The sequence below is a fragment of the Amblyraja radiata genome, chromosome 22, assembly GCF_010909765.2.
Source record: "Amblyraja radiata isolate CabotCenter1 chromosome 22, sAmbRad1.1.pri, whole genome shotgun sequence".
NCBI lineage: Eukaryota > Metazoa > Chordata > Chondrichthyes > Rajiformes > Rajidae > Amblyraja > Amblyraja radiata.
In genome coordinates, this window is record NC_045977.1 from 9196495 (window position 1) to 9316318 (window position 119824).

At 40.8% G+C, this 119824-nt stretch overlaps 2 protein-coding genes across 4 annotated transcripts; both read left to right on the plus strand.

Annotated features, from left to right (window-relative positions):
* Positions 1-638: 638 nt before the first annotated feature.
* brd8 (bromodomain containing 8) lies at positions 639-101055 on the plus strand. Of its 3 annotated transcripts, XM_033040337.1 has the most exons (30): positions 639-679; positions 6617-6713; positions 8615-8684; positions 9552-9601; positions 9685-9807; positions 16332-16412; positions 16569-16633; positions 20141-20274; positions 22634-22858; positions 23523-23667; positions 31398-31574; positions 38383-38654; positions 39170-39508; positions 42045-42237; positions 42998-43044; positions 44213-44430; positions 45545-45637; positions 48093-48161; positions 50420-50597; positions 53284-53388; positions 55191-55235; positions 67157-67468; positions 75559-75649; positions 79173-79219; positions 79312-79463; positions 81833-81922; positions 91656-91724; positions 96018-96195; positions 97961-98039; positions 100627-101055. In XM_033040337.1, the coding sequence occupies exons 1-29, from the start codon at positions 658-660 to the stop codon at positions 98036-98038; spliced, it is 3765 nt and encodes a 1254-aa protein (XP_032896228.1). In that variant the 5' UTR covers positions 639-657; the 3' UTR covers position 98039; positions 100627-101055. The 3 variants fall into 3 exon arrangements, with proteins under 3 accessions (XP_032896228.1, XP_032896229.1, XP_032896230.1); XM_033040338.1 differs by lacking the exon at positions 22634-22858; XM_033040339.1 differs by lacking the exons at positions 67157-67468; positions 75559-75649; positions 79173-79219; ... (4 more) ...; positions 97961-98039; positions 100627-101055 and adding an exon at positions 59195-59434.
* A 2931-nt stretch (positions 101056-103986) lies between these two features.
* On the plus strand, positions 103987-110015 carry nhp2 (NHP2 ribonucleoprotein). Its single transcript, XM_033040340.1, has 4 exons — positions 103987-104202; positions 105411-105480; positions 108823-108928; positions 109412-110015. Exons 1-4 carry the CDS (start codon positions 104040-104042, stop codon positions 109535-109537), a joined length of 465 nt encoding a protein of 154 aa, XP_032896231.1. The 5' UTR covers positions 103987-104039; the 3' UTR covers positions 109538-110015.
* Positions 110016-119824: the final 9809 nt, after the last annotated feature.

Here is a 119824-nt window from a genome sequence, read left to right on the forward strand (position 1 = left end):
CATCTGCAGTTCCCTCCTACATATTTAAACCCCGAATTATTTTGCGGAGAACTCGTGATTACCAAACAAGTTCTCCAACTATGAAAGAGTAATAACAATACGATGCTGTCTGACTCGCTGAGTTACTCCAGCTTTTTGTGTCGGTTTAAACCAAAGATGATAGAGCTCTTCTTCCGACACGAGTGGAATGGTTTATTTTGCTCTTATTTGCAGAGAATAGAGGATTTTATTACAGTTGCTGAAGCTTAATTTTTTTAAATCTTTAACTTTCTCTTTCAAATGGTGCCAGATTTGCGGTATATATATATATATATATATATATGGATTTTTTTATATAACTAAGGAATTTATATAGTTTACTAACGATTTTTGCTATATATAAATCATTTGTAATTTTTTATATATATATATATATATATATACACGAATTTATTTAATTTACGAAGGATTTTTGCCTTCGTAAATAAATTCCTTCCTACATAATTTGCAAGGGATTTTTTGCTATATATATATATATATATATATATATATATATATCCCTTGCAAATTAAATTCTTCATTTTGGGGCTCCAGTTCAAAGAGATAACAAATTACACAATTTAGCAAACACGTCACATGACTGTCTTGGGGGGGGTGAGAGGTCAGAGCGTTGCTGGGATGATGGCGGCCGGGACTGGAAGTGAGTATTAAACTGGTAAAGAAATGTGGCGGAGGGATAGGAATTACGTGACCAAAAATACAGTGCGACTGAATGTGTGTCTCTCCACCGAAACGCGATGAAACTGAGCAAGGAAACCAAATAATATCTTCGGCGCGTTGTGTTGATCACGGATTGTCCCCGCATAATTCATCCGTGCATTTAAAACAATATATATTGCTTTTCAACGTGCAGTTTGATCGGTTATCGCTTAGACATCGAGTACCTATTTGAAATAATTGTCAAACGTGGCGTGCATGTTGGAGTCAAGTCTACATTTTCTGAGAATGCCCAGAAGCACGGCTAGGCCGTTGGCCGAACTAATGGAACCAATGTCTTGGATTTCTAGAAGGCATTTGATAATATAGCATATGAAAGGTCACTGCACAAGATAAGACCAAGGAAGGGTGGGAGTTGCATATTGGTGGGGATGAGGACATGGATCATTTTTGATTTGACAACAAGAAACTTGTGCTCCAGGCATCAGCCATGAAACTTTTACAATCTGTAATGGATGAATAAACAAAGAGTTCTGTAGTCAAGTTTGCTAATAGCACAGATTGGTGGGCTAGTAATTTATGATGACGTTATCCCTTGTCAAGTCTCTTTTAGATAAGGTGAGTGAGTAAGAAGTTGCCTGATGGAGTATAATGTGTGAAATATACAGTTATCAAGTTTGGAAGAAAAAATGAAAAAGCAAATTCTTAAAATTATGCTATAGGGGGGTTGCACAGAAGGTCACTGGGTCATAGGGCTCGACGCACGGAGCCGCTAAATCCAACTGGAAGACATCCGTCACTTCCGGTATATGTTATTAATGCTATAAATGTGTACTTTCCTACCTGTTAAAAACCGCCAAAATGTTGAATTTTTGCGCTGAAACAAATTGTGGGAGTCGGGGTAAGTGTGAGAGACATGTACCCAACTTCAGAATTCCAAAAGTGAAGCGAAATGAAGGTATAGTGAAGCGAGAGCTGAAGGGACTACAGCAGCTAAAGTGCTTGGTGAACATTGAAAATATTGGGAATTATCGTGTTTGCTCACTGCATTTCATCAAGTAAGGCATTATTTGTGTTTTTTCTTGAATCCTTTGTTATCTAAAAATTCTCAAGTGATAAATCTGGCTGTAAATATTTCTTCAGATGCGTTTTCATTTTGTATGTAAAAACCCACGAGAACCATGGGCGATTTAAAAAAATTACAGCCAGATTTATCACTTCTGAAACTTTTTAGATGCCAAAGGAATCAAGAAAAAACACAAATAATGCCTTACTTGATGAAATGCAGTGAGCAAACGGCCAATGTTCTCTAAGCACTCTGGCTGTTGTCCCTTCAGCTCTTGTTTCTATCTACCGTAATTTCTCCTCACTTTTGGAATTCTGAAGTATGCTAAATGTCTCTCACGCTTATCCCAATTTCCATAATTATTTACAGCGTAAAAATTGACAATTTCAGCGGGTTTTAACGGGCCCGCTACACTGGAAACAATGGTAAGTGCCTACCTGCAGTACATCGCGTGTAATCCATTTGGGGTAGCGTAGCAACAGTACGGGTCATGGGTCGTGACCCGACTGCCGTGAAACCTCCCTATTTGGAAAACATAAATCAAACCCTCAAGTACTATTGAAAATAAATAACATAAGTATAGAAAGAGTATATGAAAATAAATTTCTTGGTGTGATCTTAGACCACAAAATCTGTTGGAAACCATATATAAACCACGTAAAAGCAAAACTGGCAAAGTCTATAGCAATATTGGGAAAATCAAGACACTTTCTGATCCACAAATCATTACACACTCTGTATAATACACTCATATTGCCATATCTGAGTTACTGTGTGGAGATATGGGGTAACACCTACAAAACCAACCCACAGCCGTTATGCACATTACAAAAAAGAGCAATAAGGATTATCAATAATGTCGGATATCTTGAACATACCAATTTATTATTCTTAAAGTCGCATACACTGAAGTTCAACGATCTGGTTAAATTTAAGACTGCACAAATCATGTACAAAGCAAGAAATAATTTACTTCCAGGAAATATACAAAAACTGTTTATGGAAAGACAGGGTGGGTATAATTTGAGAGGGGAACTTAATTAAAAAAAACTCAATGTCAGAACAACTCTTAAAAGTATGCGCATAGCAATCTGGGATGAATTTGTGGAATGGTCTGGAACAGGAGATAAAACTTAGCACAAACATAATTCAGTTTAAAAAGATGTACAAAAACACTTTTTTAAAAGGATATTGGGATGAGGATAGGTGATTTTGAGTGGGATGTTTGTTATACTGATTGTATTGGGAAGGGTGATTATAGGGTGATGGGTTGTATATATGACTAAGAGATACTGTATAGTATATGAGGGTTTTTTCTTTTTTTCTCTCTTTTTTCGTATGGCTTTGTAAATATTTAATTAGTGTATAAATGTAAATAATTTGGTGTACATATGGAAATAGGTGTTTATAGCTGCTAAATTTGTATAAGATAATTATAAGCAGTTGAATAAGGGGTGGGAATTAATAAGCTTTGACTTCTTCCTGCTCCTTTTCGGACACATGCGATTCATTTATTTATAAATATTGTTTATGACACTTTATAAATATTCTTGTTTTGTTTTTTGTATGCTTTCACATTTGCTTTTTATTCTTTTATTCTGTTCGAAATAAAGAATAAAATAAAAATAAAATAAATTATAAGTGGAATGAAACTACAAAATGTTGTGATACAAAGGTACCCGAGTGTCTTAGTGTATAAACACAAAGAGTTAACAGTTACAGCAAGTAATGAAGAAGGATAACGAAATGTTGGTCTTTATGGCAAAGGAAAGGCCCACAAAAGTAAGGAGGTTTTGATGTACATTTTCAGACTACTACAAAGACTGCACTGAAGAACAAAGGAAGTGTGGACCATCTTTGCTGACTAGTCGTCTGTTTCACTTTCCCGGTTGTTACTTTGTCCTGTAGGTCAGGGTTGCTAGCTTCTGATGTGAACAGTATGCCTCGGATGACAAGATTTATCAACCAGCTCTTCACTTTTGAATTGTTAATTGTCATAACAAAGAACACAACATTTTAAGGTTCTGATGTGGTATTTTGCACAAGTGGTACTTTTGCCCTGTTTAACCATTTTGTGGATTGAGAAGAAAATTCTACTAGGCAGAAAAAACATGCTGAACAAAAATGGAAATAGGAGGGGCATAAGAATTGAGTATTAGATTACATAAAAGTGGGCACAGATGTGTTTTTACAGGATACATAAAGGTACATTGGCAGCAAAAGGGATATCTTGTGTCTGAAGTATAGAATGAATATTTTCGATCGGTTGACCCAACAGCAGAACACAACCAATGTAGCAGAAGGTGGCAAGGTGGAAGACGCATAAAATAAACAGAGGATATATTTAAGAGACAGTCCTTGCTCATGTACTAGGGGAAAAAAATACCTGGTTCAGTAACCCCTTTCCACTGGCTCAAAATGTAGACCTTTTCCATTGTGGATAAATCAGTGCTTCACTTAATATTTAACCACATAGGGTTTTATCTGAGTAGGCGATGAGTTTCAAGGAATAGAGTCAGAGTCTTTCTGTGTGGAAATAGGATCTTTGGCCCAACCTGCCCACACCAACCAACATGTCCCATCTACACTAGTCCCATCTGACTGCGTTTGACCCATATCCCTCCAAACCTGTCCTATGCATGTATCTGTCTGAATGTTTATCAAACGTTGCTACAGTACCTGCCTCAACTACCTCCTCCGGCAGCTCGTTCCATACACCCACCACCGTTTGTGTGAAAAAGTTACCCTTCAGGTTCCTCAAATCTTTCTCCCTCACCTTAAGCCTATGTCATCTGATTCTCGATTCAGCCTACTCGGGGCAAGAGACGCTGTGTGTCTACCCGATCTATTCCTCCTATGATTTTGTACACCTCTATAAGATCACCCTTCATCCTCCTGTTCTCCAAGGAATAGAGTCCTAGCCTGCTCAACCTCTCCCTATAGCTCAGGCCCTCAAGTTCTGGCAATATCCTCGCAAATCTTCTCTGCACCCTTTCCAGCTTGACAATATCTTTCTTATAATGGTGCCCAAAGCTGAACACAATACTCTAAATGCGGCCTCACCAACTGCAAAATGACCTCCCATACTCAATATTCTGATTGATGAAGGCCAATGTATCAAAAACCTTTTTGACCACCCTATCTTCCTGCGACTCCACCTTCAAGGAACCATGCACCTGCACTCCGAGATCCCTCTGCTCTACAACACTCCCCAGAGCCCTACCGTTTCCTGTGTAGGTCCTGCCCATGTTAGTACGGTCAAAGTACAACACCTCACATTTCTCTGTATTAAACTCCCATCAACCATTCCTCAGCCTACCTGCCCAACCATTCAAAATCCTGCTGCAATTTTTGGCAAACATCTTCACTATCTATTATACCACCCACTTTAGTGTCATTTGCAAACTTGCTAATCATGCCATGTGCGTTCTCATCCAAATCAATAATATAGATGACAAACAGCAATGAGCCCAGCACCGAACCCTGCCGCATACCACTTGTAACAAGCCTCCGGTCAGAAAAGCAATCTTCCACCATCACCCTCTGCTTCCTTCCATGAAGCCAATTTTCTATCCATTCAGCTATCTCTCCTTGAATCCCATGGGGTCGAACCTTCCAGAATACTTAGAATATTTTATAGTATAAACTAGTTGTGGAAAACATTATTTTTATTTCTTTGGACCAGAGGCAACTTTGGAGTCAATTTATTTCTATTAACTTGTTACATTTTCAAAATTGATGTTATTTCCCCATTATTTCGAATTTCATTCTGAAGTAGGACTTCTACATTCACGCTGAATAAGTTTATAAAGCACATTTTGTGAAGCATGAAGGAAGAAGGGTGGTATGTGAACCACACATAGAGATCATAATATAGATTTTGCATAAATTTGATGTCTCCTACCATAGAACTTTCAGAAAGTTTCTTCAAAGATCTAGCGATCTTTATGAAATGGGCTTCCCTTTGTCTGACATGTTAGCGAGGAACTTCTTGAGTGGAGCGTACCGCAAAGATGCTAATTTCTCTCTTGCTTATTTTATCAGTATCATTAAGTATAAACTGGCTGAGAGGATCCACATCCTGAGTGCAAAGCCATCTGCATCACCTTGTGAAACCTCATCTGGTTATGGGGTGGACTGGAACAGGTTTGCCATTAAACAATCGAGAAAACCTTTGACAGATAGCAAGGCCATGGCCTGATTTTATCATCTCTAAAAGTTGTACATTTTCCAAGACTTCTCAAAGTCCCTGAGCTCTGAAATGTTGAAAAAATATGTTAAAATAAAAGCAAAACTTGCATACAGTGACAAACCAGCAAGTTTTGGGCCTTTGGGATGTTTGGGAGTATAACCTGTTGGCACATATGCTGAGAAATGATCATAATTCTACATGGAACTGATGACATTTTCCAGCATATCCAAGCCTTTTCAGACAGGTATTTGTTAAAGGGGACTCCCGATTATAGCAAAAGTGATGTCATCAAGAGGACTATGTTCCCAATCTTTGGAATTTTCAGATAACAAATAAAGAAAAAAAGCACAATTTTGAGCTGGTATTTAAAATATTTTATGAAGCATAAGTTAAACCTGGAATATAGATGTATTAAAATAGGTACTTAACGATCATCAGTTACCTGAAATTTAATTTTAAAATACGTTGTGTTTTTTGTTGTGTTCACATCAACTTGTGTTTGTATTAGTATTTTTAAAATATCAATTCCAGCCATAATGTAAAATGTATAAATCCTTGCCATCTCAGAATGTGATTTACAATAATTGTTAATGTGGAAAAAATGACATGTATTTTATTTATTCTAAAAGCTGTTAATTTGGGACATTGTTTCTTTCCAAAAGAGCACAAATTGCTGAGCACTGGCCCCACTGAACCATGGTCAATTCGAGAAAAGCTGTGCCTGGCATCATCAGTGATGCGGAGTGGGGATCAGAACTGGTGAGTGATACGAAATGTAACCATGATAACTTTTAACGTGTGTCACATTTTAATCTGATGCAAAATGTATCTGTGAAATACATGGAAATTAGTCTTGTTGTCATCAACAATCTGTCTATTTGGAGAAATAAACATGGGACCTAATGCAACTTCTTCTATCCAGGATGGACACAAAATGCTGGAGTAGTTCAGCAGGTCCGGCAGCATCTCTGGAGAAAAGGAATGGGTGATGTTTCGGGTGGAGACCCTTCTTCAGACTGACAGTCAGGGGAAAGGAAAATGAGAGACAGAGGGATATAGAATAAACTAATGAAAGATATGCAAAAAATGATGATCAAGGAAAAGGTCAATTGTTGGCTGTGGGCTAGGTGTTATTCCTTTTCTCCAGAGATGCTGCCTGACCCACTGAGTTACTCCAGCATCTGCAGTTCCATTTTGGGTTTAAACCAGCATCTGCAGTTCCATCCTACGCACCCTTCTAACCAGGCCCCAGCATCGGTATCATTATAATCTTTTTTCCAATGAGAAACCACATTATGACAGGTATTGATTATAATTAGGCTGTTTGTTGCCCAATCTGTTCTGTTATCTCCATTGGCCTGGATACAAAGTCGTTGCTGCATCAGAAAAATTGACACAAGAAAGAATTATGAGGCTCAAGGATCCAACAAAGGATGTTCTTGTTAGAGTAGAAGGGTCTGAAGAAGGGTCACGACCCGAAACATCACCCATTCCTTCTCTCCAGAGATGCTGCCTGTCCCGCTGAGTTACTCCAGCATTTTGTGTCTATAGAAACATCAAATTAGGTGCAGGAGTAGGCCATTCGGCCTCAACTGCCTTCTGTGGCAGAGAATTCCACAGATTCACAACTCTGGGTTAAAAGGAGAGGATATTCCAAATATTTACAGGTGATGTCAATTTTAAATTATAATCATAGTTTTGGTGTAGGAACAATTGTAGGCAATTTCTAATGTCCAGGTGGATTGATTTTAGTAACATTGATTGAAGGATAAATATTTACTAGGACTTAAGAAGGGGGTAACTCTCCTATCTTCATCTTAATAATTAATGCAACTGTGCTTTTACAACACACTGAAACTAAACAGTGCCACGGTCTAATTTTTCAAACAATTTAATTGCATTTTCAAACATGTCGTACTCCTTCAGTGCTGTACTGCAATCTAGTTTTTCATATTTAGTGTACGTGCCATTATTATATAGGTCGATAAAATCGTGAAGGGGAAAGATAGGTGGATGCCACAGTCATTTTCCTTGGGCAGATGAATGTAAAGCTGGAGGGCAGAGGTTTAAGTTGAGTAGGGAAAAATGTAAAGGTCACCCGAGGGACTAGTTTACCACATATTGGTGGTGGATATGAGGAAGTGGTGCAGGCAGGAAACATTACAATGTTTAAAAGACATTTGCACAAGTATGTGGATAGAAAAGACAAAGAAGGAAAGGGCCAAACACAGGACAATGGGACTAGTTCAGGTAGGCACCTTGGCTGGCAAAGATATATTGGGCCAAAGGGCCTGTTTCTGTGCTATAGTCAATGACTGCATGACTCTTTGAGAACCTCATGAAATATAAGTTTGAGTGCTTTTAACTGGGTAACAGCTCATATGCTTAATGGAGATATATTGGGACACGTACAACTAAGATACAAATAAAATGGGAACAACAGTGAAGTACTTCACTCTTTGTTTAATCTGTACCATAATCAAGAATAACAGGGTCCTGCTGTTCACTGTTCACTATTGCTATTTTGAGCACCATAATTTAAGAAAAAGTAATTGCATAGTTCAAAGGCAATGACTTTAAGTAACAACAATTCTGATTATGTTTTAATGCACTACAGATTATTGATGCAAAGTTTATAATAATTTGTCTGTTTTTTTCAGGGTATCAGTTAGCAGAGCAATTAAACCTTTTGCAGAACCAGGACGGCCACTAGACTGGTTTTCACAAAAGGTAATGGTTAACAAAAACAGAGGATTTCATTGATAATCGTAATATTAAGTATTATGTTTTATATTATGCAAATATAGTTTTAAAAATACATATATTCTTACATCCTTCTGTATCGTGTGATTTATGGGCAAGGTTTGATGTCAGCTGTACTTTTTTAGCTTTTGATTGATTTATACATTTTTACATGGTAATACATTTTCTCATCAGTCAGATTGGAAAATAAATAACAAATTACTTCAGTTTATAAAATAACCTCCAATTATGTGGTTTGAAACAGGCATGACATTCTTGGAATCCAGTTCAGTTTCCATGCAGAGTCTGATCCTAATGGGCTTGTCCACTAAGGCGGTTTTTTGGGTGACTACAGGCGACTGCCGCAAAATTTTCAACATGTTGAAATTTTTTCAGTGACAGTGGCGACATTTTTTACTGTCGTAGGTTGATGTAGGTGTTGTCGTAGGTGCTGTCAAAGGTGGCCGCCAGGTGTCGTAGGTGAATTCCATTAAAACTAGTCCCTGGCAGTCACCTAAGTGGGACAGGCCCTTACACCTTTCATAACAGCAACTACTTCCATATTGCATCAATCTTTTGACATTGAATCACTTATCCATGGCAATGTTACTTGAATGGTTTCACTCAGTATTATTTATGCCAATGTTTACTTGATTACTTTACAGACTTTCCAAACTTAAAATGTTGACAATAACACCGTCTTAAATGTTTTATTTCCTGTTTATTACTACAGATTCTGTGCATTGAATCTGCCTCAATATTTGCTTCATTCTTGCTTTTTTGTGTGTCTACATTGCCTGTTTATTTCTGACCTTGTACTTGATTATGTTTTAATATTTTTTCTCTTTATTGTAGCATTGTGCATCACAGTATTCAGAACTTTTGGAAACAACAGAAACACCCAAGTAAGTCTGCAAACCAAGTTTGTGTAAGTGTCTGAGGACAATTTTGCCAAAGAGAATGGTTCCTAATTATAATTTCTCCATAGACGGAAGCGTGGTGAGAAGGGAGAAGTTGTGGAAACTGTGGAGGATGTAATTGTTCGCAAGCTCACTGCTGAACGAATTGATGAGCTGAAGAAACTTATTAAAGAGACTCAGGAGAAATACAGGTCAGATCTTCACTCAGGTCTTTACTTACTTAATTATTTGTTTGTTCAATCAACGTATATAAACGTTTACTTTCTATTGTGTTAGATGTGCTTTCTAATGCCTAGGAGCATTATATCCACATATAAAGTGGATGCAATCAGAATATTTACACATAGCAGTAAAATAAATGATGAATGAGCAATTTTAACCAGGAGATTGGAAGGGTTCATCTCTCAATGGAACCATAATATCCAACAGAACCACAGGAAAGGGCTAAATAACCCTACAGTTCCTTATTGAAGAATGGCCTTCATATGCAACATCCCCACAGTGCAGTTCTAAGGCACTAATATATTTTATGATTCAATGCGAGAAGGTACTTGAATCTGTCGCCTCTCGCCAGAATCAGTGCTGAATCTACATTATTAACAGGAATAATTTGAAACTGGGTCTTGATGACTAAGAGTAGCAATGTTACAAAATTTTGAGATTTTAAAAATCAAGTCTGTAATTTATCCCATCAGATAAAGCATAAAAATAAGTTTAATTTGACACCTAATTCACTTTCATATCTCAAGTATTTAAAAAGTTATGGCCATTTTCATACTGGGAAATGAGCATCTTGTTCCCTATTGATTTTCTATGGACATAACAAAAAAGCTGTGATCGTGAACAGTCAAAAGCCCATAACTTTCTTAAAAATTAAGAGAACTGAATGAAATTTTCAGTTATCATAGATTGAAGCATTCTGAAACAAATATAAAATAATCTTACTTGGATGACCTGAAATTAAAGCATATAATTAGTTAGTTACCTAATTGTAGCTAATTTCAGACTTCAATTAGTAGATCTAAACATCTATCCATTTCTTAATAAATGATTAACATTTTTAAATAGCCTAAATGTCCAAATAATATTCACAAATAATTCACAATAAAACATGATTTTAAAATCTCATTTACATTAATTTATAGGCCAAATGAAAGGAATTTAGTGTTTAATTGCTGTAAATAAATGCCCATTTAAATCAGCTTTCCAGTGGGTCCCTGTGGAACGCGCTGGTTTAGAACGTTCACATTGCGGTAGATTTGTGCCCCCAAATGCCGAGAAAAATACTGCGGGATATAATGGGCCCAAATTGAGCTACTCGCAATATTAAACTTTGTATAAAGGGATCTTTAGAAGCCCTTTTTAATGTAAAAATATACAACTTACCTTCTGTGGTTTGCTTTATGAGACCCTGCGGTTGCTGGCGGTCGCGGGTTTAGAGATTGATTTTTAAACTACTATAACTATTATTCAAGGCCTTTAAACCTAATAATAGCTTTTGCGACGGGGTCTTTCAGCGATTTTTCGTTAATAATTAACTAGACTGAACATTTTCGATTGGAACAGCTTAGAGAAAATCGCGTTTTAAACCCGCCCCCTCTAAACGGCGCCAAAATCGCGCACACCCGCAGCGACAGATTTTCAACGACGCTTCAGGTAGGCTTTGCAACATACCTACTAAGAGTGATCAGTTAACTACTCTGGTTTAAACCAAAGATAGTTATAAAAAGCTGGAGGCATTTATTGTTGCGGGTGATTTCAACCACTCCGACCTTAAAACTGTACTCCCCAGGTTCCATCAGCATGTTTCCTGCCCAACCAGAGGAAACAATATTCTGGACTTAGTTTACACTAATATTACTGAAGCCTACAAAGCCCTCCCCCTCCCACACCTTGGTCAGTCTGACCACCTCTCTCTGTTCCTGCTCCCCGAATACACACCTCTGATCAGACGTGTGAAACCTACCACGAGGACAGTGAAGGTCTGGCCTGAGGGGGCTGTCTCTGTTTTACAGCAGCAGTTTCAGCAGACAGACTGGAGTCTGTTTGCTACCCAGTCCACCTTCAATGCTCCCCGAATACACACCTCTGATCAGACGTGTGAAACCTACCACGAGGACAGTGAAGGTCTGGCCTGAGGGGGCTGTCTCTGTTTTACAGCAGCAGTTTCAGCAGACAGACTGGAGTCTGTTTGCTACCCAGTCCACCTTCAATTCACAAGTGGACATCAACTCATACACCTCAACAGTTATGGACTATATAAAATTCTGCACCGATAATGTCACTACCCACAAAGAAATAAAGACCTTCCCTAACCAGAAGCCGTGGATGAGCAGGGAGGTCAGACTCCTACTGAAGGCTTGCGATGCCGCTTTCAGATCTGGCGACGCTGAGGGATACAGCTCATCCAGGGCCAATCTGAAAATGGGAATTAGGAATGCCAAACTCAATCACAAACGGCGGATTGAGGAGCACTTCCATAACAACTCTGACCCCAGGCGCATGTGGCAAGGAATCAAATCCCTTGCCGATTACCAGAAAGTTAACACCCCTCCCCCAGACAACGCCACCCTTCCTGACGAGCTAAACCATTTCTATGCTCGCTTTGACCGAGATAACAAAACCCCAGCCATCAAAGTTGCTCCACCCCCAAATGAACAACCCCTCAGTCTCTCCACCTCTGCTGTACAAGATGCACTGAGCAAGGTGAATGAGCGCAAAGCTGCCGGCCCCGATGGCATCCCTGGCCGGGTGCTTAGGGCATGTGCTGGACAACTATCCCAAGTCTTTACCGACATTTTCAATCACTCACTGGCCCAGGGTGTTGTCCCCACTTGCCTCAAGACATCAACCATCGTGCCAGTGCCCAAACAGTCAGCCACAGGGAGCCTCAACGATTTCCGCCCAGTGGCACTCACCCCTGTCATTGCTAAGTGCTTTGAGCGGCTGATCTTGGCTCACCTCAAAGCCAGCCTCCCCCCCACACTGGACCCCCATCAGTTTGCCTACCAGGCCAACAGGTCTACAGAGGACGCCATATCGGCGGCCCTACACTCTGCCCTGACCCACCTGGACAACAAGAACTCCTACATCAGGTTGCTGTTCATTGATTTCAGCTCCGCTTTCAACACTGTCATCCCCGCCAGCTTGATCACCAAACTCAGCGGGCTTGGCATCTCCACCTCCCTCTGCAACTGGACACTGGATTTCCTCACCAACAGACCACAGTCTGTTAGGGTCAACAACCTCACCTCCACCACTATAACACTGAACACCGGCGTGCCACAGGGCTGTGTGCTCAGCCCTCTCCTCTACTCCCTCTTCACCCACGACTGCATCCCTAAGTACGGATCCAACGCCATCATTAAGTTTGCTGACGACACCATGGTGGTAGGACTGATCAGTGACAACGATGAGTCAGCCTACCGAGAGGAGGTCCAGCACCTGACAACCTGGTGTGCCAATAATAACCTCGTCCTCAACTCCAAGAAGACGAAGAAACTTATTGTCGACTTCAGGAAGGTCAGAGGGGGCAGACATACCCCCATCCACATAAACGGGACTGAGGTGGAGCGCGTCTCCAGCTACAAATTCCTCGGGGTACACATCTCGGAGGATTTGTCCTGGTCCCTCAACACCTCCAAGCTGATCAAAAAGGCACAGCAGCGCCTTTACTTCCTGAGGAGGCTCAAGAAAGCCCACCTGTCCCCCCAGATCCTGACCAACTTCTACAGGTGTACCATCGAGAGCATCCTGACCGCCTGCTTCACGGTATGGTACAGCAGCTGCACTGTTGCGGACAGGAAGGCACTACAACGGGTGGTGAAAACCGCGCAGCACATCATCGGTGCCCCGCTCCCTGCCATGGATGCCCTCCACCGAAAACGGTGTCTGAAACGAGCTGGGAAGATCATTAAAGACCCCTCCCACCCCAACCATGGACTGTTTGCCCTCCTCCCATCAGGGAGGCGGTACAGGAGCCTCAGGTCTCGTACCAGTAGGATGAGGAACAGCTTCTACAATCATACCGTCGCATTGCTGAACTCGGAGTCCTGCCGATAGATTCCTCCGGTCCCTCCGTCCCCATTGTTTAATTATTCTGTATTTTTTATTATTCTGTATCCTCTTTTTTTTTTAATTTCTATATTGCACTACTACGGACTGACGCAAAACTGCATTTCGTTGTACCCATACTCAGTATTTGTGCAATGACATTAAAGTTGAATTGAATTGAGTAACTCAGCAGGACAGGCGGCATCTCTGGAGCGAAGGAATGGGTGATGTTTCGGGTCGAGACCCTTCTTCAGACTGGTTAGGGAGAAGGGAAATATGAGATATAAACGGTGATGTGGAGAGATAAAGAACAATGAATGAAAGATGCAAAAAAAATAACGAGGAAATAGGAAACAGGCCATTGTAAGCTGTTTGTAGGGTGAAAATGAGAATCTAGTGTGATTTGGGTGGGGGAGGGATAGAGAGAGAGGGGGAATGCCGGGATTACCTGAAGTGAGAGAAATCAATATTCATGCTACTGGGCTGTAAACTGCCCAAGTGAAATATGAGATGCTGTTCCTCCAATTTGTTTTTAGCCTCACTCTGCTAATGGAGGAGACTGACGACAGAAAAGTTTGTGTAGGAATGGGAAGGAGAATTAAAGTGTCCAGCAACCGGGAAACTATTCTGGTTTTAAAGAAGGAACTATTCTGGTTTAATTAGCTATTTAGATTGCATTCAATCATTCAGCTGATTGTTAACCATAGAGAGAAAAATATTGCTAATTAGCTGCACCGGAAATAATTCAAGATTCAAGAGAGTTTATTGTCATGTGTTCCAGATAGGACAATGAAATTCTTGCTTTGCTTCAGCACAACAGAATATTGTAGGCATAAATAAATAGATCAGTGTGACCATATACCAATGAATATATATATACACACATAAATAAGTGCAATGGGCTATTAATGTTCAGAGAAGGTGGATGAAATGTGATTATAATTATGTTATAGATCCCACAACTTTCCTCATTATCAGCAAATAATTGTTTGGATAGAAGTATGGAAAATGTTCTGTGAGGAATATCATTTATCTGTAAATTGAGATGCTAATTGATTATCCAGTAGAGTAGAGCTAATAGGACTTGATATTTCAATCCCTGTAGTAAGTCGGCACTCTTGCTATTTGCAGTGGGATTGGAGTGGTGAAAGGTAGGATGGGTACGTCATCGGGGTCATCAGGTGGGCACCCTCCTTTGACGTTTCATTGATAAACCCCCAACGTCTCCAGAGGGCTCCATGGTGATACCTGGCGTCCCCAGGTACACTCCCCTCAATTCCATACCCTCCTATCTTCATCTTGCAGCCCAATTGTTATATTTCCTTTTGATCCAAAGCCAATTGCTGCTTTTTTCTGCAGAATTTGATAATGACTTGATTGCTTGATGGAGGGAGCGACCCCTCGCCCCCATTTTCATTGGTCGTAGATGTAGCAACAAATCCCCTGCATCCCACTTCTACAGGGAAAATCTTGGTCTTCCAGCCATTCTGGGCAGCTTCAGTTGCGAGTTCAGAGTACTTGGTCTTTTTCCTCTCATAAGCTTCTTCAACATCATCTTACCATGGAACTGTCAATTCCACAACGTATGCCAACTTGGCATGTTGAAGAGCCACAGGACCATGTCTGGCCGGAGTGTTGTAGCCACAATGTCTGGGGAAAACACAAGCTTTTTTTCCAAGTCCACTTCCATTTTTCAATCCCGAGCAGGCTGCAGAATGTTTGCATCCTTTGATGTTATCTGGTGCTCTGGAGGTTGGCCTGCTGGTACAAATGTTGTGAAGTGGACATTTCCTGCCGATGTTTGTGGGGAAGCATTTGTGATCGTTCGCCTCTGTTCCAGGATTGATGCCAGCTGTCTGAGAACTTGGTTATGCCGCCAAGTGTAACGCCCTTGGCCGAGGCTCATAGTGCATCCTGTTAAAATGTGCCTTAGTGATGCAGGTGCTTGGCAAAGGGAGCAAGCGGGGTCTTCTCCGAACCACTGCTTCAGGTTCTGAGGTGATGGTAGAACATCATAAGTGGCTCTGATGACAAAACTTAGCCGAGATCCCTCCATTTGCCAGATGTCACGCCAGCTGAGTTTCCTCTTTTCCAGGCTCTCCCAATTAGTCCATTGGTCCTGCTTGGCCATTGAGACGGCCTTGGCGTGTCGCGCTGCCTCCTCCCGTCTTCGCACCTCCTCCACCACGAGCCGTCTCTTCTGCACTGATGTTGCCTTGTGCCATTGAAGAGCTTTTGGGACGAGCCCGAACCCGGCCCTCCCGTGTTGGCCAACCACATCCCGGAAATGAAGAGCATACTTAGCACTCTGAACGGCTTTAGATGGGGCCCACTTCCTCCCCGTTGCCACACGTTGCTGTTCGAATAACAGTATCTTCAGATTCAGTGAGGGTCATGACCAACCTTGCTTTAGTGCATTTGAACTCTTGGTGATCTATTATTTTTAAGTTTTAAGGGCATGTGAATGTATAGGAAGAGAACATATCAAGTGTGTCTGGTACCTCTGACCCGATCCATTTAGTTGTGGCAAGGATTCTGTTTTGTTTTGGTTATTTACGGTCCTGTATACAACTATGAATTATGAGAGTTATGAAACATTATGACTATGAATGTTTGAACTAACAACAGAATAGTGATTCATGTTTAAATATGCATTTCATAGGAAAGTGAAGAGAGAAGCAGAGCTGATCCAGGCTGGCCATGCAGATAGTAAACTTCAGGAAACTTGGACTGATATTGCTGCGTAAGTATGAAGAAACGAATCAGCAAGATGGTATTAGTAATATGATCTAGTGGTAATGCTCGTCAGAACTTACACATTTCTTGAATGAGAATTCCACATGAATGAAATTTATTTACAACATTTGGATCTTAACTTTTTTTGCCTGGTATTTGTTAGAAAGAAGAAACTTGAGGAGGAGGAGGCTGAAATGAAAAGGCGTACAACAGAGAGTGCTTATCAGGGTAGGAGCCATTGATAAATTTTAATTTCTGTGACATTTATTGTGAATTATGTGTGAATGATGATAGAAAAACATGAACTATCACTGCACTTTTGTCATGGTTTTGTCACATGTTTGTACAGAATTTTTCCATCTTAAATTCCTATAGCCAATCATAAACAGTTGTAATTAATTTATTAGCCAAGTATGTAAACATACAAGGAATTTGAATCTTCAATCTGAAGATAGATGTGTCCATCTTCGGTTTAAACCAGCATCTGCAGGTCTTTCCTACATAATGTGTTCAATCTAATCAGAGTACACAAAATTTCAAACTTTTTCTCACCCTGATTTTCTTTTCTTTTTCCCCCAAAGTATTTGTGTAGCCAAAGTAGCAAGAGGTATAATAAGTGGCATTTTGCCATTGCACATATTATTCAAAGTAGAATTGTTTTCTAATTGGACGGCCAGCAGCACAGCTGGATAGGCCTCTTAAAGATAGCAGAGTCAGGGAAATGGGGAGAAAGCAGGAATGGGGTACTGATTGGGGATGATCAGCCATGATCACATTGAATGGCGGTGCTGGCTCGAAGGGCCGAATGGCTTACTCCTGCACCTATTGTCTATTATAACACGGGTAGTTAAGATACTTAGAAACATAGAAAATAGGTGCAGGAGTAGGCCATTCGGCCCTTCGAGCCATCTGACCATCCAAAATCAGTATCCTGTTCCGGCTTTTTCCCCATATTCCCTTAGCCCTAAGAGCTAAATCTAACTCTCTCTTGAAAACATCCAGTGAATTGGCCTCCACTGCCTTCTGTGGCAGAGAATTCCACAGATTCACAACTCTCTGGGTTAAAATGTTTTTCCTCATCTCAGTTCTAAATGGCCTACCCCTTATCCTTAAACTGTGACACCTGATTCTGGACTCCCCCAACATCGGGAACATTTTTCCTGCATCTACCCTGTCTAATCATCAAAGAATTTTATATGTTTCTATAAGATCCCTTCTCATCCTAAATTCCAGCAAATACAAGCCCAGTCGACCCATTCTTTCATCATATGTAAGTCCCGCAGTGGGAATTAAACTGGTGAACCTATGCTGCACCCCCTTAGTAGCAAGTATGTCTTCCTCAAATTAGGAAACTAAAATTGTACACAATACTCCAGGTGAGGTCTCACCAGGGCCCTGTACAACTGCAGTAGGACCTCCTTGCTCCTTAACTCAAATCCTCTCGCAATGAAGGCAAACATTCCATTAGCTTTCTTCACTGCCTGCTGTACCTGCATGCTTACTTTCAGTGACTGATGTACAAGCACACCCAGGTCTTGTTGCACCCCCCCTTCTCCTAATCTGACACCATTCAGATAATATTCTGCCTTCCTTGTTCTTGCCACCATAGTGGATAACCTCACATTTATCCCATAATACTGCATCTGCTATGCTTCTGCCTACTCACCCAACCTATCTATCCAAGTCATCCTGCAGCCTCATAGCATCCTCCTCGCAGCTCACACTGCCACCCAGCTTTGTGTCATTCGCAAACTTAGAGATGTTACATTTTAATTCCCTCGTCTAAATCGTTAGTATATATTGTAAACAACAGGGGTCCCAGCACTAAGCCTTGCGGCACCCCACTAGTCACTGCCTGCTACTAAAGGGGTATTTGACTTTCTTGGCCATGACATCGACTATAACATGTTATGGTGAAACTGCATAAAAATGTTAGTTAGTTCACAGGTGGACTACTGTGTACAATAGTGTGCATTACACTAGGGAAAGGACATGATTACATTGGAGATTGACCTGGATGTTGCCTGGCATGTTTCAGTTAAGAGGACAAACTGAATAAGCTTGGCTTGCTTTCTTGGGGTGGTGGAGGGTGATGAGGAACCTTACAGAGAAATACAAAATTTGATGGGCATAAATAGGAGCTAGAGGGCCTAGGTTGAGAGTAAGATGTTTAGAGGGGACCTGAGCAAGAACCTTGTCACCTGGCGGGTGGTTAGAATCCGGAGTGTACTGCCCGAGTGGGTGGTGGAGTTAGTGCTGTCATAATAAGAATCTGATTTCCCAGTGCATAGAACGTTGCAGACCAGATGCTGGTAAATCGCATTGATATAGATCTTGACTTGATAATGGCTGAAGGACATGATTTCTACGCTGTATGCATTATGACCCTCAGACTATCTTTGATCGGACTTTATTGGCTTTACCTTGCACTAAATGTTATTCCCTTATCACGTGTAGGAAGGTACTTCAGATGCTGGTTTAAACTGAAGATAGACACAAAATGCTGGAGTAACTCAGATGGACAGGCAGCATCTCTGGAGAGAAGGAATGGCCTGTCCCGCTGCATTACTCCAGCATTTTGTGTCGACTCATTCCTTCTCTTCAGAGATGCTGCCTGTCCCACTGAGTTACACCAGCATTTTGTGTCTATATTCCCTTATCAAGTATCTGTACACTGTGAATGGCTCGATTGTAATCATGTATTGTCTTTACGCTTTGCACGCAACAAAAGCTTTTCATTGTACTCGTGACAATGAACTGAAGTGAAACAGACTAGCTTCCAGATTAAATACAGTGATTTAGAAAAATCAATTTGGTTAGATATAAAACAAATACAGTATTATCTGGAAGTTATTTTTCCTTATTGCTTCTGTCAAATGGGAAGATTGAATCATTAGCAGAATATCAGAATGCAGAATTAATTGGATACTTTTGTTAAAGCAGGTCCCTAAACTGAGGTGGGGAATTGGGTACATGTGACAGTTATCAGGGTTAAGGTAATGTTGGATAGACACACATATTCCTGAAACTCATGCTCTAGAAGTTGTAATACAATTTTTAAAATTCGATTCATTTCAGGATAAGGATCAGAGCTGACCCGACTAAAAATCAAACATATTCAGCTCAAATCTTGGAAATACAAAAATTATTAGCATTTGTGTGCCTTTTTTAAAAGATTTGTTTTGACATCTTTGTGATATCTTTCCCCAGTTTCATTCTAATTGGCAACTAAACTTAATAAACTTTTCAATGTTGAGGGTCACTGTGCCAGGTGCATAGATTGTAGGATAGATATTCAATGTGCAACCACAAATTTGGACATGTTATGGCTATTGGGATAAATTTGTGCTAAAAGAGGTGCCAGAGAACATGGATAAAACCAAAGATCATCATCTTTGGACAGCTCAGCTTGTTGGTGCAATTAACAATTGACACTTTGTGGCTTATAAAAGCTTGAAGTTCAATAATCATTACATATCCTTATTTGAATTGATACTGAAAGTTGAAGGTTTTTTTCTGGTGGTAATGTCATTCATATCCATGCTCATTCTGAGACTGAAGAGTTTAAATGTGAAGATGAGAGACATCATATGGGTAGACTTGTATTTTCAACATGTGCAAACACGTGGCAACTGAAACATAGTCAAATGATAATGTAGCTGATTTTATTTTCTTGAAAAAATAATTTTCTTGTGAATATGCTTTTTAAAAATAATAACATGTTGTATGTTACAGCCCGTCAAGCAGCAAAAAATACCCCAAAGAGACCGACTAATCTGACCACCCGGTCTCCAATGGAATCGAGTTCTCCTGGAGTAGACTATTCTGTGCCAGATGCACATCAGCCCAGTGAGGACAGCCATACTGGTGTATGTATGAGACTGTCTCCCCTTTGTGATGCTCTCTTCAGTTTACTGCATCGCAAAATGTATTTTATGGTCAATTAAGAAAAATTGAGTGGTCTACATACGAGGGTTGGAGTAGGTTGCAGGCTGTTAATCCTGGTAGTTTCTTGACAGCGACATTTTGTTAAAATTAAAGTGATTGCTGCTTTGATTATTCATGCAATTGCATATTCAATATGTATTGAGTAAATACTTGAAAGATACATTTATAAGACTTGTTGACAACTCTCAATGTTGGCAAAGGAATTATGGGCTAAATGCCTGCTCTGCTTCATAATTATGTGATTGTAAAAATATTTTTTTTCCTTGGTTTTGTCCATATATACCATTCTCAATGTTCGTAAATAGAAAAGTAAGGTCCTGTCAAGAAAACTAAGTACATTTTGGGAGATATGTGCAACCAGTAAAGTGTTTGAGGATCTTGAAGAGGAAAAGCTAGAGTTGAATAGGTAAAGGCTAGTTAAACTGGAGATGGATATGTTGAGTGGTGCTATATTGGCAGTTTTAAATGTGAACCTGATGGTGGGTATAGAATAAATACATTGACCAAGAGCAGCAGGCAATGCAGTGGTCCCTATGGTCTTTTAGTAGGTGGGGATGGAATGGCCAGGAGAATGGTGGACAAACAGACTGACTACATAATTTCATATAACAGCTGAAAATTCAATTATAGTTTCAGGAGGGAACTTATCTAACCTGAAAAACAGATACAAGATGAATCCGCCATCAGAATTGACGGTAGAAATAAAAATTAAGACAATTATGGAGACCTCGATCTTGCTGATGGTTGCTGAATAGTTTAGACCAAGACAGCAATAAGTCTCAGAGTTATCTGCAGGCCCTACCAAATCTGGGGAGGACTTACTGATAGATTCCGGATGCTGCATTCCACATTTTGGATCTGGCAAATGACTTGTGGCTCCATTGTTTTCAGTGAGGGTTGCAAAGCAAAGGAATTAGAAGTAAAGGAAAAAATGTATTAGCTTTTACTAGTTTAAATTTTTGTTGAATGTTGTTAATTTTGTATGTTTAAGTAACCTTTTAAATTATTACTTTTACATTTTTTAATTCCGTCTTTTTGTATGTCGGAATGATTGGGACATATAAAATATTTCACAATCACTTACAGCTTTCATAGTCAGCAAACAAGTGGCCCCTACTCCCCTGACTGCTGCTTCCTCACCTACTTAGCCTTACCACTGTCAAAGCTGGTTGGGGAATTTTACAATGGCACCTCTGCCCAGGGATGACATTGGCCATTTGCATCTGGCCAGTATAGGTATTGTGGAGAATGCAGGCCATAGTTATGCACATGAAGGACTAGTCAGCAGGATCTAATTCAAGATATAAAAATGTTGTAAATACTCTAGTAAAGAGGCAGCATCTATGAAAAAAGAAAAACAAAATTAATATTTCAGATTGATGACCCTTTATCAGACAATATGAAACATAATTTTATTTTCTCAACAGATAGTGTCAAGAGTATTTCCACAATTTTTTGTTTTTATTTCAGATTTATAGTTTTTACACTCTTCTAGCTGCTTGTGGAAACTTGAGCTGTTCAAATGTACGAGTTCTTTATTCTAACTAAGCTGTCCTCTGATCATCCATCATCTTATTAAATGGCTGAGCAGACTTGAGTGGTTACCCGCTGCTTCTTGTTTATATGTAACTCGGATCCAGCCGTGTTCATCTCTTGTCCCCCTTCACTTGCTGATGTACACTGCTTTTAGGTGCATCCAGTCCTGCGATTTTGTAAGATTCTCACTTTTTTAAGTCTCTCTTTAGCCTTAAACCTCAATATATTTAACATCCTATATTCTCTCCAGAATTTCTATTTTCTAAACAACTTTTTGCCTATCTCCAATTTTAAGTGTTTTGCTATTAGAAAGTGTACTATCTTTTATTTAGGCCCTAAAGAATACTTTATCATTCATGGTAAAAACATAAAATGCTGAAAACATGCGGGAGGTCCGAGAGCATCTGTGGAAAGAGAAAAGGTGTTAATGTTTCAGGTCAGGCAAAGGGTCTTTGACTTGAAATGGTAACTTGGTTTCTACAGATGCTATCTGGCTTACTGAGATTGCCAGCATTTTCTGTTTTTATTTCAGGTTTCAGCAGCCACAATTCTTTGTTTTTCGACATCATTCCGTGATTCGATGCTAATGAGGAAACCTCTGCATCGTATGAGCTTCCAAACTAGGTGCCCTTTTAATTTAATGATTATTAAAACTGTCGTGTGCTGGTCCTGTCTTAAAGGTTTATGTGTAGGCTTGTGCTTACTTAGAAGGGTATATAAGAGTTTGTCTTTTCCCTTGTACAGTTGGTGTCGATGAACATTGGAAGTGCCCCGACTATTCCAGTGATCTCAGCCCCTGAGACTCCTGGGCCTGCTGTAACCTCCACTAATCTTGAAACTCCTCTGACTCCTGTTTTGGAGGATTCGCCCCAGAAAAGGTTATTGGGGCAGAAGGCCACGCCTCCACCCTCTCCACTGCTATCTGAGCTCCTGAAAAAAGGGAGTCTCCTGCCTACCAGTCCTAGGCTTGTAAGTAACCATCAGGTCTTTAATTAAAGAAACCTAAATCAAAGGCAAAGACCCAAAACGTAGGAAAACACACTGAAAAAGCAATTGAATAAAACATATAGTAATGGGTTTAAAACCATGTTGATCGAAAGGTAAGGAGGTACACTATTTCAAAGTAATTGTGTGGCAAGTATAGTCACTCCCTGTTAAAACCTACTTGATGAGTGTCCTGTGGATCATGCATTTTTAGGATCTTTTTATTACCAGAGACAACTATTATTTTGTACATTGATTGTTGCTTACATTGAAATATAGAAATCATAATTATTTTTGCAGTTTGCCAGTGTAAAAAAGTGATTATTTATCATTGATATTTATATATTGCTTAAGGGCCTGTCCCACTTTCACGACCTAATTCACAACCTTTTTTACACGTGGACATTTTTCATCAGGCTAGAAAAACGCCCCGACCTACTTGATGCCACGAGTACCTACGACTAGCATCACGGCCTGCTACGACCTACCTACGACCTCATAACGACCATGCTGCGAGTATGAGTCAAGGACAAACTCGGCAAAGGTCGTGAATTAGGTCGTGAAAGTGGGACAGGCCCTTTAGGCTACCAGTAACTGATATGCCATTCATTTCATAATAACAGGTCTTTTGCACCTATTTCTGTTTTAGGTCAGTGATGTTGATCCCCAGGTGAATTCAACACATGTTACTAGCCCCAATGTGCATGTTGAAATGGGAACAAGTGTGTCCACCCTGCATGTTCCAGAGCTGCAAACAGCTTGTACCAGTGTAACATTATCTCCCGCACCAACAGGTAACATTTACCTTTATTCCTACTGTGTTCAATGATATTCAATAAGGCAACCTGGCAGATTAATTAATTCAACAATGGAATAACTTGTTTCATCTGTTTCTGTTTACACAACAGAACTTAAATATATGGTTTGTACTTAAAAATATAATTTTAACCTAGGAATGATGCCCACTGGAAGTAGCTTTGTCAAAAGATAAAATTTGAATTAATTTATATTGACAGGCAGTCCTTTTTATGTAAAGTAATATTAAAGATTTTGTTTTCCAATGCTTGCAACTTGGCTTCAGATAACTTGAGTAAATTGAGAGAAAGAAGTATTGTTGGAAATAGCAGACGATGGAATGATAACAATTCATCAGAATGCAAAGCAATTTTTTAAAATGATTTTCTTTCTCTTCTACTCTGCCTTTTCTCTCCTTTCCCCACTTCCCTTCAACTCCCATCTTTCTTTATGGTTAGGTATTATGCTGAAATAACTTGCTTGCATAAACAAAAGTTTATTAATCAAGGTATTTACCTTTTTGTCTGTCTGTGTGACATTTGCACGTGTGCTCATATATTCAGCTTCATCATGATGTAGTTCATACAATATTATGTGTCATTATATTGATTCTGGTTAAGTAACTTATTGATTCAGATACTAAACATTAGCGGACATTCTGCATTCAAATTATATCATGGCAGTTGCAAAAAAAAAGTGTAAAAACTCAACTGGTCTTTAATGGTCTTTAGTGTGGATGTGGTGAGGGTTATATCCCTATTGGGCTGGTTGCTATATATTTACTCCTGCCATAGAGTTCTAGACTTAACCGTAACAACAAGATTAACAATATACACTATATATTTAGCCATATTCTTGTTGATGTTACTGTTGGCAATTCTTCACAGTTATCACAGCAAGCATCACATCAAATTGGAAGGTGACAGATTCTTTTCTTTTCCAAGTTGACATAAACAATGTGATATGGGTAATGCTGTAAGAGCTATAAATTTGTTTTCAAAGCATTCCTTTATCGATCTTTGCACCACTTGGGATATTCAACCCCAGGTGTTTTGATGGGATTTGCAATAATTCTAGAAATGGAATTCTGGTTTCAAACTAGAATTTTGTGCCATGCCCAATGTTCAGATTTTAGCACAATTTTCAACGTATGATCTGAAAATCAGCGACCAGACATTGGCTTCAGTGATTACTCTGCACATAAGTCAAAGTGTGCAACTTCAATAACATTTCTGCAATGAAAACAGACTTCCTGTAAATTATTTTCTGAACCTACCACTCTTGCTGAATGATATCATTGGAACATAAGGTTCCAGAGACATTACAGGTAACCGTAGGAAGTGTATAAGAGAAAGAATAGAAGCACTCATCACCCAAGACCATTTCCACTCAGTGTTTACAGTTCCTATACTTCCGTCTACACTTCTCGGAGGAGCTAGTTCTGTGCTGGCCACATATCAATAATACAAGGCTCCAATGAGATATGTGACCTCAAGTATAGACTTGCACTTATACCAAAGCTCCGCTCCCATTTGAAGTTGGAGCATCCATCACTCTTGGTTTACTTGCCTGAGGATTATTGCAGGCTGCTGCCATTGATCTATGATGCATTGAACAGTTTTCTGCACATTGTTGCATTCGGGAGGTCGATGAAGGAGATAAGACTTCACCAACATTTCCTTCAGGCCGGGCATGGAGATTTGCCAGCTTTGCAGCCTCCTCCAAGGTGCAGGCACTCATAGATTGCACTCATACATTTCTTGCACGTCTTTCCCTGGCAGCCTTCAACCAGGGCACCTGCCTGTAACATTGGATGGTCTCTGGCCTTTCTGAAAGTAATGGTCTCCTGTCAAAGTTCCTCTGAAAACTTGAGATCATGTTTGTTTTCCTCTACTCCACCATCATTCCAGCGTCAGTTCTCGAGGAGCAGCGCTTTTAGATAGTTGGAATATTTTTGCTTGTCCTGTATAAAGCCCTTTAAAGCTGTCTGCTGATACTGCAGCTGCATAGCTAAGTGCCAGCAATTGCATGATATTGAAGCAATGACTTAGCATATGTTCAAGTGGAAATGGTACATTGTTGCACCAGTAAACTCAATAACACTGTTTATCAGGCAGACCGTATTCCCAATGATGCTGTTTAAAACATTGTTCACTCAGCCCACAGCATTTTTGCAATTAGAAATGCTATTTCTAACATATCTTAAAGTTGCAGTAAATAGGAAGTCCTGATTTTATACAGCCCCTTTCACAACCTTGTGCTGAACCTTGGCACTTTAGAACCAATTAAAACAATTGTTGAGGTATAATTGATGTCACATGATCATGACCACGGATTTGCACACAAGCTCTCACAATTAACTAATCTTGTGAGTAATTTTTGGACATGCAGATTGAAGGTAGATATAGGCTAGAGTATAACCTGGACTGTGTATAACTTCCCTCTGCTTCCAGAGGTTTTGTGCTGGTCCAAAGTACTACAGTATCAGGAACAATAATCAAAAAGTAGATGCTGGAAATCTGAAATAAAAATAAAATGTTGGGAATATTCAGCAGATCAGCAAGAAACTGTGGTGATAGCGGCAGTTTACATTTAAGGTCACCAATGCTTCCACATGTCAAGGAATAATAAGAAGTCAAATGTGCTTTAGTATAGAGAGAAGGTCACAGGTGGAAAGAAAAAAGAATGTAGTGGAGACTAAGAAAGGTTGAATGTTAGACATGATGGTTTGTAAATTACATGACCACAGATATTCTCATTGCTTCTCCACTTCTATTTCTCTGCAACTTAAACATGTTTATTTTCTAACTTTTCCTCGCTGTAATGTAAAGTCATCAAACTGAAATGTTGGTTCTGCTTCTGTCCTCGGATGAAGTCTACTCTGCTGAGTTTTTCCAGTATTTTTTGTTTTTATTTCTGGAAGGACCAGGTCTTGGTGGCCTTGGATGACATCTCTCTGTTTAGATCACAGCCACAGAGATTCCACTGGTTTATCATTCTATTCACCAGCAGCAGCTAGCCTTGTTGTACAGTGCCCTCCATAATGTTTGGAACAAAGACCAATCATTTATTTATTTGCACAATTTGAGATTTGTAATAGAAAAAAATCGCATGTGGTTAAAGTGCACATAGTAAGATTTTATTAAAGGGTATTTTCTATACATTTTCGTTTCACCATGTAAAAATTACAGCGGTGTATATACGTAGTCCCCCCCCCCATTTCAGGGCACCATAATGTTTGGGACACATGGCTTCACAGGTGTTTGTAAATGCTCAGGTGTGTTTAAATGCCTCCTTAATGCAGGTATAAGAGAGCTCTCAGCGCCTAGTCTTTCCTCCAGTCTTTCCATCACCTTTGGAAACTTTTTTTGCTGTTCATCAACATGAGGACCAAAGTTGTGCCAATGAAAGTCAAAGAAACCATTATGGGACTAAGAAACAAGAATACAACTGTTAGAGACATCATTCAAACCTTGGGCTTACCAAAATCAATTGTTTGGAACATCATTAAGAAGAAAGAGAGCACTGGTGAGCTTACTAATCGCAAAGGGACTGGCAGGCCAAGGAAGACCTCCACAGCTGATGACAGAAGAATTCTCTCTATAATAAAGAAAAATCCCCAAACACCTGTCCAACAGATCACAAGTCAGGTGTGGATTTGTCAATGACCACTGTCCGCAGAAGACTTCATGAACAGAAATACAGAAGCTACACTGCAAGATGCAAACCACTGGTCAGCCGCAAAAATAGGATGGCCAGGTTACAGTTTGCCAAGAAGTACTTAAAAGAGCAACCACAGTTCTGGAAAAAGGCCTTGTGGACAGATGAGACGAAGATTAACATATCAGAGTGATGGTAAGAGCAAAGTATGGAGGAGAGAAATAACTGCCCAAGATCCAAAGCATATCACCTCATCTGTGAAACACGGTGGTGGGGGTGTTATGGCCTGGGCATGTATGGCTGCTGAAGGTACTGGCTCACTTATCTTCATTGATGATACAACTGCTGATGGTAGTAGCATAATGGATTCTGAAGTGTATAGACACATCCTGTCTGCTCAAGTTCAAACAAATGTCTCAAAACTCATTGGTCAGCAGTTCATTCTACAGCAAGACAATGATCCCAAACATACTGCTAAAGCAACAAAGGAGTTTTTCAAAGCTAAAATATGATTAATTCCTGAGTGGCCAAGTCAATCACCCGATCTGAACCCAATTGAGCATGCTTTTTATACGCAGAAGAGAAAACTGAAGGGGACTAGCCACCAAAACAAGCATAAGCTAAAAATGGCTGCAATACAGGCCTGGCAGAGCATCACCAGAGAAAACACCCAGCAACTGGTGATGTCCATGAATCGCAGACTTCAAGCAGTCATTGCATGCAAAGGATAAGCAACAAAATACTAAACATGACTGGGTGGGGGGTGGGACACCATTTATAAACACTGCTGTACCTACATGGTGAAACCAAAATGTATAAAAATGGCCTTTATTAAAATCTGACAATGTGCACTTTAACCACATGTGACTTTTTTCTATTACAAATCTTAAATTGTGGAGTACAGAGGCAAATAAATAAATGATGGGTCTTTGTCCCAAACATTACGAGGGGCACTGTAAATGAAAATATGATATGGGGCAGTTAGTCCAGAACATTGGTGACTGATTATATTAATACATATCATCAGAAAACTGATCCTGAAAGTCCTCTCCCGAGATATTGTGGAATATACATCAATGCTTGCCACCATTTTATGTGTTCTGGATGATGTCAATTTAGGCTTTGGCTTCCATGGTTTTATATGATTCAGTAAAGAGAGATATAGGAGGTCTGGAGAAGATCAGCCTATTCAACCTGGAGAGGAGAGTTTTTTGGGAGATTTAACTGAGATCATCATCATGAACAAAAGTTGGTCTTTGTGGGTTACTTTTACTTCCCCAACTGGGACTTGCTCAGTGCCAAAGGCAGAATTTGTTAGGTTTATCCACAAGGTTTCTTGAAAGAATGTGTGGGCAGCCCAACCCGAGAAGGAAACGTACTGGACCTTGTGTTGGGAATTGAGTCTGGCCAGATGATTGGTGTTTCAGCGGAAGAGCATTTTTAGGATAATTATTACAGTTCTGTGTGTTTTAAGATTGTTTTGAATAGGGATAAGGCAGGACCTTGTTGGAAGATACTAAATTGGAGTAAGGAAAATGGTGACGTTGTTAGGCAGGAGCTCTGAGGATACACTGGGAGCAATTGTTATTGGATAAGTCCACATCTGACACATGGGAGTTATTTTAAGGTCTGTTGATCAAAGTTCAGGATTGCCATGTTTCAGTAAGAAGGAGGGATAAGGATAGCAAGGTAAGGAAACCTTAGATCAGTGATTCCCAACCTGGGGCCATATGGCAAATTTCAGGGGGGCCACAGAAACATTTGGGGATTTAGGGGTCCACAGGTTCAATGAAGGGGGCCACTTTTTTCCGCTAATAATGTCAGGGGGGGGGGGGGGGGCACAGAAAAATTAAAGAGCCCAAGGGGGCCATGAACTAAAAAAGGTTGGGAGCCACTGCCTTAGATGACCATAAAGGTTGTGAATTTTGTCAAAAAGAGAAATAAAGCACATGTAAGGTTTAAGAGGATAAAATCAGATAGGGCCTATGAGATATATAAAGAAATGAGGAACTTGAACTTGAAGAAAAGTGGGCGACTTGAATTTCCAAAAGGTGTCTCAAAATGGCTTGGGCAAGTCGAATTAAAGAAAATCCCAAAGCTTTTTAAACCTTTTTTTCAAAAACAAGAGGGAAACCAGGGAGAATAGATGGCTACTCAAGGATGGAGAAAGGAATTTGTGCTTGGAGTTAGGGGATGTAGGCGAGGTACTAATCCAGTACTTTGCATCTGTTTTCACCCAGGAGAGAGACATGGTGGACAGTGAGATCAGTGTGGAGAATATTAATATGCAAGGGCAGTTTGAGATTAAGAAAGAGGAGGTTTTGGGGCTCTTGAGGAGCAATTGGTGGATAAATCCCAGTGCAATTACGATCCTGATGATTCAAACAATGGCAACTTGCTTTCGGTCAACATCATCGTATTCATTAAGCAACCAATAGAAAATGTAATGAATAATCCAGTAAGACTACTCCCAAATGCACAGAGGATTCTCTCACAGGTTCTGTCAGAACTATTGCCTTGTATCCATGTCACCATTATTTAGCAGATGTGCAGCTGTTATTGGTAACAAAGCTCTCAGCACAACAATTATTATTGAAACCCAGATGTGGCTGGAATTGTCCCTGATGCACAATCTTATGATTACAACTATCAGTCATGACAGTCTAGGACAATACTTTGGATAGAATTCTCACTGAGAGAACATTCTTGACCTAAAATTAGGATATAAAGAAGTTTAAAATGTAATGGAAAAACGTGCCACTGATCTGCTGTTACAACTGCAAATAGCTGAAGGGCAAAGCAGTCTGGTTGGCGCATCAACAGCGTCTGAATTTGTTTTTCATCCCATTTATCACCAGCACTGCAACAATGCATGCTTACTTCAGTTGTACTTTCTGACTATTAGCTGTACCAGCAAGATGCACAAGATCAATAAAATCATGATAACAGCACAAACTGGAATTTCCCCTCTTGGCCTTGCATGATTCTGACTCCGATATGTAACAATAATTTTGCACTGAAGGTTGCAGTTCCATACTTAATATTTTGGTGTCTTACATGATCAGCCATTATTGATTTTCAATACATGCTTTAATGCTATCCAATTTAAATAATATTTTGGTAATAGTTTTGAGTTATGATATTCTCCCCCCCCTCGGCTCCTGTTTAAAGTTCAGATAGATGCTCAGAGCCTCCTGATCGGTTAGGCAGTTGTAGATCAGTTACTGCACAAGCCTGCCAAATTTAACATTTTCATGGTTTCTGTTTGCCCTAATCCTGAAATCATTGTAGTTTGCTCCATTTTTCAAAGTTGCTAATAATTACATATTATGTATTTTGTTGTGAATGGAATTATGTTTATTCACCTTCATTTTGTGTAATTCCAGAAATAGGTATTTTTTGTACTGCCATTAACAATGTCATCTGGTTCCTCTGGTGGGTAATATAATTGATAAATAGCTAATCTTTATCATTTGTGAGTGAATAGGGCTAGATGAAGTTGTTGATATTCAAATGGTATCCGGGAATTCAAGACTATATATTTAATGTGCTGGTTTTATAAATTTGCATGCAATACCATAGATAGAGAGAACTCTAATTGTGCTCATGTATGGGGTATAGTTTGAGAAAGATGTGGTTTGGTCATTATTTGGGCTGTACTACCTGTGTATCAAATACTTTTATGTTGTAAAGTGAGATTTTACATTCATATATGAGTTCAACTTTGGGATGCTGCAAATTAAATACCTTCTCATAGATAACCTCTATTATAGAGTAGTACATGCAGCAGACAAATCTGTTTGTTTAAGAGAGCTGACCAAAGCCCAATTTAATATCTGAATTGAAAAATACTCCCAACATACTCTTGAGGTGGAGTTTTAACCAAAACTTTTGCATTTTAGTGTCTGGAGTGGGAATTTTTCTCAAGCTATACCCCATACATTGAGAGCAATTTGGAGAGCACAGTTCACAGTGGGTTCATTCAATCAAATAAAGAATGTGTGTTGAACGTAGTTCCTCTTGCCTACCTGCATGAGCCTTGTATCTTTCTTTGTGCACTTTATGTTAGGAGCCCCTACTCTGTCAAGGCTTTTGGAGGTCGGCCTCTCGCAGTTCACGTCACCTTTCGTTCCCTTCTCTACCATCAGCCGTGAGGCGCCACCTCCAGTTAAACCCATGCAAATTCTAGCTGACCAGGTGTATTCAGCCACCACCGCAACCATGACGCAGAAGAGCAGCAGGACAGGTCTGTCACTAGGCAGTCTAACCAACAATGCCAGATGTTTAAAGAAAAATACAAATCCTGTTCCTTTTAAAGATTGTCTCAAACATCTGCATTTGGATATTGAAGAGAAATATCGTAAAAGCCGTGGAATTTAAAATATGAGGGTCAAATTTCCTTTGCTTCAGTGATACAACGTGAACTCAGATTGGACAAAAAGCAATGATATTAGAAGTTATCTTCTTAAATCTGATTCTCAAACAAAGCAGCGTAAATCTGCCTTTACAATATTTTTCCTTGTATTTCTATCTTATAGATTTTGTGTAAAATGCCTTTGGTACCATCCTCACTAAATTTTTGCGCACATACTATTGAAAATTGTGCGTGCATGACGAATTTTCTGAATTGGGGAGACCATGAGGAATAAGAAATAAGAAATGCAAGATGGTGCTGATGTGTTAATATAGACACATATCATGTGGCTTGGTACAATAATATAACAATGACTCTTGTTTTGGGCGAGATGTGGATTCAGAAAGAAGTTAGTGTTTCGGTTCCAAAAAGGAATTGGAAGTGGGAACCATGCCTGGGCCTTTGTCCGTGGAGTGTTATGGCAAATTAAATAGCTTCATTGAATGTGGGGAAAGTTTGTCTTGCATAAATCAAAGCAAGACTTTGAATAGTGGGATGGATTATATCGTAGAAAGTGCAATATAAAGGGTGGTGCTCCACTGACGTACTTTACAGCCCATCAAATATTGTATATTGAGGGATGCAGTTTAGTCTAGTTTAGAAATACAGCGTGGAAACTGGCTCTTCGGTCCACCGAGTCAATACCAGCAAACGATCACCCCACCCGTGCACTACAACTATCCTCCACACTAGGGACAGTTGACAGAGGCCAATTAACCTACAAACCCGCACACCTTTGAGATGTGGGAGGAAACCAGAGCACCCTGAGAAAACCCATGCGGTCACAGGGAGAACATGCAAACTCCATACAGACAGCACACATAGTCAAGATCGAACCCAGATCTCGCATTGTAAGTAGGAATGTTACAAAATTTTGAGATTTTAAAATTTAAGCCTATAATTTATCCCATCAGATAAAGCATTAAAAGAACTTTAATTTGATACCCAATTCACTTTCATATCTTCAGTATTAAAAAGGTTACGATCATTTTCATACTCGGAAATTAGCATCTTGTTCCCTATTGCTTTTCCATTAACTTAACACAAAAGCTGTGATCGAGGCCAGTCAATTGACATAAAAGCCCATAACTTTCTTAAAAATCAAGAGAACTGAATGACATTTTCAGGTATTATAGCTTGAAGCATTCTGAAACAAATATGATACATCTTACTTGGATGGTCTGAAATTAAAGTATATAGTTAGTTAATTACCTAATTAAGTAGCTAATTACAAAATTAACCGTTGTGACGGAAATAGTAATAAACATCCAGACTGCCTTAAATTCAAAAATGTGATATTCTCAAGATCAGAACTTTAATATTATTGTAACGTTAAAACAAATAGTAAATACCCAACAAAAAAATCATATTCATCAGTGTCATCAAATAAATTAAATTCATCTAAATTCAATTATTAGGTCTAAACATCTATCCCATTCTTAAGAAAAGGCTAAAAATTATTTTGTAATTAGCCAAAGTGTCCAAATAACAAACTGATCCCATTCACACAAGAATTCACAATATAACATGATGTTTAAATCTCACTTTGTCATGAATATCTATGTCAAATGGAAGGAATTGAATGTTTAATTCCCATAAATTTTACTCTGTTGGTTTATAACACTGCAGCAGGCAAGGGCCGTTTTGCACAGACATGTGTTCAAAATCCACGAACATCCACTCTCAAGATAATCAAAATCATTATTTTTTGCACAATCATGTCATAACATCTAAATTTTCTATATTTTGTGTTATTGTCTATCCATGATCAATATTTTCATACTAAACATCTAACTGAAAACTATGTACTGTGGAAGTTTTTAGTCAGATAAATAGTATGAAAATATTCCACATATAGACAATAACACAAAATATAGATGACTTAGATGTTCTTATGACAAAAAATAATGAATTTGATTATCATGAGAGTGGATGTTTGTGGATTTTGAATCGAATTGTGGCCGCCGGCGTGATTTTACTCTCAGTCACAGTCTCACAGCCACAAAGACACGGCCGATAATGGGGGCTAAATAACATATTTCACATCAGGAGATTGAAATGAAATTACACTAAAAACTAGATAAGATGTGAAATAAACGATCTACCTTTTGTTTTGTCATACTCTTGCGATCCTTGATTTTGAAGGCGTTAGAACTTGGGTCTGACTTTAATCCAGTGATTCAATAGACCCAAAACTTAAAAAAAAAAAAAATGGCAACGGGATCACACAACAAAATTTCTTCATGAGTTTTTCGTACGAGCAAAGCTCTCTACGACAACCAATAAAAACCTGCATTTTAATCACCCGCCCCCTACAGCTTCAGGCAGTGCGCAGATCTGGAGCGCCACTGATGGTAGGAATTTGTAACAACGCTACTGTAAGGCAACAACTCTACCCCTGCGCCACTGTGCTGCCCTAATTTACCAATTAATGCAGAGCAAATATCATTCTGTTAATAACTAGGTAATCTATGAAAGTGATGTTGATTAAGGGATAAAACATCCATAAAATTGGCTCAATGCAAAAAATGGGGAGTACAATTGGGATAATTCTCATACTCTTAGTGCTATAGGATTTTTAAATCTTTGTTTTGATTTTTTTTAAATAAGCTTTAGTTTAAGGAATAAAGAGACAAACTTTTTTAATTGGGCAGAGGATTCGGAAATCGGATGTGCAAAGTGACTTGGGACTGCTGGTGCAGGATTGTGAGCAGTTTTAGGCCCCATCTCTGAGGATCTGCTGACAGCGGACAGGGTCCTGAGGGGGTTTCTGAGAATGATCCCGGGGATGATTGGGTTAACATGAGGAGCGTTTGATGAATCTGGGCCTTTACTTGCTGGTGTTTAAAGGATGGTGGTGGATCCCATTGAAACCTACCAAAAAATGAAATGCCTACAGAGAAATGTGAGGTGTTGCATTTTGGGAAGTCTAACATGGGCAGGAAATACACATGTATGGTAGGGCTATGCGGAGTGTTGTAGAGCAGAGAGGATCTAGGAGTGCAGCTGCATGGTTCCTTAAAGACCGTGTCGCAGGTAAGGTGGTCAAAAAGGCTTTTGGTACATTCATCTTCATCAGTCAGAGTATTGAGTATAGAAGTTGGGAGGCCATGTTGCAGTTGTAAAATATGTTGGTGAGACCGCATTTAAAGTATTGTGTTGTCAGTTCTGGGCACCATGTTATAGGAAAGATGATGCTAAGCTGGAAAGGGTACAGAGAAGATATTCAAGGATGTTGCACGACTGGAGGGTCTGAGCTAGAAACATAGAAACATAGAAATTAGGTGCAGGAGTAGGCCATTCGGCCCTTCGAGCCTGCACCGCCATTCAATATGATCATGGCTATAAAGAGAAGTTGAGTTGCTCTGTTTTGAGAGGTCTAGTTCTGCACTGTATCACTCTATGACTCTACATACAGTGTACATGGGGGGATGTTTCCAGTATTGGGGAAAGTCTAGGACCAGAGGGCACAGCCTCATAATAAAAAGACACAACTTTAGAATACAGATGAGGTGGATGGTGAATCTGTGGAATTCATTGCCACAGACGGTGGTGGAGGCTTAGTTGGGTTAGTTTAGAGATTTAGTTTAGAAAAATATAGTGTGGAAACAGGTACTTTGGACAATGAGTCCTTGCTGACCAATGACCTTGCTGACCAGTACACTAGTTCTTTCCTACGCACTAGGGACAATTTACCGAAGCCAATTAACCTACAAACCTGCACGCCTTTGGAATGTGGGCGGTGAAGGGAGCATCGGTCACACAGTCACAAGGAGAACGTACAAACCCCGTACAGTCACCACCCGTTGTCCCATTGTGCACTTTTAAGGCGGAGATTGACAGTTTCTTGATTAGTAAGGGCATCAAAGGTAACAGGGAAATGGCACGGAGAGGGAAAAATAGATGGCGGAGCAGTCGATGGGCCGAATGGGCTAATTCTGCGCCTATGTCTTATGGTCTAGTATCTTAACTGAAAGTTTGCTCTTTGGACAGTGTAGCAGTTCCTCAAAATTGCAGTGAGCCAATATTGTCCCTGGATTGGGACTTGAATCTGCAGCCAATGGCACCCATTTGACTTTGTTCTTTGAGCAGGGAGGTTTTGAGCTGGGCAATATTATGGCAAAAACTGTTGACCTTTCTCTTTCTGAGCCCCTTAAATTTGCCCGTCTTTGAATAGGAACACTTAACTTCCATGTGGAATCATGTGGCTGATATATGATTTTCAATAAAGGATCCTTCACATTGGTCTGTGAATTATATTTGAAATTTGTTTCTGATTATATAACCTATTTTGCAGGATAATTTGTCAGTAAAAGAGCTGTGTTATCATGTACAGTTCTTGTTGTATGGAACTTTGTTCCTTTTGCTGGAAATATAGTACTAGAAATATTTTTGTTGCTTGTTGCTAAGAATTAATGGAGGCCTGGGAAAATATAAAATTTGAATTATATAGACTTTGATGGTTGGAACTCACTGAGAAAAGATAATGAACGTAATATACATCGATACATTGAATAAAAAGCAAACTGATGTTAAATTTATATATAGTCAAGCGAGTGCATTGGAATTATATTAGTTTGAAAAGGGAACAATCAAGGAAGAAATGAGGAATAATAGTTCTGAAGAACTAAAAATAAATTGAGTGCATTTCACTCGCACCGAAGAGGTTGAGATTTAATGGCAATTTTCTAAGTTATTGTGAATTTTATTTTAATACATAATTTTGAGTGATTGGCTACAAATCGGTAACGAGTATAGTCTCAATAAAATGAAAAAAAGTAGAAGAAACATTAATTTCTTGCAGCATTTAAACTGGGAACAAAAACAAATGCTTTTGCTTCAGTGAAGTCCTGTAAGAAGACAACAAATAATTCGAGTCTTAACTGAATTTAACTTCTAGGGCTCCCATGGTAGGATTAGAATTCGGGGCTCTGATTGTTGGTCCAGATCCCCAGATTACTGGTTCGGTAAGCAGTTAAACTACACCTTTACCATGACATAACAGGGAAACTAATAGAATAGCTGAAGTGCTGGAACAGGGATAGATATGATGATTGAAATGATCTTGTCCTGTGCTGTAGTTCCTTCGAATAAGCAAATGTTGTCTCACTAATTAACAGAAAGACAAGAAATGCTATCCATGGCTGTATTTATCAATAACCTGATGCATAATCATTCTAACTGATCATTAGCTCTGAATTGAAAATTTTTAACAAAAGGGACAGGACTTCAGGAAATTATAATGTTGAATAAATAACTTTGTGAGCAGTGGATGGTGTAAGATTGAGCGGTCTAAATCTTCTGGTGGCGATGGTGTGCAGATCGGGAAAATTAAAGAGCTGGAAAAAACACATTGTAAAGGAAGGTAGACAAAAATGCTGGAGAAACACAGCGGGTGAGGCAGCATCTATGGAGCGAAGGAAATGGGGAAAGGTTCGGGTCGAAACCCTTCTTCAGATTGTAAAGGAAATGTCTATAATAGCTTCTTTATAGGTAAAATTCAACAGCAACCATTCTAGGTTTCTTAGTAAAACCCATGCTTTTCATTGAAGTGCATCATACACACTGGATTTAAAATTCCTACACTGACACTGTTCTGAATTTGAAAGAACACTTGACTTCCTACACATCAAAAGAAAAGTAAAATCAAACCATCGCTCTCACAACTTTTGGAAAATCTAAAATCTTATGATTACGGTTCACATGTTGTTTATGTGAAATAGTGTTTACAGGTGCATCTAAGATTATTTCCAAGATTTCTGCTTCATTTCAGCCTGATACAACCTTTTGGTATTCATTAATTTGTTGTTGCTTTTTGGGACAATCTTTAACTGCTTTAGGGAGAAGGGATGTGTGACGTTTCGGGTCAAGGCTGGGCTGAATTGAACCTGAAGAATGGTCTTGACCCGAAAAGTCACCCATTCCTTCTCTCCAGAGATGCTGCCTGTCCCGCTGTTACTCCAGTATTTTGTGTCTGCTAATCTCAGTTGTTCAACAGAAAGACAAATGATTAAATACCATTCATTTCCACCCAGGAAAGCAGATGGAGAGAGAATTTCCATTGACTGTTCATGAGACAATGATGGGCAACTTTTGGGAGGTCTTTAGAATTATTTTGTCAGCCCAAAATGTAGCTCAACACTGCAATCGAAGAATGTACCAGGCAACAAATAATCTGCAGACTTTCTTGATAATACCCTATTGAAGTTAATTAAATAGGCGAGTAGTTGAGCATAAAACTCTTATCTTATTAATAACTGAGATGCCCCGAGAATTAAATCTATGCACTTTCTGGTAAACTGCAAGCCTGTTTTGCTTTCAGGTAACCAATTGGTTCACAGATAAATAGCTAAACCAGGTGAGAAGAAATCATTGCAATATTCTATTACATAGTGTTTGGTGAGTGCAGTAATTACCCTGAGAATTTATTTTCCATTTGTTCAAAGTTCCATTTTGATTTTGCTCAAGATTCCAAATATCAGGTTGTGATGCTAATTATGTTGTTAAATCGTGTAAGATGTCCGTTTTGCAGGATGTCTGATTAGAATTACAGGAAATATCCTGTTATAAGAAAAAATAGTTGTTGAAATTGTTCTAATGTTTGGAGAATAATTGTATTTTCCGATGTTTACTTCTGCAGTTGAGGAAACCACCATATGTGTTCAGGTAGAGAGCTGTGTGGAGCAGCCAGCTCTCTCGGTATCCGGGGAACTGTCTGGCTTCTCGGTGTTAATTGACTCTGGTGAAAGTAGGTGTCTACCATCCGGCACTCTGCAGATCGCAAGACAAAGAGAGAGCATTGCGGATCAGCACCGGTCAAAGCAAGTTGAAGGCAATACAACAGTATCTAATTATACAGATGTACTTAATTTGGGAAATCCTGCAGACATTCTAGCAATTATTGAAGAAAAGGTAAATAGTTTTTCAAACAACATCATAATATTATTAATCCCTTGAAGCTCTTCCCCACTTGTAGAAATCTCTTTGGTATGGTAGCTGGTTGTTCAGCTTCCAAACCTCTGCTTTGATGCATTTGAATGGCTTAGACAATAGACAATAGGTGCAGGAGTAGGCCATTTGGCCCTTCGAGCCAGCACCGCCATTCAATGTGATCATGGCTGATCATCCACAATCAGTACTCCGTTCCTGCTGTCTCCCCATATCCCCTGACTCCACTGTCTTTAAGAGCTGTGTAATCTGGGAGAAATTGTGACTGAGAGGTCAGTTTATGCCATCTAATGGTGCAACAAAGTTCCGTGACTCAATTTAGGAATCAAAATCTCTTTGCAAGAATATGTTTCTATTGGCTTCCTTTAGGAATTACTACATTATGTAGGCTTCTTGGAAGAACAATAAGAAAATGGACGTTTATACATGAAATCAATAGGAATTAGGAGCAGCTGATAGATCATCTGTTATTTTTTTAGGTGGAGGAACCACAGTTGATTGATGTTCCTACTGATGTTGGAGAGCAGCTAACAGCGACAGAGGAAAATTCTGCCTCCCTGTTTCAGACGGAGCCGATGATAAAGGAGGAAACTGAAGAAATCGAGCAACAGGCTCACAAATCAGACTGTCGACCCAGTGATGAGAGACAGATATTGGCTGGATTGGACTCTACAGACAATTTAGTTATCAAGATTAAACAGGAATTGCCAGATGAAGGAGAGGAAGAGCAAGAACAGGAAGAAGAGTCAATTTTAGGACATGTGCAACAGATGGCAAGTGCAGGAAAAATGGCAAATTTTCTAGGCCTGAAATCCGAGGTGAGATGGTGGAGAAAGTTTATGACAAATTATATGTCTTTGTATTTTAATAAATATATATATAAAGGATATTGGAATGATACCAAAAGTAAATTAATATATTGTTTACAATCTTCATTTCTGCTTTGCGAGCCCCCACTCCCTCATCTTTACTATGGACGTTCAGTCACTCTACATCTCCATCCCCCACCAGGAAGGCCTTAAAGCCCTCCGTTTCTTCCTCGACCGCAGAACCATCCAATTTCCCTCAACTGACACTCTACTCCGCCTCGTGGAGCTGGTCCTCGCCCTCAACAACTTCTCCTATGACTCCTCCCACTTCCTCCTAGTCCAAGGCGTAGCTATGGACACCCACATGGGCCCCAGCTATGCCTGCCTCTTTGTTGGGTATGTTGAATAATCCCTCGCCCTATCTCTATACTTCCCTGACACACTGGCCCTATCCCCGAACTCTTTCTCCGTTACATTGATGACTACATCGGTGCTACGCCCTGCACCCATGCAGAACTCATGGACTTCATCAACTTTAACACCAATCTGCATTCAAATTTACTTAAACCATCTCTGACACCCCCCTCCCCTTTCTTGATCTCACAGTCTCCATCACAGGAAATAGACCAATGACCGAAGTCTATTACAAACCCACTGACTCTCACAACTATCTCAACTACACTTCTTCCCACTCTGCTTCCAGCAAAGACTCTATCCCCTACTCCCAATTCCACCGTCTACGCCGCATCTGTGCCCAAGATGAGGTGTTTCATAATAGGACATCCGAGATGTCCTTATTCTTTAGGGAACGGGGATTCCCCTTTCCCATCATAGATAACGCCCTCACTCCTCGGTACCTCGCAGCTCCGCCCTTGCTCCCCCTCCCCTTAGACGCAACAGAGACTGTTTCCCCCCTAGTCCTTACTTTCCACCCCATAATCCTCCGCAATTTCCGCCACCTCCAACGGGATCCCACCACTAGCCCTATTTTCCCATCTCCACCCCTTTCCGCCTTCCGCAGAGGCCATTCCCTCCGCAACTCCCTGGTTAACTCATCACTTCCCACCCAAACCACCCCCTCCCCAGGTACTTTCCCCAGCAACAGCAGAAAATGCAACACATGTCGCTATACATCCTCCCTCAACTCTGTCCTGGGATCCCGACAGTCCTTTCAGGTTAGGCAGAGGTTCACTTGCACCTCCTCCAACCTTATCTACTGTATCCATTGTTCAAGATGTGGACTCTTATACATCGGCGAGACCAAACGCAGAGTGGGGGATCGTTTCGCGGAACACCTTCGCTCAGCCCACCTGAACCAAACTGAACTCCCGGTTGCTGGACACTTTAATTCTCCTTTCCATTCCTACACAGACCTTTCTGTCCTCGGTCTCCTCGATTGTCAGAGTGAGGCTAAATGTAAATTGGAGGAACAGCATCTCATATTTCACTTGGGCAGCTTACAGCCCAGTGTTATGAATATTGATCTCTCACACTTCCGTTTGCCCCGGAATTCCCTCTCTCTCTCTATTCCTCCCCCACCCAAGACGCACCAGCTTTTCATTTTCACCCTACAAACAGCTAACAATGGCCTGTTTCCTTTATCATCATTACTTTTTTTACATATCTTTCATTTCATTGTTCTTTATCTCTCCACATCACTGTCTATATCTCTCGTTTTCCTTATCCCTAACCAGTCTGAAGAAGGGTCTCGACCCAAATCGTCACCCTTTCCTTCGCTCCAGAGATGCTGCCTGTCCCGCTGAGTTACTCCTGCTTTTTGTGTCTATCTTCGACTTAAACCAGCATCTGCAGTTCCAACAAATTGATTACAAAATGTTGTGTTCAATATTAAAAATATTGGAAAATGGTTAGCAATATTTAGGAATAAGTAAAAAATAGTGTCTGCCTCTCTTGAAACACACTGTATCAGAGTAAATGATAAATTTACCTTCAGCTTTTGAGAAACACTGGCAAATGTATTATGTGGTGGTAGGCAGTCTTTTTGATGATGTTAATTATCCTGTGCCAGTGGTTTAATCCAATAACATTAAATAAAAATGAAAATGCTGAAAATGCTCAGAACACCAAGCAAAACCAGTGTGGAGAGAGAGTGTGTTCATATTTTAGGTCAGTAAACATTTAGTAGAACTTTTTCCAGAAATGTGATTGTTTATTTGAGATATTGCTATATTTTTCTTCTCAAACAATGAAAGAACAGTGGTCGATGCCAATTAAGTAATGTGCAGCTCGGAGGTGACATGATTGCGTCACTTTGATCTCCATGCAGGAGTTGATGAGCCTTGGAGGAGTGTTCAAAATATTACAGCCAATGGTGAAGTTGACAATACTGAGTTGAGAGTGGGCATGAATTAAACAAAAACCTGGATTGTATTGAGCTGCACTAATCTTTTTATCATTTCAAAATTTCCCTTCAATTTTGGAAAACAATTTAAAAAATTTCTACAGATGTCATAGCTCTTCACTGAAAATTAGGTACCCTAATCTCGTTGGCCCATTTTGTAAAGGTTGATTTCTGTCACAATAGGCACTGGGACTGGAACACGTTTTGCCGAGGGGCACCATGCGAAGTAAAAGTACATCTGAGGAAACTACACATCCCCTGCCACGGGGCACTGCACGAAGCAAAAGTACCTCTGAGGAAACTGGTCAGATGTCTCCGAGGAGCTTCACACAGTGCAAAAGTACTTCTATTGAAGTGGGACCATCTGAAATTGTAGGTCAGTGGAATAGGAAGTGAGTGGGACTCGTTTGTAATAAAAGATCGTAAATAAAACTCCAACCTAATCTGACAGACTTAATCATTTTCTCCATATATAATAATATTTAACAAAATATTTAATAATTTGCTAAAATTATTTACTGTTTCGTTTTCTCCTTCCCCTCTCCCCGACCTACATTCACATTGTCCGGTTATCTCTATTGGAAATGTATCAGTGGTCATCAATGGTAACCTTTGTGGACTACCATACCCCTCCCTACTTCCCACCATCATCTCCCGATATAGTGATGAATCTGAATAGATTCATTCCAGGCATTTGCTTGCGTACTATCATGTGTCACTTGTGTTTCATTAAAGAGAAATATCAAGGATTGTTCATCTGTTTTTTTTCATACTATCACAAAGCATTCCCCCCCCCCCCCCATGGAAAGGCAACTAATCTTTGCTCAACCGCACTGCCCAACAGCAGTAATTAAATAAGGATTGGTGCAAATAACCTACAAATGCAATATAACGCCCTGTATTTCTAAGCCACGCCACAATCAACCTGTGCCCCGCCATAGTAAACTATACATTTTGTATTAATGTTATTGATTCTTATCAGTAAAGTTTTGCAATCTTGAGCAAGAGAATTTTCAAGTGGTACACAGATTGATGGTGATAATCTTTTCAGCAGATCACAGTTTTATGTATGATGCTATTATTATTTGTTCAATATTAACATTAATGCAAGATTCCACTTTGCTTTCAATCTTTAGATGCCACAAAGGAAGAGACCCGATTAGTTTTAAAGGGTCAGATCAAGGTACTGCTCATCTGTTTTTATTTCAGTTGATGTGATTGCGGATGTGATTGAATCTGTAAATTTGTATTGTAAGTTTACTTGGATTTATATACACTGTGATACAGAGAATGGCTTCATGAACTGATCTTATAAAATTGCTAAACGTTAATATTTCCTTTATTACTGAAATCTGTTGTTGTTTTGTTGCATAATATACAAATTTCAGATGAATATTTTAGAACATACAACGGTACTGCACTGGAACAGGTGCGACCAGGATGCCAATCTCACTGCACAGAGTTGGTCTCTCTTCATTTCCTACATGTTCATATGCCTGCCTAAATACCTTTAAAACATTGCCATTGTTCCTGATTCCAGCACCTCTCCTGGCTATATCTTCTGGGCACCTACCTCTCTAAAAACCTTACCTCGCACATCTCCTTTAAACTATCTTCATCTCATCGTAAACCTATACTTACAGTTATTCGACATTTACACCCTGGGGAAAAAAGATTAATTAGCAACCCCACTATCTAGAACTTTAAATACTTCTATCATGTCACTTCTCAGTCTCGCGCAGAGAGATTGTTCCTCCAGGCTGAAGAATTTGGACCAGGGATCACAATCTCAGAAAAGGGGCTAAGATGAGAAGAAATTTATCTTACTTAAAGGGTAGCAAATTCTTGGAATTGCTTATCTCAGAGGGCCTTGGTGGCTCTGTGATTGTTATCATTCAAAAAAGAGGTTAATAGATTTTTGGATATTATTAAGGGAATTGGAATGTGGGAATAGTGCAGGAAAATGGTACTGAGGTTGAAACTCAGCCATGATCTTGCAAAGTGGAAATCATACTTGGAAAGGTTGGGTGGGTCTATTCCACCTCTTAAATCTTGCATTAATAGTTGAAGAGCAATGCAAGCAGAGAGCAGGAATAAGTTGTTTTGTTCAGCAATGCTCAAAAATAATCCGTCTGGCTGACTAAAATTTATTTTAATCTATTTTCATCTCGGATTATTGTTAGGTTATTTTTCATTGTAATAATCTACCTATGTAAAAACTATCCAAATATGAGAAGTTATGCAAAAGGGCAGAAAGGCGATGGAGAAGCGTTTATGTTGTTTGCGATATATGTTGAGATAAGGTCAAGCACCGTGCTGTTCTCATTGACGAGAATGTTATTTGTTTGCAGCTGCAGGAGATGCTTATTCCCAAAGAGGAAGATGGAGCTAGTGAAGCTGCCAGTGTGGATGAGACCAGGGAGGAGGAACCAAATGAGATTTATATGTCAGAAACTGATAACGAACCACCTGTCAGTGAAAGTGACGATGGATTCAGTATTCACAATTCTCATTTACAATCATCTGTCCTTGCTGATTCAATCCCCAGCAGCCCTGCTTCCTCTCAGTTGTAAGTTTACAAACTTTTTTTTACCAACTCTTGAAAGGAAGTGCAAAATATACTGGTATATGCAGCTCAACATGACTACATTAATATTTAGTTTAACCCTGCACAATAGATCTTTGGTCATCATTATAAGTGTGTTCTATACTTGCAATGGCAAAAATGTATCTTTCATATGTAGGAGAGTAAGTTGAATTCACCTGTTGCTTCTAATCCTTTTTATCGATTTAAGCAGTTAAACAGTCACATATTAAGTAGATGCATTTAACTCCACTGGTGGGTACCTGAAGAAATCATGTTCCCGTGCACCTTAGAAAAATAATCACATTCATCTTTTTAATTCTTTTTTCTCATTGCATTGCCACATTTAGATTATCGTACAACAAAATGGTATATAGATTTTCAGAATCTATAGAATTTTAGAAGATGCCAAACAATGTTTCCAGAGCTGCCTCCTTCAAAACTGTAGGATGCAGATGATAAGATCCTGTAGATGAATTGCCTTTTGGATCCATTAATTTCCTCAATGCTTATTTTTTTAACAAATGTGTTTCTTGAACTCCTCATTCATGCTAGTTCTCCACTATTTCTGGAGATTATCTGGGCCTTTGGCTGCTATAAAAAAAAGTATATTATTTGCAGTACTAGTTTACAAGTTATAGTAGAATTAGGCCATTCGGCCCATCGAGTCTACTGCCATTCCATCATGCCTGATCTCTGCCTCCTAATCCCATTTTCCTGCCTTCTCCCCATTACCCTTTACACCCGTTCTAATCAAGAATTTGTCTATCTCTGTCTAAAATATCCACTGACTTGTCCTGCACAGCCCTCTGTGGCAAAGTTCCAAGATCAAGATTCACTTTAATTGTCACGTGTACCAATTAAGGTACAGTGAAATTTGAGTTCCACAGATTAACTACCCTCTGATTAAAGAAGTTCCTCCTCACCTCCTTTCTAAAAGAATGCCCTTTAATTCTGAGGCTATGACCTCTCGTCCTAGACTCTCCCACCAGTGGAAACATCCGTCCCACATCCACTTTGCCTTTCATTATTCTGTAAGTTTTATTACTGCCATCTATTTTAGAAGTCTAACTCTGTTTACCTTGCTCACCATCTTTAGTTCAGTTTGTAGTGAAGACCAGGAAGCCATACAAGCTCAAAAAATTTGGAAAAAGGCTATTATGCTCGTGTGGAGAGCAGCTGCTAATCACAGGTTAGTGCAATTCTGCAATGTTATCTCTACTTGAAGGGAACATTTACAAGCAATAACCCTAAAAGAGTCATTATAATCTGTTGACAATGAAGGTTAACAATAGCATGACGAGAGCCTTTAATGAAAGAAATGGCATCAGTTTGGTAAATTTATTCTCATGGTTAATTAGTAGGAATGATGGAATCAGAACAGGATTTCGCTAATGGGTGATATTTTGAACACATTGGAGAAAAAGTACCACACTGCTGTATGAATCCCAAAGATTCTGGGCGGGAGAATGCCTGTAAATAGATTTGTCCTGCTTTTTGTAATCATGACAAAATGTTGAGTAATTTCCTTGTGTACCAGAATAGCATGGCTAGTTCTTAGTTTTATTCTGGAACACCTCTTCAGCATTGCAGCTCGGATGTTAGGCCTTTCCTGTATCTACGCCACTCTGTGACACTGGAAATTCACTTACACTAACATGTAAAGTGAATTTAATTAACTGAAGATAGTGTATCTTCATGATGAGGCAAATCAGCCTGCAACTTCTTGATGAAGATGGTTGCAAATCTTTCAACACTAATACATTGTGTTCTGTCATCAGAGAAGTTACAATGCTAAAGTTGCATGCTTCTTGTAGTAATTAGAGTAATTGAGTTAAACAGATGGAAACAAGCCCTTTGATGTAAATCTTCCATACTGACCAAGTTGCCTACCTGAGCCAGTGCCATTTGCATGTCATTGACCCTTTTCTATCCTGTCCAAATGTCCTTTAAATGTTGTGATTGTACCGCCTCTACCATTCCTTGCAGCTCATTCTACATATCCACCATGTCCTTCGTGACACAATTGAACCTCCCAAGTTCCCTTCAAATCTGTCCCCTTTCAGCTTAAATTTATGCCTTCTTGTTTTTAGACTCTCCTACCTTACTCTAGGAAAAAGACCATTCATTGTCACAGTCTGAAGAAGGGTTTCGGCCCGAAACGTCGCCTATTTCCTTCGCTCCATAGATGCTGCTGCACCCGCTGAGTTTCCCCAGCAATTTTGTGTACTTTCCATTCATTGTTTCTATGCCAGTTATAATTTTATATCGCCCTGTAAGGTCACTCCTCGACCTCCTATGCTCCAGGGATAAAAGCTCCAGCCAATCCAGTCTCCCCTTTTAACTCAAGCCCTACGGCCCTGGTAACATCCTTGTGAATCTTTCCTGCACTCTTTCCAGCTAATGACGTCTGATTTATAGCAAGATGACACAATAGTCCAAGTGCTGTTCCACCATACCCCCGGGTTTCTCAGTCCTATAACACTCACTGGGGCTCTGCCATTTACTGTATAAGGCCTGCAATGGTTCACTTGTTCGTGAATTCCAGCTTCCATTTCTTGACCCACTTTCCCAGTTCACTAGATCCTGTAGGAATCATAAATAAACTTCTTCACCGTCTGTTACACAATCAATGTTGGTGTTATCTGGAAACTTACTAACCACGTCAACTGCATTCTCATCCAAATAGTTAATATAGATGACAAACAACAGTGAGTGAACCCAGCACTAATCCTTGCAGCACAAGACCTACAGTTTGTAAAACAACCCTCAATTATCATCCTCTGACTTTTATTAGGTTCAATTGTTCAATTGGTTGTCAGATTGTTTAATTCTGTTTTTGGCATGCTTCTTTAACTGCTTAACATGCAAGCAGTTCTATGCAGTAGCTTCATTGGGTTGGCAACTTGGTGTGTCTGACACTTTAGGCTTGCTTTACTCATTGAACCAGAGATGTTGGAGAGGAGATTTACTGGGTCACGAGTTACAAATTGTAGTGGAATACAATATGCTACTATGACTGATGCTCAGTTTTTGAGTTTCTGGAACTGATCTGAACATAGAAACATAGAAAATAGGTGCAGGAGTAGGCCATTCGGCCCTTCAAGCCTGCACCGCCATTCAATATGATCATGGCTGATCATCCAACTCAGTATCCTGTACCTGCCTTCTCTCCATACCCCCTGATCCCTTTAGCCACAAGGGTCACATCTAACTCCCTCTTAAATATAGCCAATGAACTGGCCTCAACTACCTTCTGTGGCAGAGAATTCCAGAGATTCACCACTCTCTGTGTGAAAAATGTTTTTCTCATCTCGGTCCTAAAGGATTTCCCCCTTATCCTTAAACTGTGACCCCTTGTTCTGGACTTCCCCAACATCGGGAACAATCTTCCTGCACCTAGCCTGTCCAACCCCTTAAGAATTTTGTACGTTTCTATAAGATCCCCCTTATTACATTGAGTAGAGTCGGTGGTGTCGTTTGGCATCGTGAGGACGCTACTGGTCACTCCTTCCCACAAGTTGTGTGCTTGTTGGGTTGGGAATGCATGGCAGTATATTTAATAGACGAGTGCTGATCACAGAACAATGTTGATGTTTTACAACATTTTCTCTTACTGTTTCAAATATATATTCTTTGTTTTTCAGATACGCTAATGTATTCCTTCAACCAGTAACAGATGATATCGCCCCAGGATATCATAGTATTGTACACAGGTCAGCTTTATGAACAAGCATAACAAATTCATCATAGTTCTGCAGGTTTTATAAAGTGATTCTTGCGATTAGTCCTCTCTCTCGAATACAACAAATTATTTGGTGGACTTGCCCAGTTTAATGTATTTTCTATTTTTGTATGAAATTGGTGATAATAATACTGCAGAATTAACTGAGACTCTGAAAGCTTTGTGGCATAAAGTTATATGTAATGCCAAAATAATTGAATCCTGCAGAATTAATTTTAAATCTACTGATGATAAATTGTTTTATGTTGATATTCTGTAAATCATCACCCTTTTCAAGGATCTTTTCAAAAGTTTACTTATAACTATTATTATAATCTATGATAATATGTTATAATCTATGAAAGAAATCTGCAAAGCACGGAACTATAAAATGTAAATCTCTAAAATTGCTCTAACATTGGAATTTGCAGAAAATTATTTCCATCTTATAAGCAGTTTTTACACTGTTTAATAATTGTCATCATTTTTACAAGGTGTAATGGTTTCGTTATTTCTATAGATTAATTTACAAAACTCTATGATCTCAAGCGTAGGGTCATTTGGTTATATTACAAAGACATTAAAAAATGGACACCCATATGTACCTTTGTAAAAATTCATATTGTACAGTTTTAAATATGCCAGTATTAGGAATCATAACTTTTAAGGTAATACAGTATCTCAGAGTAATATAGCAGTTTTGAGATGTGTGTTTATGTGCAGAACCCTTCCTTGAGTTTATATCCTTGGCTCCTCTACACATTGCAAAATGAAAGTGCAGAGCTTCAAATGTTGAGAAAATAATATGGTCTGGAACCCGACAAAATCTATTCTGGTTTAAAAAATGAGATAAATTAGTGTCATTCCGTGAAGATACAGCTTGTTACATCAATGACTATGGCTGGAATTGTAATTTCCCCACAAAGAATAATAAGTGCCGTATAGAGAGAGGACTCTCACTGACTTTTTTTCCCCCCCGTTTGAGCCCAGGAGTCTGAAAATCACAAACGGGATCAGCATTCATTGAGAGGAAAGCATTTATTCCAGCTTTATATGTAAAGATTTTATCGGTTATGTGCTGGTTGGATGATCGCTAATACTGGATATTCCTGTGCTATCCTTTTAAGATTAGCTTGCTTGAACCAAGAAAGTCCTAACCTTGATCTGGCAGGTCCCATGTAAAATTAACTTTTTTAGCCTCTGCCCAATTATACATATAATCCAATTTGCATTTATAAACTCTGATAATTCAATGGAAAGATTTTCATTACATCAATTGAATAATGCTTCATGTGTCTCCTAAAACCATTATGTCTGCATTGGAATTCAAAGCAAAGTCTGATTCTCCTATATCCTATTGTGGACATTGGACTTTTTCTATGGAATTGATGCGTTACAATGCTGAGAACTATGCTCTGCACTCTGAATTTTCCCCTTTGCTCTACTTATTGTGCTTGAGTTTGGTTTGATTGTATTGTGTATGGCATACCTAATCTGCTTGGATAGCATGCAAAACAATGCTTTTCACTGTACCTCGGTACGCCTGGCAATAATAAACCTAAAACCCCAAGCAAGCATTTACTTCCCTCTTCTTAAACTTAGAGATAAATTAATAAAATAATTGAGTGGATAAATAAGTGGGTATGCATTTTAACCTTATGTTAACTGATGTCAGTAACAAAAATATTGTGCACTGAATTAACATGATGTTGTCTTAAGACGCATTTATGCACAAGAATATTTTACGAATGAGACTGTCGTGAGAGATGATAGATTTCAGCCAGCTGTCATTTTCATTGCCAGAGCATCTCAAATATTTATAAATAAGTACTTTTTGACGTGTATATGTGTTGCCAAGACATTCATTGCAGTGATTATCTGTCCAGGAAGTGAAGATATATAAAAGGTCAATGTTCACGAGATTTTAAAATATTCTTGAGTTTCCATTTTAGCTTTGAATCAGTGTGACCATAAACTGTAAAGAGAAAACCAAGGTGGGATTCCAGTAGATGAAGAGATTGATTTTACCATTGACATTGGTGCATCAGAATGAGCTGAATATAGTTTATTAATAATCCCAAACCATGTAATATTAAGATACAGCTAGTTGAATGTCTGTTGGAGCCACAGAAAGTGATTTCCATGCTAAGCAGCCAGAAAGCTCATTAAATGCTATATTTCAGGAAATCATTACTTGGCTAAGTGGTTCTAAGAAATTATTTGTAGTGACCACTGTTTCCATTTTTTTAGACCAATGGATTTGTCTACAATAAAGAAAAATATAGAGACTGGTTTAATTCGCACAACAGCAGAGTTTCAGCGGGACATAATGCTGATGTTCCAAAATGCAGTGATGTATAATAGTTCTGATCATGATGTGTATCACATGGCATTAGAAATGCAACGAGATGTCTTGGAACAAATTCAGGTAGAACTCTCTCAACTTTTAATATTTCATATAAATGTAAATAATCAAATTATGAAAGTTAGTCTGGACCAATCTAAAATCAAATGCTTTTGCTGCAGTAGATGTAAGATTATAAATAATGTTATAATTTGTCGTAACTCCTAAACCATACTTTTTAAGGTGGAACTCTTGTAGTTTGTTATCTAGATTACGAAATGGATGTGAACAGAGGAGGTATAATCTTAGCTGCACAAAATAGGCGGTGTTGTCAATAGTCAGGAGGGTTGACCAGCTACAGAAAAATGAGTTGGGAAGATGGGCAGAGAATGTGAAATTGGGTATTTTGGAAGGACTAATAAAGCAAGCATTTATGAAATGAATGTTAGTACCATTAGTGAGGAAGAGAAGGACATTGGTGCGCATGTCCAAGGATCTCTGAAGTCAACAGTGCAAGAAGATAAGCTGGTTTGGAATACTTCCCATTAGTTTGTACATAATATAAAAACAGGGAGGTTGTGGTACAACCTTGCAGCACTGTGGCGCGGTAGTAGAGTGGTGGAGCGCTGGAGACCCGGGTTCGATCCTGACTACCGGTGCTGTCTGTATAGAGTCTGTACGTTCTCCATGTGACTGTGTGGGTTTTCTCTGGGTGCTCCGGTTTCCACCCAGGTCTCAATGACGTACAGGTTTATAGGTTAATTGGCTTCTGTAAATTGTCCCTATGTGTAGGATGGAGATAGTGTATGGGGGATCACTGGTCGGCACGGATTCGGTAGGCCAAAGGTCCTGTTTCCACGCTAAATCTAATCTAAACTAAACTAACCTAAGCAATATAAAATGCTAATTAGGCCTCAGCTAGAATATTGTACGCAGTACAGCAAATATATGATTGTACTGGAAAGAGTGTAAAGGAGATTCACTGCATTGTTGACTGTGATGGAGCTCTGAGGAGAGGGTGAATAGGTTGGGATTATTTTCTTTAGGGTAGAGAAGACTGAGGGGAAACTTGATTAAGGTATAAAATATTTTGGGGGTGCATAGAAGATGTAAAAAACAAGAAACTGTCTCCCTTTGTGGAGGTGTCTGACCTGAGGTGCTAGGGTACAATAAGGAACAAGAAATTTACAAGGTATTTGAAAGGGTAAAAAACACCTTGAGGTGAATAAAAAAGAGCTTGAGGAATGATGAGGCAGATACTCTCACAAGATTTAAGATGTTGACGTGCTTGAAAACTTAAAATGCCGTGGTATTGTTATCTCAGCAGTAGACCTTGCACGACTTTTGTAGCCTTGTGACTTGGCTATACCAGGTTTGGCCAGCACAATAGCCACAAAGGAGAAGTTGAGAATAATTTCCTTTACTGATTTGTAAGCAAAAAAAAGTAATGGGCCTGTCCCACTTAGGCAACATTTTAGGCCACTGCAGGAGACTGTGCAGTCGCCACATGTTCGCGGGTGGTTGCCGGGGAGTCGCCTTCATGGTACTGAGGAGTTCCCGCATTCTGGGAACTAGTCGCGGCCTCATTATGATTGCCGCGAATTTTTCAAAGTGTTTAAAAATTAGCAGCGACTAGAATGAAGCCGCCATGGAGAGTAGCGAGAATTATCATGCGTAGGTAGGTCGCCAGGTGGTCCTAGTTGGTTGCCAGGAGGTCGAAGGTTCTCTTTGGTTCTCATAGGTCGTAGCTGGTGCTGACCAGTGAATTTCATTGGCTCATTGTGAAAAAAAACGTGAGCAGTAGCTTTCAGAACCAAGGATAACCGACCGGTAATGTTAATGTCTGCCGAGCCTCACAGCCGTGTATCTCTGGCTTCTTAAAAGTTGTCTCTACTCCTTCTCCCCCCTCCCCCCCCTCTCTCCCCTTTCTCCCCCCCCCCCCCCTCTTTTAAAGGACTTACAGTACACTGTGCTTTTTAGCTTCTTAATAACAGCGCCAACCTTCCTATTCATCGCGGTCTGTGTCTGTATCACATTGGCTTTGCACCATGTGAATTTCACTCAGACAGTGCTCCCCCCGCTTACTCTGTCCCCTGCGTACATAACGGGCTCGTGAAGGAAGCGAAGTGTTTGTGTGTGTGTTCCACTCTGGCAGTCGCCGATCCAGTTGCCGGTATTTCAGGTGACTGCCGGCAACTTGACAGTCACCGGCAGTCACCTGAAAAATCACCTAAGTGGGACAGGCCCATAAGATATACCAATATGATTGTAATTAGATCAATATATGCCTAGGTTTTTTTGACATTTTTGTTTGTTTATTGATCATATTAGTGTAACGTAAAATCAACTTGAATGTTTTACTTCCCTGGTTACTGAATGGTTCCTTTGTTAAGTAAATAAGCATGTCTTAAGTACTTTTTTCCTGAATTGTTAGTGTAAGTTTTGATATTTTCTCTGAAAGTTAATGCAGATCATGAAATCAGTATTGCAACCACGTCAATGTCTGGTCAGTAATTTATGTCGGACAATACTTGGGCACACAAATCAGTGTTCCATTTGTTGTTTTACTCTAGTACAGTGAATTTAATGTGTCAGAAGTCACTCCAAGATCCCTTTCATTATCCCTATGAAAGTTCCTTTAATCTCCCACAATTTGGAAAAATGGTCGAAAATGATAATAGAAATACAATATAAACTTAATAAATGAGTGGTAATATTGGTCTTCTTTAACTTTGTCAAGCTTCACCTTCCTTTGATATTTTTGTTCCAGCAATTCTTAGCCACTCAATTGATAATGCAAACCTCAGAGTCTGGAATCAGTGCTAAGAGTCTACGGGGGCGTGAATCAACAAGAAAGCAGGATGCTGCAGAGAAGGTCAGTCAGAAGTATTTGTGGAGAGCCGGAACCATCACTGCCATTTGTGTTGAACCACAAAATCTGTGCTGTTATTTAAAAAAAAAAAACTTTGCAATGAATTAATTATTTAGATTTGACTTGATTTGGAGATCCCTGGACATCATTGTCAGTTGTATATTGTACGGGTAAACAGTGGTTTGGGGTGGAATTTTGGCTCTATTCCTTCCTTCATATATGTTGGATGGAAAGATAAATCACATGTAATTTATTGCTTCAGTGAACTACTTTACAGTTAACTCAATACTAATTTGCATCTAGCGTTCCCAGTCAAATGTGTACCCTAATATTGTAAGTTTACTTGTTCTCATATGCTGCTTTCCTGTGTAGTTCACAAAACACTCACTTAGAGGAATAGTAGAAATATTAAATCAAAGGAATCTTGGATATGGCACTTTGTCAAAGCGTAATTTTCACTGCTGTTGAATAATAGCTGAGGAGCTCTGAGATCACACATGAATAAATGAAATATTTCTTTATTAAATGGACAATGTGCCAAGCTGTTGCGTGGACAGTGGGTAAATAAAGCAGGTATAACTTGTAATTCCATTTACTCAGTGGAAGTTTGTATTTTAACCCATAATTTGGCAATACTTCATGAGAGATTTCTGTCTCCCATCTCATGAGTTACAACTAATATTACCATCTAAAGTCCTTGGGCATTAAGAACAACTTTACACACATAACAAGGTGAAACTAAATTAAATATTTAAAATAATTTTAACAAGTTTATTTATGCTTCGCCTCTAGTCACTTTCCCTCCTATTTTCTCCCTATTTTTGCGCTCATTTTTTAAAATCTCAGCGTATGTTTATTTTACCCTAAAGATGTGGTTTACCGTGCCAACTTTCTACTTTAGGAATAAATTTACACTGTTGTCATCAGCTGAATATTGTTATTTAAGGGCAAGTTCCAGACATTGGAAGTCCCAAAAATATTAAATGGAACTTGTTACTTCTTTGTAAGCCAATTGATGGGGTATTTTTGGGAATTATAATAAAGAAAAGTATTACAGGAGTGTGTTTGGTGACAGTTCAGTAATTATCAGCAATCTTCTAGTGACTAAATCTATCTGGCATCACTTGCAGTACCCCATTGGTTTTTATTAAGCAGTGAGATGACACTCACTGGGATTGAGATCAGTATTGTCCCCTATTATTGCCTCGTATTACATCTCCTGTTAATAACATTCAATGTGACGTAAAATAATAAAAAATAAAAATGTTATTTAATAATGTGCTGCATAATGTTCCAATCAAATACTATACAATTCCATATTCATGGTAGTTGAAGCATAATATAATTGAAAGCAATGTGAAAGTATCACAGGAATTGCATTAAAAATCTTGAATTGTAATTAAGGATATGTTTCACTTCCTTAGTTTCTGCATACCATAGTCCTAAGCCAATTATGCCAACAGAAAAATTATGGAATCCTAGCCAGAAGTATAATCATAGATTAAAAAATATTGTTGTAATATTAACAACTAATAAACTAATTGTCATGCATAAATTAGCAGCTTAACTTTCACTTGCCACCATTTATTGACATGCATCTTTTATAGTAATGGCCCTCAATTTTCTAAATCGTGCTGTAACCCAGAAATAAACCATTCAAATAGATGGATTACCGACCATATTAAAATTGCGCCAAATAGAAAAGCAGATTGAGAGCTTGGGAGAGAGTGTAGCTGGTTTGCTTTCATGTTTACTCGTGTTGAATCTGATTTGGTGTTTTTTTTTTCTTGTTTGGCCTTTAACAGGACAGTGTCCCAATGGGCTCTCCTGCCTTTCTTCTCTCTCTCTTTGTAAGTATTCAATGCAGTGTACAGATAACTCAGTTTTAGGAGGTGTCAGAATATGAGTGAATGCTTTGCCCTGTGTATTAAGCCAAATTATTTTGATCAATCAAGCTGTATTTCATAGCTGGTATATGGTTGACTGTTTATTTGTGCAAGTTTGTTTTCATGAGATTGTCCCAATTTATCTCATTAGGTTCAATAATATCTGATATTTCATCCTTCCGTAAATACCATATTGATCAGCAACTCCAACTGCTTTTTGACCGCTGTGAAGTTAGTGCCATTTCATAGTTGCTTGTGGCAGAGCTGATGGTCAGTTAGGTGATGATTGAAGGAAGACTTTTCAATTTCAATATGGAAACAAACAGCATAAAGAGAAACTTCAGCCAATACAACATGTTTTTTTAACTATAAGAAAGTTGGGGACTAAATATTCATAATCCTCTCTGCCAAGATTTTCAAGAAGCCAAAGAGATGCAAGCTAATCGAAGAAAGCTTCTAGATCTAGTAAAGAAAAGTTTAGAAAAAATTGCACATTTAGTGGCTAGAGTTGCACTTGATCTAACTACTCGTGATCCAGCGATTAGGAGCAGCCGCATGCAGCCTGCCTTCACTGTGATAGGGCTCTACATCGGGACAGGTAGGTGATGTTTCATAGTTGTGGAATGCTGTTCAGTTAACTGAACAGCCTTTCAGTGAGTCCCAGTTTCCACTTGAGTGAACTGACAGCACGCAATAACATTTATTGTTAATTCAGTCCGTTTTATACCACATCCTGCAGTCTTATGGAAAAGCCTAGCTTTCTATGGTGCTTCCAATTAAATATTTATGGAGGTTTCTAGATGGGATATCACTCCAGCACCTTTCCTTTTGTATCATGTTCTGGTGACTAGTACAACATTTAAAACAATATTTTGGAAAGCTGCCTTTTGAACACAGTGTAGATTCAAAATTATCCATCTTACACAGAATTTCCATAGGAGGAAGCCATGTCACCAATGGTTTTTTTCTTCACAATGCTGTAATTATTGAACAGATCCTGTTTCTTTACAATAGTTAATGTTCCTTTTCATTTCTTCATTAAAAAATGCTACTTTGAGAGTGTTCACTGGTGTAGTCAGCTATTTAAGTGCATTAGTCAGCGGATGAGTTCATGAAAAGGGATTTTGATTAAGTAAGAGAGTCAACAGAACATATGAACAAGGGACATTGGTGCGGCACTAGAAATCACAAAAATTCAGAGATGTTTAAAAAAGAACTGCAGATGCTGGAAAAATCGAAGGTAGACAAATGCTAGAGAAACTCAGCAGGTTAGGCAGCATCTATGGAGCAAAGGAAATAGGCAACGTTCATTCGGAGAAGGAATAGGCAACGAAATTCAGAGATGAATATTTCTGCTGGTCTATCTGATAATAGCAGTTGATTCTACTTCATCCTGCACATTGCCATTAGTTTAAGAGCCAGTTCGATTTTATGTTGAAGTGTGAACCAGCAAAATAATGGTAGTGATAACTGACTCTGTCTCTTTTCCTGCAGGTCTTTAACATTTGGTTATAGGTATAGGCATAGATCTAATTTTGAATTGCATTTATATAGGATGTAATGAATTAATTGCTTTAGAATAAACTTTAAATAAGTGATTCCATAGTTACATTAGTACTTCTGATTGTGAGTAGTTTTTGAATGCATCACTTTAGCTCATTATTTTAAGCAAGTGAAAAACAACTTGGTTATATATTTCCAAACAAATAAAATTTTGGAGAAGTACAGTGACAACTGCCGTTGTACTACACCCAACTCCAATTCCTTACAATATGTCACTTTCCAGTTTACAATTTTGAAATATATATGTTTACTATTGAACAGAAATAAAACAAAATGAATTGAAATCTGCCATTTAACCTAATTTGTTCACAGGATTCAAAACTAAAATTATAGAAAGTGAAATCATGAAATGTTATTCCAAAGCTTGTATTAATTTCCATATCATGGTAGTTTGACGACAGGCTCATGGAAATTCATGTGGACTCAATTTGGGCTATAAACTTACAAAGTATTCCATTTAGTCCATAATGGTCACTCTTTTTTTTCTCAGTGGCTCCCCCCCCCACCGGGTTCCTCCTTGCTCTCCCGGCGCCCCCCCACCAATGGTCCAGAAAGGCTATTGATGCTAATCTCCTATATTAATAACAGACTTTGAGAAGATTCCAGCAAGCATTTTGTTTTCATTTGGAGTTCATTCTGTACAGAGTAGATTGTGTTGAGCACTTTTAACGGAGCAGCTACTTGTATTCAGAGTGTTAGGAGACAAGACTAATTGAAATGAATACATATTGCATCAATGTGCCTCTTTTTAGGAAACAAGGATTTGAATTAAATGTATTGTGTGGCCATGTACTGTAAGTTAAGTATTGTCATACTGCACATGAAGTTAATTTTAAAACTTGTGAATTGAACCACCGTGAATGTTTAAGAATTGCTTAATATGTTGGGAATATGTTTGGAAGTAGCATTTAAATGGTATTGTAACACTTTTGAAGAGCTGACATTTTTCCCAGTAATATCTTTAAATTATTTTGGCTGTGGGCCAAATAGAGGTGACTGATTCGGCATTCAGCAAATGCTTTTCTAATAACATATAAATTGCAAATATCATTAAATATAGTAGTTTTATTGCTTTGTTAGGCACATACAGCTATCTTAAAATTTAAGTACGAATCACCATGTCCTGCATTCTTATATTCGTAAATATGGTCAACTAGTTATAACAGCATTGTATTCCTAACATTTTCCCGTCATTCGCCATAGTTATCCATTTGTATTTCAATACTATACATCCAACGTAGCTTTGCAGATATACACAAGAATCTTTAATTATAGTGTAAAAGCTTTAATGGAATGGGTTGCCAAATTAATCATTCAAATTATGATAATTGCTGATTCATGCATTACACACTTCCCACTTTCTAAATTTTTAAATGTAAAACATTAATTTTTCTTATTAAAATTCCATCCCAGCATATTTAAATGAACAGACATTCCTCCAGCATTTTGTTCCCAGCACTAATTCAGTTTTATCATTTTGTCTGCACAGAGCATTCAAAAAGAGTGTTTTCCTTACCTGATTGCAGCAATTAACTATTTTGTAGAGATCGTTAGCAACTTTTTGTTATCAGATGATGATGATGTCGCTACACTGGCTGAAATACATGGAAATCTGGGAGCTTTGTGTGTTCTGAATTTACTTTTATTTCAGCGACTGCATGTTAACTTAACACACAGAAGCTTCTGTTTAAATCAATCATTAGTTTAAAAAATATTTTATTTCAATTTAACTGAAACTCATTTTTAAAAGCTGTCCGGTGTTGACGTTACGAGTTTCCCCATGTATTTCAGCCAGCAACAGCAAGTGCTGTGAGGTCATCTGATGACAAAGTACTGTTAACGATCTCAGCAAAGCAGTTAATTGCTGCTGCCAGGTGAGTGGAACGCACTGTTTGAAATTTTCTTCTACAAATGAAGAAGTTGCTAGGCTTAAGAAATTGCAGGAATATTTTATAAGTTAAGGTTCATGTTTTATGTAGTATCAAATTTTCAAACTCGCTTATTTAATTTTGCCTTGGAAGTTGTTAATAATCAGGTTTCTCTGTCTTCTATTAATTTATATGTATAATGTTCTCTGAAGCCGTTATTATGGATGGAGTTTTATCCCTGTTAATATTTTTTGGTTTAATTTATAAATCAAGTCTTTTTCATTTTCTTAATGGAAAGGATTGCAAAAGAATACAATGCAAGCTATTTGTCAGTTTGTTTGTGCTTTTCACCTTTTTTTCCTTCTAGCGCATGTGCAGTCTCCCTCATAAACTGAGATATTCTGAAATATAACAAAGAAACCCCCACATACCTGTAAATATTTAATGACTCCCCAATAGGCAGTGAAAAAGAGTAATTGTTTCTTCCATCAGGATGGTGGTACAAGAGGACGTCGCTGTGCGATTGAAGCAGATATGAAAATGAAGAAGTGACTATCTCCAGTAGGACCTGATGATGTGAAATGTACAGCACTCTATAAAGATCGATGAAATTGTACTGTCTTCATCTGTATTAATGGGAATTAATTGTATTGTACAGCCTTGTTTCTAATGTACAGTTTTTGTTCTGAGAACAATATATGTGCTGAATAAAATTATATGGACAAACTAAAAGGTTTGATGGCTTTAGAAAACTTCTATAGCAAATGAGGTTATGTTAATATCTATATCAATATAGAAATTGGGGCATTGCCTTTGTGCATTGCTGAATCTTTTAAATGAATTACATTCTCGTGAATATTTGTCGCAAATTTTATTTGTTGAGTTACCTCTGGGACAGCCTTATTTCTGGGTAAGTATCATCTACATGAGAGTAAAAATGAGATGCAACTCTATTTTATAAAGTTTCAGATTTCTCTTCTTAGCTTGGTATAAGAGGAACAATTACAAGGTTAAATAATAAACTATTAGTTAGGTTGCCCAGCAGACCTTTAGACAGCTGAAATTCGAATTTACATAATAAAGAGTTGTGTAGTGTTAGATTAGGCTGTGCCCTCTCTAGTTCAACCTAAACTTCAGTGTTGTAGTACCGTTGTTAGATTGCATTTAACATTATTAACACTGTTGGAGGGTTTGTTGTTGCATCACAATCTTCAGCAAAGCACATTGCCCAAATGTTGTTCAGAATTGGGAGAAACTTCAAGGAAGCTAAATTCTGCTGTTGGCCCACCTTATGGGGTAAAGGTATTGATGTTTGCACTGTGTACCAAACATTTGGTAAATGGTTCATTATTCAGCTTCTGTGTCACTCATCCCAATGAACACAATATCCAAAAGAAAAACTTCTAGCAAAGTTCCCCAGGTATGTTGTTTTCATTTGATATGTAATATTTATGTGCTTGATAACGTCATATATGGTAGTTAATTTTATTTCTTACACTTTAATCAGTTACAATGTATTAAATAATTCATTACATTGAATTATTTTTTTAAAGTCTCCAACTTTCAAACCAGTTTCATATAATCTGCAATGATTCAGGCAATATTGAACTGGTCTGAACTTTCTTCCCCATATTCTCGGATAAAATTTTAAATTAAGTTAATTAATTTAAAGAAAATAACACAAATAACTGATATAAAATTTAACGGCTCCATAAAGGTAGTCCATTATTTTCCCACAAATATGTTTCATTATGTTGATGTAACATCCCAATGGAAGAAATCCAAATAAAGCAAAGGAAGGAAATACTTAGTACAGGTGCACAACCTTTTATCCGAAAGCCTTGGGACCAGACACTTTTCGTAATTCGGAATTTTTCGGCCTTCGGAATGGAAGATTTTTAGCGTAGATTTTAACGGCTGGCTCAGTGGTAGAGTGCTCGGCTCATATCCGCAAGGTCGCGAGTTTGCGCCTCGATCCCGGCAGTTACTCGGTCGCGAGTTTGAGTCATCAATGTAGTTTTTTCTTGCAGAATAAATGTTTGTATGAAATGCAGTGTAGGAGAGGTGTACTGACTGTGTGGGCAGAAATTTGGAGGTGATTGCCCACCAGTCTCAAAAGCCGCTGTGTCTCCCTGTCCCTGGGATAGCAGGGAGCTATCAAACAGCACAATACCCCCCTCCCCCTCCAACTCCAGAGGAATCCGCTCCCCGATGGGCCGCTACGGCGACAAGTGGCAGTTCGCCCACAGCCCAAGCTGCGCCACCCCAAGAACAAGACGTACCTTGCACACCATCAGCTTCTGCCCCTTCGGGGAGCGTGTTCCTCTGGAGTTGGAGCGGGGCTGGGCTGAAGTTGCTGATCTGGGATCTCCGTGCTTGCAGTGGGCCTGGGGGTCGGTGTCCCGATGAGGGGGCGCAGCTCGGGCTGTGGGCGAACTGCCACTTGTCGCCGTAGCGGCCCATCGGGGAGCGGCTTCTGGTGGTCCTGACGTCTCTCAGCTCCTGTCCAGGGGGGTGGCCGGAGACGTCAGGACCAACAGGAACTCGCTCCTCGATGGGCCACTACAGGGACAAGTGGCAGTTCGCCCACAGCCCGAGCTGCGCCCCCTCATCCGCAACCCGGGTTCCTCTGGAGTTGGAACGGGGCTGGGCTAGAGTTGCTGCTGGCTGTGGGTCTCTGGGATCTCCGTGCTTGCAGTGGGCCTGGGGGTCGGTGTCCCGTTGGTCCTGACGTCTCCGGTGACTGGCACTGACCTGCTGGCATCGCCGACGTGAAGACAGTGCAAAGCCCCCGCGCCGGTGCAATGGGCGGGGAGCTGGAGAGGGGAGGGAAGGGGTCACACACATGGCCGGGAAGCAGAGGGGTGTAGGTGGGGTGAAACTGAAGGGAGCGACAATCTGCTGCTGCCTGCCCGCTGAGTTAAAAAGTTCCCACGCAAGACTCACGATACACTGTGTATCATGAGTCTACCGTGGGAACATTTTAACTCAGCGGGCAGGCAGCAGCAGATTGTCAATTATTAACCCTCCCGCGCAATATACCCTCACCTTCTCTTTTATGAATGGGGATTTAGTTCCCCTTTCTTCGAGGACCGACCGGAGGTTTCGCTGTCACCTCTGCGGGCCGCCCTCGGTGAACGTCTTCAAGGACCGAAAAAATGTCCGCTATTCGGAGCTTTTCGTTGTTTGGATCTTCGGATAAAAGGTTGTGCACCTGTAATTGTAAACATTTTAATTTATCTTTGGCATTTTATTTAAATGGTGAATATGCTCATTCACTATATCCATATCCTGTAGGTTTATCTGAAGCCGTGAATTAATTTAATATTGTAATAAAATATAGAGGCTAAAAGAAGTATAATTGTTATCTAATTTGTTGTGATATGATAGTTGATAACAAAACTTTTTACTTGATTACAGACGTTCTATTTCCTCTGCCATCTCCTATCCCCACATTGAATTTTAGGAATAGCATTGCGCTATCCCCACGTTGAATTTTAGGAATAGCATTGCGCAATTTGTACCCTGAGGTTTGACTTGCTTAGAACAACAGTTAGGTACACAAAAATGCTGGAGAAACTCAGCGGGTGCAGCAGCATCTATGGAGCGAAGGAGATAGGCAACGTTTCGGGCCGAGTCTGAAGAAGGGTTTCGGCCCGAAACGTTGCCTATCTCCTTCGCTCCATAGATGCTGCTGCACCCGCTGAGTTTCTCCAGCATTTTTGTGTACCTTCGATTTTCCAGCATCTGCAGTTCCTTCTTTAGAACAACAGTTAATCTCTTTTACTTTCAAGTTAGAAAGACGTCCAATCATTTGTGTGATCATGGTTCACCTCGAAGTAGCACAGTTACTTCCAAGTTAGAAGGATGATGGTTTAAGACTCCCTCTAAAAACCTGACTACATAAGTTATGTTGGCACTCAATCTGGAACTGAAGGAGTGCTGCAGTGTTCCAAGTTGTGACATCTTTTGAATTAACCAACTTTTGTAAAATGCCAGTGCTGGGGAACTAAGAAAGTATCAGAGAAAGTAAATAATGGCAATTGAGTTGATATAATTTTTCCAGATTTTAAAATGTTAAATGATAAATTTTCTTATAACAGACTACTAAAAAATATCTGAGGAGAATGAGTGGGGACAAGTTCTAGAATCGGTTGCTAGCTGGCCTCTGGGCTAATGATAGAAACAAAGAACTGCGAATGCTGGTTAATACCTAAAAGGACACAAAGTGCTGGAGTAACTCAGCCAGTCAGGCAGCATCACTGAAGAACATGAACAGGTGACTTTTCAGGTCAAGACATCTCATATCCATGTTCTACAGAGATGTTGCCTGACATGCTGAGTTGCTCCAACCAGCACTCTGTCCTTCTGGGCTAATGATGTTCCACTAGGATCCAGTTGGGGTCACTACTGTTCACAATTTTTACTGATGATATCTACTGGAAATAACTATCGTGTCTTATTTTATTGGTGAAACTAAATTTTGGGGCGGATGGGAATATTTGGTACAGAGAAGTTCTACACAAAATTCTAGGACTTCAATAAACTTGCAGATGTGAGATGGTACATTTTGGTAAGTAGAGCAAACCCACTGATCATGTGGGAGTTTAGATGGAATAAAGAAACAAAGGGATCTCAGAATATCATTATGCCCAGCACTAAAGGTTATGGTGTAGATTAGCAACGCCAAACAATAAGTAATCCAACCACAAATTTTAATTTCTAGAGGGATATAATTCAAGAATAGAGAAGTTATGCTGAAACTGTATTGACTAGTTCTGCTTACCATATTTTAAGAAATATGTGGAGGCAGTGAAGAGTGTTTAGGTAAGTTTTACAAAGATATGACCAGAAATGAGAGGGAGTTCATAAAATAGGATGAACAAACTGGACCTCTTGTGAGACAGGAAGCATGAGGGTTTTATTCAGCGATCTTTTTGAGTTATTTACGATGGATACAGGGAAACCACTTGTAGGCAAGACCATAACTAGAGTACATTAATATATTATGGTCACTGAGAAATCCATGAGGGAATTTGAAATTGAATAGTATGGATGCATGTAAGGGGAGACTCAGCAACAATTTACAGGAATTGAAGATTAGGCTGATAAATATAGATGAAATACAGATAGAGATTTGTGTGGATCAAAAACACTGATGGAGAATGCTAGACTTGTATTCTTCACGATAGATTATTTTGTGACATCTTTCAAAATCTTCCTCCAAGATTGTTCAAATATTGTCAAATTATTTTTAAAATTTAACCTGAAATACCTGGATACTGTAAAGGTATGAACAAAATAAGTGGACACTGAAATGGTACAATGGGTTGGAAAGTCATGTGGCACAGAAACTGATCTTCAGCCCAACATGTGCACACCGAACATCAATATTTTTACAAAGAAATTGGAGAGTTCATGCTCAAATGTATTTATTAAGCAACATCATTTCAACATCCAGTCATTTTCATATTGTTTATAGAATTTTGCATAAAATTGCCCGCTGTGTTTCTTGCATTACAACAGTAACTGCACTTCAAAAGCACTTCTTTAACTGTTAAGTACTTTGACGTATTCTAAAGTAGTGAACCTCTCTGTCTTTCTGCTTAGTCCACATTAACAATATGATTTACAACACCAAATTTCCCAACCAGAACTGCGGCCCCAGGCAATGCTCATAGCAATATTGTTGATTAATAGGAATTGATTTTAGTTCCATAAAGATTTCTAGAGCATGGCTGTGGTTCAATATTAGGGAAAACATCATAAGTAATGCCACAAAATGTTATTTTCAATGTTACTGGTTAAGTGTCAGAGTAAATGGAGCAACTGAAAAGAATAAAAATTGTGCTCTATGTACAGTAAAAAATATTCTAATGGTTATATTTCAGTTAAAATTCTACGTTTTTTCACAGAGTAAGCTCTTAGCTCCGCACAAAGTTCATTTATAAAAGAGACATTATTGCAAGGGTTAGTCACTCAAGCAATTTAATTGTCTATTAATTCCTTCCAAGTCATAAACTAGCGTAGTGTGTTTTACATATGTGCCTGCTGATGAGATTGTGTATGGGGAATCCTTTTAGCACAATTTCATTCTCCTTTGAAAATTGATTGGAATGTATCAATCTATGTATCTCCAGGGTGATCCAACATGTTCCTGATGTCCGAGGGGATTTTCCTGTTTTTTCAGTATATGTGAATAAGTAAGAGGTTTCACGATCGGTCCCAACTCAAAAGATTGTCCATCCATTTTCTTCCACAGTTGCTGCCTGATGCACTGTGTTCCTTCAGCACTTTATTTTTTACTCAAGATTCCAGTATCTGCAGTCTCTTGTGTCGCTGAGGTTTATACTGTTTGGTAACTTTTTATATCTTTCTGCTGATAAATATTCAGATTTATCGTGTCTGTCACCTCTGTTAGGTTGGTTGAGAAATAGGATTTTTTGGATCCTTTATTGCCAGAACCTGACTTTGGTTTGACTATTTCAGCACACTGATCACTGGACCTATTTAAATAGTTGGATCATACTTGAAGAAATGTATTCACTATAACATTAAAAATTAAATGTGATTTGTTGAACGAATGCAACCTCCCATTTTAAATACAAATAAATTTTAAGTTGCCATTTTAAATTAATGTCAATGATGAAATATGGTATAGCAAGATCGCATGTAATAAATTTACAGAATTTTGCTTGGAAGGTACATTAGTTTGTTAAACCATTTGGTCCACAATTAAGATGCCAAAAGAAGCCTCTGGACACTTGGCCTGATCCTAACCCAGTAGATCCATAGGTTTAATTATTCAACTCTGCAGAGCATTGTTTGCTTCTCTGAAGCCCTGTGTTCTAGTACAAGCCAACAGGAGGAAATTGCTCATACCACCATAAATACCTTCATACGTGTTAGAAAGGTACAGTGGAAGATCTGACAACGTGCTGGTTTGCTACAAATATATTGTGTCATGTGGAATAAGTGCTAAGTTCAAAATTTGAAGAAAACATTTTAAATTGAATATATTAGAGGCACATCACAAAAAACAATTTATTATATAAGTTTCTGGATGGGATCCAACAAGGTGCTGGCCGAATGGCCTCCTCCTGCACCTATTTGCTATGTTTTCTAAAAGCTGACTTTCCACAATTAGGTTATTTGGTGAAATGAAAAAGTATTAAATAATTTAAGATTGTTTTCAATATTTTCATAATTATATATTCTTACAGAGAGTGCGCCATCAATGCATCGTAAAAGTGAATGTTTTATGAAATTGTACTGTGGACTTCATAAAGGACTCAGATCAAAATGGTTCTGAATATTTTTGTCCTTGGATAACACAACCGTGATGTTAACAGTTAGCATAACTTTTTTAAAATATGTTCATGGTCTGGCAAAATATATTGTAGAAACTTGCATCCATTTAAGGGATGTGAATCTACTTAGTGAAACCATTTTCAAAAAGGTTGCTCTGAAAGATTTGTATGCAATTATTAATAGATTAGCCTTGGAATATTTGCTATGAAGATTTATTAAAGATTAGCCATATACAAAATTGAATCTCAAGGCAGAAACTTTTATAATTTTCATTTATCTCCCTTTGTTGCCGAACAAAGAAAACACAGGCCAACTAATATATCTCGCTAGATGCATCTTATTCTTTGAACATGTTACACCTTAATTATAAAATCCTACTCAGTCGTACATTCCAAACTATATTCCCTGTGAAAAATTGATGCAATTGAAATCAGTGTTTCCAAGACTTATAAGTATTTCAAAGTTCAGATTTGCATTGTTGCCAGAACTCTGGGAGAACTGAGTGAATTGTCCACTAATATAGTAGTGAAAGGCTCGTGCAACAATTTTTAATTAAAACAAAAAAGCATTTTTTGACCTGTAATTTTAAATGGTGTATGAATATCTTTTTTTTCTTGCGGCATATCTCATCTCTTGAAATAAACTTCGAGAGAGGCTGCTGGTTACAATTAATTCAGGCAGATTTGACACAATTCCTTATGGATATGATCCATAATGCAAAGCTACACACAATTCAACAGTAAATTGATACGGCTCAGAACATATGAATGTTCTGTGGGAATGCTATAGTGATCTAGTGGAGAACTGATTGGAGAAGTGGTTGCCTTGCGGTTATTCTTTATCTGAGAAAGTTCATTGTTCTGACATGAGATGATTGGAACTGGGAAAGTGCTCATTACTTATCACTATTCTGCCTGCCATTTAGGTGGAACAAATATTTCACATAGAAAATCAATCTAAATGTTCAGATTAAATTTTTAAGCAGCCATAATGAGATGATGATAATGATTTATATATAGAAATTGATTTCAACGTTTATTTTGTTATGTAGTTACAATATAATTTGTTTCCGAAGTAGTCAAGAAAGTAAATTGATAATTAGTTGACTTAAGAAGTTTATTTAGTACACACTTTTTTCCATAGGCAGTGGAGGTGGAGGCTGATATTGCTAAAAAGGAACAAGGAATTGAAATGCAGAAAGAAATTTACAAACAGATCCTGGGCTTGAAGTCTGAATATAAGATGGTGAAACAGGAAATGGATGGATCTGTAGGCGAGGACCAAGGGAATAATGACGTTGTTAAAGATCTGTCAGAACAAAGTGAGAAAATGGAAGTGTGCCAGAACCATTCAGGGAAAGAGGTGTCAGAACATTCTAAGAATACGGAGCATTCCCAAGAGCAAGTAGAAGGAAGAACATTCGGTTCAGAGAAAGTGTATTTAAATCTGACAAAGGTAAGATATTAATATTTTGACAGAAAAGGGACATGTCAGTTGATATTAAAAGGCCATTAGTCTGAAACATTAATTATGTTGTTTCTCCACAGATGCTGGGTGTTTTGTGCACTTTCTGTTTATAAGTCACTTGATGTTCCACTTTTCTCCAGTACCTTCTGTATTCAGTTCAGCTTTTTAAATAGTAATCGCATTGCATAGCACCACAGCTCTTTCACGTAAACTGGATTACATATGATGATGACAAATTTGCCATGGAGTTATAGGTTGGAACTCATCATTCGTGAATCTCAAAGTAAATGTATTTACTTAGTTCTTTTATTTTAATTTAATTTGTTTGGGGAAAACAGCGTACTTTTGGAGTCAGAGGGTAAAATATATTCAACTCTCAAGAGATGTACAAGCAATAAGTTGCAAAACGCACACCAGTAATAGTTGATGCGCCATATTAAGAACCTAACCAAGTCAACCTTGCAGAGTATTTTCATGAGGATCTGAAAGTTGGTATGGCATTTGGGAGAGCTGAGTCACAGACTGGTCAGGCAGCATCCAAAAAGAGTCACACTCGCAGAATCATACCTTCTAGCCAGTGTACAAAACTATTCCACCACAATACTCAGTGAGGTCCTGTTCCCCCAGCAGGATGAACCCACTAAAGGTGGTAATGTAGTCACATTCAGTCAGGAAGGAGAGGAAATCAGAAATTGCAGAGGCTAGAAATCTGACATTAAGACAGAAATGCTGGAAATATTCAGCAGTTAGGGAGTGTTTTCTGTTTTCATTTCAGAAAGAAATGGAATCATCAGCATTGCCTCGAACTCGTGAATTCTCATGGCATCATATACAGGCAAGGAAATCTGCTCAATACTAATTCTCCAGTTGATGAATTATCATTCTGCCATGCTATACTCTTGGAAGAAGAACTGAATGTAGCAAGGGCGCAGAGAGTACTTCAGGTGGGGATTATCAGTGCCAGTAACTAAGAATGGCATGGTTGTATCACTGTTGATCAACTATGATCTAATCCTGAAGGATAGCTAAGATAGACACACAGGATAGCTGTCAGACTGGATTTGTGTGGCAGGTGATGAGTGGATAAACACAAGGGATAAGCCTACCTTGATCCCATTCTGCCTGTTGCAGATGCATCTGTCCATAACAGTATTGGTAAAAGTGACCACCACTGGAAGTCCCCTCTTCAATATCATGGTGAATGAATGGATTCAGATCAGATCTGACATCACAAGACCAGATATCTGTAAGGAGATGTTGGCTGTAGCAAACACAATATTATACTGTGGTAAATTATGAATCCTAATGACTTGCCATATCCCACATGCCATCATTACAATCAAGCACATGGAACCAAATTAACTTTAATGATGAGGGAAGAAGCATGTGTCAGGAAACCAGCATTAGTTCCTAAAACTTATTGCTGGCTGTGCAAATCTGCAGTACCTCTGTCAACATGCTAAACAACAAAAGTAGCAGACAATCAATGGATCTAAGCAATGTTGCAATGGATGGGACCAAAGTTCTGCATTTTGACCACATTTAATTATGACTAGTGGTGATCTCTTAAACACTAATAGAAGATAAAGAGGCTGCTCAAACACAATCAATATTCTTAACAATGGTTGAGGTCAACAATTAGGGCATGAGAATAGAAGAAAGACTAGGTAATTTGGATCAGCGTGTTCTACCATCCAGTGGATGATCTTTTATCTCGGTGTAATCTTCTGTACTTAAGCCATCTCCTTAGATTACTTAAATATTTAATCATTCTCCCTCTTGATTATATTCAGTGACTGAGCTCCATATCCAACTTGGACAGAGAATTACAAAGATTCATTGCCATGGGGAAGGAAGGAACATATAATTCCTGAACCTCTCCTATTTGTAGAATGTGACTTCTGGGTTTAGAAACTCCAGCTAAACGAGAGCATCCTTGCATCCACCCTATCAAGCCCCATCAGAATTTTGCTTCAGTAAGATAATTCGCATTATTCTAAACTCCAGACAGTATAGATTCAGCCCCCGTAAATTTTTCACACATCAGTCATTGGACCAGGAATCATTTTGCTAAGTATTCGCTGCACTCAATCACAAATAAATGCTTCTTTTGGTCTGGGGACTTTCCTTCTTAATTGAGTAATATACGTTTATGCTATTCAGTGACTCAAGCACATGAATGCACAGTTCTTCCTTAGCCCCAGCATCATTCCTCTTGGCATTGAAAAAAAATACTGTATGCTTCTATATTTTTCTACCAGAATAGATTAGCTCATATTTTCCACTTCATAGTCGATCTGCTATATCTTCAACCTTTCCTTTAGCCTGTTTGTCTCCTTGATATCTTTTCTCATTTCATACACTCCCAGCCAGCTGCATATAGTGATTTGGGTATATTACATTTTATCCTCTTATCCATTACCATAGTATGCAGATGCATAACAGCTGGAAACCTTGCAGCAACCCAACCCAAAAGTTACACATTAATTCTTAAAGGTAGACCAAAATGGTGGAGAAATGCAGCGGGTGAGGCAGCATCTATGGAGCGAAGGAATGGGTGACGTTTCGGGTCGAGACCCTTCTTCAGACTTAAGCTCTGTTTTCTGTGTACCTGTCCTCTATCTAAGTGAGTCACATTGTCCCCAGTACTGTGCACTCTACATTTGTTTCATAATCTCTTTATCATATTACAAAGTCCAAGTACACCATGGGGTAGCATGATGATACAGAGATTAGTTCTGCTGCCTTCAAGAATACAGTTTTGATCCTGAACTTATGTGTTGTGTGCATGGAGTTTCCCTGGTTTCCCAGTGACCCCAAGGGTTTCTATCAGGTCCCCTTATTTTCCCTATCAGACCATAGGTGGAATGGGGTTGTTCTACAGGGTGATCGAATAAACCTTATGATACAAGTGGTAGCTTTCTGTGTTGTAATTAATTAACCACATCAACTAGTTCAGCTTTATCCATCCTGCCAGTTAAAATCTCACAAGAGCTCAATTTTTTTTCCCAAACAAATTTCCCTGTGTTGAAACTATGTTGAATCCATCTTAATAAAAGCTGAAGCATTTATAATCTTCAGGCTTCCTGCTGAGATTCCCAGCATCACTGATGCCAGTTTTCTGCTAATTCAGTTCTATTCACATGATATCAAAGAATGAGTGCAAGCACTGGATACAGCAAAGACGATTCAACCTGGCACTCCAGTTCCGAAGATTCGTATTCTAGAACTAATAGCTCCAGTATAGTTACCTAATATTGTGAAAGATTGAAAAGATACACCCTTTTCACAAATCCAGCATGGCTAACTGACCAGTCTACATTCAATCGTCTGGAAAATTAAGCCAAGGTGTGGGTGCCAGTTTTATTGTCATCAATAACATGCTCACCAGTGCTTAGTTTGGCTTCACCAGGACCACTGTGCTTGAGCTCCCATTACAAGGTCTCGACCCGAAACGTCACCTATTCTTTTCCTCCAGAGATGCTGCCTGTCCTGCTGAGTTACACCAGCATTTTGTGTCTATCTTTGGTTTAAATCAGCATCTGCAGTTCCTTCCTACCCATCACAACCTTAGTCCAAATATGGATAAAAGGACTAAATTCCAGAAGTGAGGTATGATTGCCCATGGCATCAAAGCAGAGCAATTCATGGGGAATTGATGGGCATCTGTGAGAAATAGTAAATTACAGAGGTAACAGGAAATAGGCAGCGGGAGAATGGGTTTAATTGGATTGAAGGATCAGAAGAGCTAAATTACTTTGTGTCAAGGAGTGTCATGTCAAGGAGCATGCATGAAACTGAAGCCAATGAGAAGCAAGAGGAAACTGCATTGACGTATAAGGTTGGTTGTGGTTGTTGAAGGGTTAATCACCTCTTCACAAAACATCAAAGTTCCTCAAAAACAGTGCAGAGGGCCAGTTCTGATGCAAACCAGAAAGGCTGGCTATTTGAAAAGTCCTGAAACCTGAAGGCTATTACATGCTCAGTCAGGAGATAAGATGCTAGTCTTTGAAATAATTTTAGGCATCGTTGGAACAGGACCATATATATATAGGAGGGAGAGAGGATGCACATTAAAGTGGCAGGTACCTGAAAGTTCAGGCCACCTTTGTGGATTGAATAAAGATATTCTGCAAAGCCATCCCTAAATCTACAGTTTCCAGCATGTTATGAGTGTTGAACGCTATACATTAAATTGGAAGAAAAACAAGCGAATTGCATTTTCTGGAAGTAATAATAATAATAATAATAAATTTTATTTGCGGGCGCCTTTCAAAGTCTCAAGGACACCTTACAGAAATTAACAAGAGAGAAAAAACATATAGTCGGAGTAAAATAAATAATAAGGACATCACCAATACACAAATTAAAGACAGAATTCGCTCCAAAGACAAAAAATCAAAAACACAATGTGAAGAGAATTGGGTTCTTGTGAAAGAGAAGTTGCAAAAGAGCAGGCGATGAATCTCCTGGGCTTGCTTGGGAAGATGCCACGAGAAAGGGAGTGGGTATAGGTGGAGTTGGAAGTGTGAATTTGGGAGGTATAAATCCAAGTGATGAAAAGGGAAAGACGAGATCTGTGGCTGGTGGTGGGATCACACTGAAGGCGAGAGAAATTATGGAGAATGATCCTTTAAATCAGGGGTTCCCAACCTTTTTCGTCCCGTTTACCCCAGGCAACTTTAATAGACTAAGTGGGACCCATTGGGTCCAAGCATCACACGGGAGGGCTGGTCCCCCAACACGATATTCCACCTCTTCACCAATTCCAATATTGGTGGCTAGTGGGGGGGCTTTCTGGAGTGCTTGTATGGGTGTTGTGGGCTGAAGGGACTGGTTTCCAGAGGGATAGTATGGACATCGTGGGCCAAATAGATTCTTGGGGTGACGGCTCAGTCACTCAAGCCTGGTGTGCTGGCAGCTCACTCACGGCTGGTGGGCTGGCAGTTGACTCACGGCTATTCCTTGAAATTCCATTTCAAGCAGGGTGCAAGGCCACCAAATTCAAGTGCAGTTTCTTACCACTTCAAGCAGGGTGCAAGGCCACTAAAGACAGCGAGTTGTGACCTCTCCCTCCTCCATCTTGCAGAGTCTGAGCCAGACCCACACTTCTGGGTTTTATAGTCCCTCTCCCCCTCCCACCAGAAGGGGCGTGGCCTTCATGGCATGATTGACAGGAGAGAGAATCTCAACATTTTCTAAACACAAATAACTCTTTTATGTTTCATCGATGGGAAGAATCCTCAGCACCTGATGAGCGGAGGAGGACTCTGAGTAAGATAGCCAAAAATCGCAGCCGTACATGGTAGCGTTTTTCCTAAAGTCAATATAAAGCGCAAACAGGAAGTGGTCAAGATTAGACTTTTAATTATATAGAAGGCAAGGCAACTGTAATTAGGCAAGGCAACTTTAATTGGGCAAGGCAACTTTAATTAGGCAACACAGCTTTAGCATTTCCAAACCAAAGGCAACACAGCCATAGCATTTCCAAACCAAAGGCAACACGGCTTTAGCATTTCCAAACTATATTTTCAAACGACATTAAGGGCACTGACAGGTCAGTAAAACCACTCACAGTTTAGTACACATGTGTTCAGTGTTATTCACAGCTCAGACTGAGAGACGTGACCCTCTCGCTCCCCCATCTTGTAGGGAGGCACTCAACACTTCCGGGTTTTATAGTCCCTCCGGAAGGGGCGTGGCCTTCAGGAGAGAGAATCTCAACATTTTTTAAATAACTCTTTTATTTTTCATCGATGGGAAAAATCCTCTTGTAATGCACAGTGGAGGGGGACTCTGAGTAAGATGGCCATAAATCACAGCCGTAAGTGGCAGCGTTTTTTCTAAAATCAATGTACAGAACAACAGGAAGTGGTCAAGAGCAGACTTTTAGTAATATAGATAACAATGTTATTTCACTTATTTATGAACAACTATTGATGAGCAGATACCAGTATACCAGAACCAAGCATAGTCAGTCAATGAGAAAAAATATGTACAAATCCAGAATCAACAAATTTACCCCCCTGGGGGTAAATTTATCCCAGGTTGGGAACCCTTGCTTAAAATGCAGAACATGAGAATAGTGGGATTTGTGGAGAGGGAAAGGAGAGAGGGTTTAAGAGCAGAAACAAAGTACATGCATTTGAATCTATCGACTGCAGAGGACAAATCGGGAAAGTCTGAAGACGGGTCTCGACCCGAAACGTCACCTATTCCTTCGCTCCATAGATGCTGCCTCACCCACTGAGTTTCTCCAGCATTTTTGTCTACCTTCGATTTTTCCAGCATCTGCAGTTCTTTCTTAAACATAGTTCAGGAAAAAGTATTTCTGCTAACTGGTTAGCACACAACAAAAGCTTTTCACTGTACCTCAGTACACATGACAACAAACTAAACAACTAATGGAAGACAGCAGGAGTATTGGTATGAAAAATATCATAATAAGAACAAATATGTCGGGGCTGGATAAACTGGTAGACGTGAGTGAGAGGTTTAATCAAGATAACTGGAAGTCCATAGGCTTTCATGAATATACATTGTTAACTAACTCCGAAAGCCAAGATAGAGAAATCAAGAAGGAAGGAGAAACAGAATGGCCATATGAAAGTGAGAGCAGGATGAAAATTGGCAGCTAAGGTGAATAAGCTTTAACTTTATTTCTCATTTGCAGTTTTTTATACTTTTCAACAAGGGTTTGCCCCCAAGAAACTTCATATCAGACTCTGCCTTCACAAATTTTTCAGTATTTAAAGTTTGTTTCCTAACTCCGATACTTGGTTTCTGCATCCTATATACTTAAAACTCAGATCTTGGGGGGGGGGGGGGGGGGGGTGTGTGTGTGTGTTCGAAAAGACACACTAACGGTAAAATGTTTACATATTCCTGTAAAGTTTTATCCCGTGGATTCAGAAATCGCCTCATCTGAAAAATTAATGCTTTATTTCTCGAGTTATTTATGAAAATGTTCACAATATCTTTGAAAATAAACGAGCTGATGACGTCACAATGGGTCTGCTCCCCACTGTTTTCCACTGTTTTCCATGCACTGCTAGTGACGTCAACCCCCCCGCCCGCCTTGGCCCTGCCCGCTCGACGTGGGCCTGCCCGCTCGCAGTCAGCCCCGCTCGGCCGGCTGTCCGCCCCGCGCTCGGGGGCCTCGGATCAATGACAGCCCGCCCGACCGCGGCCTCCCTCGACTCCTCGTCCGCCCGCAGCCCTCTCTCTGTCCTCGAGCGCCCCCCTCACACGGGGTCCTCGGGTCCATGACCGCGCAGCCTCCCTCGAGTCCACGTCCGCCCGCATCCCTCTCCCTGTCTCAAAAAGACGCCGCAAATCGGAAACCCCAGCTCCAATAGGCAGCAAGCTCCCCTCTCACTGTCTCTACTCTGTCCCTGGAGCAATGGAGTATTGCGTTCGGAAACAAGCCCTCCCCTGTGACGACCCCCCCCCCCCCCCCGGGCTCTGGATTGAAGCCGCTGAACACGCAGCCCTTTGGTTGATGCCCGCCCCGCTGCCCGCTCTCCACTTCCTACTCCCCTCCTCGTCTCTCCCTCTCTGTGCCTCCGTGTCCCCCTCTGTGTCCCTCTCTGTGCCTCTGTATCCCTCTGTATCCCTCTCTGTCCCTCTCTCTGTACCTCTCTGTGCCCCTCTCTGTACCTCTTGCTCTCTACCCCTGTCCCTCTTTAGCCGCACCTATGAGTTGGGGGCTATGCGTGAGTGAATAGGGCGGGGGATGGGGTAAAAGGAGTGAATTAATAATATTAATATAATATCAATGGGGGTGGTTCGTGTGGGTGTGGAGGTAGTTTGTGTGTGTGTGGGGGGTTGGTTAGTGTGTGTGTGTGTGTTTGATGCCGCAGGCCGCCCCCTCCCCATCTGCAACCGCGCATTGAGGGGACGGGCCCCAACGGGTCCCACTTGGTCTAGTAGATCATAAAGCTGCATGATCAAGAGTGATTATTGAAATATTTGTTGAAAAGATAATACTTCACTTTTTCATGTGAATTTGATTAAAAGAATCAAAGTAGCAAATATTCTTATTGTTGTTTCCATGAATTTCTATTTCTTGTGTGTAGTGCTTAGATGGCAGCTGCAGTTATCTTGCACGTGATGCAAAGACCAATCCAATTCCAGAAGCACAGCACATAATCGGGAATGAACAAATAGGTAAGTGCCCAAAATAAATTCCTTCAATTGTCATATTTTTACAGTCAATTACATGTTTTTTTTTTTAAATAGGTTATGCTCTATTAAATAGGACATGTTTAAAATGTTCTCTCCATTGCTTCATCTTTATCCGACTTGCATATCTTTTTATGTTCTTGAATTGCTCAATAGCTATATCAATATTGGTTCTCCTACTCCTATTTGGAGTGACACAGTCTACTAAACATTGCTTTTATTCGGCAATAAGTAAATAAATAAATCTATGTGCGGACATCATAATGAATATCACAAATATTACACTTTACCACTAATGCATGACTTCCAAATGCCACGGTTTACTTTTATGTTGATCTATCCATGGTTCAGTAGCATGATTTAGAACTAAATATGTTGCTTTATATTAGAGACTGTACTCTGAGCTACATACAATGCAAGATATGAAATTATGTAATTGCTGCATTAATTTTTTTTTTCCAAGTAACATTTCATTCTATCGGAGAAGGCATTTGACAGATATTGACACCATAATTTCTATATGCGAGAATGTGATAAAAAGAGGAATAAATAGCTGGCAGGAGTGCAAAATATTCTTTGGCATTCTCAAGTTTCTTTATCTACTTTATTCCCTTTGAACTCAGGATTAATTGTACAGATAGGGAGACATAAACTACACACAATCTGTACGAGTAGAGACTTTGAATGGCAGTTATTCACTGTGTGCTTCCTTGTATTAATTTCAGGAATCAATTTAAAAGCAGCTTTGAAGCAACACACATCATTGATGGTTTCTGTCTAGACATGGGTTTCAATGTGATGGAGCAAACTTCATATCTCTGGGCTTACATCTAAGACCTTGAATAAAATATATTTGAACATTTTCAATACCAGCATCTACTGTGTGTGGTTAATAGCAAAAACTGGCCAGAATATGGCGGATTAATGTAAACCACGCAGCCCGATAGTAAGATGCCGGAGGCACGGTCCTCTGCCCTTGTATGGATGGGTGGGTTGTCACATCAGAGCAATTGGATCTTTGTTTTGCATCAAAGTGTTATACATGACATAGGAATGGCTGACAGCATTGGTGGTACAAAATAGATAAGTGTTCTATTTCTAGTACTGAAGCCATCGGATGAAAGTCTACCCAAGGTCATTTCAAATAAAGCATTGTTGCATTTTAAAACAGTTATACATTGTGTACAAATCTGCAATCATTTTGCAAGTTATGCTGGTCCAGTCGTCCTGCCAGGAATCACCATCTGTTGTCCACTTGAGGCTGGTTATGGAAAGCTTCTCTCTGCTCTCCACAACCTGGAATAGACCTTGGCAGCTAGGGCTTTGCCAGATATAAACATTGAAATTAATTTTAGTGCTCCATATGTTTTAACTAAAACACAAATAACACTTATTTTTATTTTGATATTTCTAAATTATCTCTAAATAGTTTAAGAAAATGTAACTTCTCTGTCTCTTAAATTTGCACCTTTTAATCCACATTGAAATTAATAAAGTCTATTGGCCATAGGTTCTGAGTATCTCAGCAATGAGTTGTGTCACTGGATTGTACCGAGTCCAGTGGCAGAACAAATACATCCTCCAAATCTGTCAGTAAGTCTAAGCACTGCACAGCATGTGTGTAACAGTCCTAGGTTTCAGTGGCTGAAGGCAAGTAATTCCATTTGGAACAATTGGCATTGGTCAACAGGATCTAGCTCATTGTATCAGTTGTGATCACTACCCATTACTTTCATAATAATGCAATTTCCTACTTTTGTCCCATTTCCCTTAAAAGTGCCATTCCTTGCTGATGCTCATTTCCATGGGACAGCTCAGAAAATAGTCATTCATGATGTGGGCTTGGATAGTGACTACAGAAAGCTGTTTAGCAGTTCTCAGCAACATCTAATCTCTTAAGATCTTTTTCATGAATGCCTCCTCTGCTCCAGGGAGAAAAGACATAGCTTTTCCAGTATCTCCTCATAACTGAATTGCTCCATCCTGGTGACTCTCCTTTGCATCCTCTCCTGCACTATTATATCCTTGGTACACAAAAATGCTGGAGAAACTCAGCGGGTGCAGCAGCATCTATGGAGCGAAGGAAATAGGCGACGTTTCGGGCCGAAACCCTTCTTCAGACTGATGGGGGGGTGGGGGGGAGAAGGAAGAAAAAAGGGAGGAGGAGGAGCCCGAGGGCGGGGGGATGGGAGGAGACAGCTCGAGGGTTAAGGAAGGGGAGGAGACAGCAAGGGCTAGCAAAACTGGGAGAATTCAACGTTCATGCCATCCGGACGCAAGCAACCCGGGCGGAATATGAGGTGCTGTTCCTCCAATTTCCGGTGTTGCTCACTCTGGCAATGGAGGAGACCCAGGACAGAGATGTCGGATTGGGAATGGGAGGGGGAGTTGAAGTGCTGAGCCACCGGGAGTTCAGGTAGGTTATTGCGGACTGAGCGGAGGTGTTCGGCGAAACGATCGCCCAACCTCCGCTTAGTCTCACCGATGCAAATCAGCTGACATCTAGAGCAGCGGATGCAGTAGATGAGGTTGGAGGAGATACAGGTGAACCTTTGTCGCACCTGGAACGACTGCTTGGGTCCTTGAATGGAGTCGAGGGGGGAGGTGAAGGGACAGGTGTTGCATTTCTTGCGGTTGCAACAGAAAGTGCCCGGGGAGGGGGTGGTACGGGAGGGAAGGGAAGAATTGACAAGGGAGTTGCGGAGGGAGCGGTCTTTGCGGAAGGCAGACATATTATATTATATCCTTATATTATATCCTATGATATCCTTCCTGCACCTTTATGACCTTCCTGCACCTTTATGTCAGACATCACAAGGCACTGGCGCCCCAATGCAGAATCAACCCTCTGTAATCACTGTCTGTCTCCTATTGCATAGCTAGTTTTAGATCTAATTGCCAACTTGCCCTGAATCCCATGCATCCTCACCTTTTGAACCAGTCTCCCATGCAGGACCTTGTCAAGGGCTTTACTGAAGTCCATGCAAATCACATCTACTTCTCTTATCAATAAACTTAGTTACCATTTCAATTAATTCAATCAAATTGGTCAGACAGATCTGCCCTTGTCAAACCCATGAGCAAAAACCAAATTGCTGGAAGAATTGAGATGGTCAGGCAGAATATGGGGAGGAAAATAGAAAAACAGATGGCGTCAGGGCCCTTCTTCTGACTGATAGATCAACATTACGGGGTTAAAAAGTTCAGACTAGAAAAGTTGTGTCCATTTCGCACTACAGATGCTGCCTGATTCATCGAGTTCCTCCAATAGTTCATTTTCTCGAGATTCCAATGTCTGCAGTCTCTTGTGTTTCCTTGACAAAACCATGTTGGCAGTCTCCGATTAGTCGTAGACTTTCCAATTGATTGTTAATCTTAATTTTTTTTCTAGTATCTGCACTGAATCTAGCTTAATATACTGGGCTGCTCGAACAGCATTATCACCTTTAAAGATTATGTATTAGAATATTTCCAATCTAAGAATATTAACAATATCTTCATATTTCAGAGATGTCTGAGGTAGAATACAACACAATGAGAGACGCTGTACTGGAGGTATGATTTCAACATACGTTTTAGCATTGTGAAGTTCATCACTGATACAAGAAGTCATGATATAACATTTTCTGTGTTTTAACAAATTTCAGGAGGATACTACCAGTGAAGATGAATTTTGCGAAGTTGATCTTTCAGAATTTGGCATCGAACTGTCTATCTCTGAAAGTGATGTTAGCTTCAGTTCCCATCAGTTCTTGATCTTGAATGAATCGGCAGCCAGCAGTCACACATCCTCCCAGTTGTACGTATCTTGAAAATATGTATTAAAATGTATTCGTTTTATTAGGCTTTATCTTGAAACACATGAAATATCATTAAGATTCAAGCGTTTCCCTTTCTTTAACGAGAATTTGCAAAGTCACTTTCTAAATTAATGCACATGTAGGATATAGAATCAAACCTGCAAAATGGCAAAAATGGCAAATAAACAGTAATAATATACAAAGAATATTCTCACTACAAGAACAATATTGAGTCACTTAATCCTCCATCTTTTGTGTGTAAGCTGAAATATATTCTGACAAACGTACCTTAAAATAATGTCAGAATCAGAAATATTGAACTGGTGTTCTGACTAGCATAGGGAGATCAGTTCCTTGGACTTCCTCAAACTTATATTCACGTATTACATTCTAAGTAAAACAGTTTTACAACCCATTTATTTAAGAATAAAAATTAATCACCTTTCCAGAATCACAGAATCAGCAGATCACAGAAATGTTCAGCACAGAAATGGGGCCTTTCACCCACCTCACCATTCCCAACCATGATGCATAGCTACATATATACGGCATTTACCTGCATTAGGCCCATATCCCTCTTTGCCTGTCTTATCCAAGTACCTGTCAAATGTCTTCAGTATCTAAAGATGGTCAAGACGTGGACATATGAGAAGAGGAACTGAAAGCAAATGCAAGGAAAAGCATTCATGTGAGACCTTTGTAAACATGGAGAAATAACCAGGTGTTTGGGCAGAATTTTTGCTTGCACGAGAGATACAGGAAAAAAGCACTACCCAGAAGTAGAAGACAGATATAAGTAGAAACATGTCTGATGAAAATTACGCGGTAGGTTTGGGCAGACCAAGGGAAGATTGAAGATGAGAATGGGAGTTATTTTTAAGAAAAACATCTATCTATTAACATTACAGCTGCAGAGTGGTTTTTGTATTGGATTAGCAAGACAAACATCATGAAGTTATGCAGCAAATTATACAAGTCTAAAACATTGACCAGAAACATTGCCTATTCATTCCCTCCTCAGACACTGCCTGACCCACTGAGTTCTTCCAGCACTCTTAGCTGTTTCTTGCGTCTTTTCTTTATTAGTCCTATCATTGTTTGTGGACATTTGAACAAATAATCATGACTACTAGTAGAAGTACAATTATTTCACAAATTACCTCCAGTTAATGACAGATCAGCCTCAACCAGGATGGTGGACATGTGATGTTGATTCTACCAACATTAACCTGATTCACTCTAGGTGTGCCTCACAAATCAAATAAATGAAGGGAAATTAGTTATGTCACCCACGATGAGGGCACTTACATTGGGTTCATACATTAGATTGGAATACACAATTCTGTTCCCGGATCGATCCTTCAGAAACTAGATACAACTGCTTTGCTAGATGATCTTGTGATTGTGTATATTTGATGGGACCTCAGTGGAATATTTTGAAGTTTGGACAGTTAGCAGAAAGAAACTTGAGATGAAAACAAATCAATTTAATTATGAGGAATGCATTTAATTAGTGTATCCCCCCCAATACTTGGAGTTACATCACAAATGGAATTTCACTGGATTCTTTTATATTGAAACAACACCAAACGTGCTAGGAATGCAGAAATGTCAGAGAGAATGGACATTGGTGTTTCAGCTCTGGTCCTCAATAGAATTTGCAAGTTTTTGCTTTTGCTTCAGCACTTCAACGTCATTATTTAGTTTTTCTTTTATTTGATAGCAGTGGCATTGTATATGTTTCAATGTAACTCGCGTATTATTGAAAAGAAAGCCATTATTATCGGGATTTTTTTAAGTAGCTAATATATAGAATACTAAAATGGATATTAGAATGTTGAAACATTAAATAGGATGTTCTTATCCGTGATTTGCAGTATTAGTGAAGCAGCTATACAAGGTACAAGACTTGCGTAGACTTCTCTCATGCCGAACTCAAGGTCAGGAAAGATAAAATCTGCTCACCTGCCATTTCATTTGCTATTTGTGCATTACTTGGAAAGATAAATAAAAGTGAAAGTGAAAATGCTTTGGGGCGATGTGTAAGGGCAAACATAATGGACAATATTACCTTCCATCCCAGATTGAGTCACACGATGAAGTTGGATTGCTGAAAGTTTTCAGCTTAGGCACACCAATGAAAGTTCAAGATGAGACAAACAAAAATGGGAAATAAAAGTTGGTGCTGAGACGATTCATTTGCCTTTTGCCATACATTAACACAACAGTTTACAGTCACTTTGCAAATTCTTGACATACAACTGATAATTGTACGTACAGCAGTTAAAAGAGAAAAGTACACAAATATGCCCATTAAAAACATAATGATGGTTTTTTCAGTGTAGTTACTATTCTAGTCTTTCATCAGATCTGCAACTAACGACCAGGATCAAATTTCAGCTCAGAGGAATTGGAAAAGGACAGTGCTGCTCATGTGGAAGGAGATAGCCAGCCACAGGTCAGAAATAGAAATAAAATAGAAAAATATTAAGTTAGAATGTGTTACATCTTTAACTCATAAGACGGTGATGTTTGAGATGTAGTGTTTCAGAAACAGAGCAAGAGAAGTAAGCCATTTAGTTCTAGGAGCCAGTTATTCCTAGCCAGTTCTACGAATCAGTGAGATCATGTAAGCTCTAGGACTTTATTCCCACAAATCTTAGCCCCTGATCCCATAATGCCATAACTTGTCAAAATATATCAAATTTAGATGTAAAATTAATTCATTCAATATCGGTTTCCAAACTAAACTGTAGAGTATTTATAACGCAGAGGGAAACCATTTCGCCAATTGTATCCATATGAGTTAAAAATGTTCACCGCTAGCACTGGTCCTTAGCGCTACAAGTTTTGGTTTCACGTGCATATCCAAATACTTTTCAAATGTGATTTATATTTCTGCAACTATCACCTTTTCAGGAAATTAATTTCAGTTTTGTAGCACACTGAGGAAACATTTTTCTTTTTCTCCCTTATAGTCCTTTTGCAAATTACTTTAAAATCTATGTCTCTTTTTTTTAAATATGAAAAGTCCTTCCTATTTATTCAAACAGGTCACTAATTATTTACAAACCTCAGCTTCTGCCTTCAGCTATTTCTGATTGAAAGGAGATCATCCCAGCCTGATCTTCCACTTGACAATATTCAATAAATCTTTGAAACCTGGATTTGTCAGATATGACAAACCATTCACAAATGTATACCATCTTTGATCAACTCACACTTGAATGCTGTGTTACTTTATCACTGATAAAAGTTTACAGGCGCATGGATTTATTTAAAAGCAGAGTTCAAATCATTATCCATTATTTTGATTTTCATCTGGTTGAGCCGATATTTCTGCACATTAGTCTTTCTCTGAATAAAATATATGTTATAAAATTTTTTTTTACTATCGCCAAAATATTTATATGCATCTTTTTTAGGGTACAAACTAGTTTTGCATTATACCAAATATTTATCTGAATATTTCTCATTGTCTTTTTGTTTATCATTTTGAATGCCCCTTGAGTCAATTGCACGAAGATCCACTCATAATTGTTCCAATGGCAATGTCTTAGCCCTGCTGAAGTGAAAGTTTATGAGTGGAGAATAAATGTAGAGTTAGAACAGAAATTCTTACAGTGGTCACACATCTGCGATTAATCATGCAAACCAATTAATAGAATATAAATTGGTATAATCAACCATTCACCTGGTCATAAACTGACCAATAACATAATAGCCATATTCAAACTGAAATGTTGGACAGTTAAAACGGTTAGCAGCAACAAATCCTTTGGTTATCCATTTTTCCATTGCCAGCCTGCCATTTGGGATTTATTTTTTAATATTTCTATTCCTTCTTGTTTCCCAATGACTCTGAGCTTTCTGAAGGTTGTACTGCCTGGAGTAGTTGGCCTCCTTGCATTCTAGCTTATACCCATGTCCCTGCAATGACTGCTGTGTTGAACCATTTTAAGCTGAATTTGTGTTTCTAACGTGCTTTATTCTTTGTGCTTTTGCTTATGCAACTCTAATTCTGCTCATTTGCCTGTTCCAACCTCATGCTGAAAGCATGTTTTGCATACTTCTTGACCAATCACATCGTTATTTGCTAATTCATATATTGGTAGCCAGCAAATATATCTTAAAGTCTGTTGTAGGTATCTTATTACTGCATTAAACATTTTCTAGTCTGGATTATATATATTATCTTTATCTTTTGTAATCTCATCCCCTCTTTTTGCCAATAGGTCTTTCTTTTTATGTTCACCTGAATCCCTCTTTGTGATGTAACGTTCCTTCTGGACCTTGCATATAAATTGACTGTTGCATGTTTATTTATAACAGTGAATCCAAGTTAAAATAAAATACTTAAGAAGGAACTGCAGATGCTGGAAAATCGAAGGTAGACAAAAGTGCTGGAGAAACTCAGCGGGTGCGGCAGCATCTATGGAGTCTGAAGAAGGGTTTCGGCCCGAAACGTTGCCTATTTCCTTCGCTCCATAGATGCTGTCGCACCCGTTGAGTTTCTCCAGCACTTTTGTCTACCTAAAATAAAATACTTAGTTGGTTTTAAAATGCTTTAGGATGTTGGAAATTAATGGTAGGCACTCTATAAATGCAAGTTTAAAAAAAAAAAGAATATGTATTGTAAGATACTCTTTGTGGGGCTTTGTGCATAGTAGTTTGGAACAGAATGAGGATGGCGATAAATTATAACGGAGTGTAAATGTGGGAAAAAAAAGACCTTTAGCTTCATCTTTCTTACTTCCTCTGTGCCCTAGTTTCCCAAGATATGTGGTTTATAAGGTCATTATAAGTAAGCCTTCTTTCTGGAGGGACCTGCTTTCTTCAGTTTTGCATCACATTGACTTACAAGCAGAAAAGCAGTTGTTTGATGAGCATTGATGGCTAGATCTTCAACCTTTTAAGGTAATTCATTATTGCACTGATGGAAGCCAATGGAAGAACTGACCATAGCAAGACTACAAAATGTTTGAGTAACTCAATGGGTCAGACAGCATCTCCGTAGAAAAGGTGTGAAGAAGAGTTTCGACCCAAAACATCACCTGGTCTTTTCTCCGGAGATGCTGCCTGACCCGCTGAATTACTCCAGCATTTTGTGTCTATCTTCAGTGTAAACCAGCTTCTGTAGTTCCTTTTTACTCCTAGCAAGACTGCAATTGTATTGTGTATTGTAAATTGTATGAGCCTGTCGGACCAAGAAGAACATTTGGAACAAATTGATTGTCAACATCAATGCTAATCTCTTGGCCATGGATCATGTAATTAATGGAAGGTTTACCTCTTTTCCAACTTCAATTCCAAGGTCTTTTTGAATTGGGTGTGATGTATTACTATTATCTGGTAGCATAGCCTGCTCAACACCCAGCTTGAGATCTAACTATTCCTTTGGTTTATGTTTCATTTGCAAGAAGAAGAAGCTGGTAGCATGATCTCAAAACTCCATAATACCATCTTATACGGCCCAGTTTTATCAGCATATGGAAGCCAGCCCTTGCTATCCCCTGCCCCAGTTTGATATCCAATTACTGTTCCATACCTACAATTTGGGTCTGCATTCTCTTTGCCTTTGCCTTGCACATCTTCCAACCTGACCAATGTATTTTGAGCCTTTACATAAGCTGAAGCAATTTTGCACTCATAAACAGACAGTTTTAGGTTTATTATTATCACATGTACCGAGTACAGTGGAAAGCTTTCTTTTGCATGCAGTCTACTCAAATCAGATAATACATACATAAATATAATCAAACCAAACTCAAGTACAATAGGTAGAGTGAAGAGAAAGATAGATGTGCAGAATTCTCTGCATTGTAGCAGTAACAGTTACCGAGAAAAAGTTTGTCCTAATTGAAGTAGGTTGGAGAATTGGGACTGTGACCAGCATATGGAAGGACCGCGCAGAAGCCTGATAACAGAAGAAAAGAAGCTGTGCCTGAATTTAGTAGTGTGTGCTTTCAAACTTCTATATCTCCTGTCCGATTGGAGCAGGCAGAAGGAGTAATGACCGGGGTAGGAAATGTCTTTGATTGTGTTCGCTGCTTACCCCAGGCAGTGTAAGAAGTAGCATGAGTATAGTCCATGAGATGAACTATCTGATTGAGGCAGTGCAGCGTAGGTTCACGAGAGTGATCCCTGGGATGGCGGGCCTATGAGGAAAGATTGAAAAGACTAGGCTTGTATTCACTGGAGTTTAGAAGGATGAAGTGGGATCTTATAGAAACATATAACATTATAAAAGGACTGGACAAGCTAGATGCAGGAAAAATGTTCCAAATGTTGGGTGAGTCAAAACCAGGGGCCACAGTCTTAGAATAAAGGGGAGGCCATTTAAGACTGAGGTGAGAAAAAACTTTTTCACCCAGAGAGTTGTGAATTTGTGGAATTCCCTGCCACATGGGGCAGTGGAGGCCAAATCACTGGATGGATTTAAGAGAGAGTGAGATAGAGCTCTAGGGGCTAGTGGAATCAAGGGATATGGGTTATTGATTGGGGACGATCAGCCACGATCACAATGAATGGCGGTGCTGGCTCGAAGGGCCGAATGGCCTCCTCCTGCATCTATTTTCTATGTTTCTATGAACTGGGCTACATCCACCATTCTCTGCAATATCTTGTGGTCTTGGGCTGTACTGTTCCCAAACCAAGCTGTGAGATACTTAGTCTTACAGTAAGTCTGGATAATCTATTTCATGATGGTGAGAAGCACAACATGGAAGGAAGAATACATCACCTGTCATTGAAGCTCTGCATAAGACGGCTTGATATTTCAAAATCTAATTATGTAAATAAAATAAAATTGGCTTCAGATTGAGGATATTTTTAAACAGCATTTTTTTTGTGCATTTCTTGTTAACTTTTTTATAACAAGCGAATTCGGTATTCCAAAAAACACGAGGAATAATGGGATTGATCAAAGGTCAAATGCTATAAATAAAAATCCAACGAAGTGCTGTAGATTCAATGAGTATAGTTTGTATTTGTCAGGGGTCAGACGGAGGGGGCAGATACGAGTGGGAAACGGGGGGGGGGGGGGGGGAGACTGGACCGGCTCTCGGCAGCTGCACACACTCAGAACCGCGCCTCATCAGCACCCAGGATCGAACACGTGTCCCCGGCGCCGCAAGCGCTGCCGAACCACCATTGGACCGCCCCAGTCTCCCCCACCCCCCAACTCGAGTGCCCCATCCCCGCCCGGGGGGTGGCCGGAGACATCTGGACTGACGGGACACCGGCTCCCAGGCTCACAGCCAGCACGGTGAGGAAGCGCCAACTCCAGCCCAACCCCGCTCCAACTCCAGAGGAACCCGCTCCCCGATGGGCCGCTACGGCAACAAGTGCCAGTTCACCCACGGCCTGGCCGAGCTGCGCTCCCTCAGCCGCCACCCCAAGTACAAGCCGTACCTTGCACACCACTGGCTTCTGCCCCTACGGTACCCGCTACCACTTCACCCACAACCCCGTGGAGGAATGAGGGCCCCAGCCTTGCCTGCGCCAGAGCGCCAGCCTGGGCTCGGCCTCCTCTAGCCCGGCGCTAGACTGGGCCGCACTGCTGGTGGCCTTCAGCCCCGACCTGGAGTTGGAGCTGGCCTGGACTCTGGGCTTGGGGCTGGGCAAGGGAGGGGAAGGAGGTTGCTGCTGCCACCAGCACCACCAACAGCACCAGCTGCTCCAGCGGGTGTCCATGCTGCACATGGCCGCAGGAGCCCATCCACAGACTCTCTCTCCGACCAGGACGACTCCAGCAGCAGCGGCTCCGAGTCACCCATCTTCAACAGGGGGTGGAGGTGGAGGGCTGCCGGGACGAACCCGGCGGGACAGGGAGAGCCGAGCTGGAGCCAACGGCTGCAGCGCCGGCTGCAAGGCTAGGGCCGCCCCGCCAGCCCAGGGCCACCCCAGACACCTCCGGACAGGGACGGGACAACGGGGAGTGGACGGGGACGGCCCAGCAGCAACTCAACAGCACCCGCAGCGACGGAGAGCCGACCCCTACCACGGACGAAACGAAAGCCTGCACACAATGCAGCACCACCGTTGCCGAGACTGTTTATGAACTGGACATGTGCAGTCGGAATACCGAAGTCGCTTATTGCAACATATCAAAATGGAATGTATCCTTCTTTGCCCGGTTCGATACTGGCAACACCACCAGGTGTGAAATAACCCCGGCCATAGCGGAGGGACAGGCCTTAACACTGAGCACTCAGGAGGTACAGTGCGCTCTGCGTAGGATCAATCCACGCAAGGCTGCAGGCCCGGATGGTGTACAGGGAAGAGTATTAAAGGACTGTGCTGGACAGCTGGCGGAGGTATTCACGAGAATCTTCAATCTCTCTCTATCTCTGGCAACGGTCCCCAAGTGCCTGAAAACAGCCACCATAGTGCCGGTGCCGAAAAAGTCCAAAATCACCAACCTCAACGACTACCGGCCGGTTGCCCTGACTCCAATCCCCATGAAGTGCTTCGAAAGGCTGGTCCTCTCCCATATTAAATCCAGCATCCCTGCCTAACTGGACTCCCATCAATTTGCATACAGGGCAAATAGATCGACAGAGGATGCCATCTCTCTGGCCCTTCACACTGTCCTGACTCACCTGGACAGACAGGGCACGTATGTGAGGATGCTCTTCATTGACTATAGCTCTGCATTCAATACGGTCATCCCCACCAAGCTCACCACCAAACTCCACCAGCTAGGCCTCAGCTCACCGATATGCGCTTGGATCCTGAACTTTCTCACGGAGCGACCGCAGGCAGTGAGACTGGGCCCGCACCTGTCCTCCACCATCACCCTGAGCACCGGCACACCACAGGGTTGTGTACTAAGCCCCATGCTCTACTCCCTCTTCACTCACGACTGTGTCCCTGCATTCGACACCAACACCATCGTGAAGTTTGCAGACGACACAACAGTGATTGGGCTGATCACCAACGGTGATGAAACAAAATACAGAGCGGAGGTGCAGAACCTGGCGGACTGGTGCGCCAATAACAACTTGGCACTAAACACCTCCAAGACCAAGGAGCTGATCATTGACTTCAGGAGGTCCCATTCTGGAGAATACGACCCAATCTCCATTTATGGGGAAAGTGTGGAGAGAGTGTCCAGCTTTAAGTTTCTGGGCACTCACATTTCAGAAGACCTCACATGGTCCACAAACACCACCGCGCTGGTCAAGAAGGCACAGCAACGACTGTTCTTCCTGAGGACATTAAAAAAGACTGGTCTGCCCCAACAGCTGCTGACAACGTTCTACCGCTGCACCACAGAGAGCATACTAATGTATGGCATCTCTGTGTGGTATCTCAGCTGCACGGAGGCGGAGAGGAGAGCTCTTCAGCGCGTCGTCAACAGAGCGCAGAGGATCATCGGGACAGAGCTACCAGCCTTGGAGGGCATCTACCACACGCGGTGCCTCAGGAAGGCCCTCAGCATCCATAAGGACTCATCACACCCCTGCCACGGTCTGTTTCAACTACTTCCCTCCGGCAGACGTTACAAGGCCTTCTACGCCCGAACCTCCAGACTCAGGAACAGTTTCATCCCAAGAGCTATAGCGGCTCTGAACCGGCCCTAATGAGTGCCCCCCCACCCACCCCCTTTGGACAGTCTCCCTCAGATGGTCACGTCAATCAATTCAGCTTGTTTATTTATGTATTGTATTTATTTACCTTTCCTGGACATCAGTGGAGCTGCACACTAAATCTCGTTGCACTGACGTGCAATGACAATAAAAGATATATTATTATTATTATTATTATTAAAGAGTTGTAACTAAATCTTCTTACATTGGAGCTATTGCATTCCAATTATTACCACAAGGGTATAATGACGACATGTAAATTTATATAGGTGGCTCTCATTGTAACATGAGCTTGGGAAGGTATAGAAATATAAGACTAACTAGACTCCCAGCATCACATGGGAGGGCTAGTCCCCCAACGCAATATTCCACCTCTCCACCAATTCCAATATTGGGGGGCTTTCTGGAGCACTAGTATCGGTGTTGTGGGCTGAAGGGACTGGTTTCCAGAGGGCTAGTATGGACATTGTAGGCCGAATAGATTCTTGGGCTGGCAGCTCAGTCAATCAAGCCTGTTGTGCTGGCAGCTCACTCCCTCACGGCTGGTGGGCTGGCAGTTGACTCACGGCTATTCCTTGAAATTCCATTTCAAGCAGGGTGCAAGGTCATCAAATTCAAGTGCAGTTTCTTACCACTTCAAGCAGGGTGCAAGGCCACAAAATTCAAGTACAGTTTCATACCATTTCAAGCAGGGTGCAAGGCCACTAAAGACAGAGAGTTGTGACCTCTCCCTCCTCCATCTTGCAGAGACTGAGCCACGCCCATACTTCTGGGTTTTATAGTCCCTCCCACCAGAAGGGGCGTGGCCTTCATGGCGCGATTGACAGGGAGAATCTCAACATTTAAACACTAATAATTCTTTTATTTTTCATCAATGGGAAAAATCCTCGGCACCTGATGAGTGGAAGGGGACTCTGAGTAAGATGGCCAAAAATCACAGCCATACGTGGTAGCGTTTTTTTCTAAAATCAATATAAAGCGCAAACAGGAAGTGGTCAACATTAGACTTTTAATTATATAGAAGGCAAGGCAACTTGAATTCGGGCAAGGCAATTTTAATTAGGCAAGGCAACTTTAATTAGGCAAGGCAACTTTAATTAGGCAACACAGCTTTAGCATTTCCAAACCATAGGCAACCCAGCTTTAGCATTTACAAACCAAAGTCAACACAGCTTTAGCATTTACAAACCAAAGGCAACACAGCTTTAGCATTTCCAAACTATATTTTCAAACCACATTAAGGGCACTGACAGGTCAGTAAAACCACTCACAGTTTAGTAGATATGTGTTCAGTGTTATTCACAGCTCCGACTGAGAGACGTGACCCTCTCGCTCCCCCATCTTGCAGAGACTGACTGAGGCACTCAACACTTCTGGGTTTTATAGTCCCTCCGGAAGGGGCGTGGCCTTCAGGAGAGAGAATCTCAACATTTTTTAAACACTAATAACTCTTTTATTTTTAATCGATGGGAAAAATCCTCTAGTCCTGCGCAACAGAGGGGGACTCTGAGTATGATGGCCAAAAATCACAGCCGTAAGTGGCAGCTTTTTTTCTAAAATCAAAATACAGAACAACAGGAAGTGGTCAAGATCCGACTTGTCGTAATATAGAGATGACAGAATCCAGGTAGTTTTCCTATAATGTGTGTTTCCCAAATGTGAATTGGATATAATGCGATTGGTGATGTAGGGATATTTATGTTACTTGCCCGAATTGGTTAAAACATGATTTCAATCAGGAACTAGCTCCGCAACAATCAAACACACACTGCTAGTTTCACAGTGGAAGGTGAAAGAGAGTTACTTTAGAAATCGACAAGCAGAATGGAAGTGTTTATGGGGGAAGAAAACTGTGGGAGTTGAGGTGGGGGTGAGGGTGGAAAGAGTACAAGAATCCCGTTTAAATGTAATCTCCCTGCAGTAATCAGACACCATTCTTTGAGATATACTTTAGAAATTGAGAAGCAGTCAATGCAATCATATGTGTGCAATCATACTTGATTAAACAATGTATCAATAACCTTTATTATTTTTAGTTTGCAGTAATAAAATAAACATAGCTAGTAAAAACACTTTTAGTTTTGGAAATCTTGCAGGAAATATAATTTTGGTACAGTTCGTCTGAAACTCTCTGCCCCCACCCCAGTGCGATTTTCTGCAACAAGGTTTCTTGGAACACAGCGAGTTATAGAAAAATTAGCTATACTGTACTTTACAAAGAGTGTACAGATGACAACAAAATTACATCAGTGTATCTTCCCCTCAAATATTAGAAATGCATGGGACATTTTACAGCGCATGTGTAATCACAAATGATATTGCTTCATGTGTAGTTAATGCACACAGTGCCTGCCTGATCTTTGCTAACATGCCCTCTCATTAAACTCCAGTTTACAGCCTCTTCTTCCCTCCACACCTTGACCTAGCCCCAGAACCTCCTATACAACATAACAATTATATTTGTTGTATTTCTTGGTATAATATTCCTGATGTTATAAAGCATTGCAGTAAAGATCCATTAATAATTTACAATTTTAATTGATCTATGCTTGTTCTCAGTTACTGGTATATTCATTATGCTGATCACTTCAATTGCAGATTTGCTAGTTTGTTTCTGAATCCAGTATCTGAAGAACGAGTTCCAGGATATCACAGCTGGGTACACAGGTAAGAGAGTAAGAAAAATTGAATAACATTTCTGGGTGCAGAGGTGAACTCTACGTTCAAAGAATAAGAATGTGCAGAACAGTAAATTAATTTTGCCCAAGTGGTATCAAATCATACATTGCATGTTCATTTGACATATCTTGTGCATGTTTAAGGCTTCACACTGAGTCAGTTAATCATCTGGAAAGAAATTGTTGAAAATAATTTTTAAAAGTTACCTTTTTTAGATTCACGCTGCCTTGGTGCTTTCCACAGATAAGATTTTGCCTCTGTATTTATCAGTGTTCCAAATCATATGTATCGGGAAAGGACAAGAAAAATTAGTAAGGTTAAGATTACTGTTTGCATAGAAAATGTATATTCTTTTCTGAAACACCAGCGTTACAATTCTTTCTTGATATTGAACAAGTTTTGTCATGCCTTAGAAGAATTGTAATTCCATTCCACTGGTATTTTAGGTTTCCAATTGAGAACAAACTCTCCCTGCAGTTTTAATCATGCTACTTGGCAGTTTTCCATTTGAAACATCATAACCCTTGTTTGCAAACTTTTTGCAAATTGTATGCAAAAAAAACCTGTTTACAATTCCATTATTTCAAACGTTAAGAATTGCAAAGGTTGTCATAACCTCTTCAAAAAGACACTATGACAACAACTAAAATTTACAAAGCCATCCTTAGCTTTACTTTGCGTAGGAAAGAACTACAGATGCTGGTTTAAATCGACGATAGACACAAAATGCTGGAGTAACTCAGCGGGCCAGGCAGCATCTATGGAGAGAAGGAATGGGTGACGCTTCTTGTCAAGCTGAAAATTCAGAAAATCAATAAACACCTATGGATAGAACATATGTTAACATTTTAGGATAATCTTTCTGTGAGTCTCTGATTGCATCGTTTTGAATATCCAACATTATAATTCTGCATCAGTGCAACTGGAAAGCAAGCATGAGCGAGTTTATGTACTTGTCTTTCAACTCAATAGTCTGGTTGTTTTTTCCTGAAATCAAAGAATACTTTTTTTTGTCAGCAAAACCAATCAGGGCCATCATCTGTGTAAACACGAGCCAAAGTCATTGTGTGATTTAAACACATCTTTAATGAGAACTTAGCAGCACTTAGGACCAAAGATCCTATAGCTCTGCTATAAGATCTTTGCTTAGGACAACAGGTTATCAATACAACCTGGCTGCAGACTGAGTGCCGGAATGGGGCGTTAGTATAAGTGTTGTGGAGGGGTGGAGTTAGTGGTGCTGGCCTGTGTGTGATTGGTTCACATGCACCACCAATCTACATCCTTCCCCCTTGGGATTAAGTGTGGAAAGGGCACCCATGCCATGGAGTTAAACATACTCGCCATATCTGTCTGGTGGTCTGCTAACACGTCCCGAGCACGTGCGGACCCAATCCTCCCCTCCCTCTCCTGAAAGATGGGACGGAGATCCAGGAGGCGAGAATGACGCGGGAGAGGCTTGCGGGGACCGAAAGGGGAAACATGCAGTGGGTGAGACCCCGTGGTTAGTGGAGACCGAGGGACGAGGAGAGGTGTAAGGCATGCTGGGACGGGTAGGAGACATCGCAGAAGGCAGCTGGAACTGGAACAGCGGAGCATAGGGACCAGCAGGCGGTGGGCGGGGCTCCCTCACAGCAAGCAGGTGTTGTCGACTTCTCCGGTAAACCGCTCCCTCACAGTCCACCATGTAGGATCGTGGCTCGTTAGTCGGGCTGACAACAGTGCCCAGACGGGAATGTCGAGTCGAAGTTCGTAGACGGACGACCTGGCCCGGCTGTAGAGGCTCGAGTGGTCTGCTGGAGCTGTCGTATGATCGTTTCTGGATGTTCTGCCTCTCTTGGAGACGTCTCTGGATAGTGGCAGGTTCCAACGCATGAGGAACCAGCTGCTGTTGTGCGGTGGGGACCGGAGACATCGCCAATCTCGACATCAGGCGCTGCGCTGGCGATCCCAGGGTACCGTCCCTGGCAATGTTTCTGAGATTCAGGAGATTGAGGTAGACGTCCGACTTTGAAATGCGCACTCCCTCCCCAAGTGCTTGGCACTTCTGACAGGACGTTCAGCGAGTCCACTACTCTGTGGATATTTGGGACTGCTCGTGACGTGCTGGAAGTTCCATCGGTCTGCGAAAAGCTGGAACATGTGGCTGGTGAACTGCCGACCATTGTCGGTTCTCAGGCAAACAGGAACGCCATAGACGGAGAAGTGTCTCTTCAGCTTCTTGATGACCATCTCAGACGTGAGGGAGGTCAGTTCGTCAAGTTCAAACCAGTTAGAAAAGGAATCGACCAGAACGAGGTAGTGCTTTCCGCACCATTCGAAAATGTCTGCCGCCAGCGACGCCCAGGGCAGTGCTGGTGGCGGTTGTTGCAGAAGGGGCAGCCGCTGCTGATGAGGCGCAAGGTTGTTGAAAGTGGGGCTGGAGGCTATGCGGTCCAGGATGTACTTGGCCATCCCCGGCCAGTAGAACAGACCACGAGCGCGTGCCAGTGTGGAGTCGGCCCCTTTGAAGTATTCATCTCGCAGTGACGAGGGTATCACCACCTTGTGACCCTTAACAACACCATCCTATACCACCAGTTCATCACGTACCAGGAAGTACGGCTGTACCACTGTAGGCGTGTCGGATCGTTTGTCAGGCCAGCCTGTTTTGATGATGGAGGAGAGGGTTTGAAGCGTATCGTCAGTGGCAGTGTGCGCAGCCAGGGTACGCAGTTGCTTACTGGGGACGAGGTCGATACCGAGGACCATGAAATCCTCCTGTCCATGGGGGTGTTGTTCGCAAGGTGCCGAGGTGCATGCAACATGCATGTCCTTACCCTTCTTGTAGGTAATGGTGAAGTCGTACCGCTGCAGCTGCAGCATCATGCGCTGCAAGCGAGCTGGCGCGCCATGGAGGGGCTTGTTCAGGATTGTCACCAGCGGTTGGTGGTCCGTCTCGACTGTGAATGTGTTGCCAAGGACGAAATCACGGAATTTGGTGCAGGCAAAAACGACAGCCAGCAGTTCCTTTTCGATTTGCGTGTAGTGCTGCTCTGTGTCGGTCATGGTGCGGGAGACATACGCGACAGGTAGTAGGGTGCCATCAGCAGATGGCATCGCATGTGATCGTCACCGGACGTTTCAGGTCGAATAAAGTCAGGGTCGGTGCACTGGTCAGTTTGGATTTTAAAACATCAAAGGCAACCTGATGTTGCAGGAACCATGACCATGCAGTGTCCTTTTTGGTCAGCTGCCGCAGTGTGGAGCATAATTCGCTGAGGTTTGGTATGAACTTTCCGAGATAGTTTACCATGCCCAGAAAACGTTGCAGGCCTTTTACGTCTGTGGGGGCAGGCATCTCTGTGATGGCAGCAGCTTTCTTCGGATCGGGTTTGAGGCCATCAAGAGTAAAGATGTGGCCGACGTAGGAAACCGCTGGAACCCGGAACTTACACTTGTCAGGATTGAGCTTGAGGTTGATCTTGCGAGCGCGCTCCAAGATGAGCCTGAGATTGTGATCGTGTTCTGCTGCGTCTTTGCCATATACGAGGATATCGTCAACAATGATAGTACAAGGTAGGCCCTCGAATAATTGCTCTATGATTCTCTGGAAGACTTCACTGGTGGAGTTGATTCCGAATGGCATTCTCAGAAACTTATATCTGCTGAATGGGGTGGCAAATGGAGTGAGGCTTGATGACTTCTTGTCCAGCGGGATCTGCCAGAAAGAGTTCTTTGCATCGAGGACAGAAAATAGGGTGGCCATTCCGACCTTTGCCGCAACATCCTCGACAGTCTTCATGGGATGGTGTGGGCGCTTAATGGCAGTGTTCAGGTCTTTCGGGTTGATGCACAGACGGATTTCGTTCTTTCCCTTCTTGAATGTGGCAATCATGGTCGAGACCCAGGCAGTGGGGTCGCTGACTGCTTCAATTACGCCTATGGAGGCCATGTCCTTCAGCATAGAGTGAACCCTGTCAGTCATGGCAAATGACAATCGGTGCGGGGTTCGGATGACGGGCGTCACATCGGGGTCAGTAATAATCTTGTAGGTCACAGGCAGCTTGCCTAGGTTGTTGTCGAGGCACCATCAATCTACAATCTGCTTTAAAAAAAAATGTTTAATTACATCATTTAATTGTAATGTGAATGAAAATGTGGAACAATTTCCAAATTGATGTGACAATTCAGTGGCTATTCTTCATGAGGCTGTTGAGCCAGCATCCTTCAGTTTTTTTTAAATCCTGGCTCCTTCAATTGTCAAATCTTCCAGCTTATTATTGAGTGTATTTATTACAGGCCCATGGATTTATCCAATATAAAAAGAAACATCAGAAAGGGACTGATCCGCACAACGGTGGAATTCCAGCGAGATATCATGCTGATGTTCCAGAATGCGGTGATGTACAACAGCTCCGATCACGACGTTTACCACAAAACAGTGGAAATGCAGCGAGATGTCTTGGAACAGATCCAGGTACTATAATTGGTCTTTCTCCAATAAAGCAATCGTTGTTTGGGCTTTACTTCAAATAAATTTCAAGCAAATGATTGGGTGCTAATATGATAACCCAAGCTGAGTAACAATTTTGCCTTGTTGCTTATTTTGTTTGATTTCACTTCTTAACAAACCACTCACCACAAAAAGTCCCACACACCCACAATCGCACTCCGTTGCTCCCCTCATTCCTCAGACCCAAACTCTGGCAACCTCATTCCTCAGACACCCCCAACCCCAGATTGTTTAATAAACTTGAAAAGGGACATGGGGAAGGGAAAGGGTGAAATGGGAGCACATGCAGGTGGGGCACAGAGAAGAGATGGTGGGGGGGTGAGGGCAGGATTGTCGGTAAGTTACCAAAAATTGGAGGAAACACAACTGTATGAATGTTGAATTCTCCCTCTATGCAAGGTCACAGGAGATCTCCTTGCGATATTTAATTCTAAAAATCCAATTTGGATCTGAGGAACCTACATCACCCTTCCTTACTGTCACGAATATAATGTGCAGAATTTTTGATCCACTTACTGGCATTGTAGTTGGAGGAGAGCCAGTACATAGAAATTTACAGCCTACTTGACTGATGGCAATTTTGCGAAAAGGTGATACAAATAATATTGATAATGTACTCTGCATTATTTTACCTTTTGCCTCCAACTTATTTCCCTCATTGGTTATTCCTTGATCTCAGTATTGGTTTATTATTATTGGCATGTTTTGAGATAAGTGAAAGCATTTGTTTTTACGAGACTGTTATCGGGAGCTAATTTTGATAGTGGACTAATTCATCCTGAACAGATAGAAGCCAAGTTTATGGAAATTCAGTACCACATAACTCAATCCTCTCACAACTGCAACAGAATTCTGATATTATAAGTGTTCAAGAAGGAACTGCAGAGGCTGAAGAAGGGTTTCGGCCCGAAACGTTGCCTATTTCCTTCGCTCCATAGATGCTGCTGCACCCGCTGAGTTTCTCCAGCATTTTTGTGTACCTTCTGATATTATAAGATGTGTTTGCATGGTGAGACAGTTACACTATCATGTATCTAACTTCTACAATACTCATTTAGACAAACAAATCATAACATCCAAACGCCTGACATAAGACTCCCAAAACAGAAATTATATTCCGAATTCTGTCCTAGGATGAAATTACCATGCATACAGATGAAAACATTCAAGAATTTATTGAAAGCATTATTGAATAAAAGCAACATCCCCACTTCCTCTTGGGGGTCTGTAGCCGAGGACCTCCCAAATTGTAAAAGGAAGCATTAAGATACTAGGCCGTGCTTCAGGAACACTGCATGAGTGATTGGGGGAGTGCACCTCTTCTCAAACTAGCCACTTGCCTGCCCCACAGGTCATTACTTGCTCCTTTTGTGGAAGAGTCTGTAGTTCCCTCATTAGATACATCAGAACCTACAAAACCAAAGTGAAAATAAATTGTGCTAGATCCAAAAAAATATGACTTTGACCAAGATGTCTGGAGTCAACAGGAACATAAATGGGATAGTATACACTGCAAACACAGAAACATCTAGTCATTGACTCAAAAGAGCCATAACAAGAGAAATTCTACATAAGAAAAACCTCAACGTAGAGATGAAGCTTTAAAATGACATGTCTTGTGCCAGACCCTTGAGTGGATCTTAATGTCATCCTGTGCTCCCATGATCTTAAATAACATGTTTTGGCTTTATTGAGTTGTAATATTAATTTGTGAAATTTACTTGACTAGGATATACTGGAAGTAGTGGAACTGGGTGATTATAACAAGAGATACAGTGGGAAGAGTTTGTATCTTATGGATAAATGAGGTAATGAATTTTTGCTGCATTAAATGCAAAACAAATGTTTTATTATTACTTGATTAATTGTTCCTCCAACTCTATACAGCTATTGAAAAACTCTCGTAGAATTCTTTGCTGTTTGGTGTGTAGAATAAGGCAGATTAACGATTCGCCTCATGACTGTTCTGATTAGTAGTTCTTATATATTTAATTGTGCGTCAGTACATCTCATTCTATTTGACATGGAATTGTGATCAGAAATATGTATAACATTTGTGTTACACATACAAATTGGAGTATTGAGAGGAAATTTCATCCAAAATTTGTTAAAAATATCAAAGCTCACAAACAGTGGCATAGTCTATTTCAGATATCTCATCAGCGTACATTTATTAGAGCTTAGTGACAGCTCTTCATCAAAGTCTTGTGCCCTGTCTTTGAGAGAGGTTAACTTATGCCATCCTAATCATCAGTTTTACCTTCAATTGAGGAAGACAAAAAAATCTATTTCTAATGTCAGAGTATTGGACAATATAGGCTGTGGGCCGAGGAGCTTTATTCTGCAGTTTCGTGACCCAAGTCACCAAACTACATGAAATTTTCACATATTGTGTAAAAAAAATTATATAAATCACCCCTGAAACTCGATATGAAGAAGACTTGCACATTTTAATTAAATTAGAGAAAAAACGGGAAAATTTCGGGAATTTTTAGTCCAATCAAAGCACGTTTAACATTGAGTTGTCTGCCAGTTGGCCAATCACGCGCTTTGTTTCAGGCTAGCACACAACATGGCTGAGGGGGCTTCACAGATGCCTGTTTTACTGGAGATTCCGATTTGTTGTTCTGTGGAATAAATGTCGTGGAAACTTGCAGCAGGTAATTGTATTTAGTGGGAAAAGCATTAAAAAGGCTGAAGAAAGTGCTGCGAAGTGGATTAAAGTGCAAGAAAGCCTTGAAAGCAAAGTCCCTGCTGAGGTCCTGGAACACAAAGATTTAGACAGCCAGGGACCAACTCTAACTGAAAGGTAAGATCTAAAGTCTGACTTTATGAAAATCTATCTGTATGGAGTTTAATTAATTTAATTGCACCCTTTTATAATGTGAATAAATTCATTCATTCATTCACTTACTTCATTCATTCATGAAGTTGAGGGCCTAAACTATATGTATCCAAAACACAGTAAATTAAACATTGTCACTGATGCCAGCCTGTTGTAGAGTAATAAGTCTTTAACAGCTAATCTCGGAGCTGCCTGCGAAAATTTACCGGGAAAAAGTGCTCCGATCGCGGGACATAGGTACTCGCGGTAAAGTGAAGCCGCGGTCTCAATTAATAAGCGGCCGATTCGCGAACGCTGAGTCGCGGATCATCTCCGCGGGCGGGCGGGGGAGGGGGAGGCTGTACATAGTGCCGTCTGCAGCGGCCGTTCTCAGACCCCCGACAACGGGGAAAAAACGGAGGGATATCTGACCATTTATGACTGCAATGGAAGCCTATAAATAGCGATCGATATCCCTCCGTTTTTCTCCCGTTGTCGGGGTCTGAAACGACCGCTACAGACGGCACTATGTACAGCCCTGCCCGCCCGCGGAGATGATCAGCGGCTCAGCGTTCGCGAATCGGCCGCTTATTAATTGAGACCGCGACTTCACTTTACCGCGAGTACCTATGTCCCGCGATCGGAGCACTTTTTCCCGGTAAGTTTTCGCAGGCAGCTCCGAGATTAGCTGTTAAAGACTTATTACTCTACAACAGGCTGGCATCAGTGACAATGTTTGATTTACTGTGTTGTGGATACATATAGTTTAGGCCCTCAACTTCATGAATGAATGAAGTAAGTGAATGAATGAATGAATTTATTCACATTATAAAAGGGTGCAATTAAATTAATTAAACTCCATACAGATAGATTTTCATAAATTCAGACTTTAGATCTTACCTTTCAGTTAGAGTTGGTCCCTGGCTGTCTAAATCTTTGTGTTCCAGGACCTCAGCAGGGACTTTGCTTTCAAGGCTTTCTTGCACTTTAATCCACTTCGCAGCACTTTCTTCAGCCTTTTTAATGCTTTTCCCACTAAATACAATTACCTGCTGCAAGTTTCCACGACATTTATTCCACAGAACAACACATCGGAATCTCCAGTAAAACAGGCATCTGTGAAGCCCCCTCAGCCATGTTGTGTGCTAGCCTGAAACAAAGCGCGTGATTGGCCAACTGGCAGACAACTCAATGTTAAACGTGCTTTGATTGGACTAAAAATTCCCGAAATTTTTCCGTTTTTTCTCTAATTTAATTAAAATGTGGAAGTCTTCTTCATATCGAGTTTCAGGGGTGATTTATATAAATATTTTTACACAATATGTGAAAATTTCATGTAGTTTGGTGACTTGGGTCACGAAATCCCATTTCTAGACACATTTTTGATGCTCGGCCCACAGCCTAATAGAACGTGATTTTGTTGTTAGAGCCATTTAATATTTAACTTCTAGAATCGTGCAGTGTTGATAATGAGTATTGTGCCACAGCAGTGTTGTAAAAAGCAGTGTTGTAGCTATTCAGATCAAACACGTTTTTTTTTAAATTAATAATGTAACTTTTTTTATTTACAGTATTTCTGCTGTCGGGAAATATTGAAAATGATATTCCAGCTGTTGGAGGAGATACTGAAAATGAATATTTTTGTTATATTTCTCAACAGTTATTGCAGTACTTTGATTTTTTGTCACTGTACTCATGATGTTGTGGGCTTTAAATGAGAAACCACATGGGAAAAGAGATGGTCATAAATGTGTACAATTTGTTACAAGTTGCAGAAGTTCGTAGGAATGCAGATTGCTGCTAAGTTAACCTGTTGGGCATATTCTTCACCTCAAAAACAGAAATCCAAGTTCATTGATTTTTATTTTCAATAATGGTTGATGTACTTATTATGTGTACTTATTACAGTTGGTTCAGTTTCCGCAAATTTATTGACCAGGTACCAGTTGTTTTGTACTTCATTTTATAGTTTGTTAATAAAATGTATTGATTCTCTTTGCAGACCAGTTTATATTTGGTGTTCTTCACTTTATCACCCAGTTCTGCATCTTTGTCCTTTCAAAATGGCAGACCTATAGAGTTAAATTTCAATCCTTTAAATCATTGAAACGTTTTGATGCAAGAGGTCATTCAGCATTGCTCCCAGTCTTAATTTCTGTTTTACCATGGCTATGGTAAAACAGAAATTACCTCTCGTCGCACCTCCCCTTCTCATAATCTGACACCATTAAAATAATAATCTGCCTTATTATTCTTCCCACCAAAGTGGATAACCTCATTTATCCACATTATACTGCATCTGCTCACTCACCCAACCTATCCAAGTCACCCTGCAGCCTCATAGCATCCTCCTCGCAGCTCACACTGCCACCCAGCATTGTGTCATCCGCAAACTTGGAGGTGTTACATTTAATTCCTTTGCCCAAATCATTAATATTTATTGTAAATAACGGGGGTCCCAGCACTGAGCCTTGCTGCACCCCACTAATCACTGCATGCCATTCTGAAAAGGACCCATTAATTCCTATTCTTTGCTTCCTGTCTGCCAAGCAGTTCTCTATCCATGTCAATATCCTACCCCCAATACCATGTGCTCTAATTTTGCACACTAATCTCTTGTGTGGGACCTTGTCAAAGGCTTTCTGAAAGTCCAAATGCACCACATTCATTGGCTCCCCCTTATTCATTCTATTTGTTACATCCTCAAAAGATTCCAGAAGATTAGTCAAGCATGATTTCCCCTTCATAAATCGATGCTGTCTTGGACCGATCCTGTCACTGTTTTCCCAATGCGCTGCTGTAACATTAATAATCGACTCAAGCACCTTCCCAACTACCGATGTAAGGCTAGCTGGTCTATAGGAATGGGTGATATTTTGCTTGGGTGGTTTACATCCCAGCAGTATGAACATTGACTAATCTAATTTTAGATAGCCCTTGCTTTCTCCCTCCTTCCCCCTCCCACTTCCCAGTTCTCCCACAAGTCCTACTGTCTCCGCCTACTTCCTTTCTTTTCCCCTCCCCCCGACATCAGTCTGAAGAAGGGTCTCAACCCAAAACGTCGGCAATTCCTTCTCTCCATAGATGCTGCCTCACCGGCTGAGTTTCACCAGCATTTTTTGTCTACCTTTTGGTCTCTAATTTCGTTTACTCTCTCCCTCCTTTCTTTAAAAAGTGGGCTTACATTAGCTACCCTCCAGTCCACAGGAATTGACCCAGGGTCTATAGAACATTGGAAAATGATCAGCAATGCATCCACGATTTTTAGGGCCACCTCCTCAAGTACTCTGGGATGCAGACCAGCAGGCGCTGTGGATTTATCTGCCTTCAGTCCCGACAGTTTACCGAACACCGTTTCCTGACTACTGTGGATTTCCTTCAGGGTGACCTTCAGTTCCTCCCTCCCTCCAGATCTTCGGTCTATCTAGTATTTCTGGGGGATTGTTTGTCTTCCTCAGTGAAGACAGAACTAAAGTACTTGTTTAACTGGTCTGCCATATCCTTGTTTCCCATTATAAATTCAACTGTTTCTGACTGTAGGGGAGTTACATTTGTCTTTACTAATCAGTTTTTATATTCCCCGCGAGTTTTTCATGCTCTTTCATTCCCCCTTCCCCCTCTTAATTAACCCCTTTGTCCACCTCTGTTGAATTCTAAATTTCTCCCAATCCTCCAATTCGCTGCTTCCTCTCGCCAATTTATATGCCTCTTCCTTGGATTTAACACTACCCCTAATTTCCCTCGTAAGTCATGGTTGAGCCGCCTTCCCTGTTCTATTTTATCGCCAGACAGGGATGAACAATTGTTGTAATTCATCCATGTTATCTTTAAATCGTTGCCATTGCATTTCCACCGTTAACCCTTTAAGTAACATTTGCCAGTCTATCCTGGCCAATTCCCGTCAACACTATCTAAAGTGTTTGGCAACCGGGAGATCGCGTAGGCCAAGGCGGACTGAGCGAAGGTGTTCAGCGAAACGAGGGCCCAGTCTGCACTTGGTCTTGCCGATGTGTAAGAAGTTGCTAGATAGCTACAAGCTGGAGTAACTCAGTGGGTCCAACAGCATCTCTGGAGAAAGGGAATAGGTGACGTTTCGGGTCAAGACCCTTCTTCACACTGAGAGTCAGGGGAAAGGGAGACTAGAGATATGGAAGGGTAAGTTGTGAAAAGGGCAGATCAAACCAGACGATGATTAAGAAATGTAGAATGGTTCATTGTTGGCTCGGGGAAAGGTCACAACGATGCACCCTTCGTCAGGGTAGTCAGGGAAAAGTAAAACGAGAGATATAGACGATGTAGAAAGATAAAGAACACTGAATGAAAGATATGCAAAAAAGTAACTTTAATAAAGGAATCAGGCCATTGTAAGCTGTTGTTGGATAAAAACGAGAAGCTAGTGTGACTTGAGTGGGAGAGGGATAGAGAGAGAGGGAATGCCGGGGCTATCTGAAGTGAGAGAAATCAATATTCATACCACTGGGCTGTAAGCTGCCCAAGTGAAATATGAGATGCTGTTCCTCTAATTTGCGTTTAGCCTCACTCTGACGATGGAGGAGAACGAGGACAGAAAGGTCTGTGTAGGAGAATTAAAGTGTTTAGCAACCGGGAGATTCAGATTCAGATTCAATTTTAATTGTCACTGTCAGTGTACAGTACAGAGACAACGAAATGCATTTAGCATCTCCCTGGAAGAGCGACATAGCAAATGATTTGAATAAATAATAATAAGTGTCCGGGGGGGGGGTGATTGGCAGTCACCGAGGTACTCATCAGTTGCCTGGGCATTGGGAGACAATTAAACACTTGGCGCATGTTGCTCCAGTCCAGGGTAACGCTCGCTCCCCCCTCCAGCGCGTCACTTCCCGCCACCGTGATTGACGTGCGAGCGCATGAATCGCGCCGCGTCCTCCGGTGACGGGCGGCGCGGACCGGATGTCCCGCCCCCCGCTGCCATGTGGTGAGTGAGCGGGCGGCCGCGGACAACATGAAGTCCCCAAAGGTGAAGAAGGAGAAGCTGGACGGCGTGATGGAGCCAGAACCCGAGCCTGAGAAAACATATGAGGACTTGGTGGCGAATGTCAATGCGATTGCGCAGCCGCTGGCATCGAGGAAACTGAGCAAGAAGCTGTACAAATGCGTGAAGAAAGGTGAGGATCGGGGGCGGCAGGGCGGCAGGGCAGGCCAGGGGGGTGCGGGGGCGAGGATGCTGGGGTGTAGGGGTCGGGTTGGGGAAGTCTGGCGAGAGCTGAGTGGATCTGGGATTGGGTGCATCTGGGGAGCCAGAGTTTGGGGGGGGGGGGTGAGGAGCAGGATTTGGAGTCGGCCGAGGAGTGAGATTGTGGGGATGCGGGACATTTGAGCAGTGAGTGTTTGTTAAGGAATGGAAATTATTGCGGCTATGATGGGAGAGATCTGCCATGAATGTGTAGGAAGGAACTGCAGTTGCTGGTTTGCACCGAAGATAGACACAAATAGCTGGAGTAACTCAGCAGGTCTGGCAGCATCTCTGGAGAAAAGGAATAGGTCTGTGATTGGTGGGCTTTATAGTATGGGTGTCAGAGGTTATGGGGAGAAGGCAAGACAATGGGTTTAGGAGGGAGAGATAGATCAGCCATGATTGAATGGCAGAGTAGACTTGATAGGCCGAATGGTCTAATTCTGCTCCTGTCACTTATGACCTTATGAACCAGGGTTTGACATTGATGAAATCTAGTGGGAAGAAAGTTTGAGTATGGGGAACAAGGTAAGGGAGGTGGTGTGGGGAGATGGGGATGAGAGCAGTGTCTGGATGATGGGCAGATGATGCAGGTGCCGAAGCTGGGTGAGAGACAGCAGTGTGTAGAGGGAAAGAAGGATGTATGTGAGAGGATAAGGATGGATGGAGGAACTGGGGGAGGGCCTAGGTTACCTGAAATTGGAGAATTCAATATTCATACCATCAGATTATAGTCTACCGAGGCAGAATATGAGGTGTTCCTCTGGCTTGCATTTGGCCTCATTCGGGCAAGGACAAATAGGTCATTATGGGGAAGGGAATTAAAAAGTCAATTTAATTTTGCAGGTACTGCCTGACCTGCTGAGTTCCCCCAACAGCTTGTATTTTTGCTCAAGATTCCAGCATTTGTATTTGTCCCCCTCTTTCAAATTTAGCTTTTCAGAAATAATTGGCATTTGTAGTGCTTGTTTATTCTACCTGTTGAAAGAAAAGTAGCTGCTGATCCAATGTAATGGATTTATATGTGAAACTATTCCAAGGGATATGGAAGTATGCGAGAGGTAGGATTATTGTCTGTTATATTGCCATTCCAAGATCTTTAGCCACATCTACTTCCATTTAATTTTCACTTCATTTTAGCTGCAAAAGTGAAGCAAATACGCCGAGGAGTGAAGGAAGTCCAGAAATTCATCAACAAGGGTGAAAAAGGGTGAGGATAAAGTTGAGTATGTTCACTAATGCACATTCCTTTGCAATTCAGCAGTGGCCCTTGGGATTTGTTGACTTCCAATTTCCATAGCACTTTTTATTCTATCTGTTCCTCCCTTTTTCTGAATCTTTGATTCTTGAGCATATTTGGGAGGTTATTTGTTGTCCCACTTGTGGAAAACAAAACAAAGTATGTGTTTAATTGTTCTGGCTTTTCTCTGTCTCCAATTATAATGCCCTCGGTTTCTGACAGTAGGGGACATTGATCTTTATGTCTTCACATATTTTACTGTTAATTTTTACGTTCCCAGCAAGCTTACTGTCATATTCCATCTCTTACCTTTTATTCAACCTTTATGACTTCCTTTACTGAATTCTAAACCGCTTCCAGTACACAGGCCTGATGTTTACTTTGTGGCAATTTGATGTGCCGCTTTTTTGGATTTATACTTTTGCAAATGTCTTTTGTAAGCCACAAAGAGTCTTCTTTCCTGACTCAAGTGTGCCCAAATAGTTTACTTTCTTCTAATATTAACATTGCCTATTCTCCATCAACCCATTTTGTAAAGTACCCAATTGTAGCCAATCTGTATTTCATACCCTGCTAATTTCTTTAGTTCAGATTCTATCACTTCATCTTTGTAAATAATTATTTTATGTTACAGTCAATCTTTTCTAAATGACCAAACACAACAAGATCGTTATTTTTTTCTTGCTTATTGCACCATACCCAGTCATTGATACATAATTCTCTGGTTGGTTTCTCAATGTATTAGTCTGCAAAGCCATCACATCAAAGCCATCTGCAAGAATTTCTCCTTCACAGTGTTATTGCTAATTTAGTTTAATACATCTATACATGGATTAAAGTCAGCCATGATTACATTAGTACCCTTTGTGTACATCATCGATTTAATGTTTAATTCCAGAGAGTTTAGTCACATGTTTTTGAGACAATAACCTCTACCTCAATGTTATCAAGATTACAGAGTTATTGACCTCTGGAAGAGAGGTGGAATATATGCCACAATGAGCATCAATGGTGCTGAAAGGGAAATGGTTGAAAACTTTGAGCATAAGCAATTTGTCCTGGAACAATCACATTGAAGCTATGGCCAAGAAAGCACACCAACGCCTCTCCTTCCGAAGACGACGGAAGTTTGGCATATCTCCAAAGACTTTTATCAATTTCCACAGTTCCATCGTAAAAAGCATCTGATCGCAATGCATCACTGCTTGGTTTGGCAGTAGCTCTGCTCAAGACTGCAAAAAAATTGAAGTATGTTATGGACATGGCCCAGACCATCACGTAGACAATCTCCCCACCATCTATTCAATCTACACTTCATGCTGCCTCAGGAAAGCAGCCAACATTCAAGTATTCAAGAGATATAGCTCTTAGGGCAAAGTTGAGTCTGTGCTCACTAATGCACATTGATATAGGGAGAAAGCAGGAACGGGGTACTGATTTTGGATGATCAGCCATGATCATATCGAATGGCGGTGCTGGCTCGAAGGGCCGAATGACCTACTCCTGCACCTATTTTCTATATTTCTAACATAACCAAAGATAATCTTCGCACCAGCCAATCGCTCTTCTCACTTTCCCGTCAGGCAGGAAATACAAAAGCTTGAAAGCCCACTCACCAGGTTCAGGAACAGTTTCTTCTGTACTGATATCAGACTACCAAGCAGTCCTCTCATAATCTAGTGTAGACACGATCTTACAACCTACTTCATTGCAGACCGTGAACCTTTTCTTTGTAACTGAAATGGTACAATGCTGTAACATTATATTGTTCTAGTTATAGATAATATATTCTGCATTCTGATATTTTTCTCTTTGCACTACCTGTTATACTTGTGTGTGGCTTGATTGTACTCAATAGTGTGATTTGACTGGACAGCATGCAAATAAAACTTTTCACTGTACCTCGGTACAAATGACAATAATACGCCAATAGATTCCGTTTAGATTCTACATCGTGATTTTGCAAGCCAGGACTTGTCAATGCATTGATTTCCTTCTTAACAAACGTTATCACATCTTTCACTTTTTCTCTGTCTTGCTGAGTATTGAAAACTGAATGTTTAATTCTCATCCATGGTCACCATGCAGCCGTGTCTCTATAATAGAAACCATATATTTTGTTAATATATTCTTTATCGCCAGTGCTCTGCACATTAAGGCCCAGTGCCTTTCAACTTGCCTACTTTACATTATTAGTACTCCAAGCATATTTTTACGCTCTGGTCCTATTTGTCCTTCACCATTGTTTTCTTCGCCTTTCATTTTTGCTTCCGTTTTGTATTTAACATCTCTCATTCTCCCTTGCCTCGCTCCTGCTCAAGTATCGTTGATGTGCCACGGTGGCTTATCATCATTATCACTCATAACAAGCAATTGTAGCGGGATACACTTTCAATTCCTATGGTTTTCATAGATACTGAAAATGTCCCATTTGCCACAGAGTGTAGGAAAAGCTTTCAATGGGTCAGAACCCTCCTGCCATGAATTAACTTTAACTTGCCATAACTTAAATTGATGGAACTGTTTAAACTACTGAGTTGCAAGTGGCAACACTTGCTGAAATTCCCAGCAAAAGATATTGTTGGAAAGGCTTGGTGGGTTGCACAGCACCTACAGAAACAAAAGATGGTCAATGTTTCAGGCATCAGGTCTGAGTGTAGAGGGAAATTAGCCTGCATATGTGGGAGAGAGGAGTGAAACAGGCTGATAGATGATCGGTGGAACCTGACTGGGCACGAATGAATGACGATGAGTAGATTTAGCCAGGTTGGGGAATGGGAGTATTGAGAAAGAAGCTGGTAGGTGACAGATGGGAATAAATAAGGGAGGGATGGTGAACAGATGAAACCATATGGAGAAAGGTATAGGAAAGATGAACCAAAGGAGAAGACACAAAGAACGGTGTGAGGGTGATGGAAACGGTGATCAAAGGGGGAGAGAACCCTGGATGGACTGATGGGATTGGGAAAGGAACACGTGAACGAGCTATCTGAAATTGTGAACTAAGAGTTCATTCCATTGGTCTATCGGCTGCACAAATGGAATATGAGGTGCCGTTCTCCGAGTGGAACAACGTCTTGCTTGCAAAATAATCAAAATTTCTTTCACTGGTTCACTGGTAATTCATAAGATGCATATTGTAACTGTATATTATTTGAGTTTTATACAGTACATAACATAGTACTTTTACCCATACCTGGGCATACCTGTTAAAAATCCAGCAGAAGGAATAAAATGTCATTTTGAGAAAACTTTCTTTCTGCTCATTTTATTGAATGGTATTCTGCTTATACTGTATTTTTCTGCCTGCAGGATAGTTGTATTAGCTGGTGATACAATGCCAATTGATGTTTATAGCCACCTTCCAGTTTTGTGTGAAGATAACAGCCTTCCGTATGCTTACATCCCTTCCAAAATGGTAAGATATTTTTCTATAATACAAACATATTGATACTTTCAACAAGAGAACATACAGAAATCCTTGCAAATGACTGGGTAATAACTGGAAAACCAGCCCCAGCCGGATTAGATGAAGTCAACAAATCAAATAATAAATAGGAAGGAACTGCAGATGCTGGTTTAAACCAAATATAGAATATTGTAAGTTGGAAATAAAAAAATAATATTAGATAAAGCTGTTTGGTGTTCCTTCAACTTTCAGTAGGATTGTTCAACATGAATTAGGTGTACCTTGGCTTAGGTGTACCTTATTTCTTGCATGCTTAGATGCTGAATAAAACTGGAATGCAAATTATTGTTGGAAATCAAGAACTTTTATTTAGTCAATTGCAACGCTAATACTGATGTATTCTGATTATCAGATGAGGTAGCCAGTGCTGTGCTGTTATGTTTCCAGAGGTGACTGGATTATTGTTTAAATGATATTTGTGTTTTTGTGTAGGATTTGGGAGCTGCTGCAGGAACCAAACGACCAACGTGTGCAATATTGATCAAACCTCATGACGAGTATAAGGAATCATACGCTGAATGCTTAGATGAAGTGCAATCACTGCCCCAACCTGTATGAAGAAATGTTTCAGCAATATTACAGTCTTTACTACTTACATTGACATTGAATGCATTCTTAGTAGTGCACAGGAAGAATTTGTAATATGACATTTTTTTTCTGTCAGTGCCAGCTGCAGAATTATTTTCAATGTTAATTTTATATATTTGAAAAATGTACAGATGTTATTTGGTTTGTCTTTTTTGGAAATCTAATTGCCTAGCAAATTAATTTTCTTTCTAGCATATTGATTTTCTACTTTTGTTTAATTTGAGATAATATCCCGGGGTCATTATCCCAGGGACAATTTGAGACAATATCCCGGGGTCATTTTTGGATTTGGTTGATGAGATTGTGTTTATCCCCTAATCACATCAGCAATTAGAATCAATCTTAATGATAAGATCTTAACAGAAATTTAGGCGAGCTAACAGTGCTTGACAAGGCGGATTCATGTCCATGGCAAGCTTGTTCCTCTTAAAAACTGTGACATTGTTTTAGACAATAGACAATAGATGCAGGAGCAGGCCATTTGGCCATTCAATGTGATCATGGCTGATCATCCCCAATTAGTACCCCGTTCCTGCCTTCTCTCCATATCCCCTGACTCCGCTATTTTTAAGAGCCCTATCTAGCTCTCTCTTGAAAGTATCCAGAGAACCTGCCTCAACCGCCCTCTGAGGAAAATAATTCCACAGACTCACCACTCTGAGAAAAAGTGTTTCCTCGTCTCCGTTCTAAATGGCTTACTCCTTAATTCTTAAACTGTGGCCCCTGGTTCTGGACTCCCCCAACATCGGGAACATGTTTCCTGCCTCTAGTGTGTCCAAGCCCTTAACAATCTTATATTTCAATGAGATACCTCTCATCCTTCTAAACTCCAGAGTGTACAAGCCCAGCTGCTCCATTCTCTCAGCATATGACAGTCCCGCCATCCCGGGAATTAACCTTGTAAACCTTCCTCCAATTAGGGGACCAAAACTGCACACAATACTCCAGGTGTGGTCTCACTAGGGCTCTGTACAACTGCAGAAGGACCTCTTTGCTCCTATATTCGATTCCTCTTATAAAGGCCAACATGCCATTCGCTTTCTTCACTGCCTGCTTTGTTTTCATTTTCGGCGCAAGATCAATAACTAATATAAGATGGAATGAACACATTAGAGCCCTCACATTGACCCCTGTTTTTAGATGGAATAGCACATAGACTTTAAGTCACTTAATTGATATCAGTGGCTATTTATCTTGGCTATGATGTTTGGAAATGTCTTTAATAAAAGAACCTGAATAATATTTGTTCTCATTTTCAGCCAATGTGTAATTAAATTAATCATTGGTTTATTTCATTTAAGCTACATTCTGTAAATAATTTTTATTCCTTGGATTGCATTCCAATAAAGTATTGGAAATGGGATGGCAACAAAACTAAGTTCAGAGATTTTCATGGGCATATTTTATTTTAGTTAAAAGACACTGTGGCGCTGTATGGTGGACTTGATATTTGTCCAACAATGGTAGTACCTGTACCATCAACAAATTTAATGGTGGTGTAGGAAAGAACTGCAGATGCTGGTTAAAATCAAAGGTAGACACAAAATGCTGGAGTAACTCAGCGGGTCAGGCAGCATCTCTGGAGAGAAGGAATGGGTGACGTTTCGGGTCGAGACCTTCAGACTGCGGCTGATTACAGTCATGAGTACAGAGAGACTGGAGCAGGGTTCTGTGCACACTGCTCAATATGCTCCTATGTTGATGATTATCGAGGAGGAAGTGCTGCCAATTCATACTGATTGCATTCTGACAAGGATCAAGGAAGATTTTTGGTAAACTCTCTAATGGTGGAAGATGAGAAGAGAAGCCAGTGCAGGTGTTTCTCCATCTCAGTTACCAAAAGTAAGGCGAGATAAATACAATACAATACCTTTTATTTGTCATTTGAACCTCACATGAGGTTCAAACGAAATTTGGTTTCTGCAGCCATACAAGAAAAGAACCAAGACACACACCAACACAATTCACACAAACATCCATCACAGTGAGTCTCCTCACTGTGATGGAAGGCAAAGTCTTAAAACTCCCCTGCTCTCCATTCCTCTCCCGAAGTCGAGGTCAAAGGCCCCGGCGGGCGCTAGCATATCCGCGGCCACTCAAAGCCACGCCGGGCGATGTAAGGCCCTGCCCCGGGTCTTGATGTTGGAGACCCCGGCGGGCGCTAGCAAGTCCGAGGCAATTTAAAGCCGCGCCAGGCGATGTAAGGCCCCGCTCCAGGTCACTCTGAACCCCGCAATTCGAGCGGGAGAAGTCGCCGTTGCCGGTGCCCCGCAAAGCAGTCTCCCACCGGGGTCCCGCGGGCTCCCGGTGTCACCATCCACCGGAGTCGGGTCGCAGCAGCTCTCCACGCTCCGAAGCTGGCAAGCTCCACGAAGGTAGGTTCGCAGCTCCACGGCTCCACAGCTCCACAGGCTGCGTGACTTGAGCCTCCAGGTCGTTCCGGTTGGAGGCCGCTCCACGGCGCTAGGCCCCAACGGCAACGGAGACCCGACAGGTAAAAGGTCGGGTCTCCATGCAGGGAAGAGATTTAAAAGTTTCCCCCACCCCCCACACATACACATTTAAAAACCCGCTACAAACTAAACCCTCAACGGGACAAAAAAATACACAGACAGACTGCAGAGGCCGCTGCGACGTCAGTCGCGCCGCCCAAAGGATGACAAGGTAAAGGAACCTTGGATGATGAGAGAGGTTGTAAATGTTTTTATTTTAAAGGCAGGATATGTAATGTTTAGGAAGATGAAATCAGACAAGGCGTTTGAGGAAAATAAAGCAGGATAGAACAAGCAGCAAATTAGGGGCATAAGGCACATGAAATATGGACAGAAGACACTAAACGCTGCAATCGGGCAACTGGGAGGAAATGGACAGATGACGTTTTTTGGTCAGGATTCATAATTAAAATGTCCTTGGCAAGTAGGATTACAGGGAATCCCATGGCATTTTATACAAATGTTAAAAACTAGGGTAATCGGGGAGAGGGATGACACACTCAAGGATAAAGGAGGGAATTTGCGCTTGGAGTCTGGGGAGAGTCTTGGTAGTGAAGCTATTGGAGAGAATTCTTTACTCTCATTTGGTTGATTGGGGAAGTCAGCATGGTTTTGTATACAGCAGGTCGTGTCATACTTCGATTACGTTTTTGAGGAGGTGACTGATGACGGTGGATGGTGTCTACATGGACTTTAGTAAGGCATTTGACGAAGTTTCCCATGCTAGGCTGATCCAGAAGTTTAGGATGCACGGGCTGTGGTTGAAGGGCAATATTCAGGCTGGAGGTCTGAGTTCAGTGGAGTTCCGCAGATACATGTAAAGGGGACTTTGCTGTTTGTGATGTATATAAATAACGGAAATAAAAATAATAATAATAATAATAATAAACTTTATTACGGACTCAAGGTCCAGACAAGGGGCAACATTACATTAAAAATGCTTGCATATCAAATATCATAAATATATATAAAATCATGGTATCGTGTGATGTCACAATGCCCAATGTTCACACATGTCCAATCGGAATGGATCATTTACATATGCCTTTGCAGGAGCCCCAGCCCATGGTGAACGTTCCATTGTGTGATGTCACAATGCCCAATGCTCAAAGACATTCTTGCCATAGAGGGAGTACAGAGAAGGTTCACCAGACTGATTCCTGAGATGTCAGGACTTTCATATGAAGAAAGACTGGATAGACTCGGCTTGTACTCGCTAGATTTTAGAAGATTGAGGGGGGATCTTATAGAAACCGATGTAGGGGAAGTCCAGAACAAGGGGTCACAGTTTAAGGATAAGGGGGAAATCTTCTAGGACCGAGATGAGAAAAACATTTTTCACACAAAGAGTGGTGAATCTCTGGAATTCACTGCCACAGAAGGTAGTTGAGGCCTGTTCATTGGCTATATTTAAGAGGGAGTTAGATGTGGCCCTTGTGGCTAAAGGGATCAGGGGGTGTGGAGAGAAGACAGGTACAGAATACTGAGTTGGATGATCAGCCATGATCATATTGACTGGAGGTGCAGGCTCGAAGGGCCGAAAGGCCTACTCTTGCACCTAATTTCTATGTTTCTAAGTTTCCCTCTTCTCACCCCTCTCCCTCTCCCACCCATCCCTCTCTCCCCCACCCCCCTTCACTCTCTACCTATCCCCTTCCCTCTCTCCCCCCGCCCCCTTCCCCCACCCCTCTGTCCCTCTTACACCACTCCCCCTACCCCTCCCTCCCCACTCTTCCACTTCTCTCCCTCACTCCACACCTTTCCCTCCCCCACCCCTCTCTCTCCCCCTCCCTTCCCCCTCCCTCCCCTCTCCCCCCCCCACCCCTTCCCCCTACCCCTCTGACCCTCCCCACTCTTCCACCTCTCCCCCCTCCCACTACCCCATCCCCTTCCTCCCCCACCTCTCTCCCCCTCCCTCCACACTCTTCCCCCTCCCTCCACACTCTTACCCCTCCCTCCTCCTCTCCGTCCCCATCCCTTCCCCCCACATCTCTCTCCCCTCCCCATCCTCTCTCTCCTTCCACTTCACTTCTCACCCCCTTCCCCCTCCACTCTCCCTCCCCACTCTTTCCCCTCTCTCCACCCACCCCTCTCCACTTCCCTCCCTCCTCCCCTCCCTCCCCATCCACACCCCCACCCACATCTCTCTCCCCATCCCCCTCTCTCACCCCCTACCCCGCTCTCCTTTCCCTCCCAAATCTGTCCCGTTTCCTCCTCCTCCACCCCCCTCCCTCCCCTCTTCTCACCCCCCCCCCCGCCCCCCACCTGTGTGTTTGGGGGGTGGTTAATGTGAGTGTGATGCCTCAGCCCCCCCACCCCCCCCCCCGCAAACGCCGTTGGGGAAACAGACCCAATGGGTCTGCACTTGGTCTAGTATCACATAAAAACATCATAATTTATATTTAACAAAAACCCACAATACTTAAGTTAAAATTCCAGATTAAAAGATGATCAATGTCCTACAACGAGACAACGATACCAGTGTCTCCACAACTGGGATTCGTAGCGTGTAGTGCTAACCCTTATGTTTGTCAAGGCCACAATAAGCACATTTTTAGAGTCATTTATCCTGCAAATGAATTTATACATGTGGTGTCTTAGGATAGCTTCTAAAGTACTGACTCCTGCAGCCACAAACATATTACTGGCACTGCACCATCTAGGTTGCCTTAGCAGTGTTCTCATGGCATCGTTATATGCCACCTTTAGTCTCTGCATACTTGTCTTTAAATAGTTCGACCACAGGTGCGCAGTGTAGAGGGGTGTGCAGTATGCTCTAAATAGCGACATCTTCACCACATCTGCACACGTATAGATGGATTTGTTAGTAAGTTTCAGATGATACCAAGCGTTCTAGGGTCACTGAAGAAGGTTGTCAAAGTATACAGCGGTATATAGATTGGCTACAGAAATGGGCAGAAAAATGGTAAATGGAGTTTAAACCGAGCAAGTGTGAGGTGTTGAACTTTGAGAGGTCTAATGTAGAGAATACATACAATTAATGGTATTGATGTAGAGGGGACTTCAGGCCCAAGTCCATAACTTCTTCAAAGTGGCAACACAAGTACATGGAGTGGTAAAGAAGGCTTAGGTATTGAGTGGGAGAAATAAGTCATGATGCAGCTTGATAGGACTTTGGTTAGGCTGCATTCGAAGTATTGCCTGAATTTAGGGGTATTAGCTGCAAAGAGCGGTTAAACAGATTTTGATTATTTTCTCTGGAGGTTGCGGGAGTTCTAATAGAAGTACATACAATTATGAGAGGCACAGATAAAGTAGACAGTCAGAACCTTTTTCCCAGGATGGAAAATCAAATGCTAGAGGGCATAGCTTTAAGGTGAAAGGGAAAAAGTTCAAAGAAGATGTGCAGAGCAAGTCATTTTTACACCAAAATGCACCATTTTCACATGGTGAGTGCTTGTAATGTGCTGCGGGGGGTTGTGAATAAGGCAGGTATAATAGTGGCATTTAAGAGTCTTGGATAGGCATATGGATGTGGAGGGATATAAATTATGCGCAGGCAGATAAAAGCTGGTCTTGACATTGTGTTCAGCACAGACATTGTGGGCCAAAGGCCCAGTTCCTGTGCTTTACTGTTCTATGTATATTGTAGCGGCGCCTGCTGGCGCACGCAGAGATCAAACCCGTCGTTCGGAAGCCGCGGTCACGTAACTCGGGAAGGGCCGCATGTTTCGCGCTTTTTTGCTTGCGCGCGTTAGTTCAGCGGTGGCCACCGTTGTGATCAGATGTGTCTAAAGAACCTGTATACTGGAAAACGAACTTTTGAATAAAGATCTGTTGGAAACTTCAGTTGTCGTTCTTCAGACCGCCAAAATATGTTCTATGTTTTCTCTAGAGTGTCAGAGTCTGAGGGAAAACCTGATAAACATTCACAACATTTTTGAGAAGTGTTGGATTGTCAGAATTTTTAACCTCAGATGGAAATGTCAGAAACTAAGGACATAGCTTTAAGGATAGGAAGGAAACTGCAGGGCAATTTATTTTACATTTAAGAAGGGAAAAAAGGTCAAGTTTAAAGGTATTGCGTTTTTCTACGTATAAAATTGGTGACCTTTCTCTCCGTCTCGTAGAGTCCTGGAGCCATAAAGCACGGAATAAGGCCCTTCGGCCCAACTTGCTCATACCAACCAAAATCCCCCCTCTACGCTAGTACCACATGACCGTGCTTGGCCAATATCCCTCTAAACCTTATCAATCTGCTCCCAAATGTATTTTAATTGGTGTAATTGATTAATAGAATAAAGTATGATTTCTGGCGGTGTGGTTTGTGGAGCGGAACGTGGGTTTGCAGCAGAGCGGGGAGTGTTTGGCTGTGGCGCAGGTTGGCGTCAGGAGCGGGAACGCGTGGTGGGTGTGGAGGTTGAGGCGCCGCCTTCACTGATCGATGCGGGGCGGCGGTGCCGGTGCCGTTGCCGGGCGGCCTCTCATTTTACACTCGCCTTACTTTTGGAATTGGCGAGTACTCCCCGCAAAAATAATATCACCTCATTACAGAGGACCGTTCCTTAGTAAAACAAAAGTGGGTGTCGAGCCCAACTAGTGAACTGCAGCAAACCCGGAGCACGGGGCCTGCCATCGCCACTTGCAATATCGAAGGGACGAGTTTTGGAACAATTGATAAAGGAGCCAAGATTAAATCGGTAACATTTTCTTTGTATATTTATTAAATGAATCGGAGATTTATAATCTAAACTAACTAAGTTTAAATCTTTTTTTTTCAACAAATAAGGACATTAGAACTCCACAAGGTGGTCAGATATTCTGACCGAGTTTACTTGTGTCCGAGCGTCGTCATTTTATAAAATTGTTTTGTTTCCGACAGTACCCCCTTCTGATTTTTCTTATCTAACAATGAGCAAGACTCCCGTTTCCCTTCATCCCAGATTCTCTTTAAATTCATCAGAAGCTCCACCATTCTCTTAACACAAATTCCTTACTTGCTACTTTCGAGTTTAAAAAAATTCGTATTTCAGCTCTTGGTGACAGTCCTTCATTTTCATTGAAAGACACGAAGTGCTGGAGGAATTCAACGGGTCAGGCAGCATCTCTGGAGGACATGAATAGACGAGGTTTCGGGTCGGGGATGCTGCCTGACCTGCAGAGTTATTCCAGCACTTTGTGTCTTTTTTTGTAAACCAGCGTCTGCAGTTCCGTGTGTCTTCATTTTCACAGTTTTACAATGGCCAGACTTTTTACCAATGTTCAATATTGATTCATTTTTCTACCAGCGACTCCTAGGAATTAATTACATTAATGGCATTTTCAAAAGTTGTGTTCCTTTGATCCTTCCAATTATTGCTATTGAGGGAGTGCAGCGTAGGTTTACAAGGTTAATTCCCGGGATGGCGGGACTGTCATATGCTGAGAGAATGAAGCAGCTGGGCTTGTACACTCTGGAGTTTAGAAGGATGAGAGGGTATCTTATTGAAACATATAAGATTGTTAAGCGTTTGGACACGCTGAAGGCAGGAAACATGTTCCCGATGTTGGGGGAGTCCAGAACCAGGGGCCACAGTTTAAGAATAAGGGGTAAGCCATTCTGAACGGAGACTAGGAAACACTTTTTCTCACAGAGAGTTGTGAGTGTGTGGAATTCTCTGCCTCAGAGGGCGGTGGAAGCAGGTTCTCTGGATGCTTTCAAGAGAGAGCTGGATAGGGGTACTGACTGGGGATGATCAGCCATGATCACATTGAATGGCGGTGCTGGCTCAAAGGGCCGAATGGCCTACTCCTGCACCTATTGTCTTGTCTATCCCTATCGTTTAGATTCTTAAGGCCCTGTCCCACTTTCCCGAGTTACTTACGAACTCTCCCCAGTTTTCCCATTGACTCGAACTCGAGGAATGTCGGGTAATAATAATAATAATGGATGGGATTTATATAGCGCCTTTCTAATACTCAAGGTGCTTGAAAGGGTAATGTCTGTAGCAAGCTCATAGGAGTCCGTAGATGTTTCGTAGCGGCTCGAAATGCCAGCCATAGGAACTCGGGGCATCAGGTAAGTTGGGACGTTTTTTCAACATGTTGAAAAATGTCCACGAGTTAAAAAAAATAGCCCTGAGTACTTACGAACGGCTATTACCGTAATTCTCCGAGTTTGAATCAAGGGGAAAACTCGGGAGAATTCGTGGTAACTCGAGAAAGTGGGACGGGTTAAAGGCCCTGTCCCATTTTCCCGTGTTACTCACAAACTCTTTTTCTTAAAGTAGCACAGCACTTCACATATGTCCATTGCAATTAATTTACCATCGATTTGTCCACTCTGTAGGTTTATTAATACCCTGTAATTTCTTGCAATACTCCTGTTTCGGCTCTCCCCCAAATATGGTGTTATTGGCAAATTTATTAAATTTTAGCAAAGCAGAAAATGCTAAACACATTCAGCAGGTCAAGCAGTCTCCATCAAGAAGGGCATAATTGGTGCTTCAGATCAATAGCCCTTCATCAAAGCTAAAAAAAGTGAGAAAACAATTGTATTTTAAATTGCTGAAAGTGGGAGGAGTAGAAAGAATAGCAGGGATGTGTGTAAAGTAAAATTGTAACCATGAGTTTAAATATTGACATTTAGAGGCCGAAGAGAAAAAGACACCAGTTACAAACTGAAATATTAATGATTTAAAAAGTTTGGTTACCTGATATTGTTGAATTCAACCTGAGGTTGGTGTTATCAAAGATTTTTTTTAAACTGGACAAATTATATTTATTATGTTATCTATTCTTAGTTTCCTTTTCAAATGATTTGTTAAGATGAGTCCCTCACACGTGTCTCCTCCGTACCCTGCAGCTCGGTCCTTGCTCCCCTCCCCCTAGTTGCAACAGAGCCACCCTAGCCCATACCTTTCACCTTATCAGCCGTCGCAAACAACACATGATCCTCCAATATTTTCGGCACCTCCAACGGCATCCCACCACGAGTTGCATCTTCCAATCTCCACCCCTTTCCACCTTCCACAGAGTCTGTTTCGTCCACAACTCCCTGGTTAACTCATCCTTTCCCACCCAAACCACGCACTCCCCAGGTACCACCTTCTGCAACTGCAGGAGATCAAACACCTGTCCCTACATCTCCTCCCTCAACTCTGTCCCGGGACCCCGACAGCCGTTTCAGGTTAGGCAGAGGTTCACTTGCACCTCCTCCAATCTCATCTACTGTATCTGTTATTCAAGATGTGGACTCTTATACAAGCATGATACCAAATGTAGACTGGGCCATCGTTTTGCTGATCACCTTCTCTCAGTCTGCCTGGAACTACCTGATCTCCCAGCTGCCAAACACTTTAATTCCCATTCCTATTCCCACACTGACTTTTCTGTCCTAGGCCGCCTCCATTGTCAGAGTGAGGCTAATCGTAAATTGGAGGAACAGCATCTCATATTTCGCTTGGGCAGCTTACAACCGAGTGGTATGAATATTGATTTCTCTAACTTCAATTAACCCCTGCACTCCCTCTCTCTCTCAATCCCTCCCCCACCCAAGTCACACCAGGTACCTGTTCTCACCTAGCACAGCTAACAATGTCCTTTATTATTGTTACTTTTTTGCATAACTTTCATTCATTTGTTCTACATCGCTCTACATCTATTTCAACTCTTCTCTTTATCAACTCCTCCCCCTTCTGTCGTGAGGTAGACTGATTCCCCTGAAATGGACAGATGATATTTTTGACTGAAGTAAAATCCCAATCCAAAACTGAAGGGTCTCGACCCGAAACGTCACCCATTCCTTCTCTCCATAGATGCCGCC

Coding starts and splice junctions, on each gene's coding strand:
- brd8 (XM_033040337.1), top strand. CDS start 658: ATGATGGCGGCCGGGACTGGAA. Junction 8,685..9,551: donor TAGACTGGTTTTCACAAAAG/GTAATGGTTAAC, acceptor TCTTTATTGTAG/CATTGTGCATCACAGTATTC. Junction 45,638..48,092: donor AGAGCAGCTGCTAATCACAG/GTTAGTGCAATT, acceptor TTTGTTTTTCAG/ATACGCTAATGTATTCCTTC.
- nhp2 (XM_033040340.1), top strand. CDS start 104,040: ATGAAGTCCCCAAAGGTGAAGAAGGAGAAGCTGGACGGCGTGATGGAG. Junction 104,203..105,410: donor GTACAAATGCGTGAAGAAAG/GTGAGGATCGGG, acceptor ACTTCATTTTAG/CTGCAAAAGTGAAGCAAATA. Junction 108,929..109,411: donor CTTACATCCCTTCCAAAATG/GTAAGATATTTT, acceptor GTTTTTGTGTAG/GATTTGGGAGCTGCTGCAGG.